The 144,179-nt window shown below is 37.7% G+C and overlaps 5 protein-coding genes and 1 long non-coding RNA gene across 7 annotated transcripts; 2 read left to right on the forward strand and 4 right to left on the reverse strand.

The window, feature by feature from the left end:
* Window positions 1-12,812: 12,812 nt before the first annotated feature.
* On the reverse strand, window positions 12,813-16,048 carry LOC105053491 (indole-3-pyruvate monooxygenase YUCCA8). 2 transcript variants are annotated; one of them, XM_073244715.1, is made up of 4 exons: window positions 14,913-16,048; window positions 14,346-14,594; window positions 13,651-13,773; window positions 12,813-13,449 (listed from the first exon to the last, which is right to left on the reverse strand). In XM_073244715.1, the coding sequence occupies exons 1-4, from the start codon at window positions 15,717-15,719 to the stop codon at window positions 13,252-13,254; spliced, it is 1,377 nt and encodes a 458-aa protein (XP_073100816.1). In that variant the 5' UTR covers window positions 15,720-16,048; the 3' UTR covers window positions 12,813-13,251. The 2 variants fall into 2 exon arrangements, with proteins under 2 accessions (XP_073100816.1, XP_073100815.1); XM_073244714.1 differs by having other exon boundaries at window positions 13,651-13,848.
* Window positions 16,049-30,639: 14,591 nt separating this feature from the next.
* LOC105053406 (ATP sulfurylase 1, chloroplastic) lies at window positions 30,640-43,413 on the reverse strand. The gene is made up of 5 exons (XM_010934532.4): window positions 42,740-43,413; window positions 32,456-32,861; window positions 31,966-32,226; window positions 31,069-31,155; window positions 30,640-30,999 (listed from the first exon to the last, which is right to left on the reverse strand). Exons 1-5 carry the CDS (start codon window positions 43,258-43,260, stop codon window positions 30,832-30,834), a joined length of 1,443 nt encoding a protein of 480 aa, XP_010932834.1. The 5' UTR covers window positions 43,261-43,413; the 3' UTR covers window positions 30,640-30,831.
* Window positions 43,414-69,295: 25,882 nt separating this feature from the next.
* On the forward strand, window positions 69,296-84,427 carry LOC105053403 (protein argonaute 10). The gene is made up of 23 exons (XM_029267105.2): window positions 69,296-69,508; window positions 70,601-71,140; window positions 71,435-71,643; window positions 71,916-72,065; window positions 72,160-72,293; window positions 72,421-72,530; window positions 72,610-72,716; window positions 72,886-73,021; window positions 73,123-73,239; window positions 73,385-73,492; window positions 73,574-73,645; window positions 74,029-74,151; window positions 74,239-74,395; window positions 74,476-74,597; window positions 75,147-75,284; window positions 75,372-75,514; window positions 76,001-76,063; window positions 78,663-78,726; window positions 78,829-78,964; window positions 79,053-79,126; window positions 83,342-83,436; window positions 83,544-83,575; window positions 84,032-84,427. Exons 2-23 carry the CDS (start codon window positions 70,691-70,693, stop codon window positions 84,211-84,213), a joined length of 2,922 nt encoding a protein of 973 aa, XP_029122938.1. The 5' UTR covers window positions 69,296-69,508; window positions 70,601-70,690; the 3' UTR covers window positions 84,214-84,427.
* LOC105053405 (uncharacterized) lies at window positions 74,250-92,284 on the reverse strand. The gene is made up of 4 exons (XR_833454.4): window positions 91,889-92,284; window positions 91,682-91,795; window positions 74,892-79,813; window positions 74,250-74,579 (listed from the first exon to the last, which is right to left on the reverse strand). It is a non-coding gene; the product is annotated as an uncharacterized lncRNA (long non-coding RNA).
* Window positions 92,285-107,981: 15,697 nt separating this feature from the next.
* On the forward strand, window positions 107,982-112,308 carry LOC105053401 (meiotic recombination protein DMC1 homolog). Its single transcript, XM_073244262.1, has 15 exons — window positions 107,982-108,071; window positions 108,180-108,262; window positions 108,680-108,771; window positions 108,874-108,945; window positions 109,061-109,099; window positions 109,254-109,311; window positions 109,458-109,503; window positions 109,572-109,617; window positions 109,706-109,767; window positions 109,923-109,989; window positions 110,103-110,195; window positions 110,280-110,348; window positions 111,238-111,316; window positions 111,465-111,630; window positions 111,843-112,308. The coding sequence occupies exons 1-15, from the start codon at window positions 108,058-108,060 to the stop codon at window positions 111,886-111,888; spliced, it is 1,032 nt and encodes a 343-aa protein (XP_073100363.1). The 5' UTR covers window positions 107,982-108,057; the 3' UTR covers window positions 111,889-112,308.
* Window positions 112,309-112,917: 609 nt separating this feature from the next.
* LOC105053402 (stem-specific protein TSJT1) lies at window positions 112,918-121,540 on the reverse strand. Its single transcript, XM_010934530.4, has 4 exons — window positions 121,231-121,540; window positions 115,236-115,476; window positions 113,463-113,583; window positions 112,918-113,366 (listed from the first exon to the last, which is right to left on the reverse strand). The coding sequence occupies exons 1-4, from the start codon at window positions 121,434-121,436 to the stop codon at window positions 113,179-113,181; spliced, it is 756 nt and encodes a 251-aa protein (XP_010932832.1). The 5' UTR covers window positions 121,437-121,540; the 3' UTR covers window positions 112,918-113,178.
* Between the last annotated feature and the right edge of the window lie 22,639 nt (window positions 121,541-144,179).

Consider the following 144,179-nt stretch of genomic DNA (forward strand, 5'->3'; position numbering starts at 1 on the left):
ACATAAACCTTCTCCACGCCCTCTCTCTTATTCAACGCCAATCTCCACTTATTTTGTGCGACAAAAGCCCTCTCCCAGATCTCTCCCATGTTCACAAAAGGTCTCCTCTCTTCTTTCTTACATGGAAGGTGATTTGGATCAAATCTAAAAGGAATAAGTTTGGATTTCGAATTCTATGAGATAGAGTTTTAAAAATCCAAAACTCTTTCAATTTTGCACCGAATTTATCCAAATTTTTTTTGGAATTTTATGGCTTTTAGGGTTTACATTGTACACCCTTTTCTGGTGATCCATGCACGAAAATATGGAGGAGGTGCTCAAGAGTTGGGCGTCCCTTAACTTGCCATGTTTGGATAAGCCTTGACTAGGTGTTTGACCTAGATAAGGACTCTATCATATCTCTCTATATAAGACGAATTTCTTCATGAAATTTTAAGAAGAGATAGATATTTGAGAGGCCTTTCTTCCATCCAAAAATTAGAGAGAAATACCTTTGGGTCGTGGAGATATAAAAGACGCAAGTTTGGGTGTCTAGAGAGAAAAACGTGAAGAAGAAGAGGGTCTTCTTCTTGGGTTTTTATTTTCATATCTTTCCTCCTTCCATCTTGAGTTTCCTGAGAGGTCTCAGATCTGAAACTCCTCCTTCTACTTTCCATCTTTGGAAGAGTCCAAATCAAGAAGAAGGAGGCACCTGATCAACCATCAAAGAAGGATCAGCGCAGTACTAGCATACTGTGCTGATTTCCTGAAGCAGGACTTCTGATCGAGATTCGTGGGCTCGTGTGGATGACTCCTAGAGGCCGGACGTGTGTGCGGTTTGCAACATCATCCTTAAGCCTGGATCAGCGAGGTTAGAGCATCTAACTTGCAAGGTAATAGATCTGATCTATTATTTAATACATACATTAGATGTAGCTAGTATAGAAACATGTTGATATGATCAACATGTAGTTCATACTATATTTATATATATTTTAATTTTTGATTTAATGCTATGTAATAATCATGTAATAGGATCTTAGATCTAGGGATCTTCTGATCTTAGAAAATAAATTTTAATTTATTTTAGTCTTCCGCTGTATGATCTTGAAAAAGTTTCAAGATATAACCCTGAAACCCTAGATCTGGTTCCTACAATTGGTATCAGAGCCAGGTTCTTTATTACATGATTATTTATACATGCTTAGATTATTTTTTAGATTAGATCTAATTTATAATCTGATTATTAAATCTGAAATTAAAATTTTAGATCAATCACAAACTGCAAGGTTGTCCTGCTGTAAGGTTTACCCCTTACAGTGCAAAGGTTGTCCTAGTTTGTGTAGATCTATCTTTAATCATAAATTTGTTAGATATGATCTAGATTAAATTTATGATTTATTAGATTTAAAAGATGTTTAAATCTGAAATAAAATCTCTTTGTTAATAATTTTTATGCAAAGAAATTATTTAAAGTTAAAATTGTTTCAATTACATGAACCTGTTTAGATTAGATCTAAAGTAGTTTCATGTTTATTTCACTTGCATCTTGATTATGAATCAAACATGCAATATGATTAATAGAATCATATTGTAAAATTATTTTACAAATATGAAAATTATTTTTTGAAAAGCCGAACCCAACCCTCAGCCCAAAACTTAATTAAGAATTAAGAAGTTGTTTGATTAGGTTCTAGGATTGTGAATTGAAGAACCTAAGACACAAATCATAACACATTGGGTTAATGGGTTAGTGGAAATTAGGTCCATTAATTGGGTTAGACCTATGGTTAGATTAAAGATGGACTTAATTAGAGAATTGACTAAATCTAATCAATTGTTGTCTTAGATTAGGTCAAGGATTCTCTAGATCAATTACAATAGTTGTAGTTGGTCAAGTCCATGTCTTTAACGAGAACCAAATGGACTTGATTTTTGGCTAAGCGGTCTAGCACGAACTGTTAGGTTGATCTAATCGAAACTAATTAAACCAGTTGATGTCTAAGGTAAACCAGACCGGTGGTTTTTAATTGGGAGCCCGCTTACCTGGCCATTTCTGATGGTGTCTAAGGCAAGCTTTGGCAGACCCTCCCACTGATCGAACTTACCTGGCCTCTTGGTGAAATTATGTTTTGATCGGATCACTTGACTATTCGAGCTGACCCATGTCAGCTAGGTAAATCAGTGTGACTGATTTAGGTGCTCCTAGACCAGCCCTGGTCTCCCTTAAGCTGACTTGGTGAAGCCAGTGGGAGGATCATGATAAGCTGGTTCATCTGACTTCATCCTCTATATTATTTAAATCTTCTAAAATTATTAGGTCCTTAAAATGATAAAGTTATGGAGATAACTGAGTCATAGCCTCCCATTAAGGTGTTTGATAATGAGTCCATTAACTCAATAATTATTGCAGACCCAAAGGCCTGGTGCTTGTTGACTAATGGAATTATCACTCATCATATGATGACTTGGAAGTGTCTCTCTATGGTGGTTAGGTGTGCCAACCAAAGTTGGACTTAATCATTCGTTGGTTAGATACACCAAGTATGATCATGTTAATGGTTGGACCTAACCGGATCCTTACAGTGGAGGCCAAAGCCTACTGATTAGGTTTCTGGGGCAAAATTAAAATTACTAGAAATTGTTTAGAGAAACAATTGGTTATGAACCTACCCTTAGATGTACATGGGTTGACCAACCAAAGTTGGGCTTGTGTGCAGTCTAAGTGGATTCTAGTACCCGCTAAGGAATTAGGGTAATTCCTCGAGTTGGAGGTAGAGGCTACCAATTCGAATAAAATAGTGGGAGAAACCTTTTGATTAAAGTCCAAATCTTTAGGTTTAATGAATCAATTACTAATTAGGTTATGGTTCTCCTTTGTGCAAATATGGCCACTTCCCTATCGCTCCGATCATTGTTGGACAATGATAAGTTGGTGGGACCCAACTTCGGTAGCTGGTACCGAAAGTTGAAGATAGTCCTGGAGCATGAACGGATCCTATATGTGATAATGGATCCTGCACCTGAGGAGCCAGCTGTCAATGCACGTGGAACAGTCAGAGACACTTACCAGAAGTGGCTCAATGACTGGACCACGGTGCGCTGTATCATGCTGGCTACTATCATGAGTGACGAGTTCAGTCGTAGATTCGAGACGGCTCAGCCAAAGGACATGCTTCAAGTGTTGGAGGATACCTTTGGTACACCCGATGACGTAGAGAGGCACAAGACTAGTTGTGCCATCTTCAACGCCAAAATACGGGATGGAGTCTCTATCACTGATCATGTATTGTACATGATCGAGCTGATGGAACGATTGAGCAAGCTCGGCTTTCCCTTGCATGAGCAGCTTGGGAAAGATGCAATACTGAACTCGCTGCCCAAGTCTTGTCTCCCATTCCTCACTCATTATAGAATGACAAAGCCTGAAGTAAACTACTATGAGTTAATGGGGTTGCTTCAGAACTTTGAGAAGGATCACCAACTCCTCAAGGAGTCGGTGAACTCAGTGAACTCAGTGGGAGGTTCATCTTCTGGTTCTCGACCCTTTGAGAAAGGAAAGAAGAACAAGAAGAAGAAAGCCAAGAAGGTGCAAGTTCAGGCTGGGACATCTGTGCAGAGCCAGACCAAAAAGATCAAGCCTGATAAGAGTCTATTCTACTGGCAAGCACCCTAGATTAGATAGTGTGTCAAATATCTACTTATGGCATTGGAGGCTAGGTCATATAAATAAGAACAGAATAAACAGGTTGACTCAAGAGGGAATCCTCAAAGTCAGTGATTATGAATCACTTCCAACCTGTGAGTTCTGTCTTCTTGGTAAAATGATCAAGTCACCTTTTACTAGAAAAGGTGAGAGACCTACTGAGCTCTTGGGCCTAGTACATACTGATGTATGCGGGCCCATGAGCACCAGTGCTAGAGGTGGATATTTCTACTTTATAGCTTTCACGGATGACCTATCCCAATATGGATATGTCTATCTGATGAAACATAAGTCGGATTCATTTGAAATGTTCAAACGATTCCGAAGTGAAGTAGAAAAATAAACTGGGAAGAGTATTAAAACTCTTCGATCTGATCGAGGAGGAGAATACCTTTCTAGTGAGTTTCTCACATATCTAGGAGAGAATGGGATTTTCTCCCAATGGACTCCTCCAGGAACACCACAGCATAATGGTGTGTTTGAAAGGAGGAATCAGACTTTGTTAGACATGGTCCGATCCATGATGGGTTTTTGCTAGCTTGCTGATATCCTTCTGGGGATATGCACTCGAATCGACCTGTTATCTGTTAAATAGGATTCTAAGTAAGTCTGTAATTAAGACTCCATATGAGATATGGACGGGACGTAAGCCAGCACTTTCACACCTTAGGGTCTGGGGGTGCCCGGCCTATGTCAAACGATTAGTCACAGACAAACTTGGACCTAGGTCTGACAAATGCTCATTCATAGGGTACCCCAAAGAGACAAAAGGATATTTTTTCTACCATGCTGATGAACAAAAGGTGTTCGTCAGCCTTAAGGCAATCTTTTTAGAAAAGGAGTTCCTTGGTGAAGGAACCGTTGCCTCTAAGGTTGAACTTGATGAAGTTCAACAGGTAGAAGGACCGACACCAATAGCTGAACCTGAGTCGGATATGATTAGATCACATCCGGAGCCCAATATACCTGCACCATTAAGGCGATCCGGTAGAGTACCGCGTCAGCCGGACAGATACTACAGTTTCTTGGTCCGGGACGGTGATCCCATCGAACTTGATGAGAATAATGAGGATCCGATCACCTATATGGATGCTATGCAGAGACCTGATTCCGAGAAATGGCTTGAAGCCATGAAATCCGAAATGGAGTCCATGTAGGTCAACGATGTATGGACATTGGTTGACCCACCTGAAGGGGTTAAACCCATTGGGTGTAAATGGGTCTTCAAAAGGAAGAGGGGCGCAGACGGAAAGGTGGAGACCTATAAAGCCCGTCTGGTTGCCAAGGGGTATCGTCAACGTTATGGTATTGACTATGACGAGACGTTTTCCCCTGTGGCAATGCTCAAATCTATTCGGATAATGCTTGCAATAGCTGCCCATCTGGATTATGAGATCTGGCAGATGGATGTAAAGACAGCTTTCCTGAATGGAGAGCTGACTGAAGAGGTGTATATGATACAACCTGAAGGGTTTACATCCACAGATGAGTCCAAGGTGTGCAAGCTTCAGAGATCCATTTATGGACTGAAGCAAGCTTCTCGGAGTTGAAACATGTATTTTGATAAGGTGATCAAAACGTATGGCTTCATTAAGAATGGAGAAGAGCCCTGCATCTATAAATGGGCAAATGGTCCAGTTGTGGTATTCCTTGTCTTGTACGTGGATGACATTCTCTTAATCGGGAATGACATCCCCGCACTACAAGGAATAAAAGTTTGGTTGTCATCACAGTTCTCCATGAAGGACTTGGGTGAAGCATCCTACATCCTAGGGATGAAGATCTATAGGGATAGATCTAAAAGATGCTTGGGTTATCCCAGTCCATGTACATAGACATTGTGCTGAAGAGGTTCAGCATGGAGAATTCCAAGAAGGGCTATCTACCGATAGGCCATGGAATTTCTCTCTCTAAGAAGGATTGTCCGACAACTCCTGAAGAGAGAGAGCGTATGAGTAGAGTCCCATATGCTTCAGCCGTGGGATCTATCATGTACGCCATGACATGTACAAGACCAGATGTGGCATACTCACTAGGAGTAGTGAGTAGATACCAATCTGATCCTGGAGAAGATCACTAGAAAGTGGTCAAAGCCATCCTTAAGTATTTGAGAAATACTAAGGATCAATGGTTGATTTATGGCGAGTCAGATCTGAAACTTGTGGGGTTCACAGACTCCAGCTTCCAATCTGACCATGATGACAGCAGGAGTGTGTCGGGTTATATCTTTACTCTGAATGGTGGAGCCATCTGCTGGAAGAGTTCCAAGCAGCATACTATGGCAGACTCTGTTTGTGAAGCGGAGTATATCGCAGCATCAGATGCCGCGAAGGAAGCTGTGTGGCTGAGGAAATTCATCAATGAGCTCGGAGTAGCATCCTCCTTCGATGGTCCAGTCCTGCTCTACTGCGACAGCACTGGTACCATAGCTCAGGTGAAGGAACCCAAAGCACATCAGCGGACGAAGCACATCTTGCACCGCTTCCACCTGGTCCGAGAGATCGTGGATCGAGATGACGTCGACCTTCAGAAGATCGACGGAAAGGAGAACCTAGCCGACCCCTTCACTAAAGCCCTGGCAATAAAGGAGTTCGACAACCACAAGTTGAAGATGGGTATTAGATACTGTGCCGAGTGGCTTTAGGACAAGTGGGAGTTGTTGGAAAATGTGTCCCAAAAAGCCAATCGTCAAGCTGTTGATGGTTGAGCAACCAAGTATTGTAATTGATTTGTTAATAAATAAAATATATTTGGCATTTTCATCATAAGCTTTCATCTTCTAATGAACTCCGTTGTTATGATGAAGTCCTTAGGACTATTTAGGTTCGATAAAGAGAAGATTTATCGATTAGTCCTTAAAACTGTTCACGACCAAATGATAGGCTGTTAATAAGGACGACAGCTTCTATCGAGCATAGGTCGCTGTAGGCCATATGGGTTGGTTGTCCTCTTAACCAAAGAGTGTGGAGACACTGGTATGGCATACAGGTGAGATGTAAGGGTACATCATCATTGAACGTGACCAACTCCAGAGCATTCTGCTGTCGAGAATGTCTCTGATGGGATATAGGTATAAGTGTCCCTTAGACTTGAGATCACCTCAGTGACTTGCAAGCAACTCACTGTGCTTTGGTACCGGACTAACTGAATTTTTAATTCAGGGATGGAAGGCTTCTGGGCACAGTCAAGTACTTGCGAAGTCAGAGTGTGATCGAGATGGGATTGACCACTCCAAGAGTTGGAGAAGAATGAGTCGCTGTATTTCAATTTAGCAAAACCTTGGCCAGGGTAATCCATCAGATGGATTTGATATTTTGAAATACAATGTGGACAACCTGATCAGAGTTGACAGTTGAGCTCTGGGGTGTCCTATGATCATTTTGGTCAAGGGGATGAATTATATGAAAACTATATCGCATGGGTTCTAAGGATGTTGTTCTACACATTCGACCTATCCGGACGTCGGGTACCATTGCTAGATGGTCACTTCGATTGGTATAGAAATTTTTTCTATGCTACCGGCTTAGGTTCGGACCTATGAGGTCACACACATTAGAGTTCATGATCCGATCGGATGGTTGATCAACGATTAAGAATCATTATAGGGTTAAATAATCAATACGATTGACATTTAACCCAGTGCAAGTGTTGTAGGAGGATCGATTAGCAATTTGATTGCTAATTGGCTTAATTTGATTAAGCCAATGGGCTGAGATTAAGTCTAATTAAATATGATTTAATTAGATTTGGTTTGGGCTTGATTGGATCAAGTCCAATTGGTTTATTGGATAAGCCAAGTGCAAGGAAAGACTAGTCCTAGTTCAACTAGGACTTGGGTCAATCTAATTTCTAATTTGATTAAAAAATTAAATCAGATTTAAATCTAATTTAATCTGATTAAATTAGGTTCTTAATTAAGTTAAGACCTATTTTAATTAGGTTGATCTAATTTTGATTTGATTTGGTTTGGAAAACCAAATTAAAACAAGTTATAAGACAGAATCCTAGTAGGACTAGGATTCCACCTTGCGCCACATAAACCTTCTCCACGCCCTCTCTCTTATTCAACGCCAATCTCCACTTATTTTGTGCGACAAAAGCCCTCTCTCAGATCTCTCCCACGTTCACAAAAGGTCTCCTCTCTTCTTTCTTACATGGAAGGTGATTTGGATCAAATCTAAAAGGAATAAGTTTGGATTTCGAATTCTATGAGATAGAGTTTTAGAAATCCAAAACTCTTTCAATTTTGCACCGAATTTATCCAAATTTTTTTTGGAATTTTTGTAGCTTTTAGGGTTTACATTGTACACCCTTTTCTGGTGATCCATGCACGAAAATATGGAGGAGGTGCTCAAGAGTTGGGCGTCCCTTAACTTGCCATGTTTGGATAAGCCTTGACTAGGTGTTTGACCTAGACAAGGACTCTATCATATCTCTCTATATAAGATGAGTTTCTTCATGAAATTTTAAGGAAAGATAGATATTTGAGAGGCCTTTCTACCATCCAAAAATCAGAGAGAAATACCTTTGGGTCGTGGAGATATAAAAGACGCAAGTTTGGGTGTCTAGAGAGAAAAACGTGAAGAAGAAGAGGGTCTTCTTCTTGGGTTTTTATTTTCATATCTTTCCTCCTTCCATCTTGAGTTTCCTGAGAGCTTCTCAGATCTGAAACTCCTCCTTCTACTTTCCATCTTTGGAAGAGTCCAAATCAAGAAGAAGGAGGCACCTGATCAACCATCAAAGAAGGATCAGCGCAGTACTAGCATACTGTGCTGATTTCCTGAAGCAGGACTTCTGATCGAGATTCGTGGGCTTGTGTGGATGACTCCTAGAGGCCGGACGCGTGTGCGGTTTGCAACATCATCCTTAAGCCTGGATCAGCGAGGTTAGAGCGTCTAACTTGCAAGGTAATAGATCTGATCTATTATTTAATACATACATTAGATGTAGCTAGTATAGAAACATGTTGATATGATCAACATGTAGTTCATACTATATTTATATATATTTTAATTTTTGATTTAATGCTATGTAATAATCATGTAATAGGATCTTAGATCTAGAGATCTTCTGATCTTAGAAAATAAATTTTAATTTATTTTAGTCTTCCGCTGTATGATCTTGAAAAAGTTTCAAGATATAATCCTGAAATCCTAGATCTGGTTCCTACAGTCAGACGGGATCGAATTCCATATCTTAGACCTTGTTCGAATCTGTTAGCTTTACTCCTTTCGAATTTCATAAGTTGGGGGTAGAAGCGGCCTAGCTCATTGAATTTGTTAGCATATTCTAACACCGTCATATCATCCTTTTGCTTTAAGGCTAAAAACTCTTTTTTTTTACCAATCTCATTGTCCCCGAAAAGTACTGATCATAAAATATCTCTTTGAATTCTTCCCAAGTGAGCTGATCATCATTGTTCCCATAGGCAGCTTTTATTGCAGTCCACCAAAACTCGGCATTTCCTTTTAACATAGGAACGGCTAATCGGACCTTCACATTCTCAGGATATTGCAGGGCATCAAACATCTTTTTCATCTCTCGAATCCATGTCTCTGCAGCCATAGGATTAGATCCACCCTCAAATAGAGGTGGGTTGAGCCTTCTGAATCTCTCGTAGTATGACTCCATAGATAATGTCGGTCGAGGAGCAGTCTATACTTACTGCTGGATAAGCTGAGCCACCACTTGACATACACCAGTAATGTCCGCCTGTGTGGCCGGTGCGTCAGGAGCCCGCTCAACTGGTTGATTTTTAGCTCCCTGTAACGTCAGTCTTGCTCCTCTTGTCCTAGCGGCCATATTTGCCAAGGTCTCGCCCTCCTTATCGTTCATCGCTTCCTATTCAAATGCCAACATTATTACGTTATTTTATAACAGAATTGCAGTACAGTTAATAATTTAAGTCAGAGTCTAACTATGCGTAACCTAACTACCCACTGTTAGGTTTTAAGTTCTACCCTTGATTAAACCTATTGCTCTGATACCATAAAATGTCACGCCCCAAACCCGGGACATAACACGGCCATGCTACCGAGGGATGGACCCACGATAACACGAAGCCAAAATTCATCTTCTTGAATATAATAACAGGTATATCACAAATAAATGTAATAATAAAGTTCAATTCAAATATTTAATTAAACCAAAACTGGTTCAGAGCATCTAAATCCAAAGATGAAATAATTCAAATTTTAAAATTCATAATGACTACAATCCATAAACATAAACTGAATTCCTAGTGCAAAATTTTCAAGCTTGCTTTGCTGATCCCCAAGCCTAGATTTCTTTTCCATCAGTCCTAGCCTTATTTCTCTATACATGAAAAACAAAACAAAAAGAATATAAGCTACACCAGCTCAGTAAGTAGACTTCCGCTTCTTTATCGGATCAAGCATAAGTTTTCTATGATAATGCATCATTTAGCAAATAACAATTATTGTAAAAATAAATATTTCATAGAGCATATAATAAAACAAGTTATAAGCTCATCATGCATGCATAAATCATGTATATTTCAAAATTATGAATCGTAAATCATTTTCATCATGTATTCATGTTATATTTCAAAATATTGCTCACAGACATTCATGCTAAGGTCACTATTATACCCATGACAGGGTCATATTTCTTAATCGACAGAGTTCTTAATTCATGTGCCAACTTTATACCCGTTGGCAGGGCCATGTTTCGTGTGGATGCTAGCTCCGGATGTCAAGCTTCCCGAAGGGATTCATTCATAGCTATCTGAGAGCCTTTGAAATCATTTTATCTTTTTCTTAAAACATACATATACATAAATGGAAAAACAATGAAATTCATGCTTCATAATCATGCTTTTTTTATAAGACATATTCATGAAATCAATGCTCATAATAAAACATGCTTTTTCATGTCACATATGTCGATCCTTATTTTATGAAAAATTATGATTTTATCAATAGCAATTCTTTACATAAAAGCATGATCATTTAAAAATAAATAAGGAGCATAAAATCTACTTACCTCGATCGTCCTGGACCTTTTAATCTTCCTTAAAAGAATCAGACAGTCCTATTTAAAATATTAAATCATCAATAAATTTTATTTTATATTTTTAATAAAATTACATAATATAAGAAAATGATCGATTTGATGATCAGTCCAATAAATCTCTCCCTTCGGCTCTAAACCGATTTAAGATCATAGGTCCCTAGGAGTGGAGAAGATGGCCTAATAGGGGATTCATAAGGCTTGTTAGAGAGAAAATTTTTAGAGAGAGAAAGTAGAGAGAGAAAAAATCTAATTCTAGAGAGAGAAAAACTTTAGAGAGGGATGAGGAAACTTCTTTCATGTGTATTATTATTATTATTATTATTATTATTATTTTCTTTCTTTTTCTTTTCTTTTTCCTTTTCCTTTTCTTTTTCTTTTCTTTTTCCTTTTCCTTTTCTTTTTCTTTTTCTTTTCTTTTTCCTTCTCCTTTTCTTTTTCTCCGTGGCCTTCTTTGGCCGGAACAGGGGACCTAGAGGTCTCCGTTCCTTAAACCGGCCGTTCACGGTCGCACCTTGCCCGACGGTGGCCAGCGGCAAGGGACAACCTTCCCCCGAGTTCGGAGGGCCAGAGTTGACGGTCGGTGGTGACCGTCGGTGCCGGAAAATCAGGAAAAAGAAGAGGCCGAACAGGGATTTTCTTTTCCGACAAAATCCGACGACACCTGTCACCGGCAATCGTGCCCACAGGCACAGAAAAGAAGGGAGAGAAGAGAGGAAGAGGAAGGAGGCCTTACCACAGCCTCCGATGATCCCCACCGGCGTGAAATCGCGGTGAGCACGAGTCGAGGGGCCGCGGCTTCAATCGAAAAAATCGGAGATGAACTCCGACGATCGTCGATGACTGATGGATCTACTCTTAGAGGAGAGGAGGGGGGTTCTTATAGAGCTCGTCCTAGGATCTTTTAATGGCCCTAGGACTCCGATTCCTCATCGAAATCGGGGAAGAGGAAGACTGGTTATCACAGGGAAGGACAAAAAAAAACAAAGAGAAGAGAAGAATCGATGAAGGATTGGAGATGTGAATTGAAATCATAAAAAGGATCTGTGTCCCAGTCTCCGACGCCATCGACCCAGCCTTCCTTTCTACGATAGCCCACTTCACCTCTATATTTTCCATAATCCTGCCTTCCTCCTTGAAGATGGCTCCCTCTATCTCCATCCCTTCTTCACCAATAATCTCTCCTTTCCCCTCCTCTTTCTTTTCTCCTTCCTCCTCACCTCCTTCTCTTCCTCATCATCCTCCTCTTCCAATCCACTCATAAGATCTTTAATGCCTCTCTCGCTAAGGCTCACCAATGTAGTCCGCCACATATTTGCCGAAGAATGAAAGGACAGAAAGATGTCAAATCGAATAACCCTCGAAATTAGAAGGGGATAGTGGAAACCCATATCAAACTGTCTATACGAGTGAGAGGTATCTTCGTTCATTCAAATGGCAAGCTAATATCATTTACTAGTAAGTGAATGACAAAATTATATTGAAATATTTCGAAAATTTGAAGGATTAATTTGATCATTCTCAAAGTAGGGGTGTAAGTGAAATTAGAGTAAACTTAAATAGATATTCATTAAGGATGCGTTTGGTTAGCCATTAAAAAAATATTTTTTTTATTTTTTGAGTTAAAAAATAAAAATTAAAAAATAATATTTCGTAATATCATGAAAAGCAAAAAGTAAAAATTAAAATAATTACTTTATATGCAAAACAAAAAAATTTACTTTCCAAAACTTGCTTTTTTGCTTTTTTTGCTTCCCTACGTCTAAAATGCCAAACTAAAAAATAAAAAGTCCGAATCCTTCTCCCTCGTCGAGCTTTTCATTTTCTCACGCCCTTCTCCCTCTCTTCTCGAATCCTTCTCCCTCATCGAACTCTTCACCTGTCATCCTCAAATATTGCTTTTTGCTTTATAGCAATGTAGTTACCAAACATATTTTTTATTTTTTTTGCTTTTACTCAATAGTAAAAATTAAAAAAAATAAAAAATATTTTTTAAAAATTAAAAATTAAAAATTAAAAAATATAACAAAACATATCCTAAATTACTCTATATTATTCTAACAGGTGACCACTTCTATATTGTATCATCATCATTGGTCTCCTAAGTTTGAGGCTATGAAACTTCAGTCATATGCAGCTCCTGCAGTGTCTGAGCTTGGGATGCCTCTCGGACGGTACAATAGTATCCGGAGAAATAACGACAAGAAAACATCCCCCAAGCCACCCAGCCCTCGGAGTATGGGATGCATTATCAAAGCAATTGGAACTCGGGGAGCGGGGAGCCTCTCTCTCTCTCTCTCTCTCTCTCTCTCTCTGTGGGGATGGAAAGAGAGAAGACAATACAAAGGGGCATAGAAAAGCCATTAGATCCTATGCAAAATTTGTGTTGTACAGAGAAGTAAAGCAAGGGGATCTGAACATAGTTCCCCCAGAAGCCAACGTCCAAAACTATGAGCTTTTGGGATTCTCTTGAACTCTCCTCTTCAGTTCTCCTTGCTTACGGACACTAGTTGCTTCTTGTTGAGAGGAGTGGTTTAGAGAACAAAATTCTTTCTTTCTGGATATTTTTTTTTCCAGCTTTCAGCTATATCAAGAGCAATCTTAATGGCATCAGCACTGGCACCAGGGAGCCCTCTCCCTGTGAATCCTACACAGTAGAGTCCATTCTTCCCCTTCCACCCATGAGGGAATGGCGTCTTAGGCTTGCCACCCTCTGAAATAAAATCAGAGTCCTGCAATGAAAACACTTACAATTAGAAATATAAATACTTGTTTTTATAAATTTAAACTTAATACAGGACCAATATATTTTTTTTAATGAATAAATATTCTCTAAGATAACTGGCTCATAACGAGAGAGAGAGAGAGAGGAAAAGTAAAAAATGGAGTTAGTTCTCTTGCTAAGTGAAGCAAAGATGTCAAAGGGTGCTTACTTGGAGCCAGGTGGTGACATTGCTCCTATAGCCAGTTGCAAAGACCACAGAGTCATATCCCATCTCTCTTCCATCTACAAACTTCGCTCCGTTGCTTGTTAGGGACTCCACTTCTAGTACTATCTGTCCGTGGGAGATTGTAAGAAACTTGGCTTGGGAGGGGGGCAGAAAGAGGGAGAGAGAAGAGGGATTCACTACCTAGCACATTTTATTGTGTTTTATAATTAGAAACCAGAGATTTAAAAGGATGAGAGCAAAGGTTTGTAAGACTGAAGAATAATGAGCTTAAGGAAAATTATGTTCTCATATATACCATAAGGATGAGAAATAACATCAATAGACATAAACGCATGTTGGAGATACATTATTCTTTTATGTAAATGGCACAGAAACAGTTCAAGAGTTCATTACAAAAACTAAAAACAAGAAAATGTTAAATGTGGAGGGAAAAGCCATTATCTTCTGAGACATTAAAATTGGGATTTGGGTACTCCAAGGCTTTGTGAAAATATGAAAAAGGGAACCATCTATTGAAACAAAAAGAAAAAGTAAACAAAAAAGAAACAATTGTGAAATAATAAAATGCATGGAGGACTTAAGAATCATTAAATCTTAACAAGGTAATTGCCAGGGTTCTTCTTTGCTAAGGGGGGGAAAACAAACTACATGACGTGCATTCAAGTGAAGGAAACTACCTGGATCCTTCCATTTCTGATCAAGGTGAGGGCTCCCACATCCAAGACAGGGGTCTTGCCAGTTATATTCTTGAGCTCTAAAGGTCCGAGCTCAGGCCTTTTTAGTCCATATTTCTCCGTGTTTCCAATCACCATCCTGGCCACCGTTAACAAAAACCTATCAACCATTCTCAGTGGCAACCATTTCAGCAGCTTCATTGCCAGCCCAAATGTAGAGGTCCCAAACATCTCCCTTGGCAGCACATGAACCTGTTTTCATTAACATTGAATAATGTAGAAAAACATAAACAACCAAATCCAGATAATTAAACCACATAATCAAGAGTAGTCATTTGTTTGCAAATTCAAAAAAAAAAAAAAGAAAAGAAGAAAAGATTCGATTAAAAGATCCATATGTCAAAAAGGAAAATTACCTCAAAAAAATGTCAAAAAGAAAAAATATATATAATGCAGCTTAACAAGAAGCAAATCGAAGTCGCTAAAAGGATCATTATTTTTCCAACCTCTAAGTTCAGAACAGTCAAGAGATGAAAACCAAATGATTGGAGGAGTTGAAGGGGAACTCACAGCACTCCTCACTGACATGAAGGGCATTGCACCATGCTCGCACAAATCCAAGCACAAATCCATCCCAGAATTCCCACATCCCACAACTAACACTCTCTTTCCCTTGTACTCCTTGCCACTCTTATATTCACTAGAGTGCAGCATACTCCCCTTGAACTCCTCTCTTCCTTTCAACTTCGGCACCACAGGCTCCGCATTCTCCCCTGTTGCCACCACCAGCCATGGCGAAACATACTCCACCACCTCCAACAACTCTTCTGGCTCGGCGGAAGAGCCAACCGATTCCTCCGATGTAGAGCGGCTTGACTCAGAGAGTGACTCACTCATTTGTGATGGTGAATTAGATTGGACAGGTCGGCCTGAGAGGTGGTGCCAGACCGTGGTAACTCGCCAGAGGGACACGGCGGGGTCGAAGTGGGCAGCGACGACGGTGCAACCAAAGATGGGGTGGAGGGAGAAGTGGTGGGCATAGGAGTGCAGATATTGAACGAAGTCAGCCTTGGAGGGATAAGTGGGGAAATGGGCAGGGAATGCAAGGTGTGGAAGCTGGCAGAAGGCCTTGGGGAGGTGGAGAAAGAGGCGGCCATAGGCCCGGTGGCGCCAAAGGTCAGCGATGCCGTCCGACCTCTCGAGGATGATGGAGGGCACCGACAAGCGGTGGAGGGAGGCAGCCACTGCTAGGCCTGAGGGGCCTGCACCAACTATAATAGGACTACGAGCCTCAGCAACCCTTCGGATAGGGATATTTGGTGTACCGAGAGGATCAACAGTGACAGTGGGAGGTGGTGGTGGGATTCTGCCACTCATCTCTGCTCGTTCTTGTAGAGCCAGCAGTGAGGAGTCCACTTTCACCCTCTTTTTGTTTTGAACGTTAAGTCTTTCCCTCCTTGGGACTCTTAAGAAGCTAGCCAATTTTGTGACATTGGGTTTAGCACAGTACTAATACCTATGACTTCTGTCTCTCTCCCTCTCTCTTACTCTCTTTCCTTCCTCTTGCTCTTTAAATTCAAAAAGAAGAAATACCAGACGGACGGAGCTTAACGCGGTGCGCTAAATCGCATAAAGAATATGGAAATTGAAATATAGAAACCACAAATTTATAAATGAATCAAATGATTTCCATGATTGTAAACTTAATAAATATAGAAATCGACCCCAAAATTATAGGAAGATAAGAGCGAATGTGTTTTTTTTGGTATAAAAAAAAAGAATATCATAATTGTAGCGAGCACAGAGTATGGAAATAAATCCTAATAATTATGGAGGGATGAGAGTTACATGCTCGATTCGGTTGCCTAATACTCCCTCTCGAATTGGCATATATAGAGTAGAAATGATCCGATCAAGGAGTTCCTGCTCCATCCGAATATCTTAAAAAAAAAGATAGGAAGAAGCAAAAAAAAAAAAAAAAAAGTTGAAAATAAGATCTAGATTTTTTTTTTCCATTAATGATCCTTTAACTCAAACACATAGCCCCAATTTAAAATAGTGAGATCCACCCTTGCATAAGTGGGATCGGATTTTTCTCTTATTTCAAACAGTACTAGCTCTTCTAAAATAGAAATGACTAGTAGAAATAAATTTGGAAAAGTGAGAATTCTATATAAGGTAGATCTCGACTCCTATATTGATTTTATCTTTTGTTTCTCTACCTATTTTGTTGTGGATTGGAAGATATATTCACTTAAAGGTTTTTCTTGAAAAAAAAAATTCGATTTGACTAGTCTATTTCAAGGCTCAAAAGATGAAATTTGGACCTGACTACTATCTAAGCTGCATCCTTGAACACCATGTCATAGAGTTTAAAAAATTAGTCAATTGAAGAAAAAAATTACCTCAATTGAATGTCATATGACCAAGTAGCCTCCAAAAGTTTAGGATGCATTTCAGCCTCATGATGTAGTGGATCTCACTCTTAGATCTTGTATAGTCCTATCTGTAGAGGCCAAAGTACTTTTTATTGAGTTTGGTGATTTTTTTGGATCAAAGCTCACTCTGCCTAAGAGATTTAGCTCTTACTAATTTGGAATTGAACATGGAAAAATACTTTCTTACCGAGCCACCCACTATTGATATAAGGCCATTATAACTCGAGCTCACTCTTGTTTCTTTCACCAAGTCTAGACTTGTCTGAAGCCAATCTACATTATTTTATTTACTATAGTGCTCCATTTTAGTCATCGGCATATCGATATCGATATGAATGATAGCTTTGACTCTGGTTATAAATCGAAGTACCATATCCACACCAACTTCTTGAGTCATGTGGCCGGAAAAGTCAGGTAAAGGAGGACATCGAAAATACCCTGGAGCATCGTGAGGGCCTTGTAGCCCTCTAAGTGGTCAAGTGGATCTAAGGAACCATCATTGGCTCTACCTATGGTATCTTGAACTGACTCAAGATTAGTTCTTCTAGTATCTTTTGGAAGAAGTGGGGATATGAAATTGAAATTGAGGTTGTCATCTTGCCTTTGATTTTCTATTTGGACTTCTTCCAACCAGTACTCTACTTCTTGAACCTTTTGTTCAAGATCATCCTCTCAGTGAGATCTTTCGAGATGCGATAACAAGCCAAAGTCAAGTCTCCGCCAGAAGACTCTAGGGTATACCAATGCCAATCCTCTTCTCTGGTTCTCCAACATCGAGAGGGAGATCGTCAGGTGATGGGAGTAGAGTGGCGTGAGCATTGAGGGGCCGATTTCAAGCTTTTGAGACAAGATTAACAGCTGTGCTGAGATGGAGTTGCCTAATGCATAGGCTCTTGTGGTTGTTGCCTCTCCGTAGCTTGTTGAAGCTATATTGTACAGCAGTGGTCAACACCTGGACTTATTGGATCAGGATATCGAACTACTGTGGATCCACCATCACAGTGGGTTGTGTGGGCCCTGTTATTGCTAAAGGACATACATCCTGCTGGCTTTGTTAGGATGATTGATGGCATGAAGCGATGGAGTTATTTTGCAACTTCATTCTCACCATTTTATCTCTTTCCTTTCAAGATAGGATAAGATCTTTCTTCTAGTACCAATTTGTTGTCATAAATCTTCGAGTTACCGCTGACTGGGTCGATCACCTACCAACTAGAATTTGGTGATATTCTGAAGACTGACCTTCTTTGAAAAATCTAAAAATAAAATCCATATTCATCAGAGATTCTCTGACGGAGGATTATCTGATACTTAAATCAGTCAGAGCTTGAGAACAGTGAAAGAAAGAGAATTTGAGAGAGAGAGAAAATGCTATTATTTCTCTTGTGGAATTTATCTAAGGGTCTCTCCCCCCCCCTCCCTCTTTATATAAAGAGTAGTCATATGTTACTTCCAAGTTTGGTAATGGAAGCGGAGAATCAGTACCCATGGGCAGAAGGATCGTGGATTATTAGTTATAGGCATCACCTATGGGTGTTAGATATGTGATTTTAGTTCACATATTCGATATTGAAGGGAATTATCTGAGATTCTGAGAGATTTCATAGAATTAATCTTTCCTTCTTAAGGGCCTGATGACTTAGAGTTCATCTTGTGTCATCGGCATGAGTCCGACCCATGGTCGATGTGCATTCGAGTTCAGAGTCGGATTGCAGCCAATAATAGGGAATCATCTTGATGGGACAATCTGATCGTCCAGTCTTCCATTCTCAATGTCTAAGGAGATCCTTTGGTATTGATGTGGCCTCTATACGATTTGTCGGTGATGGATCCTAGTACGAGGGCCTTCCCAATAGGGAGATTGAGATGACATATAGGGCTGAAACAAGATTAAATACAACTTAGAATGCTGATATATCCATATTTGTATTTGTTTTATTTGACGAATACAGATACAAATGGCGGAAGTAATCCATATCTAAACAGATATGTGTGTTTATTTTGTTTGGCAAATACAGATATAGATCAAATATTAGTCTGCCATAAAAATGTATATCCATATTTATTTTAAACAGATACGAATAGTAGAAGAAATTAAATTTTATGACCATTAGATCAAAGATATTACTAAATAAAAGGTAAATCACGTTAGCAATATGTTAATATGATCATTTATTTTGAATTAATTACTTTAAAAATCTTAAACTTTTTAGAGATTTTCATTTTTATCATAAACTTCGATTTGTTGCAATCAGGCCCTCAAACTCTTATAATGTTGTAATTTCTCTTTTGAGTACTATTTCCGTCTCACGACCATGATAGAAATATCACGTGCTATCATATAATATGTAATGGAAGCTGTTGAGAGTAAAACCCCCCCCAGCCGAAGTTCGTGTCCGGAGTGACCCCTCGGGGACTCTACAGGCAAGCTTCGTCCGGACTCCTACAGGAGCGGACTCCATCTCCGACTTCAACTGCAGACAAGCTCCGTTCGGACTCCTACAGGAGCCGTACTTCATCTCCAACTTCGACTGCAGACCAGACTCCTACGGGAGCCGGACTCCGTCTCTAACTTTGGCTGCAGGCAAACTTCGTCTGGACTCCTACGGGAGCCGGACTTCGCCCTCAACTTTGATCGAAAGAAGGCTCCGTCCGGACTCCTACGGGAGCCGGACTTCGCCCTCAACTTTGATTGAAAGAAGACTCCGTTCGGACTCCTATGGGAGCCGGACTCCGTCCTTGACTTCGAACACTGGTAAGCTCCGTTCGGACTCCTACGGGAGCCGTACTTCATCTCCAACTTCGACTGCAGATCGGACTCCTACGGGAGCCGGACTCCGTCTCCAACTTCGGCTGCAGGCAAACTTCGTCCGGACTCCTACGAGAGCCGGACTTCGCCCTCAACTTTGATCGAAAGAAGACTCCGTCCGGACTCCTATGGGAGCCGGACTCCATCCTCGACTTCGAACGCTGGTAAGCTCCGTCCGGACTCCTACAAGAGCCGGACTCCATCTCCAACCCCGACTGCAGACAAACTCCGTCCGGACTCCTACGGGAGCCATACTTCATCTCCAACTTCGACTGTAGGAAGACCTCATCCGAGCTCCTACGGGAGCCGAACTTCGCCTCTGACTCCAGCTACAGACTCCAATCGAACTTCAGCCGACAAGTCTGGACCCCCTGGCAGGCCGTAGTAATGGCCACGACTCTGCTCCACTCCCTGCGGCAGATCCTACGCGGCTCTATTACTCCCTGGCAGGCTGCATTAACGGCCACGATTTTGCTCCACTCCCTGCGGCGAATCCTGTGTGGTTCCACCACTCCCTGATGAGTCACGACAACAGACGTCACTCCACGACCCGCAACTGATTTCACGTGGTGAGCCATGATGACAGCCTCGACTCCACCCCATTACTCTTCATGATAAATTCCTCCTAGCCCCGTACGACCCACGACGAGGCGATCATAAACAGTCGCTATCAACCCGCTGCCCCCCCGGTCTATAAAAGGGGACCCCAGATACGTTATTCTCTGAGCTCTCATTTTTATCTAGAAACTCTGCTAAAATTTTCGTTCGAGCACTCCATTCTTGTTGAGGCAGAGAACTGACTTGAGCGTCAGAGGGTCTTGCCGGAGCAACCCCACCTCCGGTTTAGACTTCCTTTGCAGGTCCCGACGGCGACCGCGACTCCCTCGACTCCAGCTTCTCCGACGCAGGCGGATTTTTGCACCAACAGGATTGGCGCTAGAGGAAGGGGGTGCTGTGTCTTCACAGTACCCTTGTTCTTAAAGGAGCGCTCAACGGGACCGCCTCCGGGCATCTTTTCCGACGTCCTCTCCTCCTTCCTCCACTGGATCCTCGCCCGATGCCTTTTCGCAAAGCATCCACATAGTGACCCACGGCCTCCGCGGCCAGATCTCAGGCTCCATCCTCGCCTCCAGTTTCCCAGGCCCCGCATCCTCCGGCAACGGTGGCCGGTATGGAGCGGTCAGACAATCGGCCTCCGACGGATTTCGCCAACACCATCTCGGGAGGATCCCGGCAGGAAGCAACCAACGTACTAGCCGTACCCCCCAAGCGACAAAAAATTGAGGAGCCCATAATTTTTACTGAAGAAGATGCTCAGGGAGTCCAATTCCCTCGTAACGACGCGGTTGTAGTTTCTTTGAATATAGCAAATTACGACATCCGCCGCATTCTCGTCGATAATGAAAGTTCGATCGACATTTTGTTCTACGACGCCTTCTCAAGAATGTCCATCCTTGACGGTCATTTGAGGCCATTAGCTTCCCTTTAGTAGGGTTTACCGGCGATGCTGTTCCGGTGGAGGGAATGATAACTCTGACTGTGGCCGCGGGTCGATATCCAAGGCAATCCCAGGCTCTGGTGAATTTTCTAGTGGTGAAGGCACCGTCAGCCTACAACGTAATCCTCGGCCGACCTGACCTCAATGCTCTCCGAGCCATCGTGTCAACCTACTATTTGAAGTTGAAATTTCCTACCAACCAGGAGATCGGAGAGGTCAGAGGAGACCAAGCCCTGGCCAGACACTGCTACAATATAGCCTTGCAAAGAAGCGACCAATCCGACCCCTGTCCAGTTGATGGGCTAGATGCTCGCGACGACCTCACTGAAGAGAGGGGCGGCCCAATTGAAGATCTGGTACCGATCTCTTTGAACGACGGAAATGCGGAGCATGTGGCGATGATCGGCTCCAACCTGGGGGAAGAGGTGCGGATGCGTCTCATCGATTTTCTACGAAAGAATGTGGACGTCTTCGCTTGGGTTCCGACGGACATGTCGGGGATCGACGCGGAAGTCATGGAGCACCGTCTAGCCGTCGATTCAAAGCATCGACCGACGAAAGAAAAAATCTGAGGTCATGCACCAGAGAGGCAGAAGGTGATAGCCGAGGAAGTGGATAAACTCCTTAAGGCCGGATTCATTAGAGAAGTCCATTATCCTGATTGGATTTCCAATATTGTCCTAGTCAAAAAGGCAAACGGCAAGTGGAGGATGTGCATAGACTTCAAAAAGCTGAATAAAGTCTGCCCAAAGGACAGCTACCCTCTGTCCAGAATTGATCAACTGGTGGACGCGACCTCGGGCCATGAGCTCCTCACCTTTATGGATGCATTCTCCGGCTATAATCAAATCAGGATGGCGCCGGAAGATGAAGAAAAGATCGCTTTCATTACTAACCATGGTCTTTACTGTTACAGGATCATGCCTTTCGGCCTAAAAAATGCAGACGCTACCTACCAGCGGTTGGTGAACAAAATCTTCAAGGAGCAGATCGACCGCAACATGGAGGTCTACGTGGACGACATGCTCGTAAAAAGTAAATCTTTCATGGACCACGTCGCCGACCTCGAGGAGACCTTCAACGCCCTCCAGAAATATAAAATGAATCTGAACCCGACTAAATGTGCTTTCGGAGTGATCTCAGGAAAGTTCCTGGGCTTCATGGTATCGGGGCGCGAAATTGAAGCCAATTCGGAGAAAATTTGCGCCATCCAGGAGATGGCCGCCCCAAAGTCGATAAAAGAGGTTCAGCACCTTAGAGGGAGGGTAGCAGCCTTGAATCGCTTCGTCGCGAGGTCGGCCGAACGGTGCTTACCCTTCTTCCAAACCCTCAAGCAGCCGAAGAACTTCTGTTGGACCTCCGAGTGCCAACAGGCATTCGAAGAACTAAGGAGTTACCTCGGCTCACCTCCGCTGCTGGTGAAGCCAGAGCCTGGAGAGGAACTATTTTTATACCTGGCAGTCTCTCCCATGGCTCTTGCGGCAGTCCTTGTCAAAGAAGAAGCAAAAGTCCAACGGCCGATCTACTACGTTAGTCGCGTGTTGAGAGACGCCGAGATCAGGTATACTAAATTGGAAAAACTGACTTACGCCCTGTTGATTGCAGCCCGGAGGCTCCGACCCTACTTTCAAGGGCACACCGTAACGCTGCTCACCGACCAACCGATCAAGACGATTTTATACCGGACGGATACCTCCGGGAGGATGGCAAAATGGGCAATCGAGCTCACAGAATTCGACATCAACTATCGACCCAGGCCAGCAGTGAAGGCCCAGATATTGACGGATTTCATAGTGGAGTGTACTATCCCAAAGGAGGCCGAACTTGAACAAGGCAAAACTGACGACCTGGAATCTCGACCGAACTCCCCCAAAGGAGAAGCGGATCCCTCTGATTGCTTTTGGGTCCTCTACGTGGATGGATCTTCCAACACGACAGACACAGGTGCAGGCCTGATCTTGATCAGTCCAGAGGGAATCGTCGCGAAGTACGCTCTGTGCTTCGAGTTCCCCGCAACAAACAACAGAGCAGAATATGAAGCTCTGATCGTAAGACTGAGGATAGCCAAAGAGCTGGGAATAGATCGGCTCCAGGTCCACAGCAACTCTCAATTAGTAGTGGGACAGGTCAACGAAAACTATGAAGCGCGGGAGGACAGCATGGCTAAATATCTTGAGAAGGTAAAGGAGCTCGTCCCCGCCTTCAGCAGCTTCAACATCAGGCTGATTTCGAGGTTGGAAAATATCAGGGCCGACCTTCTCTCCAAGCTGGCAACGCTGGCTCCGACCGAATTACCCAAGGGTGTTCTCTTTGAAGTGCTTAAATACCCGAGTACGGAAGAATCGCGGCCCATGTTGGAAATTGACCACGAGCCCAGCTGGATCGACCCACTGATAACATATCTCAGAGACAGGGCTCTCCCCCAGGATGCGAAAGAAGCTCGGAAGCTCCGAAATCAAGTCTCCCGATACATCCTTTATGAGGGCAAGTTGTATAAGAGATCATACTCTTTGCCCCTTTTAAAATGTCTTCGGCCTTCGGAGGCTGACTACGCCTTGTGGGAGGTGCATGAAGGAATCTGCGGAAGCCATCTGGGGGTTAGATCTTTATCCCACAAGTTGCTCCGCCAAAGATATTACTGGCCGATGATGCATCGTGACTCGATTGAATACGTCAGAAAGTACGATCGATGCCAGAGATATGCCAACATCCAGAGACAACCTGCCACCGAGCTTACACCCTTGAGTGCCCCATGGCCTTTTGCGCAATGGGGGATGGACATCCTTGGACCCTTTCTCGTGGCGTCGGGGCAGAGGAAGTTCCTCCTGGTAGCGATTGACTACTTCACCAAGTGGGTTGAAGCCGAATCCCTGGAAAAAATCACAGAAGCTAAAGTGCAAGATTTCTTTGGAAGTCAATCATATGCAGGTTCGGTCTGCCAAGGACCCTAATCACTGATAATGGGCGACAATTCGTGGGAGCAAGATTCGTCGAATTCTGTGAAGATCTAAATATCTCTCACAACTTCACATCAGTAGCCCATCCTCAGGCGAACGGCGAAGCTGAAGTGACCAACAGAACCCTGCTGCAGGGGATCAAGACAAGGCTTGAAAAGGCGAAGGAAACTTGGGCAGACGAACTTTATCATATGTTGTGGGCGTATCGAACTACCCAAAGACTGCCCACGGGGGAGACCCCCTTTGCTTTAGCCTTCGGAACGGAGGCCGTCATCCCAATTGAGCTTAAACTCCCATCGGCACGAGTCGTGGCATTCAACGAACATCAAAATTCGCAAGATCTTAAAGCCAACCTCGACTTGCTGGAAGAAAGGCGGGAGATAGCTCAAGTTCGAATGGCAGCCTACAGACAGAAGGTCGCCCGCTATTACAATTCCCGGGTCAAGAATAAAGCCTTTAGAGCAGGAGATCTAGTGCTTCGACGAGCCGCTGTCTCGCAACCTCAAGATCGAGGGAAGCTTGCCCCAAACTGGGAAGACCCGTATGAGGTCAAAGAAGTAGTCCGGCCCGAAACTTATTACCTCAAGGAGCTCGGAGGAGCAGACCTCCCGCGACCATGGAGCTCGAAAAACTTACGAATGTATTACCGATAACTTTATTTTTTTAAAAATTTTTTTGCATATCTACATGTCTCCCCTCTTGGCACTAGCTTATATCGACAGGACAGTCGAAACGAACTGCGTCGGAAGCAGGAGGGGAACTTCGTCTCGACAAAGTCGAAGGCCCGGTTCTCTTTAGACCGGATGGGGGGAGAGGCCCTGCAACGCCCATATGCGCCCCCACAGCCCTATTAGGGATAGGAGGAGAACCTCGCCCTAACTTGAGCAAAGTCGAAGGTCCGGTTCTCTTTAGACCGGATGGGGGGAGAGGCCCTGCAACGCCCATATGTGCCCCCACCGCCCTGTTAGGGATAGGAGGAGAACCTCGCCCTAACTTGAGCAAAGTCGAAGGTCCGGTTCTCTTTAGACCGGATGGGGGGAGAGGCCCTGCAACGCCCATATGCACCCCCACAGCCCTGTTAAGGACAGGAGGAGAACCTCGCCTAACTTGAGCAAAGTCGAAGGCCCGGTTCTCTTTAGACCGGATGGGGGGAGAGGCCCTGCAACGCCCATATGCGCCCCCACAGCTCTGTTAGGGACAGGAGGAGAACCTCGCCCTAACTTGAGCAAAGTCGAAGGCTCGGTTCTCTTTAGACCGGATGGGGGGAGAGGTCCTGCAACGCCCATATGCGCCCCCACAGCCCTGTTAGGGACAGGAGGAGAACCTCGCCCTAACTTGAGCAAAGTCGAAGGTCCGGTTCTCTTTAGATCGGATGGAGGGAAGGGCCCAGCAATGCCCATATGTGCCCCTACAGTCGCGTTAGAGACAAGAGGCGAACCTCGTCCTAACCAGAGCTGAAACCTGTTACGACAGAAATAGGAAAAGAACCTCGTCCCGACATCAATTAAGGTCTGGTCATTCAAGACCAAACGAGAAAAAGGAGAACTTTCCCCAGCGGCCCCTTCGCAATAAAACTTCGTCCGGACTCCTACGGGAGCCGGACTTCACCCTCGACTTTGATCGAAGGAAGACTCCGTCCGGACTCCTGCGGGAGCCAGACTTCATCCTCGACTTCGATCGCTGGTAAGCTCCGCCCGGACTCCTACGGGAGCCAAATTTCGCCTCTGACTTTAGTTGCAGGTAGACTCCGTCCGGACTCCCATGGGAGTCGGACTTCGCCCCGACTTCACCTACGGGAGCCGGACTCCCGCAGCCCCACCAAGAGCGGAGGAAAAAATCCCACTCGAAAAAGAAAAAGGGGAGAGGAGTTAAAAGGGAAAGTGATGGACTACGTCAGCGACGAATGAAAAATAGACAACGTCAAAGATGCAGAGAACCCCATCTCAGCAAGGGTTGGGGTTCTTATCAAGAACCCCAGCTTTCAAGAAAGCTTTCAATGCAAGTCCGAGATTAGACGACTTCCTTAGGGTGACGGAAGCTCAGACCTCCGAGCTCAAGCCCTGATGGGGGCGCCAAACCCGAGCAGCCCCAGATGAATCTGCGGCCACGGACGAAAAAGACGAGTCGATACGATGGCAATCGGGTACCTTCGAACGATGCGAAGGCCGAAAAGAAGCTCGACAAGCGACAATTCAACACATGAGTAAAAGAGATAGTAGAAAATTTCTTTCTCGTATTATTCATCAAATATACATCATAGAGCCATTAAGGTTGGGGGAGAAGGATAACTGAAAGGCAAGCCGATGTGACAACTACCGGCAACCTACGGAAGTCGTCAAAAAAAAAAAAAGGAAGAAAAAGAAGAAAAGAAGAGAAATAGAGAGAAGGGAATACAACAACAACAATGGTAAAGTAAAGAAGTTCGGCAGACAACAATTCGACGCAAAGTGCGAACGAAGTAACAAAATCTCCTTCTCATTTTTCGATTAACAAGATGTACGTTACAAGACCCGGAGGGCCAGAAAAAGAAAACATTATTGCAAGACTCGAAAGGGATACACCGGAGGCCACTTCGAGCTGTAGACTTCTCTTTCCGGTTCTGTCCCTCCCAGCAGCATTTTTCAGTATGTGTGACAAGCCTCTCGGCTCTCGCCCCCCACCTCATTCCGCTCCATCTCCGAAATCCCAACCCTAGGGGGAAAAGGATGGGATAGAATTCAGAGGGCAACAAAGGCAACGGCAGCGGCGACGACGACCTGTTTCAAGAAGAACCGGAGTTACCCCGGAGGCAGCGATGGCACTGGAGACATGCGCCACCACCGTGTGCTCCACGACAACCACCGTCCTAGGTGTTCCGGTAAAGTCGGCATGCGCTACTTCCACCGTCCCCCAACAAGTTCTACTGCCCCACCGTCGGCGCCGACCGCTTCTGGTCCCTCGGCCCCGACAACATCAAGGATCCTGTCACGGCTTGTGACGACAGCTCTGCCCTTGACCGATGTCACCCCGTTCAGCTACTCCAAAATTCTCAGGCAGAGCGCTTTCACCGGTTGTCCCCGTTATCAAACCCCTGTTGTTGGAGGAATTCTCCCTCGAGCCCCCTTTAAGGCGACGGGAACCCTCAGCGACAGTTTGACAACCGGAGAACTCACAGACCGCTGTTCTCTTCCTCGCACTCTTCCTAGTCCATGGCATCCTCTTGAGGCTGGTCTCCGGGGTGGAGGCCCCAGCGGGAGAACCCCTCGGAGAGACTCGGGGGACTAAAGATGGTGGAGAACCGGTGGAGATGGCAAAGACCGGTGCGAAGGATGCTTGGAGTTGGAAAGGGCACCGATGGAGTGGCTGAGTGGCTAAGCTCTCAGGCGGAAGAAAGACGTCGACCCTCAGGCGAAGTGAAGCCCCTGGAGGAAAGGCAGGGGCTTAAATAAGCAACAGAGCCTGGCACAATTATGGTGGCAGGTGTCCCTAGGCCAACCAGTGCCCACCACGTGTCCCACTCACCGCGGCATAAGGTCGATCGTTCGCAGACTTTCATGGCACGACGCTTAGGATCACGTCCTGGTGGGAGTTTCGAAAAGACTCTTCGGGTCACCCTAATCGAAAAAAGGCTCCAGCATGCGCGCATTAAATGCCAAGATTTTCGAGGGCGGTCGTGTGCAGAATTCAAGAAAACGACTTCGGCTGTGAAAATTTTCTGTACTTCCTCCGATCGAAACTCGAACTCGAAAGTGGGGGGACTGGTGTTGGGTGTAAAACCCCCCCAGCCGAAGTTCGTGTCCGGGGTGACCCCTCGGGGACTCTACAGGCAAGCTTCGTCCGGACTCCTACGGAAGCCGAACTCCGTCTCCGACTTCAACTGCAGACAAGCTCCGTTTGGACTCCTACGGGAGCCGTACTTCGTCTCCAACTTTGACTGCAGACCGGACTCCTATGGGAGCCGGACTCCGTCTCCAACTTCGACTGCAAGCAAACTTCGTCCGGACTCCTACGGGAGCCGAACTTCGCCCTCAACTTTGATCGAAAGAAGGCTCCGTCTGGACTCCTACAGGAGCCGGACTTCGTCCTCAACTTTGATCGAAAGAAGACTCGTCTGGACTCCTACGGGAGCCGGACTCCGTCCTCGACTTCGAACGCTGGTAAGCTCCATCCGGACTCTTACAGGAGCCGTACTTCATCTCCAACTTCGACTGCAGACCGGACTCCGTCTCCAACTTCGGCTGCAAGCAAACTTCATCTGGACTCCTACGGGAGCCGGACTTCGCCCTTAACTTTTATTGAAAGAAGACTCTGTCCGGACTCCTACGGGAGCCGGACTCCGTCCTCGACTTCGAATGCTGGTAAGCTCCGTCTAGACTCCTACAAGAGCCGGACTCCGTCTCCAACCCCGACTGCAGACAAACTCCGTCCGGACTCCTACGGGAGCCGTACTTCATCTCCAACTTCGACTGTAGGAAGACCTCATCCGAGCTCCTACGGGAGCCGGACTTCGCCTCCGACTCCAGCTACAGACTCCAACCGAACTTCAGCCGACAAGTCTGGACCCCCTGACAGGCCGTAGTAACGGCCACGACTCTGCTCCACTCCCTGCGGCAGATCCTACGCGGCTCCATTACTCCCTGGCAGGCTGCAGTAACGGCTACGATTTTGCTCCACTCCCTGCGGCGAATCCTGTGCGGTTCCACCACTTCCTAACGAGTCACGACAACGGACGCCGCTCCACGACCCGCAACTGATTCCACGTGGCGAGCCATGGTGACAGCCACGACTCCACCCCATTACTCTTCATGATAAATTTTTTCTGGCCCTGTACGGCCCACGACGAGGCGATCATGAACAGTCGCTATCAACCCGCTGCCCCCTCCCCCCGTCTATAAAAGGGGACCCTAGATACGTTATTCTCTAAGCTCTTATTTTTACCTAGAAACTCTGCTAAAATTTTCGTTCGAGCACTCCATTCTTATTGAGGCAGATAACTGACTTGAGCATCGGAGGGTCTTGCCGGAGCAACCCCACCTCCGGTTTAGACTTCCTTTGCAGGTCCCGGCGGCGACCACGACTCCCTGGACTCCAGCTTCTCCGACGCAGGCGGATTTTTGCACCAACAGAAGCTGATGTGGAATTTTAAATACTTTCTTCCTTATTTCTTCTTTTTAGCTAGGATTTCTACTTTCAATTTCATCACTTTCTCTCTACCACTATTTTTTCTAAAACTCCACCACCTCCTATACCATCATCGGTACCTCCGTCTATATCACAACCATCTCTAAATCATTTTCCATGAAGGCCACAACCACCATCAAGACTACTTCCATCACCATCCTTTTTATCAAGTATTGAAAATTTTGAACTTTGAGCCTACAACGATCTTAGTTTTCTTTTTTTTTTTTGATTATTTACATTTATTTGAAAAATTGTGTGATTGATAAGGTTTCTAGATTTGTAATGATTCGAATTATTGGTTCATTTCATCTATAACTAATCTTATAAATTCATAAAGCTAACCTTGAAGATCTAAATTTTAAAAGAAGCCAAGAAGAAGATGAGAAGGACCAATTCTAATCCTCCGTCTTTGTTCTCCCATTTTCTTCTTCTCAGGCGGGTCATGCTCCAAAAAGATAGAGAAAAAATAATGAAATGGAAAGTAAAAACCATAGCTAAAAGAAAGAAATAGGAAAGAAGAAAAAGTTTACGGTTCTACGTTAGCTAATTCTATGCCATATCAACTTTCACTGTATCACATGATAGCATATGATATTTCCATCGTGATCATTAGACGAAAATAGCACTCAGAGGAGAAATTACAATATTATAAAAATTTGAGGATCTGATTACAATAAATTGAAGTTCAGAATAAAAATGAAAACTTTCAAAATGTCTAAGATTTTTAAAGTAACTAATCAAGTCTTTATTTTTCTTATAATATGAGTGTTATATAAAATTAAATAAGTTTATAAATAGAAACAGATATTCCGATATGGATCGAATAGTCCTCTTTGATTGAAATAAAATTGGATATAGATATTAGCATGATGATCGAATTTTTATCCATATCTAACTAGATTCGGATACTAAAATGAAAATGAATAGATATTATCTGGTCCATTTTCACCCCTAATGACATAGTTATATCTTTAGTTCTCACAGCATTGGTCAGCAGGAACAAACTCCCTGGGTTCTACTAAACTGGAACATGGTTGTCGTTAGCCTTGTCCAATGATCCCACAAGACACTCACCTTACCATATGCTCCCATGTTTCTGAGTACAAATTCTCTAAGTTGGTCCACGTAGATGTCTTCCTATGATACCCGATTTAGAAATCCCAATCTTCCCGTCCATTTGATGTATCATGCTCTAGTTGATTGATGCAACAATCAAAACCGGGTTTGATAAACCTAAAGCATGCGACAAAATTATCAGAACTTATTTCTTGCTAAATCCCGTGATAACAATCACCTTCATCTTCGAGTTAGAGATCATGAACAGTTTTAATTCTCTAAAGATATAAATTCTACCACTTCTCTCAGTCATTGTGATACACATTTTTAGCTGTTCCTTTCTTACGATAATAGAAACCATGATATTAGAGGCAAGCAATTAAAAGAATATACCTCTCACAAATTTCCCAAATGACTTTATCTTTATACTTTATACAGAATCTGACCAATCCAACTTAATATATAAGCAATGTATGTGGAGTTCGTTGCACATGGATTGAATGTACTGTTTGCAGCACACATAGGGTTTGCTGCACACAGACTAAAGTTACGGTTCAAGATCTCATGGAGTTCACCGTTGTTTAGAGGAACCTTGTTTCTGCACTCCAGGAAAGTGTGTTACACTTCCATTTGTTACAGTTTCCAGCAGTGTTTCATAGTATTCAACCAGTACTTTCCATCCACCGGGACACATGAAGCCATCTGGTGGATCCTTTCTGTTCTGTGCAAGATCTCGCATCTGCATGAGCCAACCGAATTTTAGTATCATTTGAGCAGTCATTTATCACATGTAAATAGTAAGAGTTACCTTTGTCCCAGAAATGAATAGAAAATCTTGAGGCCTGGATGGATCAAAGAAATCCATTTTCTGCTTCTTCACGTCGTACGCAGCAACCTGAACTCATCCAAAAACAATAATAAACCAAACTAAGCCCCAATACATGAAATGTTTGATGTTATAATGCTTACAATGGTCAGCAAAAAAAAAAGAAAGAGCTGAGGTCATGATCACTTCTGACAGATAATCAGAAAATCATAATTTGGTATATAGTGCACAAGATTTCAATAATGCCGATTCCCTTATAATAGAGCTTCATTCTTGAAACCCTTAGGTACCATTACAATGTAAATAATGACCATCATCAAAACCAGACTTGGATAGGATTTCTTTTGGACAATAAACTAGTTGCCGTTATAATGGTTGCTACTAGCCTATATAACAGGAAGTAATGGATAATAATGATAAGATAAAAGTGTAATTTGATTATGTCAATTCAGAATAAAATATTGTTATTTGAACTAACAGATTTCAATTGCAAAATATTATTTAAAGCAGATGAAGGATGAAAATATCAGATTGCATGTCATTCTCGTGACAAAACAAATGCTATAATGGGATAGCAGCAAAGTTGTGGCCATTGACTTAAACCATTCCACCTAAATAACTTAAAAGAAAACAATATAACAGAATGTTGATAAACTTGTCATAGCTAAGAAATTCCATAAGACTTGAGAATCAAATAGGACTATTTGCAAATAAATTTGTAAACTTGAGGAAATCATGACTCCAATTATGTCAAATATACTACTATTCAAACTTCTATAAGGTTCTCTCTCTCTCTCTCTATGAATGCACATGCAAAATGCCTTGGATGTCTGAATTGCATCTTAGACAGGAAAAATCTCAATGCATCAGTCAGCATACCTTGAATGGTAGAATGTTAAGCTTCTCAAGTCCTGGAGCCATACTCAGAACTTTCTTTCCATGATCAGCATCGTAGAGGTCCCTGTCTTCTTTTGGGTGCTTCATACCAGCTGGGTCTCTGCCCACAATGTAGAAGTTTGCGCCGGCATTTATCCGAGACTTTGCATGCCACTGCACCTCAGTTGGACCAGCATAATGCATAGGAGAGGGGAAGATTGCAACTACTGTTGTCTCTGGGTCAAGAACACCCTCCTCAAGAACCTGTAATGAACCAGGGGAAGGAAAAACAATTTTTAGCACTTATAAACTAATCATAAGCATCCAGATGAAAGGTTTACTCAAGAGTATCAACTATGTTTTTCTGGGATAACAAAATTCGGTCAACCAAATAAATGTCAATTTTGATGTAGGAATGAGATGAATAATAAGAGCTTAATGCTATATATTACTATTGCTACAAGATATAACTATCTGATAATATAATAAGAACCTTTTCATGTTGCTTCATTCTCCAGCTAAGTGGTACATCATCTGCTTTGGTGAAACCCCCCAGAGGATGAAGCAACAGAATTGGGTTTCTGTAGCCCATTTCTAGAAGACGTCTACGTGTGTCTGTCATGAGCAAAGCATGCCCATTGTGTACAGGATTACGAAGCTGGAAAGCAAATACTGCATCAGCATTGCGTCTCAAAAATTCTTCACGAAGTTCAACAGGTGACAGCCGATACTGATCAAGTCCATCATTGTACTTGATTGGCTCTATAACTTCCAAATCTCCTCCGATTAGCCAGTTTCCAGCATTTTGTATAGCTTCCTTAACATATGGCAAGCCTTTAGCTGTTGTTCCCCAAGTTCTTGCAATTCGTTCTTCTTTGTTATGCTTGTAGATCTCAATGCTGAAAACAAAAGTAGTTATGAAATAAACAGCTAAAAATTTATAATGAGATAAACAAAAAACATTAGTTAAATCTTAACACTTTGCACACTCCTGAAAACATGAAAAGATATCATAGAAAACTATGATGTTATTTCAACTAAGAGGGTGAGCCTTGGCACAACAGTAAGGTTGCCCAATTTGTGAAGTGGGTGTTAGGGGTTCAAAGCATGGAACCAGCCTTTCCATTGATGAGGGTAAGGCTGCCTACATCCAACCCCCCACAGATCCTGCAGGGGCAGGAGCTTCATGCACTGCACTATCCTTTTTTTAATAAAAGTTAACAATGATAATTAGTAATTACCAAAATACTAGTTACTCTAACCATATGCATGGAAGCTGATCTTCTATTTATGTTTCTAAATAGAGCTAAAAGTAATTTAGCATCATGCTCATGTAGAATTGGCAATGAGATGCTAAAAGTGTAGGTCGTATAAGCTTATGTAGATACATATTGGAAATGCTAAAATTTGGTGAATAACCCAAGAGAGATAAGCAAGAATTTGTAATGTGCATAAATTCTTAGAAAGGATGCTGAGATGACTAACAAATTTATTCATGTCAACAGTTTTGGATGACAGCGGTAGCTATATTATTAGATTGACTAGACAAATGTTAAATGCCTTGGTTTTAAAGCTAGCATGTCTCTCAGTACTATATGTAACACAACACAACCTTATGACATGCCTATTCCTAGAAAAAAGTGCACTAAGCACATTACTCTTCTTGGTTCAGTAACAGGTACATGGTATATCAATCTCCTTTTTCTAGGGGAAAGGAGGGCCAAAGCCCACCTGGTATATAAATAATACTGTGTAAGATAAAGGATTATTTGCTCACCATATAACAGCTATATTAGGAGAAGCAAGGGTCACATCTAGCAATTGCACTTATCGTTTATATGGTATGAAATCTACAGGTTAATTTGCAATGGCTATTCTTTGATACTTTGATGCATTGTGGAAATATGAATTTTGCATTATCATAGAAGGTTTTAGGATGAGAATGATATATGTTGGAACTGCATGGATGTATACTATGGGTCATAATGAGAATTCTGTTTAATGAAGCATCATATTTTAACACATAATATGCATTCGAACATTTACTTGTGCATTCAAATCTATCATAAAGATCTCTTTCAGTCTCTATTCAATTTCATCTGAACTACATTTCACTTGATGCAACATCAGAGAAATTACGATAAATTTAACTCTACATACACACATTGTGAAATGGGACCTAAAGTGTACATAGATGATGCTTCAATTTTTTTTTCATGTTACAACATAAATATTTACAAAATGGGACTGTAAAGAAAGTAGAGGAGAAACAGCTTATTAAGACAATGCATTGTCAAAGATTTCAGGAAGACAATATAAAGTAAGGTAGTATGACTTGAGCCAGGAGAAAGAATTTGGCAAAGCTTGCCATAACATGAGAGGTAACCCTTAGTAGGAGAAGTTGGCAAATGAGGATTCATAAGCTGATACTGTATATTTGGGACAACGCTTGATGGTTAAGAATATGCTTATGGTTGTAATACCAAAAGATATCGAGTTATTATTTCCTCGATTAATCTACACTATTATATAATGTTTCATTAAAGCATAAGTTGTCACTGACAGCTAATAATAGTCAGCTTGTTTTATCCCCACTCATACTCAATTAACTCCGCAAAATATTGTATTTTTGTTACACCACATAGTTTTACTAGTCCTCTGAGGATATGTCCATGTTGATCTTGAACCTACAGGTTCAACATAAAGTAAATTTAAGACCACCTGTATCACTTACATCCTAGTGCCTTTAGATAAACCCCTTTAGCTGTCACAATGAATGAATGTGGAAAATGAATGTGATATACTTGTAGAACTAAGAATTCATTACACAATAAATGACGCAATATTGCCGGCAATCCTAATAATTATTCCAAAAAATTTCAAACATGGAATCCATAATTTGAACACTCATCTAAGGATTGTTTTCATAACAACAGCTTCATGATTTTCAATACATTTGTATTACATGATGATTACCTTTAAGGACACAACTTAGAAGATATTTTAACAAGAACATTGAGCAACTGGTTCAAAAACCAGTTTATGTAAACCTGGCCAATTCATACTTTAGGACCTGAGAAGAACACGATTTTTTTCTTTTTCCTAAGTCCCAGCACATTGCACACTTGGTCTCTATGGCACTTATGATACTCCAGCTAAAATAGGATCCATTTTTATACATTCTCCATTTTCTCCTCTTCACTCAATGCCACATAACTGATGAGCAATATAATGGTTCATTAGAAGAAAAATTTTTTATGTAGCAGCACATAGCATTGAAAGTTATAAAGTATTAGTTTTAACTCATTCCATGCATTGAGAATTCAGAATGGCATATTCTCTGATTATCAGGGTACATGTATCTGAGCCAGGATATAGAGCAACCAGGCTTCCTACAGTCGAAATATCTCAAGTATAATGCTGTCTGAACTTTTAGGTATTCTAGATGTTTGATAAATTAATTGAACATGTTGACTTGTCATTCAACATATTTCTTAAGTTTTTAAATTAATTATATTTGAAAAAAATTTCATCTCTAATATCAGAAATATGTGTCATAAGGCCTTAAAAATATATCCTCATATAAAAGATAAAAAAATTATAAGTTTACTACTGCAGATCTCCCATCTATATCAATCAGAAATAAAAAATAGGTCTGCAGATCTGAATTTTGTGTAGCTATTCAGTTAAGGAATATCTCCTCTTACTTCAGTGGAACTACAGATCCTTCTTTTATTTCTTACATAAAAGGCTGAACCATCACTATAGCCAAAGAAATAAAAAATAGGCTAATCAGGAAATATTCTAATACCTAGATAAGCATTAAGAAATGGCAACTTCCCCCCTACTCGTTGTTAAAGTATCAATAACTTCAACATTGGCAGTGGATGATATGTAAGGAAAATATGCCTGACTACATAAAGGAAGTAACTAGTATGAGATTGGAGAGAAGATGACTCCCCCCAACTCTTCTCTTGAAGAAAAAGACAGAATAACTTTGCACTGGAAGACAAACACTTGATAACTAAAAAGGAAAAGATATTACCGCATCATTCTAATAACTCAATCAGATTAGACTATTCAATAATCATTGACGCTTATAAACATATGCAATTACCTTTCTTTAATATAGTTTCCTTAGTTTCCTTTTGCAATAGTTCTCCAGACATGGCATACTTAAAAAGAGTAACCATATTTTGTTTTCTCAAGGTTGTTAAGCCAAACATCTAAGGACATTTTAGACACTTAATACCAGCAGACAATTGATAGAAGGATGCAAGTCAGGTCTTGTCCTTAGGGGAGGCCTAGGTCTAAAACACATGTCAGGGTGTGAGCATGTTACCACCATATTGCAGAAAAAGACAAGAAGTCAGGTCATGGTTAACAAGAAGGAAAGAATTTGGCAGGAAATTATGTGACAAACACGAAGAACTTTTGTGCATAGAGTAACAACAAAGGCAGATAAAACAATTGCATAGAAATATTTCATGTTCCTTAGTTAAAATATATAATCAACATATGAGAACCTTTATTTGATACAGGATGGGAGGATAATTAGATATCATATATACATGCAACCAACTAGAAACTGCAGCTAATGATGGGCATAAAGGATAACCGAAGAACTTGTCCCAACACATAAAATAAAAAGAAACTACAGTTCCTAGAAGTTTGATACACCTAATTAGCATCATCACCTTTTTGTAATTGATTTTTGTTTCAAAAGGACAAGATGTAGCAGTCCTGGAATCTTTTTTTAGTTCAAATATACTCTAATTAGTACAAATATCATCACATCCAAAAACATGATCTCCATATACTGTTATATATATATATATATAACATTGTTGCATGGAACTTTTCTAAGAACCTATAGAGTATAAAAGTTAACTTGGTTGGTTGTATTAAAATGAAAAAGGTCTGAACAAACTGGCCCCAAATTTAGGATATTGCAGTATCTAAAATATTAAACAGATTGCTAAAATTGAGTTATACTTCTGCTCCTAGTCTGGTAATTAAGATTAAAATGTTCATGAAATCCATTTTATAGTCATGACAGAAATATAGAAGTGGTTAATCTGACACAACTATTTTCTGCAGCCAGAGGTGCAGCTTCTGTTAGCACTACAATCTCCAATGAGAGAAGTGATGGGCTATAATTCTTAACCAATATCAATATGCCAGATAGCAAAGGCATAATATTTCTTTTTCTCTCTATCCAAGAAGAGAACTTGGAATGCAATCTTGAAGTTGATAAACAATATGGACTTAAGAGGAAAACAGAGAAAACACATTAAAAATAATGCATAATTTCTGAGAAGCAACTGAAAGATTAACACTTTCAGCACCACTTTTATATAATGGAAATACAATTGAAAAGTTGCCCCCCAAAAAAAAAGTTGTCCACCTTTCACAGCAGTGTGCTTGATGCTCCAGATAGGATACCCTTAATACTTTTCAGAAATATCACGATATGATATCTGAAAATGACTTAGTGAATCCTACTTCAAATGGAAGACTAATCTCGATAATGTTCACCAGAAATGTATCAACTAGAATGTGATGCAACGGTCACCTTACCCTTGTCCAACTTCCCTGATAATCCATACAAGGCCCTGAGCTGTGCTTTTGGCCCTTTTTAACTATGCATTTATCTCTGTCAATTCAAACTTCCTGGTTGTAGGGTTTCACATGTGTGTTGCATGCATACCTATGTCATATAGAGGCATCATGAAAACATGTGTATAATAGCAGACACTCTCTGAAACTGTTACTTCCCTTTACAAGGGAAATGATAGCTATATTAAACCAGTTCAGCCCTGAACTTTGTGGATTTAGGAATAGAATTGTGGCAGCTATAACAGCTGTTATTAGCTATTATAGTGGAATATGACAAGGAAAATGATATTTTAATTTGATTACATTGTTCGTTGAATAGAAAATTATTTGTTCAATCTGGCATCGAAATTCAAATTCATAAATATTATTTTATACAGACTAAAGTGAAATTATCGAATAATAACAATCATTCCCATTATAAATTTATAATAATGACTGTTAGAACAGGATAATGGCTAAATACAGACCATCACTTAAACCTTTAAACCTTGGCTCAAATTGATTATAAATTGACAGTAAAGCATCTTTGATGGTTTAGACATATACAACATAGGGTAAGGGATACTTTAATATGAAAGAGCGATTTAATACATGTATAAGGAAAGGGATAGAGGTAGTCTGAAAATCAGATAAGATGACGTAGTAAGGAAGGACTTAATATCGCTACTTATTTGAGAAGGTGTGGCCCTAAACAAAGTGGAATGGAGGAAAAGGATTCATGTAGCCAACCCTAACTAGTTTGGGATTAAGGCTTAGTTTAATTGAGTTAAATACTTTAAACATTGGTGCAGCCTGATAAACTGTCTGAAATTTTGAAAACTATCATACTTTATCAACCTAGCAGGTAGCTTTTCTAGAAGGATATGCTTTCCATTGCAACAATGTCAATGCTGCAGAACATGAGAGACACACAGACCAAGTATCCCCTTTTCCATCTTTTTTTCTTTTTTGGATTCATGCCGAGCACGAAACTTTTACATTAACAACCATCATTCTAGAAAGAAAAGTTCCATGACCATTCCCAATGAAAAAGCATAGAAACAAATCTCCAAAACAAATGAACTTGGAACTCTGGATGCCTTTGGGGGAAAATTACGGCAAGAAACCAGGCAAACCAATAATAAAAGATATATTGCAAGCTATAAAGGGAAAAAAGCATGTCATGCTTACATGTTTGACAAATAAAGCCAAATCAGACTCAGGTATGGCCTAAATCTTTAATGAATTACAGGAAAATGCCATTAGGGTCCTGTCAGATATCTAGAATCAACTCGTGGTTTGAAAAGACCAAGGTAGATATAAGGACTAACCAGTATGGGAAATAAAAGGATGTAATAAAAGGAGAGATGAAGTAGCAGAGGGAGGAGGACTTTAAAATTAGCTTCCACTGAGTAAATAAAACAGTTCAGCACTGGTGAAGCTTTCATAATCTTAAAGTTGCTAAAATCTTGACTTAATTAAGTTTACTAAGTTTTCTTTCTTTCGTTTTTTTTTTTTTTTTTGGTGAGACAAATAAGGGTTCGGATGCCCACCTTAATTTCATTAAGATGATATGATGGTAGTGCAGATATCAATTTACATCAAGTTTATGCAGTCAATGATTGAACATATTTCAAACAAACTAGAAAAAAATAAACACCATATATTTAAACCAAATGAACCCACAATCCAAGATGAATTTGAACTGATATCTTCAAGCATGTTACAAGATAAGCATATCAAACATTAACAAGGGTTTCTCAGAGCATACAACTTGTCAATGCTTCAAACTTATATATGCATAATATAAGATTGATTAATTTCAAATCACAACAAACTGGAACATCTGATGCAGGACATGCTATTAGATACAACTAATACTTCATTGATAAACTTGATATACATGACTCCCATGCTCACTGTTACACCAACAATGAGATCGAGCACATATGGTAAAGTAGTGACAAGAAAGTTGTAAGCATTTAGACTCAGAAGGCCTAAGAATTTGATTTTGCAAACTCACAATAAACATTTTTATATGCAGAAATGTTCAGCATATAGAAGAAAATAATTCATGGAAAAATTGTATAAACAATACAAAAGCGTAATTGTACTGATTGGATTTATTAGGAAAAAAAAATAGGTGTCCAACTACTCAGCTATATTAGACATTGATTCCAATTATAAACTTATATAAGGTTGCTCCAATTATCATATCATGCCACACATATGTATAACACATAATTATACATCTTCCCTCACTTTTTCTCAAAGAATCGACCTTTGTGTTGTGTTGATAAATTCACTATTAAGATTCAAATACCTTTCTGAGGGTTTGTGTAGCCACCAAATCTATAAATAAAATTCTTTGAGTAACATTTAGGAAAGGAGAAAAGAGGGGAAACACAAAAGTTTTAACATGCCATGTAACTTTCACATGAAAGCACAATCACCCCGTGCAGCATCAGCAAATTAACAATTAAAAATTAAAATCACACGACAATTGATAAGCCTTAAACGCATCACTACATAGATGGATGTATACATGTATACGTTCTTCAACTTAAACTATTTTATCGTTAATGAAAAGGTTATAACAAAGTAGTAGTGGAAATTTTAATTATATATGCAAGGCATCATATCACGTTTGGATGTTAGGACATCATCCTTATCATTGCAACAGAAGCCCTTTCCCATCTAAACAAGGTTGACTATGTATAATGCGAAGTTAATAACGTTCATGCAATTAAAAACATATTTTTTTAATTAATCAGTCATTTAGCATGAACCCTTCAAGAGAGTTGAATTCCTAGTGAAGGCAACTTTGCATGAGAGTGGGGCCTACCATGACACTTACAAGGCTAATTGGTGGATAGGAGACCTATTTTTATAAGACAATGAAGCTAGTGGTACTTCCATCAATTTCAGGACTTCAAAGATGCTGATATGTATAAAAAAATAATATTCATTGAAACACAGGTGAAACCCACAAAATGGTGAGGAAATTTTAAAGCTGTTTAACTAGTAATGCATCATTCAATTATTATTTGAATTGGTGTAATTCATGGCCCTTGAATCATGATTGACCACATACCAATTAGTTTGTCCAAGCCGACTCTCCAATGACGTGTTGCAACATAGGTTTCCAAAATCCACATTGACAAGTGAATATTTTTGCTCAACATCATAATTTCATTCTACTAATGTCAACATTTTTTTATTAGCAATGAATACATTAAGGATATTATTGAAGAATGAAATCACTAAAATAAGCTATACAGAAACCGGTAGTCTACATTATTGATCATAAACCTCAACAACCAATGAAATCTATAGCATATCAGCAAAACTTGAGTACCAACAAACATGAAAAAGAAATGTCCTACTGACATATGTGGATTTCTCAGCAATAAAAATCCCGACAAAGCCCTTTCATCATTGGAAACCAATTATAAGCGTTTAGGGGTGGCAATTTGATTAGACCCATCGGATATCCGATTCGACCCGACCCGAATAGGGCGGGTTTTATCCAACCCGATCAAAATCCAAGGCGGATAGGGGTTTTGAGAAAAAAAATCCGAAGTGGGTATGGGTCGGGTACAGGTAATAGTATGCCCCGCCCCGAACCCGACCTTATACACACACATACACACACACACATATATATACACACACATATATACATACATACACATATACGTACGTACGTACGTACGTACATACATACATATACACACCCAACACAAAACCTTAGCTGTCTAAGCTTCCCGTGATCAGCTACTCTGCCTCCCCTAAGCTTCCATACGGCCACCCATCCGACTAGGAGTCCTGAAGATGGAAAAAAAATAGAGGAAAATCGATAGAAAATACTCCCCCTAAGCTTCTCAATTCGGCCACTCCAAGCCTCCCATTCGATTGGGACTTCTGAGGATGAAAAAAATAGAGAAAGAATTGGGAGAAAACAAAGGAAAAATCAAGAAAAACTAAGAAAAAATGGAAAAAATTGAGAGGTAAGACCTTTACCCATATAGATTGTCATTTTTTCCTTTTCATTTCTTTTTTCTTTTCATTTCTTTCTCTTTTTTCAGAGATCTATGGGAAAGGAGAGCACCTATGGGAGATCAGAAAGATTGGAGGGGTTTCCTAAGTCCCACTGGGATTCAATCCCTATTCGGCCACTCCAAGCCTCCCACCCGATTGGGACTGTTAAGGATGGAAAAACAGAGGAGAAATTAGGAGAAAATGAAGGGAAAATCAAGAAAAAAAAAGCGGAAAAAATTGAGAGGTAAGACCTTTTCCCACATAGATTGTCATTTTTTTTCTTTTTGCTTCCTTTTCTTTTCTTTTCATTATCTTTTTCAGAGATCTATGGGAAAGGAGAGCACTTGAGAGAGGTTAGAGGGATTTCTGAGATTCTGATTGGTTATTTTTTCCTTCGAGTATATGGGATTCTGTCCGAGTTGTGACAGTGTGAGTTGGTTCCTTGAGGTTTTGAGAGCTTAATCTTGGTAGAAGCATGATATTTTGTAGGGTTGGGAATTTTGATCAAAAGGATTCTTCTTTGGCTACAAAATTTTTAGGCTCTGTTCTATTGCATTTTTTTTTTTTAACTGTATAGGGATTTCAGCTATACTTGATTTGACCCAATCCATTCTTGGAGCCCAATCCAATCCAACCCGAGATGGGTATGGGGCGGGTAGGGGTATGGATTTTTTTTTCTGATGGGGCGGGTATGGGTATTGGTCAACCCGACCCCTTGCCACCCCTATAGGCATTGTTACTGAATCAATCAGACAGATCAACCATTACAGTTATCAAAAAAGCTTAAGTAACTAAAGTAAGAAAGAAGCTCGACTTTACAACCACAACAACAAAATCCTATCAACATCTCAACATCAATGAGTTGAATAAACACAGAAAAAACTAGCCATCACTTAAACAGTAGAAATCATGAAAACCATCCATAAGCATCAAAAATAAAACGGCAGTAAGCCCACTATTTCAGCTATACTCATAGCTAAAAAGCTAATTTTGCACTGTATAAGCTATTTATGAACATAAGAAAGGCCATATAGAATAGTTAGAGCACTGGCACTAAAAAAACACAAAAAGGAGGGAATTTTACGAAGAAAAAGGCAATAAAAATCTCTTTAAGAAAAAGGCAATAAAAATCTCTTACTCGCTTAAGATGGCGACCAGCTTGTTGTTGGCATCGACGAGAGCAACCTTGCGCTGGTTCCCGATGGCCTTCTTCTGGGTGTCGTCGATCGCAAGCACGATGGGGATCGACATGTTGACAACCGATCCATCAGGGAGGCGGAGCGAGTTGAAATGAAGTGCTTGGAGGAACTCAGATTCCCTCATGAACCCTCGGAGGGGGCTCGCCCACCCCTCGCTGAGCACATGAACCCACTCGAGATCGACCCGCGAGAGCCTGACCTTGGGGAGAGCGGCCGCTTCCCGCCGCCGGCCCTCCCTCGCCGGACCCGCCGGCACCACCAGGTCCACCAGCTGCCCCCCATCGGGCTCGATGAGGGCGCACGCAATTCGGCAGCTCCGGATGGCCCTCGCCGGCCGCCGAGCGCCGGCGACGAGGGAGAAAGAAAGTCTTGAGCCAGGGGAGGGATCGGATTTGAGGGTTTTGGGGAATGGGGTGGTTCGTATTGGGGTTTTAGCGAGGAAGGTCGCCGTGGACGCCATTAATGGAGGAAAAAAAGTTGGAACTTTTTCCGCTCCCTTTCTTCCCTCTTTTTGTTTCTCCTTGAGCGCTTGGGGGGTACTTTGGAAAGGGAGGGGAAGGCGGAGTTTGGGAATTTCGGAGCGTCAGTCGTAGTTAATGATTCCAACGGAGAGGGCAGGAACTTATATGAATGTGACGGGAATGTAAGTGGACGGATTTACAGAGCTGTTCAATCTTATTCAGTGTTAGAGGATGAATCTGGTCTCGTTTTCTGGGTATATCCATAGTGCTGGCCTGGGGATGCTGACAGTCAACAAATTGGCTTTGGGTCCTTGCGCTTGAGATTTCTTTTTATTAAAAAAATAAAAAGTTTAGGTTGGAGCGATGGAGTCTATCCTTTGGCATCAATGAATGCTTCCTTGATTCTTTTCTCCTTTGAATTCAAAGGTGGTGGCTCCCAGACTAGGTTAAGGAGACAGTTTTTTTTTTTTTTTTTTTTTAAAGGGTAAGATTAAAGAGAGGGTCATGGATAATCTGGAAATGTGACTTTATTCTACATCACAGTTACAGTTAAGCAAGCTCAACAATAAATAAATGAGGCCACGTCTAAATTTGACATTTATTTAAACATATAAAATAGTCACACATGTGACTCGGCATGCTTCTAAGATTCAAATACCATAATTACAATTTTAAGGAGGTAAACAAGAAGGCTTAATTATGCATAAAATTCTGAATCTTTTAAAAATTTTAATTTTATTTTAAATTTTTATTTAGTACAATCAGATCATTAAATTTTTATATTTTTTTAATTCAAATCTCAGTTATGATTTTCATCGATTTGTCGTGATGGATTTATAATGTAGTTTGTCTATATGGCAAAAATCTATTTATTTATGTGGCAAAAGTCAATATGTAAATCATGTTCTCCATCCACCGCAGTAATGTTATAAATAACTCCACACATCTTCTAGCCAAGGCTTCCTTTCCCCATATTGGGCAAAAAAAAGGAGAGGAGGAAGACGAAGATGTCATAGCTAGCGAGATCTCTCATGAGTTTGCTGAGCTCCGATAATGGTGGCGATGACGATAAGAAAAAGAGAAAGAAGAAACCTAAGAGATCATCCCAAGAGTCGTCATCCAAAAAAGTAGAATCCGATGAGGACCACCCCATGGAGCCCGAAACTTCAACGAAGCGTATCAAAGAGGACCTTTTCGAGCTCACCAAAATCCTAACCCACCAATTATGGGGTGTAGCCTCGTTCCTTGTCCCACCGTTGGTTTTTCAGAACCTCAACACTCCAAAGATGAATTCCTCACCATCAAGTCATGGTCAGAGTTTCAATTCCTCCAATCCGGTGGCCTCCAGATACTTTGGTGAGGCTGTGGCAATAGAGTCATCAAGAATCGTCGAAATCTAGAGTAATTTTGTCGAGATCAGCAAGAAGTTCAGGAGCAAGATCTCAATGTTGTCGATTACCAAAGCGATATTAGAGATATCCAAGATTGCGTCTACTTTTCTATCGTTTGGGGCTAAGGATAAAAAGGAGTGGAAGGATGAGGAGGTAGAGAATTCTGGTTCAAAACTCTAACTGAAGAGAGGCTAATTTGGAGAATAAAAGTCACCATTTTGCCCCATCATTGATTTTTGCCATATAGACAGGCCATGTCATAACTCTATCACGACAGGCCAATGAAAATCACAATTTAGGTTCGAATTGAAAAAATCTGAAAGTTCGATATTTGTAATTGTACTAAATAAAAATTTATGATGAAATTAAAAATTTTTAAAAAATTTAAAATTTTATGCATAATTAAGCCAAACAAGAATAGTACTTCATATCATTTTTTAACCTTGCCGGACCCAACCAAATTTTGGTTAACTTCACTTGGCAACTCCCTGATGAAGGTTAGAACAATAAAAAATGATGATTAGATGGTATCAAAATATGTAGCAACATCGCCGCCCTATTGTATATATATTTTTTAAAATTTTTAAATATATATTATATAATCAGATTTGAGTAGTGGATACTAAAGGGTCAAATCTTAAACCTCTCTCAAGTCCTAACGGATTTTAATCAAATCCTAAACCTATCTCAAATCCTAATGGATTTTACTTTTAAATCCCAGATGATGCTAAATTTTATAGGATTTTGCTAAATGGTTTCTATTAGAGTTTGGGACTCTAAACAAGGCCAAAAAAAAAAAGAGGAATATTGCTAGTTATCATCACTTAAAGTTGGAGGGTCACTATCGACCTAATACAAGTTTATCAAGCACATTAGAATTCCTTAGATAATTCCTCAAAGTTGTGGTGAAGGAATGGGTAACCAATCAAAACCAATTCCCAGATTTTTTTTTTTTTTCTGATTTCTAGTTTGTGTTATACTCAGTTATTTAAATGAATTGAACATTGCATATAGAGACACCTGAGTCAAGACTCAAAGTCAGTACGACAAATATAAATTAGAATAACAAATAATCGACGTGTGTTTTGAAATTGCTGCTGCCAATTCTAAATCAATACATCGAATGCTTCCATGGATTGTAAGGCAACAAAGAACATTTAAGAAATCATCTGATTAGCTTTGGATGAATACTTTGATGCTTAAGTCAGAGAAGGATTTTTAGTAAAAGATGAAGAAGAATGAATGAATAAATTAGGAAAATAGAATATTGTTCAGCCAGAGTCATTTCTGATTACCTTTTATAAAAGGCTTCTAAGTTTATTTATGGTCGTATAATTCTAAATCTTCTACAAATCATGTCTCAACAACTTGGATTCATAATATAGCTATTTGGGATTGCATTATAATTGCCTAAAAATTCAGCATAACCATTGCGAACTATTATGGTGGTTTTCATTTTTGGGAGATCATCTGATTAGCTTTGGATGAATCTTTCGATGCTTAAATCAGAGAAGAATTTTTAGTGGAAGATGAAGAAGAAGATGAATGAATGAATTAGAAAGATAGAATATTGTTCAGCCAGAGTCATTTCTGATTACCTTTTATAAAAGGCCTCTAAGTTTATTTATAGTCACATAATTCCAAATCTTCTACAAATCATGTCTCAACAACTTGGATTCATAGTATAGCTATTTGGGATTGCATTATAATTGCCTAAAAATTCAGCATAACCATCGGGATCTATTATGGTGGTTTTCATTTTTGGCTTGATGGAGGGAATGCCATTCCAGCCAAGGCAGGAAAATTAGCTGACAAAGTGAGAAGGTTTAAGCCAGGTTGGGTTGGATATGGAGTTGAGGAATGTCTATCTAAGTTGTAGTGCTTCTCACCGGATGATATAAAGACTTCAGAGGTTTTCTGATCATGCTTTCCAACTTGACTAAGATGGACTTGATTCAGCTATGTGGAATGCCAGATCAGTTTTGAATTGAACTAATCCAGTCGCACCATGTCATTAGGCTCATTTTCCACTATAACAGATACCATGTTAAGTAATAATTGATCCTAAAATTTTAAGCTAATATAAAATGTGTTGAGAATGTGTGTCAGTGTTAACCCTGCAATGGTGGTTTATTTCTTCATCCACACATGCTTTTTAAAGTTATGTGACGGGTTCTTTTTTTTTTTTTTTCCCGCAATGAACGAGAATTGGTTAGTTTGATGAACATTATAAATGGATAACTTAGCATCAATTGGTACTAAGTTGTCAGGTTGTGTTTTGGTGATATCAGTAATTATGTTTCCAGAAAGCCACGAGTCTGTATTCACTAATATTTCTGCCATTATCTTTTTTGGTTTTCTGGCCTCATCTTTGCTTACCCAACAACTTGTGGTGGAAGAGACAAGCATCCATGTCATACGCTAGTTATCACTCACCCACCGAAACATTTTATTAATTCCTTCTCCCTCCACTTTAATTAGATGGTGGGCACCTGCTGTGCTTCCATGATGCTCTCTTCTCGGGAAAAAAAATTGAACACCTAAAATCCATGAAGCGCTCCATAGAAGCTTCTCTCATACTGACCGTTGAATCTAGCAGGAGTGTTAAAAAAAAAAAAAAAAAAAAAAAAAAAAAAAAAAAAATTGTCCATCACTCCTAGGTGAATTGCCCTAGCACCAAGCTGCTAGAGTGATGTCATTTGTTTATTTTCTCAATCTTTTGAAGCTGCTAGAGTGACATGATGGGCATTATTTGTAAAACAACTAAGCCAATGTCCAGAAACATGAACATGCGCAATTGCAATGTGATTGAGATCTCGATCGGGCTTATCATGCACCAGAATTTGACCCAAAATTTGTAGGTCGGTGGAAGGCTAAGATTGCATAAATCAGCGACAGCAAATTTATAGCGTTCGTAAAATGAGTGAAACATAGGTCAAGTTCCTCAATCCAATGATAATTCAAGTTACATCTTGCTTGGATCATAATCAAGCCAGATACAAACACAAGCCAGCCTATCTGTACTACTTATTTCATCTGTTCAAGCCCAATTTGTGGTTTAGATATGTAGCACGCATTGCATCATGCCAGTTTTCTGTGCATCTAAAATTTGTAGGACACTATCATCTGGCTATGAGACAACTGAACATGTTTCTTGATATGAATGTTCTAAAGTATCACTTGAGATTTGCACTTGATATTCTAAATAAGTTAGATTTTAATTTTAACCAAGGGCTGGTACTGTGACAAGCCCAGCCCATTAAAGGTGCTTGGGTAGCTTAAGTCCAACTATTAAATAGAGCTCGTCTCAAGCCTCGTTTTTGAACCCAATTCTGATCCTTCTATTATTTGTTTGAGCCTAATTCAAGCTTAATTTTGAATCGAACCGAGGAGGAGCATAGTTGATTTGCATGATTATTCAAATCAAGTTAAAATCAATTCAATGTTTATCAATTTTCAACTTATTTAGACTGTATATTGAATACCCAACTATATAAACAAACGTAGGTTGTTCCTACCAAAATCCAATCCGATCAAACTAAATGCGTGCATGAATGGTAATTAGCTAGTACTATTGAGAGTGCTCGGACTAATCTGCTTGGATGAATAGATCTGTTCGAAGCTGCGAATTTTACTAGAAAACATAAGAGAGAGCAATAGCACTGAAGGCCGCCGGACTTTATCCAGCAGGGGACCTTTCAATGTTTAAATCATGCAATGATTTCGAAGGACAGTGAAAGCTTAAGAAAGAGTAAGAGTCTGCATAAAAGTAATACCATACGTGATGCATCTTGGATGCAAAGCTAATATAATAATAGAGAAAAATAGGAATACCCTGTGATTTCTTTGTCCCTATATTCCATCCATGATTGGCATGGTTTCTACAGATGAGAAGTGGACAATGCACTAACTTTTGTTTTGTTTTTATTTTTTTTTATTTTTTTTTTAATTCTGGTTTGCAATTGATTATTGCCATGACATAAGTTATAAAATTAGTATGTTATTTATATTTCTATACATTATGAATTTAAATATGTGGTGGGCCATAGATATTTGATTATATTTTGATGCAAGTATATACTTTGCCGGCATATGATGATTTACCTTGCAAGTTTTTGATGCCTGGAGGCTAAACCTTTTGCATAGCTCATTCCTATGCCGTTGGGGCTACTCATTGTGTCTGGCAAATTGGATGGTGGTAATTGATGCTAATCGCAACCTTTAACGGATTCACGTAGAAATTTATTATATGGCAAGATGATCTCTATGCTCTCCTACGAAAGGTGGAAGGTGTGATGCCTAGCTCTAAAATCTTGTTGCACGAATCTTAAGATATAAAAAAAGAAACAAAAAAGGAAAAAAAAAATATTGAAGACTCCGCTGGGAGTCTTCTTCCACTCGAATTCATCGGAGAGGAAGCCAACTCCGAAGAAGATTCGACCTCCCCTCCTCTATAAAATTCTCCCTCCCCCTCCAAAGGATCCCATGACAAGCACCGCCCTCCTCCTCCCTCTTTTTCTCTGTTTTACTGATTTTTTTAGATCCATGCCCACCGAAAATTGGAGCCGGAGAGATCGTCGAAGCTCGAGATAAACCTCTCCCCTCTTTCTCTTTTTCTTCCCCTCCTCCATGTACCATTGTGCATGGTCGCTGGCCATCGGGTTCGTCGAAAAACCCATCAAGAATGGATGCTCTATTTTTCTCTATTTGGCCGGGCCCTATTTCTCCCTTTTTTGGCCATCGATGCTACCGTTTGTAGTGCCTCAGCCATGGGTCATGAACCCCACCTCCCTAGCTTCCTTTTTGAAGGTTTGGCTGTCGATGATCGGCTGTGATCGAAAAAATCAAAGAAAAGATAGTGGTCTTCTGTTTTTTCGAGTTTTTTTATTTTTTTTTTGTTGGCTGGCCACTTGCCACCGACCATCCTTTGCTCCACCACCGCAGCCACCTATGTCACCACTGGACTCCCAGCCGCAAGTCATCAACCTTTGTTCCCTTGATCGGCTAAGAAAAGAAGAAAGGAAAAAAAAAGAAAAGAAGGAAAAAAAAAAGAAGAATGAAAAAAAAAAAAGAGAAAATGCTTTTTCTCTCTCTTATCTCTCTCGTCTAAAATTTTCTCTCTCTATCCTCTCTCTATCTAACCCATGGATTCTACTATGAATCTGATATGATCTTTTCAGAGAGACTCGGATTTACTTTAATATCCATGCAGTTTGTCGATCTAAGTCCGACCCTTATCATATATTTATAGATCTGATCATCGTTAATCCCTATGGAGTTATCATAGCATGATGCTTGATGATCTTGATCATAAATTCTTCTTTTGAGAAATACGAAGATTTTTTCTCTATTTTCTCTCTCTAAAAATATCTATGGATCCCTATCGAGTCATGTCTTCCTTTTCTAAGAACTTATGTTGACTCCAACAAAATGACCTGAAACTGCTTTGATATTTGTGCCATATATCAAACTCATATCGGGCCTATCCAATATCTTTAAAATCTACTATTGATGAACTCTGTTGATCGATCTTGATCTTGATCCAATCCATGCTCCATGATTTCTTGATCAGAGTTGCTTAGATTAGATCCTCAGCTAGGAGACCATGAATTATTTCAGTATTCGGATAACCTATCAGATGATCATCCGATCAACGACCTCTTTCATTATTTAATTTTATTGAACTCATTGAAAAAAAATTGATTATAATTTAATATTTTAAATAGGATTATCTAATTCATCGAAGGAAGACTAAAAATCTAAGACGAACGAGATAAGTGGATCTTACGCTCCTTATTTATTTTTAAATTATCATATTTTCTATGCAAATAATCTGTTATTGATGAAATTATATTTTTATAAAATAAAGATCAGCATATGTAATATTGAAAAGGATATTTTATTATGAGCATTGATTCTATGAATATGTTTTATGAAATAGTATGGTTATGAAGCATGAATTTTATAGTTTTTCCATTGATGTATATGTATGTTTAAAAAAAAAAAATTTTTTAAAAACTTTCAGATAGCTATGAACAAATCCCTATGAAAAGTCGATACTCGGAGCTAGCATCCACATGAAATATGACTCCACCAATGAGTATAAAGTTGGCATATGAAATAAAAACTCTATCGATTAACAAATATGATCCTGTCACAGGTATAATAGTGATCTTATTATGAATGTCTGTGAGCAATATTTTGAAACATGATACGAATACATGATAAGAATGATTTATGATTCATGTTTATGAAATATACATGATTTATGCATGCATGATTAGTTTATGACTTATTTTATTATATATTCTATGAAATATTTTATTTTATATTATCTGTTATTTTTTAAATATTGTATCATCATGAAAAATTTATGCTGGATCTGGTAAGAAAGTGCAGGTTTTACTTATTGGACTAGTGTAGCTTATATTTTTTTATTTTTTTTCTTATATAGATGAATAAAGTTAGGACTGACGAAGGAAATCTAGGCTTGGAGATCTGCATAGCAAGCTTGAAAAATTTATGGTGAAAGTTTAGTTTATTTTATGATCATAAATTTATAATTATTTATTTTTAAATTTTGAGAATTAGATTGATATTTGCTTTTGGATTTAGATGCTCTGAACCAGTTTTGGTTTAATTAAGTATTTGAATTGAATTTTATTATTTTTTTATTTATGATGCATCTGTTATTATATTTAAGAAGATGAATATTGGCTTCGTGATATCGTAGGCTGTATCCCTTGATAGTATGGCCGTATTATATCCCGAATTTGGGGTGTGATTGAAGGTTTCTCATGACTATTGGTGAAATTTTATTGATGATACTTGATTTAATTTTAGTTGATTATTTTCTAGATTCACAATCAACTTAATTGGTTTTTATGGAGGTACCAACCGAAATCTTACAACATTTAACTTTAGACATGAACCAACATTAAAGTTTCTTCATCCAAAAAATTTGATATAATAAAATAAATTAAAATATACAAGAAATTAGAGTTTAGAACAATAAAATTCTTTTAAACTTTTGAAGAAGCCGAGGTAGATGAGCTATTGATTGCTTGAACTTCTCTCTTGAATACTCAAGAGAATTGAGGAAGGCTTCAATACTTTTGCTTAGGAGTAATTCGCTCAAATTAATGCTCTCATGTGAGTTGAATAAATATGAGAAGCAATGAATTGAAAGCACTCTTGGTTTTCTTCTACTTCTCTCTTGAGTTCTACTCAATAGCTTGAAGAATAACTCAATAAACTCAAAACCTTAGTTTCCCTTTGAATCCTTCACATATAACCTCAAAAATATCTATAATTAGTACTCTAACAGTTTGAAGCTTGAAAATAGCCGCTAAAAATAAATTAAGCAGGTTTTAAAAATTTTAGAAAAGAAACTATTATTTTGTCAGAAATCTATGAGTTGGCTCATTCAAGCGCTTAGTCGGCTAACCTTCAACTTTGAGTCAACTAAGTAAAATTTTTGAGACAGCTCAGTAGCAGGTGCCAAAATTTCAACTTTCTATCTATTCTATCTATATGAGACTGAATCGGCTCAAATCTCTTCTTAATCGGCTAACTTATTAACTTGATCGACTAACTGACTTTTTGGATCAACTCAAAAAACTCGTTGATTTATACTATTTTCTACGCCCTTCTGTCTCTGAGATTGAGTCATCTATCTTTTTTTATGAATCAGCTAAGTTTCAGTCTTGGTCAACTAAATTGATCACTGATCGGCTTAAGAAAATACTTTAAATTTTCATCTTTCTGTCGTCATCCTGAGTATGAAATTTGGTCGGCTATCCAAAAGCTTGAGCTGATTAAAATCCAGTCTTGATCGACTCAAATGAAAATTTGGTCGGCTAAGGGATCCTCTAAATTTTTTTGTTTCTGTCTTTCCCTCAAACTGAGATTGAGTCAGCTAAATTTTTCACTTGGTCGACTCAATGACATGCCAAACATACCAAAATAAATTTTAGATAGCTTTCTTTGATCAAACTTATTCTAGACTAGACTTATTTTTTTAAACTTAATTTGTGCATATGTAACTATATTGAAAGGTTTTTGTAGACTAGACTTTCCATTATAAACTTAGTTTTTTTGTTTCAACTATAGGTCTTTGACTTGGGAACATGAATCTTCTTGAGATGACTTCTTTTGGAATAAATCATTTGAGCATATTGAGAAATCCTACAATTATTTTTCAAAATATCATCAATAAATATGATCTGTACTCAAACACCTTTAACATCATCAAAATCAATTATAGGGCTAACATTAATATTAATACACTTTTTAATTTAACATTGTTTACATGATACTATCATGTAGCATGTTACATCCAAAAAAAAAAAAACTTTCATGCAGTATTTATTATGACCTTAAGTTGGATATTTTAATTTATTATATTAATTTTGATTTATTTAAATAAGAGTTTAGCTTAGGAGAAGTCCAAGTTTGTTAGGGATTGGCAAACTTATAATTCTTATTTACTTTTCTTATTCTTGTATGACAAGTACTGATGAATTTATATGTAGTGCCCTGGAGGCCATCTAAACAAGAGATCAATTTAACAAAATTACGGTAAAATTAAATAACTTTTTTTTTCTTTATTGTTGATAATCACAAATCAAATTCAAACAAAGAAATGTTTAAGAACTAGCTAACATGCCAGCATGATTGAATGGAATTAACAAAATTAGATCCCACTAGTTAAAGTTGTCAAAACATGCCGCATACATTGAAAACTTTGTATTCAATGAGAACATTTAAATTATTAGTTAGTACTAAATTTTTTATTTAAAAGAATTCTGGTGAGGTTTTTGTTATTCAAAACTCAAAAAGAATCTAAATCATTCCCTGGTATATATTGGATGGCAGGTGAGAAATAGCTATGTCATGAAGTAGAAGTTTAGCTCCTCTTGTTGGATTTATTGACATTTTCAATAGCTCTTATTTATTGGCAATTTTGTTCTTGATCATTATTTTAGATGGGTATTTAGCCCCCAATTTATTTATAAAACAGGCTTAAACTTTGTATGGAGGACCAAACGTAAAGGAAATTGTGTTAAGGCAATTCGACAAAGGGCAGTCAAAACAAAAGAATGGGGTTTTAAATTTTCTTATTATAAAATTATATTATTAAGTATATAGTTTGAAATAATATAGTAAAATTATATTGGGTAGATGTCTGGTCATGACACCATCTTCCAAGATCTTTTCAGTACTACACGATATAGCAAGAAGAAAAAAGAAATAAAACAAAACAATCAAAATACGTGGATCAGCCACAAAAGGGCTCGTCTCTATGGGATATGCAAACTTCACTATGAAAAAAAAATTTATAAGAGGAGATCTCACCCTCAACCCTCGTACATCCAATTTCTCTCTCACAGAAATTTTCCTCATAAAAGCTCTATCTCTTGGAAGATCCCCTGAATCCATGAGGCGACCGCTGTCCACTGTCCAGAGCCTTCCTGCTCTTCTTAGCGTCGCATGCTCTCTCTTCTCCATGGGATTCACTGTTTTCACTATGCCGCAGTCTTCATGAACCACCACGGGTCGCCGTCCAGGCTTTTCTCTCGTGAAAAGCCAAGCCCAAAGACCATGGGATTTTCCTATGAGAAACCAAGCCACCATAAGGCCTCTGTTCCACGATCTGGGCCTTTTAAAGACTTAAAGCCCTAATTAATCCGTATTAGGACTTCTAAACCAAGCCATAAAACCTCAGATCAAGCCCCAAGTTGTTGGATCAAGATCGGAAGCTCTCTAGACCGTCCGATCGCGATCGGTCCATGGAATAGTGCAGTGGACTGTATGAAATGGCTGGGAAACATTTCTGCAGTCCACGCGCCCAGCCATGGACCTCCCGGTCCATGATGGACCAGGAAAACCAGGCCCCAGTGGTGCCTGGGCTTGGGCCAGCCCGTGTGCGCGGGCCTAGGCCGCTCCCGCACCGAGCGCATGGGCCCGGGCCGCGCCCCGTGCCTGGGCCGCGATCCGCGCTGGGCCGTGCGCCCCACGCCGGGCCGCACCCTACATGCCTAGCCCATGTGCTGGCCATGCCTGGGCCGCGTCCCGCTGCCTGCGGCTGCACCACCACCGCTCCGTCGGCCCGTCGCCGACCGCCGGTGGTCCTCCGTCGTCTTAGATTTCGTACAAGCTTCAAAAGCACATATCTCTGCTATCTGAGCTCCGTTTGAGGTGATCTTAGTCTCGTTGGACTCCATTTTTCACCGCAGACCTTGCTGTGGGCTCAATATGGATCGAATCTCGAGGTATCAAATCCTAACAATCTCATCTTGACTCGATATTCGGTCTTCTCCTGACTCCGAGAGCTTCTGGATCTCCTCACCCCATGCCCTAGGACAATCGTCTGCTGATCATGGATGGGCAAATATGGGAGTCGAGCCAGGTCGCTCGATCCCATCTCCATCGTATGCTGTGTTCCTCCTAACCTGAGACCTACTCGGGGCATCATCCTACGACAATAGGAATCTCACCTTGCGACGTCACCTCTGTCCTCCCGAATCTCCTATCTCGTACCCGATCCACCTCCACCTGGAGCTCCACCTCGCTCTGGACTCCACCTGGCTCCTGAAGCTCCACCTCGCACTGGGCTCCCTGCCAGATAATAATATCCTCTGCTCTCCTTCTTTCCCTCCATCACAATCCTATCGCCGCATAGCACCCTCAGGATTCCTCCACCAGCTACTGTCCTATAGTCTCTCGAATCCAGTCTGCTAAGTGAGATAAGATTCCGTCTGAAATCGAATATGTATCGGACATTCTTCAATCTTTTCACTGTACCATCATGTGTTCTCCAGCTGACCATTTCGATGTCTCTGATCGCACAGCTTGATCCATCCGACAGATATACAGTGCTCTCACTGTTTTCAGAGAGTCAAACTGCTCCTCTCTGTAACATACATGATGGGTGCATGCAGAATCTAATATCCACTGCTGGAAAAAAGTAGATACCTCGTCAGATATCATCAAGATATCTCCATCTGAATCGCTGTCGGCCATCGCTACAGCAACCATCGTCCGATTTTTGAGTTGAGGGCAATCTCTGGCTAGATGCCCCAACTCCTCACATCGGTAATATATAGTTTTGCTCAAGTCCTTCCTGGACTTGGACCACCCTCGTCGCGATCTTCTGTCACTTCGTCTACCCTTTTTGCTCCTCCAGAAGCCACCAAAGCTAAGCTACCACCACCTGAGCTCGAAGCTGGATTCTCCTCCTGAGAACCTCGTTCTAGAGAATCATCGCGGTGATCTCGTCTATCTTGATGGTGCTCTTTCCCACTAGAAGAGCAGTCACCAAGGACTCATACGAAGCTGGAAGCGATGCTAGCAAAACAACCCCTGGTCTTCTCCTCAATATTCTCACCAATGCTGAGGAGATCGGTGAGGATCTTTGGAAGTGACTTACATGCTTCTGCACGCTCTGTCCCTCAGCCATCCCAGTTGATAAAACTCCTCAGAGGAAAAGAGTATTGGTGAGAGACTTGTCATGTACAGCTCTTCGAGCTTCGACCACAAACCATCGGAAAAGTCTCGCTCAGCACATGGATCACCACCTCATTCGCTAGGTACATGCGGATGGTACTCACTGTCTACATCTGTAGCCATTTTCAATCCCGCATCTTCATGGTGGTCGGCTTCTCCTCGCACAAGAGAGCATCGATCAACCCCTATTGGATGAGCACGTCCTTCACCCTTGTCTGCCACAAGGAGAAATTGCTCTTCCCATCAAACTTGTTGATCTCCATCTTGATTGTTCCTTTCTTCTCCATCTTCAGTCTTGCTCACCACTGCTGCAATTTATCCTATACCACCTCACTCTGATACCACTTATTGGGTGGATGTCTGGCCAGGACATCACTCCCAAGACCTTTTCAGTACCACGTGATGCAGCAAGAAGAAGAAATAAAATAAAATAATCAAAATACATAGATCAGCCACAAAAGGGCTCGTTCCACGGGACATGCAAACTTCACTATAAAAAAAAATTACAAGAGAAGATCTCACCCTCAACCCTCATACACCCAATTTCTTCTCACAGAAAGTTTCCCTCACAAAAGCTCTCTCTTGAAAGATCCTCCCGAACCCCTGAAGCGATCGCTGTCCGCTATCCAGAACCTTCCTGCTCTTCTTAGCGTTGCGTGCTCTCTCTCTTCTCCATGGGATTCACTGTTTCCACTACGCCACGATCTTCACGAACCACCACGGGTTACCGTCCAGGCTTTTCTCCCATGAAAAGCCAAGCCCAAAGACCACGGGTTTTTCCTGTGAGAAACCAAGCCATCGTAAGACTCTATTCCACGATCTGGGCTTTTAAAGGCTTAAAGCCCTAATTAGATCCATATTAGGACTCCTAAATCAAGCCATAAAACCCCAGATCAAGCCCAAACCATTGGATCAAGACCGAAAGCTCCTGGGCCGTCCGATCATGATCGGTCCATGAATAGTACCGTGGACCGTGCGAAACAGCTGAGAAATATTTCTGCGGTCCACGCGCCCAACCATGGACCTTCCGATCCATAGTAGATTAGGAAAACCAGGCCCCAGGGTGCCTGGCCTGGGTGGCCCGCATGCGAGCCTAGGCCGCTTCCGCATTGGGTGCCTGGGCCCGGGCCGTGCCCTGCGCCTGGGCCACGTGCCCGCATTGGGCCGCACCCTGGCCGTGCTTAGGTTGGTCCCGCCACCTGCGGCCTTGCCGCCGCCGGCCGCCGGTGGTCCTCATCGCCTCAGGTTCCGTGCAAGCTTCAAAAGCACGTATCTCTCCGTCCAACTTCATTTGAGGTGATTTGATCTCATTGGATTCATTTTTTCCCGCAGACCTCGCTGTGGGCTCAATGTGGATCGAATCTCGATGGTCAAATCTAACAAATCAATATGGGAATTCAAAAAATAATGAGATTTTTGTGCTTTGTTTAGGAAAAATATTTTATTATAAGCCTATGCCATCTCAGATTGGATGATCAAGCAGGCAATCCACAACTCTTAAAAGTGAGAGACCATGCTCAAAGTTTAGACCCCAACCTAAAACTGTTTTTAATATTTTTCTCCCAAGAACTGCCTAATTCTTTTTACTTATCATATTTATTATTAATGTATCTGGGATGTGGAGGAATTGCCATAGTCATGCCCGTTGCTGGAGCTGGCTTGTACCAAAAGAGAGATCTGACCAAATTGGGCTCAAATTGGCCCAGCCCAACTTGCCAATCTCCACACTTGGCGAAGTGGGTAAAAATAAAGTGAGGTATAAAATGTGTCAAATAGAGGTTAAATTTAGGTACGTAGCCCCATGATTAGATCCATTAGCTGCACTAGTTAGAGGCAGAGGAGAATGGGTTGGAAAGCATCCAAACACTCTTACAAAAGGATGTCAGGAATCTATTGATCCTTCCAGCAAAGCTATCAAGAGAGCAAGCTCTTGGGGAGCGGCTCATGTTTGGCTGCAATTTGGCTTGAATTGGGCACAAGTTGATGCAATCTAATTCTAACTTGCACGAGCTCAACTCAATAAAACTTCTAAATAAAGAAAGAATATATGATATATAACATTCTAGTTATTATTTGTAAATAAAATTATTTATTATTCAATCATTTAAGATTTAAAAAAGATTGTGTTTTCATTATAAGATTGAGGTTTAACCATAAATATTAGCTAAGAGATGAAAGTTGAAAACCTTGAGAAATCCGGGGATGTTCATGGTTTCTGGTGAACCTACAAATCAAATTGAGCTAGTTTTCATCTGTAAGGGGTTAATATTTTATTTAACTTGCCAACTTGATATTAACTTTACATGAAGTTAGAGAAGCTGGCTTTGATGTGCGCAGGTTTCAATTATAAATTAGTTAGCTTCAAAATTTATTTACTAAATAGGTCAGGTTTGGGTTAAAAGGCTTGACATGCTTGACTTGGCCATTTAACAATCAAATTAGATCAACATGATATGCCAAACTTGAAAGTAACACATCATTGACTTTTTTAACTCTCAATAAATAAAGTTATATCTCAAAATCATGTTTATAAATTATTATGCTGAATAATAAGTTAATTACAAGTTAAATCAGTGTACTAATATTGATTTTTGGATTAATAATGTTGTAGTCGGGGGACTTCGGGGCTCATAAAGATGAAGGGCTCGTCCCAGCAAGAAATATTGTCCGATCTGATATGTTATACACCCCAACTCGATTCGCAGCGTACAGACTAGATGGAGGGTCAAGGGCCCTTAGATCACACAATTTTATCCCCGAGCTTTGGTCCAAAAGGTATCTCTTAAGGGAGGAGTGTCCTCCTATCCTTTATAAGGCAGAATACCCAACAAATAGGATTTCAATGCTTGAGTTTAAGCACATCTAGTCAGATTCCCATGCCCCAGCCTTATGGCAACTCAATTTTGACCTACTTATTAAACAAGATACACATGTTCGATTAATTTACTTATTTAACAAATAAATGGGGTTTGACTTAGAATTCTTGGCCCATTTTATTAAATGGGTCCGATTTGAGATAGAAATTTTGTTAGAGTATCTATGACTTAATTAGCACGAGCCCAATTTGACCCCATTTCCACTCCAAGTCCTTCATAATATAGTATATTATAATAAATATAATATAATATAATATAATACAATAAATACAATAATAAAATATCACATGATATAGTATAATATAACATAACAAAATATTGTACATATGCATATATAAATTCACGACATGGTATATATGGTTAACCATAAAGTTGTAGTACAATCTCATGGTTTACTAACAAATCCATGATTTACGATATTTATGTTTTATTGAGTAGAATATTAGATTTTCTCAAATTATGACATATTAGGTCCAAAAGTTGGAGTTTATTTTTTAGTTTTATATTGTATGGTATGATTGAATAGATTCTTTGTGATTTATACTGCCTACTATATTATTTTGATGAACTTTAATTGAATAGAACCAATAAGTCATTATGCTAAAAATAAATTATTTTAATTTTTAACCTATGATTCAATGGAAACCAGCCCAATGGGGATGCACAGTGGGTAGAGCTAACCAATGGCCTGCTTGAACCAGACTCTGTTCTAAGGAGGCCTAATGTTTATACAAGTTGGGTCTCAAATCTTTGGCCTGATTTAAAATCAGGCCAAGATTGGATTAATGGTTTATGAGCTTAATATTCTGGCCTAACTTGTCCTATTTTAAAAGCAGAAAAATTATAGGAACGCTCCTTCAACTTTAGTCCAATTTCAATTACACTCTCTTGACTTTAAAACGTATTAAACTATTCTTTCAAATTTTTGAAATGTTCTAATATGATCTTACTGTCTATCTCTGTTCATAGAATGATACTATTATTTTATAAAATAATCAAACTATCCTTTTCCATCTTCTTTTTTTATCTTCCTTCTTCTTCTTCGATTGCTCTTCTTCTCCACCTCCAGTGCCAATATCTCTCCTCTTTCCTTCCCCATCCTCCTCTTCCTCCTCATCCCTTCTCCTCATCATCCTCCTCCTCCAGCTCTTCCCCTCCCCTTTCTCCCTCCCACTTCTCTTCCTCCTCCTCCTTCGATCCTTTCCTCTTTCTCTTTTCTCCTCTTCCACTTCTCCTCCTCCTCCTCCAAGTCTGCCCATGTTCCTCTCCATGGTGGCTCCCACCACCTTCGGCCCTTCCTCACATTTTTTTCTCATTTTCCTCATCCTTCAAGCTCACCCACAACCCCTCTTTCCCTCTCCTCTTTCTCCTTCTCCTCCGCCTCTTCTTCTCCTCCTCCAAGCTCACTTGTGAGCTCTTTCTGTATATGGTGGCTCTTCTACCTCTACCCACCTCATCTGTGAATCTCCTTCTCTCTCTTCTTCTTCCTCCCTTTCCTTCTCTCCCACTTCTCCTCCAAGCCCACCTACCTCTCCTTCCCATCTCCTCCTCCTCCACCTTTGTTCATCCTTGTAGGCAGCCCCCTCTTTCTCCTTATCCACTTATCCTTATCATCTTCCTCCTTCTCTAAACCTATCCATGAGTGCTCTCCCTCCTTCCCATCCTCTTCCTCCTACTTCCTCCTCTTTCTCCTCCTCGAATCCCGTCTATAAAGTTTTGGATGCCGTCCTCCCCTTCCATGCTGACCTCCGTAATCCCACCTCGCCCTCCATGGCAACTCCCTCTACCTCCAATTCTTCTTTTCCGATGATCCATTAATGTAGGTAAAGGGTATTTTTGTCTATTGAAATAAAAAACAAGCATCGTTAGTTGGTAAGTAAATAGTATGATTATATTGGAATATTTCGAATGACTAATTTGATACATTTTAAAGTCGAAGAGTTATATATAAAATTAGACTAAAGTTGAGGAGATGTTCCAATAATTTATTCTAAAAACTATATAGCATGTACATATATATTAGGTATATAATTTACATCTATTGTCAAAATATATGGCTCAATATTTCCTGTTATACAAGGTCATTAGTTATTTTAATAAGCATCCTTCTATCATGCTTTGTATGTAAATTACTTTATATTTTAAAACATAAATAGGTTTGAAGGGAAGAAAGGAGAGTATTGTTTGTTTTTAATTTTAAGTTGCTATTAAAAATAGAATTCTCATTCTCTCATTTCATTTTATAAATTTAAAGTTTGTCAAATATATGACATAAATTTGGATTGGCATGGTGAGCAACCCAATAACCCTAGCCTATCTAAGCTAATTGCTCATAGATCTGGGATTGAACTTGGATCCACAAATGTTAGGATGAATAGAGGCTGGTTGAGTTTGGTCTTGCTGTTAGTAACCTGCCAATAACTCTACCCAGCCTGCCTAATGTGCATCTCTACAGCCCAATCTTATTAGTTCAGTTGGTTTCCAACTGTAATTGATTGACTTTCCGATTCCAAATATGAGAACCCGATTGGGGTTCAATTTCTTCGGACCACGTGCAATGCTAAGATAGGCTAGTGACATTGCAAAGGAACTTTGTGGTATTGAAGAAGTTAGATAGTTCAAAGATTTAAGATAAGCAAACATAATTAAAAGTGACTTGGAGTGTAGGAACCATGAGGCTTTAGCTACCTCCTACACAATGTTGATCTAAAATCATATGAGGTCTTCACTATGGCCTTGTCAATTTCACACTATTAATGCATTCAACAACATTGTATTTATAGCATTAGATGAAAGGAAAATCCTCAAAAATAGCCTTTAAACTTAGGATGCATTTGATTCATAGCCGAAATCAAAATGAGAATGGATGGGAATGAAAATCAAAATGATCATATCCTCCAATGCATTTGTTTCATAATCGAAATTGAAATCGAAATGAAATTTGAATACTTAGAAAAAATAAAGATAAATGGGAGTGGGAATCCACCTAAACAAACTATAAGAATGGGAGTTACTCATTTTTATTTTCATTCCAGAGTCAAACTCCCCCAAACATTCCCTCTCAATAAACTTTGTTTATAAGTTAAAATTTTACAAATTAGTCGCTAAAACCTATCATATTTGCATATTGATTATTTTAGTATTTGTGTAAAAAAATCCTTGTAAAATTTTTTGTTTGTAAAATCAATCCTTTCACTAATTTTCATGGATGAAACCTTAGTTAGGGTTTAATGAAGATTATACATGGACAAAAATGTCCTTGGCTTAATAATGGATGAGGCATAGGACTTGGTCTATTTTAATTTGCTCACTTTGGTCTCTTCTTTATTTTGCCCTCTTCTGGCTGGGAACTTAGCTGCTTGGGGACCAATGGTAGAAGGACAAAGGTCAAGAGATTAGTTAACAGAAAATATGAGAATTGGGGGCAAATATCTAGCAGATATGAAATTAACATTATTAAAAGAATATAAGTAAAATATTCTGTTATCATCTAGTTAATTTAAATTCAGTAACATGTAAGCTATAAGTTACAACACTTCAGCGATTAAAGAAGAAATATAGAAAATATCGGGATTAACATGCAAGTATGAAACATTTCCAAGACTATTCTGTAAAACAACCTTATGAAAGTGACTTTGTATAAGATTTAGGATACTCTTCATGAAATTGGAAGTTGTTTATGTCTATGCTGCCATAGGCACCAAAAGAAGCAAGTCCCAACTCACAATTAGTTCATAAAATTATAATGTATGCTTTTTGACTTGAATTTCGAAGCACCATCAATGTCCCAAACATGAAGTCGTACAGTCAGACATTTTGTCCACCTTCCTTGAACATTGGGCCGAATTTTTGCTAAATCTAGTGGAGCCATCAATCTCATGTTCTCATTTATAGTTGGCCTAAAAAATGAGAGACAACCATGGTGTAAACCCCAAGTGGATGAGCGTGTGCCACTCTCTTGAATGCTAGAGCACCCTATTTATGTGACATTTTCACACAAGGGGAAAGGTTCGAAGAGAGAAATGGAAGTATAGTTTGGAAAACACATGGCAGGCTGTGGGTCCAGCAATTGTACGGGGTTTTCCATGATTTGAGAAATGGCCTTTCAAAACAAAATATATCATCCAAGCAACTTGAGCTTGAGGGAGCAATGGCTTTCATGACTTCACCCACTTTTCTTCCTTTCCTTTCTCATGTTAGCAACTTCAACATGGATGGAGGATATCTCATGAATAGAGTGGCCTCCATCTTAATATGTTAAGTAAGATTTTTGTTCTTGATAATTTGATTAGGTTTGATAAAACCAATGTTTTCATCAATAATAAGACCTTTGGAGCTAGGAGTGTATATGTGTGATATGTTTCCAAGTACTAGATATTAATATCAGGAAAATGAGTAACTTGAGACACTTTTTTTTTTCTTTTTAATTCATTCAATAATGTCCGGCGACCCGATGCTTCTCCGATTTATATCACTACCAACTAGTAATCTTGGAGCGAGATTTCGAAGTGCCTAAACATGGCTCACTGCTCCAGAATTATGAGGACATTGGCAAACATAGCAAGCAAGGGGATTATGGATTGTTCCAACACTAAGCCAAGGATGACTGGATTGCAGTTATCTAACACAGTGAAGTGGTTGATACACCATCCGATAACTGTAGACAGCCAAAATTGGTCCCAAAGTGAGACTAAAAAGGTAGATCCAAGCAAAAGAAAGGACGAGCAGGTTGGAGATATCTCGGTTGTTGAGGCAATGAATCTATCATTCTGAGACTGTAGACAACCAAAATTGGTCCTAAAATCAGTTCAGCAAAAGCTAAATCCAAGCAAAAAAGGAGGAATGGCCCCCGTCCTCTTTAGCTAGGCACCAACAAGAGTATTCACTTTTCTGAGACTTCCACTTAGCAAATTAGAAAGTCGCCCTTCTTGCAAGTAGCTTGAATCATGGTTTAATACAAATGATTGATTTTATATGATAATGTTTGCAATTTCTAAAGGTAATAATTAACCTACCTATTCTGATTGATGAATCTGAGGTGCATTTCTGATTGAGAACTTAGCCCATGACCTTCAATGGTATGCCTTATAGCTAGTTGACTTTTGAATTAAGTATTGGCAATCCAATGTTATGATGTCCTTGATTGAGAACCATTTAAGTATTATTTTCCCATCTGGATTTTCTAAAGGAAATAAAACTATTTATCTTAACTGATGAATATGATGGGCATTATATTCAATGCAATGCCCTATAGCTAGATGACTTTTAAAGTAAGCATGGTCCATCGAATGATCTGATGCACTTGACTCAAACCTTTCAAGTATTATTGTCATTTAAGTACTGCAAACGACCTAATTAGTCTTCATCCCTATGGACTTATGTATTACTAATGATTTAGAACCATTCAAGTATTATTATCCCATTTGGATTTTCAAAAAGTGATCAAACTATGTATATAATGTGCACTACCGTTTTTTTCCTTTTTATGAACAATGTGCATTTGGAGTTCAATCATTACAATTGAGAATCTATCCGATGGATTCACCGACATTCAATGGATGCCTTATAATTAGTTGACTTTTGAAGTAAGCATTGGCCATCAAATGATATGATGTGCTTCATTTAGGGCCATTCAAGTATTCTTGTCCTTCAACTACTATACATGACTTAATTAGTATCTGGCCCCATGGACTTTAACATTACTTTTACGAGAACACTGGTACCCATCTCGAGCCTTCTACTTACATAAACTAGTTGTATTAAACTCGATAAATCTACTCAATAAAATCTTAACTTACTCATTTATAAAGAAATTATTATCATAAAACATTAAAAGATGATATAAGGTATTTCAAGAGTCATTGCAGAATTGTGTGTTACTGGACGTGATAATATATGAAGGTAAAAGAAAGCGGCATTTTTAGCTTAGAGTGATATTAAGAAAATTATGCACATCTAACAGAGGGGGTAATTTGGGTGATAATCTGGAATTTTGGTGGAAATGCATAGCATAAATAGGGATGAACATGGTGAATAGATGCTAGCTCTATTGAATGTTGACCAAGAAAACCAAGATATTTTTTTATTAATTTTCTATCTTCATTTAAGTTCAACATGACCTGTAGGAAATTAAGGAATGCACACATCTTCCTCAATAAAAGTTCCTCTCTTGCTACCATTACTTGCGAAGTATGCACTATCTAAATGATTGGTCGATTCTTTGTGGCCTAAAGGAGCTACCTAGGTTTGGTAAAGTCTGGGATAAATTGAAAAGAATCCCCAAATTCTCTGTCGGGAAATTAGCTTCTTGCTTGTAGGGCATCTCCCTTAGCCTTTTTTTTTCCTTTTGGCTATTTTCTAGCTTCAATGGAATCTATTCCTCTTTTGATTCTAAGCTTGATGTAGCTTACTTGCTAGTTATTTCCTTCTTACGGTAATGTAATGCTGGTTTTGAGTATTCTTACGTCTCCATTGCTTATCTTCTTCTTTCCAACATGTGTTTTCTTTCTCTTTTTCTTTTGTCTTCTAATTCTTCTAATATACATACTTCTACTTTTTTAATAATATTTGGTTGCCAATAGAGTCTACGCTCCTTAGCTTCCATTTTCATCAAAAATAAAAAAAAGGGTCAACACCCGGATTTAACGTGCTTCTCCTTGAAATAGCGAAACTAAACGAGGTTGTTTCTTGGAACTTAATATTTTAGATAAGTTATTCTTCTTCCAATAGGAAACAAACAAGATTAATGGATGAAAAATGAACAATGATAATATTAAAAACGAGAGACGTGCCTTCCATTCTCAAAAAATTGTCATCCCACCTTTCTGAGACCTTGCTTCTCCAAACATTCCTTCCCTATCACCTTGATAAGATATTGTGGTCTCTAACATTTTATGATTTGTCCCATGCACTTATGGATTAGAAAAATCACCTTCCACAACTTGTTCCCTTCAAACAGGCATGTCATTCTAGTTTCATATTTATCTATCCATATCAAACTCCCAAGGGGCCTTTGTCTTCAACTCCTTTTCTACAGGTCATGTCACATACATGCATTGATAAGTGAAAGGGAATCCACGTACGGTTTACAGATTAACAAACATAAATATATATATAAGAAAAGAAATTCGGCCATACCCTTGTGTAAGAAAAGGTGGTCAATCAAAGGATGTTTTGGGTCAAGATGGAGGCTTAGAAATGAGTGATCTAAGATCCCTATCCGAGAATCTTACTTTCCTTTGCATGTTGAGCTTTCTATACTTGAAAGGGTTGCTAAGCATGGGTACGGGAGAGCAATGTGGTCCCAAACCATGGCCCCATGAACTCACCCTTTTTCCAAGAGCACCGAGACTCTAATAATTCTTTATCATCTTGACCTTAGGTTTACAATAACAAAAAAAAAAAAGAAGATCTCTCTCTCTCAACACATACATACATACATACATACATACATACATACATACGTAATATATGCATGCATACGTAATATATGCATGCATGCATGCATGCATGTGTGTGTGTGTATATATATATACACATAATTTATTTATTTCAACACACATGCAAGTTTGCATTATTCATGCACATGAAAAAATCTAACAAAGGCTATTTTAGATGTATTTCAAATTGAGAAAAAATGTATTAAAAACTAATTGCAGTGATCCATGTAGCAAACAATCTTGCCTTTTGTTAAGAGAATGGTGCATGCAAAAATTGATACCTTTAATAAAAATCTGGATTATCTAGTGGGTATATTCATCGAGTTCATTTACAAAAATAAGGATCATTTCCTCACATACTTCTGTTCGCTTCTTTCTCCATGAAACAAGTGGATTAAATCATGCTAGAGCAAACGTATCCAAAAAATGTTAAGCGTACAAAATATCCCGAACTTGAATAGGATTTGGAGGATAAGCTATCTACGATAATGTCACAGTGAAATAACATTTACACGTTTTCATGTTATGGGAAGTAACATCAACATTTACACGTGTCAATGAGCTGACATGGTAGTGCTTTTAGCAGTGCACTTAGGTCCTGAACATATCATGTCATAACCTTAAATATTCTCCCAGGTACGTGCAGTGCTTTTTAGCAGCGCAATTAGGTCCTGATCACATCAATTCACAACCTTAAAAATATTCTCCTAGGTACATGATCTTTTATTGCACCAATTTCCCAAGTGGTGGCTTCAGTGCAAGCTTTTGGAAGCCCAAATTATTGTTACTCTATTTCACTACACTGTACAGATCTCTTGTTCAGTGTCCAGTGCGTGTCATGATTCAATTCTGAATAGAATTCAGACATATGATCATCATTCCCATTCTTCTGCCTCAACTCACAAAGTTCCAAGCGACATGGCCATCCAAAGTAGAAGATTACAGGGGTCTCCCTATCAATCATTAGCTCCTCCATGGTCAAAAAGTTCATTGATGTGATGGTCTTATCTGGCTCAACCCTCATGATTAATCCAATGCATCAAACGGACAGTGATCAAAACCTGCCAAAAGATCTGATCCTTTCTGTCTTTAGCTTGTAAACAATTGTTTAACCCTCACTGGTCGTTAAGCTGTTCGGCCTGTTCCGTTTGGAACTTGGTCCGCCAAAAGTGTTTAAAAAGATGGGAATAGTTATTCCAGTTAAACATGCTTATTTCAGGAGAAATATCTATCTCTATTATATTTTTCGGGATCGAAAACAAAGGATGACTTTAAATTATACCATCTTAGAAGTACAACTGAATTATTCTTGAGAATAAGTCAAATGTAAGATCCAAATCGAAACGCCAACCAGTTTCAAGTCTTATGTTTGGCATCTCATTTTTTTGAGCATGCATTTGGATGGAGGTTCTGGATGCAGACTCTCTCTTTTTGGTTCAAGAGAAGAAGTGATAGGATGCGTCATTGTACATGTAGCACTCATAGATTCTATGTCCCCTTGCTTGAAAGCCCATTTTGATGGCGATCTTCCTAACTATTTCCCCCTTTTTTTATCCCTAATTCTTCTGTCTCTAGTTGGCTTGCAAGTTACCCTATATGATCAAAAAAATATATAGAATAACTATTCTAGAAAGAATAGCTATCTATATTTCACTTCTTTTTTCCAAAATCAAGCACAAATGTTAGACCATACCTAGGGGAACTATCACACCTTACCTAGGAAACTTGATACAAAATCGAACAAACACACAATTTGGTCTTAGATCTGATGATTGGTACCACAATCCTCAGCACATGCTTCTTGGTAGAGGTTTCATTAGCAAACTATAGGATGGTGACACTCCTATCATGAAATCATACGTACCTTCTATTATTTTTCTTTGACCTATGAAATGCAAAGATAGGATCATACCTTTCACATGAAAGGAGGATTCATCTTCCTTCACATGAATACACTATTGAATCATCCACTGGTCGCTTTGAGATCTGTGCGGATAGATGATATGGAGTTTAGAGTATTTTGAGATTTGTGCACTGGTGACCCAACAGCAGATTTGTGCAAAGGAAGGCGAATCCTTCTTCCATGCAAAAAAATGCAAACCCGATCCTTAAATGAAATGAGTCAGAGTCATCCAAGTCAACTATGGCTTTGATCTAGTTGACTAGTTAGGTCATCCCTTACGGATGAGCTTGATGCATATCCAAACCGATTTGCTGTCAAATGGTATATACCAACTTATGTCCACTACGTGACCTCTGCTATGATACGCAGAGTATACCTAGTGGGTTAGGAGGATTAAAAGAGGGATGTATCCACTCAAGCTGACAGGTTGGGTCTAAAATTACCAGGATCCTGGCACTCACACTCCACTCCACCTACATCTTTTTGAAATGTCCTTTGCAGGCTCACATTAGGCGAATAGATTGTGCCCTTAGATTTAGAGAGAGAGAGAGAGAGAGAGGAGGGGGGAGCATTGAGATCTCTGCCTCCAAAGGACTGGAGTTTCTAATTATTCTTCTTCCGTGGATGATTTCATTTACTACTTTGTGGTCCACTTTGGGGTCCATGACTCTCTCTACACCATAATGGACATGGGATATAGTATTCTGGTGGGGGTTGCCTTTGGTGGTCAGTGGAGGGTACCCCATCACAACTCCGCAGTACCCATATCTTTTGTGCCCACTCAAAAAACAATAATAAAAGTTACCCCAAAAAAATAATAAAAAAGTCAATTTTCGCCAAGCCACCAGCACATAGCCTTTCCACGTGATAAAAGAAGTGCAAGCCCACCAAAAGCTAATGCATGCGTGTATGGGGTTTCACCACCCTCTCTTTCTGCTAACCTCTGCTCTCCTCTTTTTTTTAGCTTTCTCCACTCTCTTCCTCACCACATCCCTTTCAAGCCTACTTTAAAGGGCTCTTTTCTGAGCTTTGGTGTGATTAAAGGGAGGATTGGGCTGTGTTGCTGCTGGTGGGGGAGGAGGAAGGAGAAGAGACCCCTAGGATTCTGTAGCACCAAGTTGGCGAGTCAGGTTTGTGGGTGCTTGGGCTGTGGCACTGTTTCCTCTTTTTTGGCTATGAGGTTGGCTTTGTTTTTACTTGTTTGTTTTTGGCCGGGGAGGGAAGCTCTTCTTTTGAGCTGCTTGCATTTGTTTCTTTGCTGCAAATTTATATGAGCTGGTGAGTTGATGCTTCTTGGAAGCTTGGCTTTTTGGGACTGCATCATGGGATCTTTTCAGCTCTATTGGGTTTTGAGCTATAATCCTTCTCTTGTCTCTTTCTTTCTTTTCCTCTTCATGCCATGGATTTTTTTAGTCATTTGCTGGGTTGTAGAATGAGCCTGACATTTTGTTTTGAATTTTGGTAAATGGTCTCCTTGTAAAGTTTCTCTATTTGAAGTTTGAGATTTTATTGTTACGAGTTTTTTTTAATGTAGTTCTATGTTCACGAGTTCAACATGGGGTTGGGTTTATGCTCTAATCCTTCTGTCCTGTTTCCTACTTAAATTTGAGGTCTTCAAAAAATTTCCCCTTTCAAATTTAATGGTTGTGCTTAAGTTTTTGAGTTCTTAGGTTGAGTTCAGCTGAGCATTTTCCTAGTGAAAAGCCTGTTTCATGTAGTTTTCCTAGAAAATTAGATTGTTAATACTTTCCTTTCATTTACTCAATGAATGTGGGTTATGTTCTGCCCAGGAAAGATTTGTTAATGCTTTTTATATTTGTTTTGAACTTTTTAATCTAATTCCATCTTTGAGTTCAGAAAGTGTCTAGAGGTTTCACACTTTTATGTATGTTGCTAAACTCAAGTGCTTTAATATCATGAATTGTATAGTTCATTATATATTTGACAAAGAATTCTACTGTCTACTCTGCAAATACCTGTTGCTGTTCATTGGTTTATGAGGAGTTTTGTCCCTCTGCAAGAAAAATTAATGAGTTTTTGAATTTGGCAATTTGGTTTTGCTAATGAACTGTGAGTTGTGACAAAAAGATGATGTTTTCATTCCTTGTTTCGAACCTCTGGGCTCCATAATCTTTTCATAGTAATTTTTGCAGTCCTTTTTCCTTGGGGATTTCATGGGTCTTTCTGACAGGTATTCTTCTCTTCTTTCTTCTGGTTTTCAGTAGAGTAGCAGAAAATCTTTGAGAAAGAAGACTAGTACTCAAGTTGTTGAAGAAGGCCGGATTTTTTTCTTCCCAAATTCTTCTGCAGCCATGCCTATAAGACAGATGAAGGAGAGCTCAGAACAACACCTTGTGATCAAGGCCCAAGCTAACGCCCCCATGAACCCAGTTCCGAAAGTTCTTAAAACCTCACAGAATGGCAAAAGCCCACCACATCAGGAACCAACACAGGATGCAAAACTGCCGAGCCAGAACCCAGCTCCTGCCAAGAATAGTAGAAGAAGACGAGGTCGAGGGGTGCAGAAGGCCGGGCAATGTGACACCTCCTCCGGCGTGAAGCCGCCAACCACGTACCAGCTTCCGAGTGGGAGTTCGGAGAATGCAAGTCATCTGGGTGGCAGAGAGATGGGTTTTCCTTCCTCAAGTAGATCTCTGAGGTTTCCTCCAAGGCCTGGGCTTGGTCAAGCAGGGACTAGATGTATGGTAAAAGCTAACCATTTTTTTGCCGAGCTACCAGACAAGGATTTAATCCACTATGATGTAAGGAAAATTTATATTTTCTATCTCTTCCTGCTTATAATTTTTTGAATTTCTACAATGCTAGCATTACAAGTGCTGAATTTATATCTTTGGTTAATAATTTCCTTTGAGATATTACTTTTATGTATTTATCTTAGCATTTAAAGATCAGAAATGGATACATTAGTTGGCTTGCTCATCTTTTCTCAGCAAAAAAGAAAGGACAAATGGACATACTAGTCTGGCCTCCACATTTGTTGCTGTCCTTGTTTTAGGGAAAAAAGTAACATTTTTTTTTGTGCATTTGGTTTTCAGGTGACCATAACACCAGAGGTGGCATCCAAAAATGTCAACAGAAATATCATCGCAGAACTCGTGAAACTGTACAGGGAATCTGATCTTGGGATGAGGTTGCCTGCCTATGATGGCAGGAAGAGTTTGTATACAGCTGGAGAGCTCCCTTTCTCTTACAGGGAGTTTAACATCAAGCTTGTGGATGAAGAAGATGGAATTAATGGCCCCAAGTAAGGACTTAATTTAATTTTGTGTACTATTTATTTCCCATATTCTCTTTTACTTTTCTCTTTTGACGGGTATGTTGCTAAATAATCTATGATAAAAATTTCTTGTGGATTTTGTTGGCATTTTTTTCTTTTCTTTCTTCCGTTGCTAGTAGTTCTTTATATATGTGTTTATCCATCCATGCTGCAAGTGTTGAGGACATTCCTTATAGCACAGTAGTAGTGATTCCCTTCTCCTGCAATGATTTCTTTCTTATATTATTAAATTGAAGCAGAAGGGAGAGAGAATATAAAGTGGCAATTAAGTTTGTTGCCAGAGCAAATTTGCACCACCTGGGTCAATTTTTGGTAGGCAAATGTGCAGATGCTCCACAAGAAGCTCTTCAGGTTCTGGACATTGTTTTGAGGGAACTTTCAAGTAAAAGGTATCAATCCTAACGACATTTTAATGTGGTTATTCTACTTCAAATATAATGAGTAGTTAAGCTGTTCATACAACCTACTGTGTCTGTGTATTAGGTACTATCCTGTTGGAAGATCTTTCTTTTCTCCTGAGATTAAGACACCACAGAGGCTTGGTGATGGTTTGGAATCATGGCGTGGGTTTTACCAGAGTATAAGGCCTACACAGATGGGTTTGTCCCTAAATATTGGTATGCTTGCCTAAAATTTAGTTCCTGTATGATTAAATGACGTTGGTATGTTAATCCATGAATTAGAATGGAGGCTTTGGAAGCTCTGTAACTCTTTACATATATTTGTTCCATTTTTGTTTTTTAGACATGTCTTCAGCAGCGTTTATCGAGCCTTTGCCTGTAATTGAGTTTGTCGCTCAGCTTCTGGGAAAGGATGCATTATCGAGGCCATTTTCTGATTCTGATCATGTTAAGGTATGACTTCATCTATACAGTGTTAGGTAGGTATAATTTTCCCTTCTGCATGTCGGTTAACCCTCCTTATGTTCACCAGATTAAGAAAGCACTTCGAGGAGTCAAAGTTGAAGTAACTCATAGAGGACATGTGCGACGGAAGTACCGGATATCTGGGCTAACATCACAACCTACTAGAGAACTCATGTAAGATCCAAGACAGATTACTCAATGAAGCTTGAATTAGCTATCTTCTCAACCCCTATCTACTGTAATGTGTTTAATTTCAGCAAAGTTTGAGGGATCTTGGTGTTAATCTGCTCAGATTGAATGTTATTGCAGTGGTTCAATTCTTTATTATGGGTCGACTTTGTAGGTTTCCAGTTGATGACCAGTGCATGAAGTCAGTTGTTGATTACTTCCAGGAGATGTATGAATTCACCATCCAATATACCCATCTTCCTTGCCTTAAAGTGGGAAATCAGAAAAAGGCTAACTATTTACCAATGGAGGTGAAAAGCTTATATTCTGATGTCAGATTGACTCAGTAGGTACCCTTTTAACTGGTGTTGGCCATACTGAAAAAGTCACTTGCTGGCATCCAACTTTATAGGCTTGTAAGATTTTGGGAGGACAAAGGTATACCAAAAGGCTGAACGAAAAGCAGATCACTGCGCTGCTGAAAGTTACATGCCAAAGGCCAAAGGATCGGGAGAATGACATTTTGCAGGTGCTTTGTTGACCACATGTCCCGAACATTTATGAATCATCTGCTGATATTTTAAAACTACTTTTCATCAAGGTTATGAACTAAATGCTTGTTTATTTATGTGCATGAAGTACGATTGTTCCTTACATGCTTATGTCACTTGCAGACAGTTCAACATAATGCCTATAATCAAGATCTGTATGCAAAGGAGTTTGGAATCAAAATCAGTGAGAAGCTAGCATCTGTTGAGGCTAGAGTTCTTCCTGCACCTTGGGTATTGGAATATGATTATTATTTGACAACCTTGTGTTCCTTTTTTACTTTCTCTTACTGCTTTTCTGTTGTCTTTTCTTAGTTGAAATATCATGATACCGGGAAGGAAAAAAATTGCTTGCCTCAAGTTGGACAGTGGAATATGATGAACAAGGTACTTCATTTTTACCTATTTCCTTTCTCATTCGGGGAAAAAAAAATCACAACCAAATTTGTGCCTAAGCAGATACTTGATGCTTCACCTCTTAGCTCAATTTTTCAGTATATGCCATGTCATTCTAAACCAAGATTTGCCATACTGATCGATACTATACCGGTCGATACTGCACCATATGGGACATACTATACCATTCCAGTATCGAACCAATATGCAGTCTCATAATGTATCATTATTCAGTATGCCTTGCCATCTCATACTGTGCCGTATATCAATACTATAATAAGATGGTACTAGTACGGGATTCCGTACTGAGATGATGAAACTTGTTCAGAACTATTAATTTTTTAGTTATGGGTTTCACTTTGATTTCTTTGTAGAAAATGATAAATGGAAGCAAGGTAACTCGGTGGGCATGCATCAACTTTTCTCGTATTGTCCAAGAGAGTGTAGCACGCAGTTTTTGCAATGAACTGGCTCAGATGTGTCAAGTCTCAGGCATGGTAATCTCAATTGACTTGTATTAAAAATGACAGTTTTCTTATAGTCATCATCATCATTATCACCACCATCATCACCATCATTTGCAGGAATTCAATCCTGAACCTGTAATTCCAATATATTCAGCCAGGCCTGAACATGTTGAGAAGGCTCTGAAGCATGTCTATCATGCATCAAGCAAACTCAAAGGGAAGGAATTGGAATTACTATTAGCTATTTTGCCTGACAACAATGGCTCTTTGTATGGTACATTCTTCATGCCCTTTACTCGATCCCACTTTGTAAATTTACAATTTATGTCAATGGTGATTGTCTTATATTTCCAGGGGATCTCAAGCGGATATGTGAGACAGATTTGGGGTTAATATCACAATGCTGTCTTACGAAGCATGTTTTCAAGATCAGCAAACAGTATCTTGCCAATGTCTCCCTGAAAATCAATGTGAAGGTAAAAAACCAACATCCTAATTTAGAGCACCATAATAAATATACAACTATATTTACTTGTTCACAGCTGTTATATGTAGTCTTATGAGTTGAAAGATGAGATATTGGGTCATTTTAGCAGATCATTGCTACCAAGATACATGTTTGTTGATGAATTTGTTGTTCTATTTATGTCTCCAGCTGTTCAATGTATATTGTCAATGTATGTCTACTGAAATCTTATTTGATACTGTTCTTTCTTGGTCTTATACTGGCTAAAAAAAACTCAAATATTACTTCACATGCATAATCATACCATGTTCTGAGGGTCATATGTACTGATATATTGGCTATCATGCTTATGGATGTATGCATTTGCCTCTAACTTTGAGTGCTTTTCCATTGGTCATGCTAATCATCTGAAACCAAGAGAGATGAATCCTGGAAAGTCTAGCAACTTATATAGAAATATGAAAAATAATGATGGTTAAACCTTTCTTTTGTTCAGGTTCTTTGAAGTGGCCAACTTATAGAAAAACAGGATAACCTGAAAATGTATGATGTATTGCAGATGGGAGGAAGAAATACCGTTCTTGTGGATGCAGTGAGTTGGAGAATACCATTAGTCAGCGATATACCGACTATAATATTTGGAGCAGATGTGACACACCCAGAAAATGGAGAAGACTCCAGTCCTTCAATTGCTGCTGTACTGATAAATTTATGAATTGCTAGCTGGCTTCCACAATATTTGTTCAAGTATCCTGAATGTCAATGGGTCATTTCCTTATTGTAGGTCGTAGCTTCTCAAGACTGGCCTGAAATTACAAAGTACGCTGGCCTGGTTTGTGCTCAGGCTCACAGGCAAGAACTTATACAAGATTTATATAAGACGTGGCATGATCCTGTCCGGGGCACAGTTAGTGGAGGCATGATTCGGTAAGTAGGCTTTCTTAGCTAAGACGGAGTTAGATAGATTCAGTCAAGGTATGCCATCTCGATATCGGGCCCTGGACCGGTGGCACCCCATTGCTATATTGGTACACCTGGTATGGAGGCCGGTTTGGAGTCCCGACACTTGGTACACCTCCTATATTATGTATCAACACCAAACTGGTACTGTATGGTATACCCCATGGCCCATACCATCTGGTTTGGTATGGTAAGGCATACCTTGATCCAGTTTAAGTACACCATATTTATATGATCTTCTGGAAGTATCTTTACTGAGAGGTTATTCAATTTTCATTACTGTGATTCAGCTGATACCAGCTTTTCTGGTTGCTGTTCCATAACCATTCCATCATCATCTGATGAAGTTTTATTCTTTTGTTGAGGATAACTGATTCAGGGCTTTCCTCTCTTTATGCTAAACTTCCAACAGAAATTTTTCTTCCTGATATGCTTTCTTTTAATATACTGCAGGGATCTCTTAATATCCTTCAGGAAAGCTACCGGGCAAAAGCCACTGAGGATCATCTTTTACAGGTTTTCATATCGTTTTCAGCATATGTGTACATTTAAATGTTATTGACTATATTAACAAGTAATTCTGTATGATCCAACTTCTAAATACAAACAGCATATGATTGAAAACTGTTTGTCTGTTTCCCATTTTTGGAGCTTTAATGCAGACTTGATTTCTAATGATAAAGTACTTCTTTACATATATATAGCCTTCTTATCAATATATGGAGTTCAATTGAGAATATCTAGTATAATATTTTGAAGTTACTCCATACCCTCCTAGGCAAGGTCTTAAGTCTTGATATCAGGTCCCATGTTACACCTTACTGATACAAGATGATATATCACATGGTACATTACTGGAATCAGCATTGCATCTATGCTGAGTGTCCGCAGGAGTGTACTGAGCCCCTGTGCTGCACTGATCAGTACAGTATTGCCCTGCACTTCTTCATAGGTATTGCTTCTAAGAGCCTTAAGAAAATAAATGTGAAAAAAAAAACTGCTTTGTATATAATTGAGACTTGACTAACTTTTCATGATCTCAAAAAATCTACCATGATGTTATAGTCTAGCAAGCTTATGATAAACACGTAATTCATCGAATATAGCACAATTATTTAATGATCTGATCATTAATGCATCTAGGCACTATAAATGTATAGATCCTTGCATATAGACCATCCATAGAACTTAAGATCCTCCCACCCTCTTTCTTGTGATCATGATGGGTCATTGATTAAGAGTTTGTTAGATACTGAAATTGTTTTGCAATGTCAAACTTTATGAAAAAGCAGAAGTGCAGTTTGAGAGGATAGACATAGAAGTCTTGTATTAACTGGTACTCAGTGAGATGTGCTTTGTGTGCTAAGTTTGCTTATGAAAATCTAGCCTTTTGTTGGATAATTGGCTAATAAATATAACAGATCAAGGGTGTCTAAGCATGGGACCTAGTTCATGGGATAGTATGGCAGCCAAATAACTTCAGCTATCATGAGAGACACCACCCAACACTTTGCTAATACTAGGGTAAGCGATGATTCTCTTGATTATTTTCAGAGATGAGATTATCAGAGTCCTGTGAAAGAACAAGAGCTAATGGTGGAAGTGAACATTATTAGTAGGATCACCAATCTTTATCTATATAATTATGGGCTCAAAACTCAAGCATGAAGTAGACACAATTATTAAACTAGACATTTGTGAGCATAGCATATAAATGTCTTACATTATTAGCACAGTATTGGGTGAAAAAACCAATAATCCTAAATGACAGTGTCTTGTCATTTTAGACCAAGGTTTCGTGCCATCTTGGTACTCTATATTGGTATCATCCTATTACATTGCTGGTATGCTTGGTATGCTGCTCAATTCGGCATGCCGAGTATTGAAATGCCTTTCATACCATGTACAGGTTTGATACCAGCATAGTTCGTATGTATCGGTACTGATCGGTATGCCAAACCTTGTCTTGGGCATTGAGCTACTTAATAGTTGGATTGACACTGGTAACATGTGTTCACAAAATTCAGTTCTAATTAAGGTGCAGAATGACAAGTCATGTGCTTAACATAGCAACTCATGTAGTCAGCAGGACTGCTCAATGCAGGGGAGCTGAGGGCAGAGGGATGATCAAAAAGAACAATGTAAATTTGTAACATGGAAGACTAGGTAAATATCAAATAAACTTTTTCTATAACATGTATTATATGGAGCATATCTTGACCATCAATCAACCGTGTTTGAAATTCAAAATACCCTAAACAGAGTATATCTTCACAATCAATAAAAGCGAGAGGAAAGATGAATAGTGAACTTGATCAACAAAAGAAATGCAGCCAGAACTAACATCCCAAATAATAAAAAAATTTTGAAGACTCAATGAAGGAGGTGAAAAAGGAGAAGAGAAAAGTCCTTGTGGTTGTACAGACGATATGAAGCAAAAATTTGTATCCAACTGAACTTGAATAAATTAAATTGTTTGTGGCTTCAAAATGGCTTGGTTTGCTCATGACCGGCCCAAAGTTGCCTATGGGAGGGGGAGTTCTAACTTAGGATTAAATGACCTTATAGACATTGGTCCTGTGGCAGAGCAGCAATGCAATGACAAAAAATAAAAAGAGGATAACATTTATTGGGTAAGAATAGGGGACTCCTAACTGGAGAAGAAGATAATGTTTCAATTATCATATGGGGAACCTTAAGGTTTTGTGAGTATGATGAACTTTGCAGCAACCAGTGGCAATTAGGAGCCTGATTTCATCAACAGGCTGCCAAGACTAGGCATCTACAGTCTCACTTGTTAAACATTGATGGGATGATTGCACTTAACTCAGAAGAACTATGCATGGCAATTTCTTACAATTAGTCACCTAAGGTATTGCAACTAGCTATAAGACAATTCCCAACTCTGAAGGAATAATTACTTGAATCCATAGGGCCAACTGCCAAATATACACAGGCCATAGTCCCTCACATTTGGCACATCTATGACATGCATGACAATGCATTGTATGTACATATATTCAACAACTATATGATTAATGTCCAGACAATTAATTAGCATATTCACATAATTTATGCAAATTCACCAACAATTTTTGGATATTTTGGTTTGCAGGGATGGTGTGAGTGAAGGGCAATTTTACCAAGTTCTGCTCTATGAACTAGATGCAATCCGGAAGGTCAATAAAAATTTTCATATCGTTTCTTTATTGGTCAGAAGTATAGATATAGAAGGTCAGAAATTTATGACCTAAATAAGATCATGCATACCGTATATGCAGGCCTGTGCCTCTCTTGAACCAAATTATCAACCACCAGTGACTTTTGTTGTGGTCCAGAAGAGGCATCACACAAGACTCTTTGCCAACAATCACAAGGATCGAGCTAGCACTGATAGGAGTGGAAATATTTTACCAGGTACATTCTTGATTTTAAGCTATGTAGGCTTTAAGGTAGATTTATTTGGAGATTTTTTTTGATATAGATCCTTTTTTGGTTTTTTCAGGCACTGTGGTTGATTCTAAAATCTGTCATCCAACAGAATTTGACTTCTATTTATGTAGCCATGCTGGAATCCAGGTGATTCTATTATTATGTGAAACACCAATCATAAATTTAGCCTGTGATTAGCTGAACCTACGCATAGGATTGAACAAGGTTTACTACAGTTAGAATGAAATCAAATTCTATTGAATGCTTAGACTCAGTATAGAAGTAAAACAATTAAATACTAATGCACATAATAATCGCATGGTCTGGAGTAGTTTGTAAGTTACCTAAACTGGTTTTGTATTGGGTATGATGATACGTTATGTGACATATTACCAATGCTGATCTACCAATGCAACTTAAATTTGATTGAAGGAATTGATTCAGTTAAGCTGGCATATATTTAAGATGTAAAACCTTACCTGAGATCATGATTCACAGAAACAGATGCAAACATTCAAAATTACCAAATAGAAACAATATCTGACTATACACAATTCTGCAGATCTCCCTTAAGGACCATTCTTTATGGTTTAGGAAAACAACATTATGCAAAAAAAAAAAAAAAAAAAGACATTAAAAAATGCTTCTCTCTATGATTATTGCTGAGGATTCTTCTTTGTTCAACAGAACTATAGATTTGAGTGGTTCATCAAACTACTATCTCTAATTCGTCTTGAATCATGTCTTGGGTTATGGTAGGTGGAAGTCTTTTGTGTCCAGCATATGACTCTCTTCTTGAAAGACATTTGTCAACCATGTTTCTTGGAGTACCACCTAATCATGAATAGAGATCTAAAATTTTGTTTCAAGGAGAAGAAAGTAAATTACATCTCATCTTTAAGTCAACACATCTAGATGGAGTTTAATTAAATAAATTCATGACTTCATTTACATCGGCATTGTTAAAGGTAAATTTGGACAGAGAAGCAACTCGAGGAATAAAGGTTTTATGAGCCACTAGCCATTTATGCAAAAATGTTTTGCATTGTTATGAGGATGCATCATTAACATTTTAAAATTATAAACAAGTTCCAAGTCTGATTTGCCTGGCTGAGATTTATCGAGTGATTGGTTGCACATGCCACTATTCAAAAAAAAAGAAAAAGAAAAGAAAACCATAAAAGGTTGGAGGTTTGGAGTTGTGCATGGATTGTATCATAACCACAAAGATAACCCTGAAACATTGTAAAAAGACCATTTTCGTTGCACATGAACGATATCAATGACCAAAACACTCGAATAGGACTGAGTAATATATTTTCAAAAATAATTCAAAGTGATCCTTGAGCTGGTTACAGAAAATTAATGCTGACATGGAAAGTATTTCAAGAAGTGGCTAGATCTCTGAATCAAGGAACCTTCTTGCCAAATGCAAATTGAAATTATATGTTGTAGCTATTTTGGTGAAAATTTGTCTAATAGGCAGTTGGATAAGCATTGTTTGAGGAGATGCAAGATTTTGATGCATCTGAAAGAACTAATTGAAGCTATAACCTAATTGTCTGATTGGAATAAAGAGCATTAGGTAAAGGCTTGTGAAGAAGGAGAGAGGTATTGGTTGCTGTAGAGCAAATGAAGGGATGATTAGAAGAGGAAGAAGCAATATTCTCATTAAGAGCTTGTTTGGATGATCAGGCTAAAAATCCTCTGGGATTCATGGGTTGGACCAGTACAACTAGCAAAATTATAAGATTATAGACTAGGCTAAGTATATATTTATAGATACCCAAGAGTATCTTTAGAGTAGGCTGGCTCGAATCTCATAGGAAGAAAAAAAAGAGATCCAAAGGTACTCCTAAGTACTTATAAAAATATAGGTCTAGCCCAGCTTGTAATCCAATGATTTTATTGATTGTAATGGCCCAACCTATAAATCCTATAAGATTTTCATGGTTTGCTATACTGTCCCATACCGTTTGATACTGAATATACTGTACTATACCGATATGCTGTCTCATACTGTACTGACATGCGGTACACTATCTCGAACCATACCGAACCACGTACCAATATTGTAATAAGATGGTACTGATATGGGGTTCGGTATCGAGATGGCGAACCTTGATTCTAATCTTGGGTCTTTAAGTTGCTTTATTTACCTACTTCACTAAAAGATTATGCTACATGACATTCCTTCAGTTATCTTCTTTTTTTTCGTAATCATTTGATATTTCATTTGAGGTTATTTCTTGGTTTATTTTCATACCTTTATAATCCTTTAACAAGATAGCTTTTACTTTCCAAAGTAGTGGAGTTTACTTTTCATATGGTGTTAAAGAATAAAGAGATATCATTTCAATCCAAATTGTTAAACATGTTTTATCTTTAAACATTCAACTTAAACAAAACTCTTTAAACTTAAACAGTGTATTCTTAGTTTAACAAAAGAAACAAATTAGCTTATAAATAATGAGTAGTCTCCTGCCAAATCAAGAGTTTTTTTTTTTTTTGTGGATTTATCCCATTGAATTTCACATATTTTCTATTAAAAACAAGTTGTGATAGACCTATGTATGGATGCTTTTATGCATTTCTCCCATGCAGAAAGAGGTATCAAGCTAGAGGTTCCAGGTTTTTACTGTTTTGTTTGCTAAAAAATATTTATACTGGTTTGCAAGTCGAGACAAATTCATAAGGGGATGTCAACTAGCAAAAAGGTTCAATTGACAAAGCTAATGTTGGCTTTTTTTTTCTTTTTAGATGGTTGAGTCTTGCTGTTAGAGATGATATTCGTTAGGCTGTACCAACCTGTCAGAATTCAGTACCAATTTGCTTTTATTTTTCCCTTTTCAGTGGACCCATCATCAGTTTGCAAAAGGTTGACGTCAAGTTGAAAGGTTGTCATAAAATTATCTAAGTACGTGATGGACAATTGGTCCACAAAGTCATTCCTGATTGCCGACTAAGTATAACTAAGGTGCATTGATTAACTAGATTTAAAATTTAAGTAATTCCTGATTAGCTAACGATTAGATCTGAAGCTCTTATTTGAATTGATAGGCTTTTCCTAGGTTTTTTCAATGGTGAAGAGCAGTTTGTTTCTTTGCAACAAATTCCTTCTCTTGTTCATAGTTGAATGGTACCTGTAATTCTTATTTCTTTTGGTACCTGTAATTCTTATGGATCTTTGACTTAACACTCCAAACATATTTAGATATGCTCCTGCCCAATGTTCTGGATCTTGACACTAAGTTGAATTAGTACGTGATGCCTCATAACTGTTATTTGTTTTATCATAATCTCTCACAACATACAGAGGATGTAGAGCTTCCAACATACTCCAATTCACTACATTAAGGACCCATTAAGTGTCTGAAGTCTTGTTACAATTACTCACTGTCAAGAACTAAGAATCATACATGACCATGTCCATAGATAAGTACTCGACAGAAAACCATTCTCTCTACAATAACAACCTAATGCCTCTTGAGTACCTCACCGGAGGCCTTCAACTAGTCGACGACAGCCTGGACCAACCTCCAAGTAGATTTTAGGTCAATTTTGTAACCACCTTTAGAGTCACTATATTGTATAGTACTAGTGTCAAACTCTGATCTTTTCAATTGGTTACTAATAAAAGCGCTTACCTGAACTATTTACAGGCTCATTTAAGGCCTTTCTGGAGGTATACAGTTATCTTTGTTAACTCTAATGATCAGAATGTGCTGCAGTCGGTACCGAAATAGCTAAGCCATGGGGTCCAAGAATTTTCCTAATTTGAGCTCTCTTGGGACATGGTACCGCATCACTATGTAACCAGAGATAATCCTGGACTACAGGAAATTCAAAACAAACAAGACTAGAGCAGCATACATGTTGGATTTGTTGCAGCTAACGAAGATGCAAAGGTTGAATTAATGAGAGTCTATGCTATTATGAGCATCAAATAATTGACTTTATGCAAAATGTCAAATATTGAAAAATTTCAAGAGTCTCAAGTGCAAGGATGAATGATGGACGGGCCAACATATTGTGCCTTGGAGTTTAGTACAAACGTGTACCCAACATCCTTTAAACTTATCCTGCACTTAAAGGTTGACTACATCACAATATACAATAGAAATATTTTATGACACTGTCATATGTAGCAGTACTTTAACTTTGTCAGAGACACTCAAGGGCCTTAATGTTGCAATAATATGTAGGATTAAATGCTGGTAATTATGTCTCTATTTATGCTATAACGTACAGAAATGCATGAAGATATACTTTGTTCAATACATTCAGACACATATGCATGCATCCATTCTCAAAGCAATACTTTGTTAAACCTGTTAGTATGTATTATTGCTGCTGGGGCAGGGAACAAGTAGACCAGCTCATTACCATGTTCTATGGGATGAAAACAATTTTACGGCAGATGGATTGCAGTCTCTAACAAACAATCTATGTTACACGTAAGTATAATTATCTTTTCTTTTTACCTTTGTTTAAACAGTTTACCTTGGTTTTTTGTGTTTAATTTGTTGAACAACTTCCATTATGGTGCCTCATAATTCTCCAGATATGCAAGGTGCACACGATCAGTCTCTGTTGGTATGTCAATCTTCTGACTGTTCTTGCTTAAGTTTTTTCAGCAAGGATTTACTTTAGGTGTGCTACCCTCAAAACAACCAAGGTTCACATTTCAAACCTAACTATTTAGTCCCTGTTTCCTCTGAAGCATAATGAATAGCATTTTAGAAGCTGCACAAAATATTTCTATAATACACAGTTTTTATTTTGAGAAATTACCTCAAATATCCTATTTGATTCTGAATTTAGTATAATTGGACTTGGTGGTCTTCAATTGCTTTGACAAACATCAGGAATTTACCAGCGGTAATACTACATTATGATGTCAAATCCATTATTTCTTGCAACAGTTTGATTTGTTAGCAACCTATAATCATCTCATTAAAATTCATTTTTCTATTATCATGCTCAAGGCTTCTCGGTATCACACGGTTTTTGCACTTACCATGTTCCCTTTCTTTGCGTTTAACTGTGCAGTTCCTCCAGCGTACTATGCACACTTGGCAGCCTTCCGAGCTCGGTTCTATGTGGAACCGCATTCCCAGGAGAATGATACAGCAAGCAATGGTGTACAGGCCACATGTGCAGCTGGAGAGTCTGCAGTCAGGCCGCTGCCAGCACTCAAAGAAAATGTGAAGAGGGTGATGTTCTACTGTTAAAGCTTTACGACATGATAGGATCTAGTTCATGTATAGAGGAACAATGGTCTCATAGAAAATGATTGCTCCATGTGGCACTCCAATGATGGTGTATCAAGTTGTCTATTCGATTTTGAATCTGTGAAAGGCCTTAGTTCATGTGTAGTTTATTGTGCTTCTGCTCTTTCTGAATTCAGAGGTGTATGAATTTTTTGGTAGCAATAAATTAGAAGGAAAGTGGAAAGAAGTTTAGTTCTTCTTCAAACATCAATACATACAACATGACTCTTATTGTGATACTGAGCCTCATTTGGTTTTAATTTCCCCTGTGCGAACTACCTTGAGAAAGTTGGCGGAAGTTGGAATTTTTTAGGGGTTATGATAACTTTCATACGTTATATTGTTGCTATTGCCGCCTGTTGGTGCTCCATGCTTGCTGAGTTGTGCTGAGAAAATTTTTGGTCCCTACAACCAGACACTCGATGGACTTGCTTGGATTTGATTCGCAGAGACTACAGAAGGTAATAGGATTGAACTCTCCAAGACTATGCAGTCAGAAACAGTAGTGAAACTTTCAAAGAAATGATGACGATCATTTCTACAACAGACCTAGCTAGTATCCCATATTTTGGGGACAATTTGCTTCGAACAGTAACCCTGGTCGGTAGAAACTGTACTTCATCTTTCAAACACCATTTTGATGTATTATGCAGTGTCAAAAAAGTATAATTTCTTCTTTCATTTTTTTTCCCCATATTTTTGCTAGATGATCTTTCCTTTTCCCAAGTGGAACTAAAATCATGACTCATTCTAGCCTAGGAAGAGGAGGGTACTCATTCATGGATGGGTATCCATTACATTCAATCTCCTTACTAGAATTGCTTCCAGAACATGTTGCTACAATTGCAGCAGTCCAACCTTCTGCTCTCCCATACCTAACCAAGCTTTTATTTTCGCATTAAGCAATGCTATTGATACCAACCCTGCAAGCAGTTGACCTCCTTAAAGCCCTTCACTGGACAAGAAAGTATCGTTGCCCTTTCCATGTGTCAGAATTTATTTATTTGTTTATTTACTTGTGGGGATCTTCTTTTTGGTGGCTTTTGTGGTGGTCTTAGGAATCCCCGCCCGGAGACTCGTTAATTTGTCACTGCATGGTTGCTTGCTAGATTCTTTTTCCATTGAATTTCTTTGAAAATAATGTAGCTCTATCTCAAACCTAACTTTATTTTTTGGAAGCTCATGTCAAGCTTAATCCGCACACTCGCTGACGTCACACGCTACAAACAAGTCCTTTTTCCTCTCTCCTGCTATAAAAAAAGGTCTACAGGCAAATTAAATACCTTGAAAGAGTAGCCCTTCCCAGACTCCCCTAACCTTCCATCTAAATGTCAGTATTTGGGGGCATGACTCACATATTCTGAATTAGTTGCTTCTGAAGGACCTCACAACAAGAGCCAAAATTTATATCCCGAGACAAAGTTGTTGTTATATATTGGAGGAGACCGTCAAAGGCACTTGCATGGCAAATTTACACAAAATCCTCTCTCAACTTTAAGATGTTTCATTTTTCCAACTCAGACATACTGGATGCTAAAAAATTAAAGAGACGTACACTTCCTGGGTAAGCATAAGCATAACAGGATAATTATAACTAGATGAGGTATCCAACATTTACATGAAAAGTTTGTCATCGTAAGGTTGAGTGAAGAAATAAATTCATCATCGATCCTCTTTTAAAGTTGCACTCTCATTCTCTCTAACTAATAAAAACTGTTTAAAGGCAAATGATTTCAAGAAGAGCAAGACTTGGGAAAGAAGAGTGAATGTCTTAAAATCTGAAATATAAAGACATGGAGAGCCTAAAATAGTCGAGATGCTCCTAATGGTTGAGCATTGGAGGGGAGTCATACATGCTTGTTTGCATCAGAAAGTGATGTCTACATCTTAAATAACTTGACCTCGATCACTTGGTAGTCGTTTGAGTGCAAGGTCTGATTTGGTTATGGCAAGAACAGTTCAAAATCAAGTTACCTGCTTCACTTTTTTTGGAGCCCTAAGACGTGTGGTGATTGGCTAGAATCATGCCTTCCCAGTAATATAGGCCTAGCTTGCAGTCATACTGAGGATGGCATGGTTAATGCAAATGATGTGTAAGAAACTTAAATATAAGCATTTGTTTGTGAAGATGGCTGTTACTAAATTTTATATTGCCATTTTCTTTTGAATAATTGGCGAGCCATAGAACCCTATTGTTCATCAGTATTTGTGGAGGGGGAGAGAAAGAGAGTTGCCCCAACTCTTCAAACAACAAAAAGTCGATCCAATGATGAATCTTCCAAAAAAACCAACCATTATATAATCAACAAAGCTCAGAAGGCAAAAACCTTGCATGCAAAGCCACAGAAAAAATTACAATCTTCAAAAAAAAAAAAAGATTTAGTAGAATAAAAAAATAAACAAATAAGAGCTGATATTGGTTGTCTCCTCTGGATACTTATGGATCATCATGGAGGGAAGGACTTGAACAAAAATGCAAAGACAAGAAAAATGTGGTTTATATGCATAACTTACATAATTTAGCTTTTTTAGTATGGATTAAAACAGATCATGGTTAACTTGGGAACTGAGAAATTAAACACCTTGGAATCTTACTTGCAACTTTTCTATCAATTGGGATATACACAAACCCAGATCAATTGTCATTAATAGCCCAGAAATTAGATCAAAACTTAACTACTTACAGTAGCTTCTTATCATATAATTCTTATCTTGCTACATCAAAAAAACAAACTTATCTTTACTTCCCCCCCTTTTCTTTTACTGTTGAACTATCTGCATATTACAAGATAGCTCAACCTGACAATATGCAGAGGACCAATAGCCAAACAAACAAATAGCTGTTGTAGGTGAACACCCACAAGCCTCCATGAGCTTGAAAAGTTCACCCTAGTTTGTTCTGATACACTATTTAATCAAATATATGGATCTTCCCACAAATTTGATCCAATGCCCATAAATCAATATATCCAGCTGGTTGGGAAAACCATTTATTTGTTATGATGTTCTTATCTGAATATCAATATGACACGCACTCCATATAACACAATATCCTGGGATACAAAACCATAACAATTAACACTGGCATGCTTTTACAGTGGCTTACCCAATTCTACTGCATAGTAGGCATCAAACATCAGACTTATTTTGGCAAATTAAGATTTGAGATGTAAATCCTTGAATAATTTTAATATTGAACAAGCGAAGGGGGCATAATGAGATTAATTATTAAGAAAATTTTCAGCAAACATTGCTTAAGGTTTTGTTTTTCTATAAATTTTTGGTAGGTTCAAGGGTGCATTATGAATTTATGAGTTTAATTATCCTATTCTACTAGGTATTAGGCCAAAAAATTATTAATATTTTTTAATTCAAGAATGTTGGGACATTCATGATAAAAGTGTACAAACCCCTCGGCTCTTTTTTACTCTCATGCAAGTACCCTCATCTGGTATTTGAGAGTGTCACTAATTGAGTTGATAGTTGTTTATACCACATCCCTATAATTTAGCTAGTGGCTAGAAGCAAGCATCACATGGATTAAGTTTGAGTGAATTAAATTATGTAAGAATCACGTGAGTCTTGCTAAGATTGGATACAATTTGGATATGAACATTATACTAAGAATGGGGATCCAAGCCAATAAATAGAATTTGGTTATAATATGGATAGGCAGGCTACAAGACCAAGTTTGGCTGTGAAAGATCATTGGTAGAAGATCAAAACGATCATGCCGATCTGATATCTTTGAGAATAGAGGATTTTATTGTAAGCCGAATGAGGAAAGAAAACCAACACAAACAATGTCAGAAAAAAATTAAAAATGGTAAGATATAACTATCAATCTAATAGTTGCAGAATGATCATGTTTATATATATGCATACTAGAAAGATGGTTGGCAATAATTGCTAGAACCACCAAGAGTGAGACTAAATATAGGGAAGCAACCATCAAAGTGGACAGTCATTGTCTTTGAGGGTTGTTGTTATATATTAACATAAATAATAAAATCATACTCTATATCAAGGATCTTTCAATAATCAATCCAATCAAATTATTTTTATCTTTATTCTTATTTTTATCTCAGAAGTAAGAGTTACTCGAATATCTCTTGTATCCCAGTGATATATCATTACCATAGCTTAGTGCCATACTCCTATCATGGCCCAATATTACAATCACCTACTATAGCCCAGCACTATACTTTTCTATCATAACCCTGTTGCATTTTTATCCAATTTTATCTTTTTAAATAGTAGTGTGATGGTAGTAAAAGTTCTTGAAGATCAAACCATCTGGATCCACACTACTTTCTATTTTTTCTTTGATCCACATCTTTCCAACTAGCCTAATGTCGGAGGAATGCCTACATATGCATCTACGCCTGGTTCAAGCAAACTTGGCAGTATATCCTCCACCCTGCCCAATCGACCGATTTCCTTGAGAGTTCCTAGTTAGCTTGTTCGGGCTAGTCTGGAGCAGGATAGGTGGAAAATAAAATCTCTAGTGTTGATATTAGAGAGGCTCAAGTTCAATCATACTAAATTCCCTTATTTGGCTGGATATTCATCTATCCTAATTCTCAAAGAAAAGCTAGCGATATTGCATCCAAGTATTTGTTTATTTACATACTCCACAATAAAAATACAATCAGGTCAATAGCAATGATATGTCATCATTGTTTGATTATATATGTGCATTAGTTCATAGGATATGTTGAAGCACTATGGCCAATTGAACATTGATGAAGAACTTCGTGATAAAACAGTTTAAATAGAGTATGATGAGTGATGTTTTGCATCTTTGATATACTCTTGTGAGGCATGAATTTGAACTTGTTGAGATACTAGAGTCTATATTACTGACGAACGAGGTGGAATAGGTTGGTTAATAACCTCTAGAATCTTTATCAAAATATGCTATGTTCTATTTCTTGATCTTTTGGAGGAAATTCTATTTCTTGATCAAAATCATGAAAGTGTGTGATCTTTCATAAGCTGCCTTGTGTTTTTCGAAGATTCATACGTTGAGAGCTTCTTATGAAGATTTAAATCGAACACCACCTCTGTCCAAATCAGACTGCATTAGTTATCAAATTCTTTGTCATCTGGTGACCTGGGGCATGCACCAGTGGTACACCTCCAAGTCATTGGAAAAGGTTTATTGTGGTACATCTCCAAGTAATTGGACCTGCGTAGTTTATCTCAGGTGGGGTCCAATCTCTTTCTCGCTCTCTCTCTAGAAGAAGAAAAAAAAGAAAAAAAAAAAGGAAAAAAGAAAACCTTGACATTAAACGCAAGACAGATGTTTCATCAACAAATGCTATTTTATGCCTGTTAATCTATTTTTGCTTATGTTTTTCTGCATTAGTCTTACACCATGCTAATATAAGCTCAGGTTTTCCTGTTACCCAAAAAAAAGAGGAAAAGACTAGAAAGCAAAGCTTCTAATCGAATTTCTTACGACTATTTAAGGTTTAGAATTAGAAACATATATAGAATTACTGGTTATAATTAACATGAGACTAATAATATTATTCTAGTCAATCCCTATAAAACAATCTTCATGGAGGTTAGTGTTGATCCTAGATATATGTTTTGTGAAGGCATCCTTACTTACAAGGCCAACAATTCTGATGGTATGATAATGAGATTTAGGTGCTTGTTTAAATGTGATGACAGGTGATTAGAAATCATCTATTTTTCACAAAAGGATCTTGCTTTTCAAGCTAATATAGATATCATGATCTGAAAAGAACAAATTGAGAGGGAGGATGCGATTTTGAGGTAGAAAAAAGCCATCCATAACTAAATAAATTGACAAAAAAAAAAAAAGTTCTAACAATTTATTAATGGGTATAGTCCTATTTTCTGATAAGAAGATTAGATCCTACCATTTGCATCTGCTATCAGGGTCCAGGTACAAAATTCCAAGACACAAAGAAGCAAACCACCCCTATTTCTTCCTAGGAAATGAAAATTGCCAGAGTAAATTCAGTTCTCTTATGCTTTTCATCCAATTTTTGCAAGCTTATGCAAAGGCATCATATATAATGGTTATAATGATAACAAATCCCAACATCTCCAGTTCCCATCTATCCATCAATATATACCATATGGTCCAAGGCAGATTTTCCCTCCCAAAATTAGAAAAACATTCCTCCCTTTCTCTTATGTCTCCTTCTTTCTTTTCTTATATAACCTAGCTGCCCACGTCAACCCAACCAAACAAGGACTTGGTAGAGAACAAGTGTCCTCATCAGGAGCAACTTTAGAAGACTACGTGGAGATATGCCATGTTCATGTTAAGGGAAGTGAAGAGGGCCTGGCCTTGGGGACTTCATCAGATCAACTCTAAACTGCATGGAAACAAACAATTGAAAGGGATATGACAGTTCCCCATACGTCCTTCAACCCATGAGCAGCACTAAAGAGGAGCCAAGGTGGGTGAGGATTTATGGTTGTGTTGGTACCAACAAAACCAAAAAGATATCTGGACTTTTTGGCAAATGTCTGCTTCTAAGCATACAAAAGCAACCAAAGCAATGCAAAGAGCCAGAAAAGAGGAAGAAATGACAGGGGAAAGTTGTTAGAGGGTCAGGCAAACAAGCATGCATGAGGAACTCTGATAGATGAAGGCTCTTCAACGAGTATCTAAGAAGGAGATCCAAATTTAGTTTTGCTAATACGAAGTTAAGGGAGGGATAGGGGGGGGTGGGCACAGGCTATTAATGACAACTGCAGTAAGTTAGAGAAAATGAGAAAAACACAAGAAATTAGTTCATAAAGTTTAAAGGAAACTGAAGGAATGGGGGAGAAATATGTAGCTTAACAAAGCAAGAGTTGATAATTTCATATAATTGATGGTGGCATATAAAAAGCATTACATATATACGCACAGGGAGGAGGAGGGGGGAGAGAGTATAGCGGTATCATGTTGTCATGCACTAAAAATTATTTTCTTTGCTTTATCCCCAATTTGGATGATGCAAACAGCAAACAAAAAATATAAAAATGTTTGAGCAACTTGAACCCAAATTCAGCTTTGAAAACCATAAAGATTTGTTGAGAGAGAGAGAGTGTGTGTGTGTGTGTTTGTACAGGAGACTTAATCCATATACATCATCACGAGCACATCCGTACACATATTTGCATGTAATTCTCATCCTTTGCTTAGGTATGAAGGCAATATTTGTCCGTAACCAACAGATAAGAGTAGCAACAGCAAAAGAGAAGAGAGCGAATTCTTCCCTCCTAGTACAAGGTAATATGCCATATCATACATATATGGTTACCGTTTATTACTCGAGGTAGAGTTCAAGCCATGCTTCAAATTAACAGCTTCCAAGTATGAAATATGTAAAGAAGCTAAGAAATATGACAAAGATAGCCAAAAGAAAGCGAAAAGGATAATAAAACAAAGACTTACATAGAAGTTTGTGTAGCTCCATTCCCCGAGCCCAAAGCCGTGCCCTCCGCTCCAAAAAAACTGAAATCCTATTCGTTTCATAAGATTCTCCCAGTCCTCCTCGTAGCAGACAAACTTTCAGAACAAACATCAATTAGACAAGATTAAGAGGGAAAAAAATAGAGATTATGGGAATCCAAAAGCTTAAAACAATCAAGACCACTAAACCTTTCAGCTTCTCCCCCTAGGGGCCTTCATGAAAGCCTAGCGAGCAGGTGGGCATCAGGGTTAGGGTTTCTTTGTGCTCCCATCAGTAGATGAAACTGCCAGATGATCTGATGGGCTTCCTCTTGAAAATAAAGAATACGAGAATAGAGAAGGGATCAGATCATGCTGGCAGCTTCAGCAACTTGTGGTGCACCAAAAGAAGCCATGCACTCCATGAAAGGTTCTTAGTATAGAGGAGGAGAGGAGAGGAGTATGAAAGAGAAGGCAATTAATATTGTTTATTAGGCAGAGGCTTTGAGAGGGGTTTGGGGGTGAAGAGAGGAGAAATATATAGAAGGATGGGAAGAAGGAGGGTGTGGAGGGAGTTTAGCTTTTGGTAGTCTTTTGCTATTTGGTGTTGGCATGGTAGAAAGAAGACAGAATAATTTAAAGAAGGTGGTCCCAAAGAGAGAAAGGAGGATTGGATATGGTCTTGCCCACCCCACCGTGCAGGCTAAGGTTTCTATATTTGCTGTGAGCTTTTAAAAGCTTTCGGATGGGCCCTTTCATGCCTCAACATGTCCCATCCAGAGCCAGAGAGGGAAGGGGGACCATTTTGCATGGACCCTACTGTTTTGTGTTGAGTTTCACAAGAGGGCATCTTAACCTAACAATGACATGTGACTCTCTCTCTCTCTCTCTCTCTCTCTCTCTCCTCACACACAGAGTCTCCCCCATTGTACAATTGCACGTAACATCATATAAAGAATGATTGTTATATCTGTGCAGTGTGATCACTACAACAGCACCTTACATTAGTCATAAAATATCGAGCTCCAAACCAACCACAATGTGATAGTCACAAATTCTATTGTGTATAGCTATAAAGAACATGCAAGATCGTTTCCAACGAAGAACAATTTTCATAATAGATATTATCATTTTTTAAAATAGAAAAATAACTCTAATATTATTAAATGATATGAACAGTCCAAATACTAATTTATTTTGTGTATCCAATGATGTCAAAAAGCATTATTTTTTTCATTTCTCATCAATGGACCTAATTTTAGCCAAGTGCTTAGCATCCTAAGACTCCGACAAGGAAACCAAGAAACTAGCATGAGCTAACTTGGTAAGAAATCTCCACACACAACACCTATATATAATATGAAAAAAATACATAATCATGAATATAACTATTAAAATTGCATCAAGGATAATATAGTACTCATGACATGCATACTCCAAAATAAATCGGTGTTCAAAATATGGGTCTATTAGTCATTAGGCTCAATATATCATTTCCCATCAATAGCAATTTATCTCAACAATGTTTCAAATAACATCTTATTAGCATGCATCCAGTTTACAAGGCTTGTACAACAAGAATTTTAATTATCTTACCGTACATTTTAGATTAGCCATGGCCCCACTCTAGTCCATGATTGGTAAATCATAGTACCATGCTCCTACCTATAGTAAGACTATATATCCATGGTATCATATTTCTTTCTATGACCAGATTATCCACATGTATATGGTTTGTCTGGCCTTTCTTTATTAAACACTAGATCATGCCAAAATTTAATTCATCTTAATTAGTTGTGCACTTTAGTTTTGTTACAATCATATCATTATAATCCATCAAATATTTGATCTCATTACAATATATATACTTAAAAGTAATTATCTAGAATATATTCATGCATAACAATTATAATTAATATGTGGACATGCAAGAGAATTCTTACTTAAGCTAACAACAAATCCAATAATGCACCTATCAATCCAAGTGTAACCTAACAATTTTCTGATAAATTTGATATTAACAATTAACATAATTAAAGTATCCAAACATCCAATGAAATTAACCATTCCTAATTCAAATTAATCTAATAATAAATTAACTAAAAGAGAAAATCAGAATTTTACCCAAGTTCAAGGATTCAAGTGTAGAACACATGCTAGATCACTTTTTGTATGGATAGCTGTACCCCTACAAAATTATTATCACTGTATTAGGGAGGAAATAAAATATGAAAGAAAGAGAAGGGATAAGACTAGCCAACTGATGGTGCCCAACATCCCAAATCCATTCATATCAGAGTGGTGGTTGACCAAATTAGAAGTAGGGGTAGCAATGACAATAGAGCCAAGGACATTAATGGCCTAATCTATTAAGGCTAGATTGATATGAAGTCATCATGGGGGTCAAGTGGTAGAGATGGCATTAAGGGGAGAAAGAGGCTGCAGTAAAGAAATGGAGAGGGAGGTAAGGTAGGATCTTTCATCCTAGGATCAGTGGTCCAACTATAGTGTAAGGCAGAAGACACACCCTGCTAGCTTCTTGTGTACCTAAGGAAGAAGGAGAGGGAGACCGCCAGTCATGGAGGTGGTGACATGGATGGCAGCACCAGAAAAAAGAAAAGAGAAAGGGAAAGAATAAAGTGGCCAAGGCAGAGCTTCGCCTATAAAATAGGATTGTGAAGGAAAAGGTCTCGAGTCAGTCTCTCAGCAAATGGTAAGGTTTGGCATAGACGATGGACGTACTAGCTACAACAAAGAGGATAGGTGACTAAAGGAGGAGGTCTGATCAATGTCAAATCTCCAAAATAGGAAAAAGGAATGGGGAGCTTTGTCTTGAAATAGGACTATCCTACTATGCTCAAAATTGACCACTACTTTTGTGATGAGATTGAGCAAGCACACCCACATCTTGGTCTCAGTAGGTATGAGAGGAGAGGGGACAGTGCTCCAGAAGGATCATCAAACACGATATGAACCAATTTGACCACTAAGAGTAAGATCAAACAAGGTCCATCAGCGAGATTTGCCATATTGAAAAATCGAATCATATGCCAAATTTTTTATGGCCACAACTTGATCATGTGACATCCAATTAGGATCTTTTTGTTAAATTAGATAACTTTTCAAAGCCTACAGCATGGCACCACCTCTTAATAAAGGCTATCCAACTAGCAATCAGACCTAAATTCCATCCTTTAGTCTCTAAATGGACCAATCAAATCAAAACATTTTCTTTTCAAGAGAGTTTTTGGTCGAACATATCTTCTAATTTAGAAAAAATAGATAGAGTATAAAAGACAAAATTGATGTAAGAGTCAAGAATTACCTCCAATAGAATTTTATCTTTTTCATATTTATTTCTATTTGTCATATATATTTTTGGAAAGCTAATCTTATTCAAACTAGAAGAAGAATCTGACCTGAATTATATAAGAATAGATCTAATTATTATAAATAGAGGCTATGTACCTCTATTTTGGAATCATCAATAAAAGAAAAGGAGATCTAAATTCTACTTTCGTTAATCTTTTCTACTTTTTTTTATAATATTTGAGAGTTTTGGATAGAATGGATTGACAAAATTCTTCTTTTTTCTTGATCAAATCAAGCTAGTATACCAGAGCTTCGATCCTCCATTTCTGTTAGAGCTTTAGTGCATGTATGGTCCAAACGTGCAAGTGGTACAAGTCAATGCTTGAAGTACATCGAAGGATAGAAGGGAGTATGGCTACTAGTTCGACCTCAATGGATGATGAGATAAAGAGGTATCTAACATAACTAGAGGATAGGATTTTTCAACTCACCAAGATCATATCTTGATTGGCGATGTCTTTTGTATAGGCCTTAGCAACTCCTATAGTAAAGTTATCTCTTAAGTTTAGAAATGAGGATCTATGCTCTAGCAAGGAGGATGAGTAACCTATGGGCACTCAAAATCCTCATGTTTAACCCTTCAAAGTTGAAGCTCAAATGAGATCCTTATATACAACTAGTTTTTTTATGTAAAAAATTCGGATAACTAACTAGACTAGTTAGAAACTGACTTCACTATTTATGGATACTTTAATATTTAGAAAGATTTTACTACCTCAAGCTTTTCAGTCATGTCCTTACTTGATAGAATCTGTATATGAAGAACAACGATATCTCTAATCTGATATGGAGTAAATTCAAGAGCATCATCAAGAAGTAGTTCTATCTAATCAGCTATAAGAAGGATCAAAGAATCAAGTGGCAGTCCCTATGATTAAAACATATCAATCTATCTAAGACTATATCATCGAGTTCCATAAACAAGCTATTTCACTCAGAACCTCCATCGATGATCATGAAGTCTTCATGAAATATATTAGAAATCTCTACAATAGCATCTGAAAGGAGCTAAATCTCTTCAAAGTTGAAGACATCAGGAAAATATGTGTAAGTTGTAAGGATGGAGAAAAAGAATCGACATAGGGAACCCAAGAAGAACGATAAGTTTAAGAAATGCAGTAGAAAACAAGCTAGAAAAATGAGCAAAGAAAAATAGGCTAACATAATTCAAAAAAATTATTGAGACTACTATAACATCAATGGACATATGGAGAAGTGTTGGAAGCTTTACCTTAAGTTGTAATCAAAGAGGAAGAAGTCAAAAGATGGGGATCCTAAGAAGAAAGAGAAGGTGGTTTTCAATATGATAGAGCTTAAGGAGCTGTTTGAACTTGAGCAAGTAACTTCAAAATTAAGTTTGATGGTGAGAAAAGCTGAGACAGCAACTAAGGTGGATCCAGAAGTATGAGAGGAACTCTTTTATTTAAAGCTTAATTACTTTAAAAATCTTAGACGTTTTGGGGGTTTTCATTTTTATCCTGAACTTTGATTCATTGCAATCAAATCTTCAAATTTTTATAATATTATAATTTCTTCCGTGATTACTAATTCTGTCTAATGGCCATGATGGAAATGTCACGTGCTATCTTGTGATATGTAATGGAAGCTAATGTGGAATCTTAAACTCCTTCCCTATTTCTTCCTTTTAGCTAAGATTTTTACTTTCAATTTTATCACTTTCTCTCCACCGTTGTCTTCTCTAAAACCCCACCACCTCCTATACTACCATCGACACCTCTATCTATACCATCATCAACTCTAAACCCTTCTCCATAAGGGCCACAACCACACTAAGACCACTTCCATCACCACCCTTTTTATCAAGCATTGAAAAATTGAACTTTAAGGTCATAGAGATCTTAGTTATCTCTTTTTTTTTGTTATTTATATTTGCTTGAAAAATTTATGATTGATAGGATTTTTGGATTTGTAATGATTCGAATTGTTGGTTCGTCTATCTGTAGCTAATTTTATAAACTTATAAAAACCTTAGAAAATCTAAATTTTAAAAGAGGCCAAAAAAAATAAGAACAACCAATCCTACCATACTTTATTCTCCCATCTTCTTCTTCTCAAGTACGTCGTGCTCCAAAAAGATGAAGAAAAATAATAAATAGAAAGTAAAAATCATAGCCCGAAGAAAGAAATGGAGAAGAAGAAAAAATTTAGGATTCCACATCAGCTAATTCTATATCACATCAATTTTCACTGTGTCACATGATAGCATGTGACAGTTCATCACGATCATCAGATGGAAATAACATTCGGTGGAGAAATTACAATATTATAAAAGTTTGAGGATCTGATTGCAACGAATCAAAGTTCAAGATAAAAATAAAAATTTTAAAAATGTTCAAAATTTTTAAAATAATTAAGTCTTTATTTAAAGTTTCAGTTGAAATAGAGTATCATCAGACTATCATAAATCTTGAAAGCCAAAAAAACTTCATCTCTGAAAGTTTGATTCAAAAGCTAGGGTTATATGCCAACCCTCATCCGCATCTATACCTTTTTGGTTGGAGCTAGAAGGACATTGAGTCAAAGATCACAAAGTAGTATACCTTTAAATTTGTGAAAAACATGCATAGAAAGAAGAGGCAAAAGTAGGATCAGGACTTTCAGCCAAAGTTATAACTGAGAGATATACTGATAATGTGATATGCAAAATAGTTTCTTTTGATGTTTTTCAGACTATCCTTATAAATCCATGCCTATAGAATTAAGATGCAGATTTCTATAGGTGGTAGAGGAAGTATCATTTTGTAAAGGATAAGGAGTTCATAATCAATGCCTCTAGAATGTATAGAAATACTTGTAAATTCTACAACTACTTGTAGGGCGAAGCAACTTGTTAACATCTATAATAAGTTTGTGATGATAACACAAGAAGTCGATTTCACTCACGAGAGGCCAAACTCTCGCATCTTGGTTCCACTGATCAATGGATTGAGATTAAGATCGAGGGGAAGTTGTTATTGCTATTGCCAACAAGAAAGAATGGCTAGGAGTTGCCCTACTATATATGGAGTCTAGATATGGGAGCAGTGCAAATGATTTGTTGAGATCCGAAAGTGAAGAAGAGCAATATAGGAAGCCACTTTTAGGTAAAGCCGATTAGTTCACTCATAAGTTAAGGAAGCAGGCATTTCTCAATCTATAGTTCAAATTTAATAGAAGCTAATCCCTTAAATAGAAAGAGACTTGATCCAAGAGGATAACAAAACTCTATGTGGACCATTTTGGTCATTATGGATAGGATCAAATCACTCACCAAACTTTTAAATGCCATAACTTGATCAGATAATGCTTGATTGAGATGCTATTTTCCTTTTTTTTTTAAAAATTAGATATAACTTTACGATATGATGTTGCCTCCTAAAGGGAGCTGTGCAAAGAGCAATCAAACCCATATAGTATCACTTCGATTCTGAAATGGATCGATCAAACCAATTTTTTTTTAAAAAAAATGATTTGACTAGACGTATCTTTTAATCTAAGAAAAATTAGATGGAATAATAACAGGTAAAGTTGATGTACAAGTTAGGATCTACTTCCTATAGATTTTTAATTTTTTTATATTTATTTTTAATAGTTATGTCTACTTTTCGAAAGTTAGTCCTATTCGAAGTAGGTGATAAATTCAGCATGAATTATATAAGCTCAAATCTCATTATTATAAATAGAAATGATGTATTTTGGCTTTTGAATCATTAATAAAAAAAAATCTTACTTTTGCTAACCTTTTCTACTTTTGTTCCTAATTTCTGAGAGATTTGAATAGAGCATATTATGGGTATTCTTCTTTCTCCCTAACTAAATTAAAGAGAAAGTCTGACAAAATAATCTAGGCTTGAATGAGCATCTTTATCTCGGCTTGAAATAGGAGAAGGCCCGATTGCTTGGCAAGATCGGCAATAAGCTCAAGAAAAAATAGAGAAGGGGATTGAAGGCGATGGTGGAGATTCTATCATTCTAGGGAGAGAAGTGGAAGAAACAAAGAGAAAATGGTGAGGTTCTGGGTGCTTTCACGCATCCTCGCCAACCGGTTCGCAATGATAGCTAACCCACAATCCTCAAGAAAGTCACGCCAGGCTATCACGCAAAGCTAGGCCTCAGCCTCCTCAGCAGTTGTCAGCACATATAATGTGCTATAATAGCAAGTTACTATTTCATTATATATATATATATATATATATATTCAAAAATGTGATAGTTTTGATCTCTAGATCCTTTCAATCATTGTAACAACAATAACGATCCTGGGCCACTATTTGTCAAAGGGTTGGCACCAAGTTATTGTTGATTTCATCCTCTTCCTCTCAAGTTGTTGAGATTAGTTACAACTACTTCTTGTTTGTTGTTCTTTTTGATTAATTGAGAGATCAAGAAAGGTTCTTGGCTTCTTCAAAAATCAAAAAAAGAAAGATCAAAAAGGATTCAAGAGTTGGTCCCTATCCAAGCTTGATTCAAACCTATTCAGGCTTCAGGCCTTTGGTTTAAGCAAACAGGATCCAAGAGAAAATAATTGAGGTTGTCCTGTGGATATCCGTAGAGGCAGAATGCTTATGCTACTGATTTAGAACTTTCTCAACCTCAGATCCGGAGATTGAATTAGATTCAACAAAGTTATAGATTTGAGGCAAAAAAAAATGATTCAAATATGTGAATTGATCACAGATTTTCTTTATTTATCTTAAAATCTGTGTATGTTAATTTCAGCATATGAACTAAATTCATAAGTGCTTTCATATGATGAATGCATGCTTAGATTAAAAGTGTTGTAATCTGATCCTTCCTCTGTATTTTAGATTTAAAAAATTTTGAAATCTACATACACTAGTATCTGTAGAAAATCCAACAATGATATTGATGAGGTATTTATAAATGATCTCCTCTCTGTCTTTCTGTGCGCATGCGTGTGTTTGGTGCAATGGCTCTGTCACAAATAGGCATCTTTTCCACGTTAATATATGATTGCTTTTCTTTAAAAATTGCTACTGGAGTTTTGTGGCTGCTATTAGTTGTTCAAACTTGTACTCAAGCCATTAGTTTCGACGTATGGTGATCATCGTAAGATCAGTCTCCATCAACAGTGGATTCCACAAAAAGAGAAATAAAATCAAATGCATGTTCAGAGAGCATTTTGAGACCACTGACATTATCTAATGTACTCTTATGCTGCTGCACCTTTAGCTCTCACACATTTGTACACATGCACGTGCACACCCATGATGCACACACGTGCTCACAGACTGAAGTAATAAATCACTTCCATTTTTGTGAGAATCACTATTTTTGCGGTCACACTTTTTTTTTTCTTCCTTGATATTTACTTTTAGAGGAGTTTGTAACGGATACAAACGAAAGTGAGGATGAAAGTCATATGAATAATATTCATCAATCTGTAGCTATTTTTTTATTAAAATCAATTTAAATATAAATAAAAATTTAAGAATCTAATTAATATTCATATTTATAGCTATAAATAGATAACTATTTGATCCATATCCGAATATTTGAATCTATCTGTAATATTATATAATTTTATATACTATTTATTAATTTTTTAAAAAATATACAACCATATAAACGTATTATTGATTTGATTTATCATCTATTTAGTAATATTTTTGATTTTATAGTCATAAAGTTTAATTATCCAATTTATATCCGTAATTGTAATCATATTTCTAGCATTCGAATTGTATACATATCCCTTTAAAAAAAATATGGATATGAATTTTTACACCCGAATGATATCCTTATTATATTCATATTCGTCAGATAAAATAAATATAGATATGCATATGCTGACATCCAATCCGTATGATCCAGTTTCAAATTTAGTCGGAAGCACTTTTATTTTATGTTTAACCATTATAGCTAGTATTTTATTATTTTTTGGTGTAAAGCTCTAATTTTTTTCTTTTGATACAATAAGATCGGAGATTAAACATAAAATGACGATCAATACACAAGTGGATCTCAATTACCTTATTATTTATAGATGTCTTAGAAGACTTGCCCATGCAGACACTTGAGGATACATCTCCCAAAGTCTCGACTTAGAACCTCTTCTTATTGGAAAAGAGTCCAACCACTAGGCTATTATGACCTTATTTACAGTCAATCATAAAATTTGTCATCAAAATTTTAGTGGAACAAACTAATGAACCCATTTATATTGAGCGACCTAATTTGTAGACTACCTTTGAACAAGTTGAACTCTGAAGTGGATTTTTTTATGTGGATCCAAACTGGACAAGCTCACATGGTTGATTTCCCATGCTTGCCCTTTACCTGCTTTACAAGTACCCCAATCTTCTGATATTGCTTTGTTCCTCCAAAAGCCAAATGGGATGAGATCTTGTGACTCAAGTTCCATGCTTCAGGGTTGAAAGCTTATCGAAGTCCATATTCTATAATATTAGTTTCTTGCTTGAAATTGACATCAGGAGAGAAAGACAAGTATCCTTTTCTCTCTCGTAAAAACTGCCTTTGTAATGCAGCATTAATTATTCTAGAGCTTAAAGGTGGCAATCTGATCGGATTAGATCAGATTTAGGCCGGGCTATATGCACACCAGCCCAAAAAATTGTAATTTCGAATCCATCATTTTTATTAGATATATTAAAAATTCAGATATGAATTTGATCTATTTATTAAACAAGTATCCCGATTCGATCGGCATAACTCATTTACTAGATAGGTTGAGAAAGATTAAACAAGTATAGTAAATTTTTAATGAATGAAAAAATTTAAATGGATAAAAATGTTAAGTTGACCTGGTTAAATAAGATAAGAAGATTTTAAATGATTAAATATATCTTAGACGGATTAAACGGATCCAACCTAATTATTAAATAAGTTAAATTGTTCAAAAGTCTAAACATGAATCTGATCTATTTAATAAATAGATTAAAAAATATTAATTTATTTATAATTTAAATCTATTTATGTCAAATCTGAATCTGTTTAAAGTAAGTCATTAGAGCAGGGACGGATTGATGGATCGAATTATAAATCATGACCTCTGATTCTTGGTAAGACAAGTAGGTGACTATGATTTTACTAGTATATTAGTTTTCAAAAGAATCTTCCTCTTGACTTTTTATAGATTAGGTTCATCTCAAGGGAGAGGTTGAAGGAAACACACGGATAGTATGTGGACGAGTGTTTTGATATAAATAACATGCACAGTGGCCACTAAAATGGTTCATGCTACGAAGCAAGATGTTTATTTTTACAAAAATTGGTCAGAACTAAGGGGAATCCTTGCCTTGGGCATAAGAACTTTATAACACCATCTTAGGTTTTTTTTTGTTCGTATGAATAGCTGTAGTTTCAATTTTACGTATCAAATGCTAAATGCCTTCCAACTATCGATCGATTACTCCTTTCATCAAAATCTGCATCGTCTAGAATGCCTAAAATCCAGTTTTCTCAAATAGAGGTCCTAAAATCCACAACTAGAATAATTTAGAGATGTTTCGCCAATAAAAACTAATGTGATATGGACTACAATGATTTCAAAGAACCACCACTAGCGAAAGAACCCCTCACCCTCACTACAATGCCCACAACTAGCACAAGGACCCCAACTACGCCTACCAGCCTACGCTAGCCATTGATGCCATGGTTACTCCGGTTGCACCAAAGACATTGGTTGTTTTGCAATATATGGTGGTCCAATGAGCAAATGAGGTCATATTTATGTGGACAGGTTGGTATGGAGTAGTTAAGGATGGTAATTTATTCCACTCCATCGGTATCTCATCCAAACCATTCTAAATGGAGTGGATTTCATCTGACCTGCAATGAATCTGGAGTAGGTATCCATAATAGCAAAACCTGCCCCAAACTTAATCTGGATATGTATATTTCTTCACAAATCCCTTGCTGGAGACAAAAAAAATTGATATATATATATATATATATATATATATATATATATATATATATATATATATATATATACGTTTTTATTTATTTATTTATTTACTTATGTGGTCCCTTCCAACCCGCTTCGTTTAACTCTATCCACCCTATCTGAGGCAAGTCCTCATAAGCTGTTGACCGGTAGAAGAAAACAAATGCTTAAAAAAAATTAAAAGAGTGAAAACAAAAATAACACTAGAATCAGGACGCTAATGCCTAAGTGGTCTAAATAGCTGGGCTCCGTAGGGTTGGTATGTTCTTAGCCCTCCCTCCTCTTTGAATAATGCACCCCACCAAACAAAAAGCATGGCCAGCGTAGCTGCAAAGGGTATTAAATATATCAATGTATCAACTGCCAAGATTGATACATTGTTCTTTTTTCCTGTTTAAGTTTCATGGAGCATCAGTACAGTCGTCAGAAGGAATCAAACAGGACCATCCATGCATAACTCCCGGTGGATTGTTTCATTGCATTGTGATCACCAAATTTAGGAAATATAGATAAAAAGAATAATCTCTATGCATGAATTGAATTTTCAAGCATAGATAAAAATATTAGGAAGTATGATTTACGTGGCTATTTTTTGATATTTGGCATAGATGTTGAGAGGGTTCTTGGTTTGCTCCCTCAAATGAATTTTTGTGTAGGAATTTAAGATGATGGGGAGAAGCTTTTTATGCATAAAGAATGATGTATCATTACTACCAAATTTGTAATAAATCAGAGTAAATGAACAATGTCACAAGTTATTTAAAAGTTTCAACAGCCATCTGTAAAAGTTGCTGCTGCATTAACTGATAATTTAATCACTTCGAAATATCATAAAATCTTTATAACCGATTAACATTATGTCTAGTAGTAGTAGTTTTCTCTCCCACCTTTTCTGGTCCTTCCAAGCATTAGCACATGGATATTCCAATTGTTTCAGTAATTTTTTACAAGTTACTTTATCAACTTTTGGTAATTTTTCCTCTCTTGTTCTTTGAATTTTCGGTAGTTCCATCCTGCAGCATATTTTTGTTGAACACAATGGTGATTCTCTTGCTTGATCCTTAACCTATGATCTCCAAGATACCTTGTTTTCAAATGCTTCTAAGATTTGTCCCTGGAATCAGATCAAGAATTTCATCACAGAAATAAAATTAATTCCTGCAAACCTACATCTTTATTCGAACTTCTTTTTTTCGATCACAATAATAAATCGGGACCCTCACTACATTTGAGAAGAACAAATTAGCTCGTTAAATGCCAATCGAAAAATAATTGTAACACTTGCTATTCATTAGAGACAGATTCTGGGGCTCCCAAAGAATAATAATGTAGAACATAGGATCATCCCCTTTGGTACAATGAGACAAAGCCAACTGTGGGAGAATAGTTGCTCAACATGAATCATCAACAGTAACTGATTTGCTCCGAACAAAGTAACTATGTCCATCATAATCATAAAAAATTAGATGACAGCTCCAAATACCATCTTTGGCTGTTGGGGACCATAATACATATGATGCCACAGTACTGCAACAGTACAATATTGCTGGATCTGTATATAATTAGCCACTGGTGCTCTCAGACACATGTGATCTTGTAGAAACAGTGCTGTGTGAGTCATAGATGCACAGCCGGGAACGGTCAGCTAGATTTTTTTCTAGTACATCGGTAAAAAAAGATATACTCAAAATTTACCATCTCAATATCCAACTCTATATCTGTACCATTCTATTACAGTATTAGTACAGCTAATTCAAAATTGATTTGTCATATTGAGTCTCAATATATCTCTCATACTGTATATTGATTTGGTACTGATATATTATGGTATGGTTGGTACACACAAATAGAGCAAACTTTGGATCTATCAATAGCTTTAACATTTTAACAACAACATCAAAAATAACTTTGATTTTAATCTTGATTTCAGTTCATGTAGCAATTCTAGTGCTTCTAATTCTGGTATAAGCCTTGGGTGCCGTTTTATCTGTTGAACAAAGAAACAAATGCTTAGGAAACAAAAATAAAGAGCAAGAATATTAAAGGGCATTTTACAAGGAAGAAGGCATCTTGGATATGCCAGTCCGTGACTGGAATATATCGGCTTAATTTGAATAAATGTTCTTTTAATGAATGATGTATATCAGACGTCTCTTATCACCGACATCTAATTTGAGGTATAAAAACTGATCTTATAATAGGTAATGACCTGGCACATTAGATCAATCTGTTAAACTGGGTGGTTTAGCTACCATCTAAGTGCCAGGCTGCACTTTGGATTCCAAACCAAGTTTATGCTCCTGCTTCTCTCTGTCTCCCTCTCTCTCTCTCTCTGAGTTTTTTTCTTAAAATAAAGATAATTAGGACAAGAGGAAGCCTGGCTGAATATTGAAATGGTACAGTATTGATCAGCATGACAAACCTTCGTGCACAGCAATGGAATCTTTCAAAATAGGAGTAAGAGAATCTTTCAAGACAGGAAGTGTGAAATATGCAAGATAGCATATTATAGAAGCACTTACAATATAATGAGTGAGATCTACTATTTTTAACAATATAAAATAAAAATGTACTAAGTTGAGCTCTTCATTCACCACACGAATACTGGTATTAATGATATCATTATTTTGGTTCTTTATTTTGAATAATAAGTAGAGCTCTTGCTTCTGTTTTTAACAATATAAAATAAAAATATATTAAGTTGAGCTCTTCATTCACCATATGAATACTGGTATTAATGATATCGCTACTATGGTTCTTTATTTTAAATAATAAGTAGAGCTCTTGTAATTGATACAAGATGAAGATATGCCTTTATTAATCACTTATTAATAGATGCATCTTGTTAGTAAGTATTATACTATCTATTTCTTTAATAATAAGTTAGTATAAGGGATAAATAATGAAGTATCTTACCATTATCAATATTAAGTTCAATGATGCTTATATAATTAATATTAAGCATAATTTATACTTGAGAATATTATCTAGCTAAAGCATATGAGTAATATCCTTATTTAGATAGTTTAGACAATTAATGGGAGTTTTTTTTCGGCCATCATTAAAATTTATCAGTTAATATGCACTATAAATTTGGCTATTGGAACTTTCTATTTATTACCATATTGTTAAATAGTGTTTCAATAACAATTGAGGAAAAAAAAAAAAAAAACATACCCTACGCATCACAAAGGGCCACCATTAGCGATATGGATATTAATAATAATATTTTCTATCAAGCTGAGATATAATTTTACATTTGATATATAAATCTATTATTAATGATACTAATATTAATGGCAAGAGTTTCCACTCAGTCATTAAAGTTAACTATTTTTATAATAAAAATTTGACTATTAAAATTTTTTATTGATTATAATATATTATATTTTTATATTGCATTCAAGAGCAGTTGAAATGAGGGGAAGAAAGGGACCTCATGCATTGCATAGATTATATGCTAATTAATATAATAATTAATTATATTTTTTTGAGACTAGGAGGCTTATTGGTGTATTATTTTTCCTCAAATTCCAAATTTCTTGACATAGAAAACAAGAGTTTGAGATAGAATGGCAAGAGTTCGGAGTTTCTTAAAGAGTTAAGATAGGCTTAAAAATAACAAAATTAATGGATAGATCCCAACAAGATTTCCTTCCTTTTGTTTACTTTGGATTGCCAAGAAATATTGTGTTTCTATTATTCTTCTCCCATGATTTTTCTTTCTTCTCCTTGTAGAGCACAACATCATATCAAAATAATATTTTGATAACAATTACTTTAAAATTATGTTATCTATACATTAAATTGGTAGAATCACTTAATACGCACCATAATAGCTGGTAAAATGTGAAAAATCTTTTATCATATACCTTTATGAGACGTTAATTGTTGCAGAACAAAGCAAGCTTTTTTTTTTTTTTGGGCGGGGGAGAGTGTTGAATGAACGACTTGAGGTTGAGATTAGTGTCTTCTAAGGGATACAAGAATTTACCTGTTGGAATTCTCTTAGCCGGTTCCGAAAGCCTAAATGCTTATCCTATTAAATAAGATGATTAAAGAGGAAGCTAACAGGCCATATCTTGAAAATACAAATCAAGCTACAATCGGAACCATGCAAAGCTTAGGACCAACATGTCAATGACGATGTATGCACTCAGTCTTTCTGGTAGTATGTGCACAACTCTTTTAAACATTATTACCAATTTGGTAGACCAACAACAATTTTTCTTTTTTACGTAGTAAACATTGTTGGTAAAAAGCACATGCTAGCGTACATTGTCACCAATGCAAATGTTTCCAAATTATCACTTCTATATCGTGTGAAGAAGAGAGGAATAGAGCAGGAAAATTCTCAACAAGTAAATCATCCCTGGTCCCAAAATTTTTAAACTAAACTTATCTCGGCCCATTTACACCGCCCTCCCTCGAGTATTTCTTTAATTCTTCTTTTGTTTTCTAAATTATATATATTCAAAACTATAATTATTTTATATTTATCTTTAAAAATCATAATTTGTATATTACAATGATTGAGATAAATGCTAATTTCCCTATTTGTCGAGACTTTCTAAGCTTCTGGGCTTAGCCCACATCAAACATTACAGAAATAAGAAATTATTGATTAAAATTATTTTACTACGTGCATATTAAATCATCCAATAAAAAATTAATATATCAGATAAAAAAATAAATTTTTTTTATTAAAATAATAGAAACTAGTTAGTCATGATTAACAATGAACTTTTTTTATTTAAAATTTTTAATAAAATTTAAATGATAATATATTTTTTTAATAATAAATAATATATTGATTTTTTATTGCATGGTTCAAGATGTAGAACATTCTGATCAATAATATCTCTAATACACCGGTCTTGTGTAGCCTGCCATTACCAGCAGCCGTTGGATCTAAACCATAGCCCGGATGCCGCCCGGAACTCAAGAAATTTAAAGCCCATTTGAAATACTTACCATCGGATCCTTTCCCTATATAAACAGACCACTGAGGTCCGGAATTCAAAGGATCTCAGTGCGCGCGTGCTTCAGTTTCCGTCGAGCTCGAAACGCCGAGAAGATGATAGACGTCAAGTGAGTTGAGCCCCATCTCCTCTTCTTCTTCTTCTTCTTTGCCAGAGCTCTCTCCAGAAGGTAACGCCGTAACGCATTCGTTGATCTCTTTGTTTCGATGGCATTCAGATTCGAAGAGCACGGCCAGCTCCAGCTGCTGGACCGAGAAGAAGCTGAGGAGGAATACGATTGCTTCGAATCCATCGACAAACGTGAGATCTATGTCATCTCAATTTTTTTCTTTTCTATTTCTACTTGGTTCTTCATTAATCTTTCCATATTGACTTGATTATTGTGGAAACACACTTGGATATTTGCGCTTTTTGATCCAATTTTCTGACATCCTAAAAGAGTTCAAATCACCTCTCTAGCTGGTCATTAGTTTTGCATTTTTGACCCGATTTTTCTAGAAATTTAGTTATATTTGGTTTGGCTTCGCTCTGCTGTTTTTCGTTCTCATTTTAATCCAATCTTCGGAAATCGGAGAAGCTTTTAGGTGGATCTTCTCTCTTATCGCCAATCCTTTGTTATGATCTGGTTTTTCCTTCGATTTCCCACCTTTTCTCGCGAACTTTGCTATAATTTATTGAAATTTCGGTTCTAATTCGCAATCGCTGCGATATCTGCAGTGATCTCCCAGGGGATAAATGCGGGAGACGTCAAGAAGCTCCAGGACGCGGGGATCTACACCTGCAACGGCCTCATGATGCAGACCAAGAAGGTTCTCGTCTTCCACCGATCCACTGCTTCGGATCTGAAGAGAGATCCTTCGAATTTTACAGGGTTTTGATCCTAATTTCGTTCGGTTTTGGTCTCTTCGCAGAGCTTGACGGGGATAAAGGGTTTGTCCGAAGCGAAGGTCGATAAGATCTGCGAGGCCGCGGAGAAGCTCGTGGTGAGGGCTCCCTTCCTTCTTAGGAACCCTTCTGTCTAACTTGTGCCGGTCTGTGTTTCCTTCGTTCGCTAAGCTTAAGCTTTTTCTTCTTTCTTCTCTCCGATTTGGTTCGCAGAACGTGGGCTACGTGACTGGAAGCGATCTCCTCCTCCGGGTAAGCTCTGTCGTCTACACTAACATGCGCCGAGCGGTTGAATTCAACGATCCGAGCCGTTGGATCAGATCTCGATGCTCCCTGATCTGATGATTTGGTGGCTAAGATTTTGATCGCGCGGCCTTTCTGTTTTTGAACCTTTTTCGATTTCCAGCGGAAGTCGGTGATACGAATCACGACGGGGAGCCAAGCCCTGGACGAACTCCTTGGCGGTAACATAACGAACCTTTTTTTTTTTTTTTTTTTAAAAGGCGTAGAAACATGCAGGCATCCTCTTGATCTGGCGGTTTCTACCGCTAGATCATCCGTGAAATTTAATCAGAACTCTCTAAAATTAAATTCTAACCGCTTTGTGAAGGTGGAATAGAGACGCTTTCGATCACGGAGGCTTTCGGAGAATTCCGGTTCGATATCTATTTCTTGTTTAAAAAATATAATTTTCTTACCCTGACCGTTGATCACCAATCGACAGATCAGGAAAGACCCAGCTGGCTCATACCCTCTGCGTCTCGACACAGGTCCGCAATCTAGATTGATGAGAATCTGACGTCTAGGATATATTGGTTCAGAAGAAGATAACATATGATGAATTTATTTCGTTTGTAGCTCCCAATCCACATGCACGGCGGGAACGGAAAGGTGGCCTACATCGACACCGAGGGAACATTGTATCCTTTAATTATTATTCCTTTTAAAATAAATAGCCCGTTAATTATTATTCCTTTTAAAATAAATAGCCCGTGTATACACTAAGTTATGGTGTACTAGCATTTATTGCGTTGATGGTCTTTGATGTTCGTGCTGGACCTTATCGGAAGGCCAGTCGACCGGACCGGATAGTGCCGATAGCGGAGAGGTTTGGGATGGACGCCGGAGCTGTTCTCGACAACGTGAGTCCCAAATCTTTCCATCTTTTCTTTTTTTAAAAATAATCTCTTGGTGTTCTTTCGGCCAATGGTTGATGACGATTCGTTTCTTTCGTGTGTTGTTCGATTGGGAGTAGATTATATACGCGCGTGCTTACACATACGAGCATCAGTACAACTTGCTGTTGGGCTTGGCTGCCAAAATGTCCGAAGAGCCCTTCCGCCTACTGGTTCGTTTTCTGCTGTTTCTATGTACGCATAGTGTTGAGCGGGAACTGGCCTTTACTCGTATCTGTGCTCTTGTTTGCTCGCAGATCGTGGATTCGGTGATTGCGTTGTTCCGAGTGGACTTCTCCGGAAGAGGAGAGCTTGCAGAACGTCAGGTACATGTCTCGGCCTTGGATTATAAGTATATTTACATTTTTTTGGATGGTTTTATAGATAATATTTATCATGATGAGCATGTCACCCCTAAGACATATTTGGTTGGAGAGGGTGGAGACCCTTGAAATAAAAATGGTTCCATCTTTCTAAATTCAACCGTTATTTTTCCTTTAGTATTCAAATTTTATTTGTTTGTGATTTCGATTCTAATCACGAACAAGGGATGCTTGGTTCACGATCGAAATCGGAATGGGAATGAAAATCATAATGGATTGGAATTGAAATTGAAATGATTTAATCCTCCGAAGTGTTTAGTTCGTAATCAGAATCGGAATGAAATTTAAATTTATAGAAGAGAGTGAAGATTGAGTTTTAAGTAAATTGGACCATTTCCATTTTACTTCGAAATTTGAATCGGATTGAAATTCCCCCCAACCAAACGTTAGAATGAGAGTCACCCATTCTCATTCCGATTTCCATCTCTACTCTTCTTAACCAATCATCTTGCAAATATATTGGAGACAAGATCATTCTTATTCTTCTTTCAATTCATTCAAATTCCAGCTAGAATCAAATAGACTTCTAGTTCTTTGATGCATCATATTGCGCATGGCTTGTTGTTGTGCCTATTTATACCTCCTATATTGCCTCTGATGCCCCACAGAATCATTTTAGTGCTTCAGTCTGGTCGATGTGGAGCTCCACCATCTCCAACCGTCAAACATGTCATGATGCTTGTTATTTTGAGCTGATTATAGCTTAAATCGACGTGCATAAAAGAAAGAACCAGACCCAGCTGTTGCGCGGGTGGTCCTGCAACGCAAATAGTTCCCTGTTACAATGGGCTGCGTCGTCGTCTGATACGTGTCTTTTCTCTGATCTGTGCAGCAAAAGTTGGCGCAGATGCTCTCTCGACTCATAAAGATAGCTGAGGAATTCAATGTGGCAGTTTACATGACCAACCAGGGTAAAAATTCCAATTATGTTATCGCTTATTCATAATACTAAGCTATCAGGATAAAATCTTAATTCTTAATTCGTCACTATTTGAAGCATTAGAGGATTCTAGTATGTAGTAAAGGCGCATTATCTTTTTCTCTTCGATATTTCGGCAGTGATTGCGGATCCAGGGGGAGGGGTGTTCATTTCGGATCCAAAGAAACCGGCAGGAGGGCACGTGCTGGCGCACGCCTCCACCATCCGGCTGATGCTGAGGAAAGGGAAGGGCGAGCAGCGCGTGTGCAAGATCTTCGACGCCCCCAACCTCCCCGAGGCCGAAGCCATATCCTTCCCCCTACCTTCACCATCACTACATGCCGCTTGACTCCCAGAACTCTCTTTTCCAACTTTTCGTAAATCTAGGAATAGACAAATTATCTTCTTACTGAGGCTAGATACAGGAAGAATTGTTACATTTCGCATTCGGCATTCACACCTATAATGATTTGCACGCAAGATTGCTGAAAAGTTGATGACCTTTACAAGGCAGTGCACGTTTTCCAGATAACTCCAGGTGGCATCATGGATGCGAAGGATTGAAGCTGGAAGCAATTTTCATTCCTCGCTAGCCTTAGAAATATATAAAGGGATTTATTAAAAAATAGTAGGAAAGTTGTTTTTTTTTTTTTCTTCTTTTGAAGTTCTAGTACAACAGAAGTTTTATCTGAGAAGCAGGTGGGAACATACTTGGTTTTTGGTTCAAATTACTGCTTGGTTCTGTTGCCATTTGACAGGCAGCAGCATGGAACCATATGATTTTCAGTAATGCGAAGCCAATGTAACACCCTGTTTTTTTTCTCTTTAGTGGTCTGATGCGGTCTAGCCCCAGAGCTCTGACTATCTGCATGCCTGGTGCGCCATCGCCTTCAATTCTACCAGTTTTTGGTGATCACATCTTAAAATCCTTTCTATCTTTCCAGATACAGATGACAGGCACTGCATTACCTTGTAGATATTTGATATCCCATGAAACTGCAAGCTGTTCACGCTTTGCAATTGATATAATGCTCATGGAACTTCTTTAATTTTCTTAGAACCTTGTCTGGTTTTTACTAACAACGGATAAAATCCATGATTGTGGTGACATCGAAAGTAGCACTGCCATTAGCATGTCCTGTTAAGCCCTACGTTCCTGTCAAGACAAAATTCTACAATACCAGCACGTTACTCCACTTACCAACCAAGCACCCGCAAACTCATGAATCTAGCACTCCTTAAAGTCCCACTAGATGAGCGCACACAAGCAAGCTCATGAATCTAGCACTCCTTGAAGTCCCACTAGACGAGCGCACACAAGCAGCAGGCATTAGTTACGTCGTAAGCTCAGTTGTTGTAACCAACAGAAGCTGTTTTGTTCAGTCTCCCAGCTGGAGTTTGACCATTCAACTTTCCTCTTACCTGCAATCCTGCCTTGATATATAGAGATGTACAGTTCCAGAACCATCCGATAATTTGATAGTGATTAGTGAATTCTAACTTACACATGCCAAATGGAAACACCGATCCTATCAATACCAGTACAAAGGACAGACTATGGCTGCAGCCTGTAGGTGAGAATGTATATACCACTGATACAAACAGGTAAGGATGCAATTTTATTTCCCAGATGGATCTCTTTGGCAACTACAGGTAATACATATGCTCGCAAGGATCCATAAGTCGACCATGACAGTTTTCATGCAATAAGAAGTCTTCTGAGTTAAGCATAAGCAATTCGTAAAGGATGCGGGGTCAACCAGTGGAGACTGGAGATAAATGTCTAAAAAATGGATCAATGTACCGAGGGCTTAAAATAAAAAGATAGAAGGCCCTGCTTTGAGATTCACAGAATTAATAGTGAGAAGACCAATTTGCAGCACTGCCAACCCTAGGCATTGCAGTCTCCTTCTTAGCTTCAACATCCACTTTGAAAGTAGCCCCACAGAGTTGACCTTGGCTATCAACCCTTGGCATTGCCTTTACCTCATTCATAGGATATTCGAAGCTCTGCAATCCCCCAGATGTTGTAAAGAAACAACCTGGTCAAGGCAGAATGAGGATACACTAGAAAAGCCATAAGGACATTTACATCATGTAAAATTAAGAGTATTGAGAAGCCATGCCTTGTGCATTACCTTTCGGAAATGGAGCATATGACTTCCCACAGCCTTTCTTAACAACCTCCACATCATCAGACAGTACAAGATGATCTTCAGAATCAGCACCCCAAAAGAAAGGCACACTTCCATCAGCATCCTGAATTGGAAAGAAAATTATGAGATGCAGCTGCTCTTTTACAGGAAGATTAAAGAGTTCATAAGATGATTCTCCAATGCTTAGATAACCAGTCAGACTGATACACGCACCTCATCTCATTGCATATGAATGAAACTTATACTACACTTAAATAGTCTTTTTCTCAACCTTCAAAACCCCAAGTAGATTCAAGAATCCAAAGATTGCACTGATATATATTCAATAGTGTTTAATATGAATGTTTCTGATGTATCAAACCGCATGTAACTAGATAAGGATGCTTATGCTAAAGCATATGACCATTCTATTTGAATTTCGCCATAACTGTTTTGCATGGTGAACAGATTTGCAAGATATAGAGTGAAGGGATGTACATAACAAAGATTCCATGGATATGCATGTATAATATGTAACTGATGTATCTAAATTTCACATATGATCATTTATACGGGTATGAACCAATATGATGAATTTATATCGAGTATGAACAAGTTCTTCATATCGTATTCGAAGAAAATACACAAAAAGAAAGAAATTTACTTGCAAGCATTTTTGGGTAAGGAAATGACAAGACACTTGTTTGATAACAATAATGCCATGTATCATCAACTCATACATCAGATAATTGAAAGAAATGTTTTCTAGTTCCATTCAAAATTTTAAACAAGCCTCCTTACCTGCATGTCTCAATCAATGGTTCCACATTTCTTTAAGTATTCATGTCTCTTTACAGAAAATTAGACTGCATATACCTGTGTATAGGCATAAGTTTCTTAAATGAAACAAATTCACATAAGACACTGTGCCTGGACACACTGGTTTATCAATTCATAGCTTCTATCTGCATCCTAGCCCTAATTCTGATTTAGGATAAACAAAATTGTATGCATATCTCTGCATCACCAGGAAGTATGGACAACACATGCAGAACTGATGCTGCTTGCTTGAAACTTATGACATTTGCTATAGCAGGCCCAATTAAAAGTTTGAACTTAAAATTTAAGAATAAATGAGAAATTAATGCTAGATGTATGAAGAATCTTCATCCCATTTTTAAAGGTTCAACAATACCATTCGGTATTAGTAAAAGGATAACTTCTATCAATAAAGCTTTTCCCACAACTCACCAGTCATAAGAACCATCTAGCTTCTAAGCAACTTGACAAAGTCAGACACAAAAGAGGTGTCAGAATAGTATTAAACCATCGCACTTATATATTACCATGACACAAAGAAACTAAAAAAGTAGGTGGTAATAACAGGAAATAAGACAATCACATACAACTAAATCATGTATATCCATGGATTAGATACGTAATAGAGTCCTGTTATGAGATGTGGAAGTTCATGGAATGAGTGCACTGCAAGAATGGAAAGGAAAACTTCCATTTTTTTTTATTTTCTAATTTGTTGGAGAAGACCTCTGTGAACTAATTCAAGAAAGGAGGATCAAAAGTTCCATTTAGGGCACTACAAGGTATGGTCCTTATGGATGAAATTGATGCACATTGGCCAAGGACTGACATTTATGAAAATGGAAAGCTACCAGACTACCAAATTGTTTACTGTTTTCTTAAATTCCAGTAACTCTATCTTTCGAAAAAAAGCAGAAGAGATGGCAAAAAGGGAGAGAGCGAATTGGAGATACTCACAGCGGCTATGAAAGTAGATTTTGATGAGCTATCGAACAGAACAAATGCAAATTTCCCATTGAGATCTCTCACAACCTGGCTTGCAGGGAAAGGTCCTCTGTCTCTCAATGTTCTGTAGGCTTCTATTACAATGATTGCTTCATTGGCAGTCTTACCCAGTCCATACTGTTGCTTCAAAAGAGTAATGTTCTCAATATGTCCTTGGAACAAGCAAAATATATCATCCATAGCACAAAACAATCTGTAAACACATTAATTAACAAAATAAGACATTGAAGAGATCACTAAATTATCATAGAGATGATAGACAAATGCAGGGAACATAAGTTGTTCATGATAGAAGAGCCTGCAAGTATCAAACACGGGAAAGCAAACTAAGACTGAACTTCAAAAAAAAAAAAGAAAAAGAAAAGAAATTAGAAAGGATTACACAGAGGATGAATGTGGGCTTTCACCAAATAGCATCTACGAACCAGAGAAGAACCACTTCGGGCAGGCATCAAAGGAAGCAATTTGCAAATCACAAAACAACCAGGCAATTTTATTTAATGAAATGATATTAACAGACACAGTAGCATCATCACCATCAAAGCCACTCACACAACCATTAGCAAAAACTACATTTTGTCATAGAAAAACAGAAAGCAAGAAAAAAGGAGACTTGACTGACACAACTTTTGCATGGAAACCTTTATATTAGCATAAACCAGTGTCCGCAACATGCTTTGCACATGATTTAAATGAGAAAATGAAAGGAGACTTGTTTGGGGGCCATGAAATAAAAGAGGCAAAAACCAAAGTTCTGAAGTCAACAAGCATCAGGGCAAGGCTGGAAATGAAAGTGGAGTAGAGATGCATGGTTCCCATACCATGAGTCCTCATTATATATATAGTAGAGATGTACAAAAGATGAAGAAAAAAGATTTAAATCCTCATTTGGCTTATCTGCTAAATAAGCAGAGAATAAAATTTATCGCAATTAAGAAGGAAAGGCAGAGGGAGGAAATGTCCCATTCAAGTAAAAATTTCATTAAGTACATCACTGAAAAAGTTATGTTGCATGTGCTTTGTGCTCTGCACATTGTAGCCAGCAAGCAAGTACAGAAAACCAGAACAAGTCTTTTGCATTAACGCCTTACTGCACAGTGTGCTCTGTGAGTTCTAGCTAGAAAGCAAGCATTGTAAAAAAGAGTAGGAGTGCTAGCACACCATTGCCTATTTAGCTTTGCTGTTTGCGTATCTTCTTTCCACTTCCCATTCCCTTGGGAAAAAAAAATAAGTACACAAAGATGATGTGCATCTGTTTGAATCTGCTCAGTCCTTTCATATGGCATTCTCAACGTAGTTGTGCTCTCTAGTGAAGCTGGAAAGTTTTGGGTGATAATAGTAGACATGATTAGCTTTTCCATCATGCTGCTCACAGCAACATATTTCTTAAAATTCGTTATCAAGTCAGTCATAGAGATAAAAATACTTATATAGAAATTGATAGAAACAGAATTATAATTCCCATACCAATTAATGGCTAGATCTAGGACTGACAAAATATGACTCGACCCACCAACTTGAGCCGTGTTCGACCCATCATAAACAGATTTGGATTTAAGCTAAATAAGTTTGGGTCATAAACAGATCGACCCGTTTAATCCGTTTAATATTTGGATCGGATTTGGATTTTAGGTATCTGACCTATTTAACCTATTTAATATTCAGATCGAGTTAAGTTAGATAACCCACTTAACATGTTTAATCTGTTTCTGACCCATTTAATCCGATCTGTTTCACCTGTTTAATCTGTTTAATACCTATTTAAAACCTACTTAACGTATTTCTGACCCATCTAATCCGACCTGTTTAATCCGTTTATTCCGTTTAATCTAATTTGACCTATTTAATAAACGGATTAAACGGGTCAGATTGGATTATCTGTTTAATAAACAGGTTGGGTTCAGATTTTTTAATCCGTTTAATAAACAAGTTGGGTTTGGATTGATAATTTTCTGACCCGACCTGACCCAATTGCCACCCCTAGCTAGATCCTCTTTTTAAAAAGAAACACCAATGAAAAGGAAACCATATGGAATTAAGCATATTGAAATTTTCCTTTATGCAATGCTACAAATAGAACAAACCCTAGAATCAAGAAAGCTAACCATTCCTTGCATGGACTCACAAGTTAAACCCAGTCATGGATAGCGGATTCCAATCTGCTTATGTAGAGAATAACTAAAGCAGCTAGGACTGGCAGAAAACAGCTCCTAGAAAAATAAATATCATAGTTCCTACTTCCTCTCAAGTCTCAAGAATACCACACAAAATATTAATTTTACTATGACAAAAGTCAAGAGAAGCCTGCATAAAAACTACACAGCTTCAGCATGACTCAAATCATACACAAGATGTTGAGTTAAACAATGCCACCAACCAATATGGGACACTACCACGGTTTAAATTCTTGGAATAAACCATGTGGAAGCAATAATGTGCCTCATGCCTTGGCACCTCAAGGCCTTTTATATACCAATACAGGTAGCCTAGATATAATCCATTTATGGTTGAATTCATGGATCAACATATGGTTCACCAAAGTTTGCAAACATTTTCATGACTGACTATTAACCAGAAGCAATCCTTTTCATGTTCTGGGTCGATGTTTTACCAAGGAAAATTTATGTAAGAGATGGATCCATCATGAAACCTTAAATATTGACAGGTAAGAGAATCTACACCGTTGATTACACATTTTAAGCTTATGCAGTCAGTGAGAACCAATCAAAGTTGGCCTACACTCATATAAGACCAACAAGAAAGGCAGTCCAAGAGCCAGCATAACTGTGTGCATGTTTCTTTTTGTATAGCAACTCAAAACTGATACAAAGCAATATGAAGATTCATCACTGACAACAGCTTATAGATGTTTTGGGTGTCCTTGTCATGCTCTAGGTTTATGACACATCAAACATGACCTTAAAGGAAACTGTGAGTACAATGCACCATTGCTTAAGTGACAGCTTCCAATCTTTCAAAGATTCATGATCTCTGATCCCCTAAATCAGCAAACTGCCAAGGCATCCAACAACATTGTAGTTTATCAAAATGGAACACTTCTAAGAATTGTTTGCTTGAAGGCTAGTCACGTTATAACAATGCACCATGTGCAATGTAACAATGCCTCAAGTAGCCTAAACTCCTGTCAGTCCTTTTCCTCCATATTAGGGTCTAGGACCAAGCATTGGACAACTCACAAGACATGGTCCATGGCCACGGCCTACATACATTAAAAGGAGTAGATTTAGATAGGCATGATGGCTGCCACTCAAGATTCATTTTCCTCAATAAATGGCATGTCTTAAAACTCCTTTCATCATTCTTGTGAACTTGTGAATTTCTACTTATTATTGCTTGAAAGGGAAACAAGAAACAAGAAACAACAATAGTAATGTTAAAAACAACAAAATGGAATTCAAAAGGAGTTATTTTCCTGAAATAGCATAGTTACCATGAGAAGGTGAGAAGTTGGTGAATTAAAGGATGTATAGGAGTAACACTGCTAATGGAAAAATAATCGGTGAAATACCAACTATCATATTAAAGGATTCTAAAACAAGGAAATGAGGAAGTGATAGTGAGATAAAGAATCATATTTGTATAAGAGGGATGCAATGGAGCCATGCCCTAACATCCCATACCCAATTGCCTCGCCTATGGTTCATGGAATCCAACTAGGTCTTAAATAGGATCCACAATTCAAAAGAATCCTCAAAGGCACCCCTTGGATGGGGTCACAGAATGTCTACTCCCCATGTCGCCCCACCCACATGAGAGAAGGAGAGAGAGATCAAAGTTGGTGTTGGTACAAACCCAACATCCTTTGATCACCATAGTGTGACCTCTATGACCACACAGCGGGGCCTATGTGGTGAAACAAGATCTCAGGGCATCCCATCATATTGCTCCCATGGGGTTCATTGCATGAAAAGCCACTCATGGTGGCAATAGAGGATCCAAAATCTTGGGCACAACAAAGGGTTTGATGGACTAGATAAGGTGGTGGGTTGGTGTGATCAAGAAGCAAAAGCAATATGGATGAAGGATTGGGTTTTGGGTTGGGTTGGGGGGGGGGGAGTGGTGTGGGCAATAGTGAAGAGAGGTCTTGCAATATGGACATGTAGGAGGGAAGAGTGAAGGACTATAAGTTGGGCATGGATCCCATGTTTATTTTTCAGAGAAAGAAGGTAAAACAAATACCATAGGAGGCTTGGTATTTGGTAAATTCCTGAGTGGTTGGTAATCCATACTTGACAAAAATACCTCCAATAAAGCTGTATATGTAATCTTTGAATTTGTTCAAATGTCTTTCTAAATTCATTCAATAAAGAGCTTACAATTAAGATGGAGATGGTGTTATGCAAAGGGCTATGTGATTATAATCATTATATAAAAACTAATTGGAGATGACGATGCTATCTTAGTATTAAAAAATTATTTGATGTTGAAGGATATATTTATAAATTTGACCATATTCCTATATAGATTTACCTCCAACCAAACGTAATAATCTTTTTTCAGCATCATTTTTCAGAGTCATTTTTCCACCAGCCAAAAATAGTAAAAGTCATTTTCCTCCACAATCATTTTTCCAAACAAATGATTCTCAGGTATTGTCAGATTACCTCGTAATCTGACATACCCCAACCAAACGGATCCTAAGGATTTGTGAGGATGATAGTGAAGAGTAGTCTTGCAAGGAGTAGTTAAGAAATTTAAAAATTACCAAGTCTATATAAGAGAGAGAGAGAGAGAGGAAGGCTCGAGAGAAGAATTGGCATGGATGGATATGCAAGAGGGAAGGGAGATGATCCCAAAAATGAATCTGAAAAATCTTCCAATAATAGCAGAGGTAGCCACTAATAGAAAGAAATTGAGAACAAGGATCTACAAGTCAGCTCACGAATTATAACCAAGAAACCCACTGTTGAATTGGTGGCTGATGGTTTCTATTTTCTTATCGACTAGAACATGCCATGTGTAAGGATGAATGAGTTCAGACCAGAACCTCACACACTGCTTGGTAGTTTGCTTTTAGTTTGCTTTTAATAGTAGAATAGTAATATCTGAACCACAACATAAAACTACTTTTCAGTTTGTACCCATTTTTCATTGGTTGGCTAGTTTTGACAAAAACCAAATGAATTAGTTCCACAACCAGCAAGATCTCATGGGAGTTGCATCGTCTAGAAACCAATGTAATTAAAGATGGCGAAACTCATAATGACAATATGAGGAAAACATTAAAACATAGTTTATAGGGAAGGGATCAGAAGGGATTCATTTTGTGATATTATATTGTGTCAAAATTTAAAAAAAAAAGTAATAATACTAGAAAATCAAAAGAATCCACTTCTACTATTCCGTTCGTCATTATAGGATTAAATTTATAATCTTTACCACTTATTTAGTTCAATAACCATCAAAACACCCTGTTTTCAGATAATTTAAGGGATGTTTCTTTTAGAAATTTCTCATGCATTCCTCATTAGAGGTGAAGTTACATTTGTTTCAGATCCCCAAAGAAGTTCCAAAAAAAAAAAGGTTATTCGTAAGCAAACAAAATGCACAGCAGGGCTTGTACCCAAGAATCCCAAAAAGATTAAGGATAATAGATTAATCGATTAAAAAATAATTCAGCATCTTCGATGAATGTGATGATCATATATCATTTCCATTCAAAATTTGATCCGATATCTCCAATTCAACGCCTCGAATGTTTATAAATCAAACAATTACGACACAATATCGAAGAAAATAGAATTCCAAACTTTCAACGAAAGCATCTGAAAGAAAAAGGAATAAAAATTCCGAACAAGTCGTTACGCATCTAAAAGGTGGATCTCTTGGGGAAAGAAAAATAAGACTAAACACACTAAATCTGTAACGCGAAACAAAGAAAATAAAAATAATAAGATAAATTTAGAAAAGTTGATTGGATTTAGACCTCGGGAGGAAGGGGTTCTGCATCTCGACGGAGAAGGCCAACGCGCCGACGGAGGAGCCGAGTTTTATAGTCACCGCCCCCTCGTGTGCCGCCGCGAAATGCTCCACTAAAGGGCCCACCCCTCCGCCACCCTCCTCCGCCGCGGCCGCCTGGCTCCGCAGCCCCTCCGGGCTCTTCGCCACTGCCCGATCGAACACCGCCAGCATCTTTTCCGTCCGATCTGATCCAATGCACCACTACTCGATCGCTCGATCTCACCCTTTCTCTCTCCTTCCTCCGATCACACGACGTTCTTGCAATGGAAGCAGCGGGTCGAAGCTGGATATAAAGACCAAGAGTTCTGAAAATACCCTGAGTTCTTGGACGAAATTACTGCTTTGGTATGCCGCTCAAACAGATCCGATACAGCTCTCGATGCAGATGTTAGTGGGATGAAAGAATTCATATACATATGTTAAACGAATACCTGTTGATTAATCAAATTTTATAATCATAAAATCAAAATATTATTAAATGATTAATAGGTATAAATATGATTATATATTTTTAAAATTTTTAATATTATATAAAATTAAATATAATTATAAATAATAATAAATATTTGAATATGATCGAATGATTATTTTTTATTTCGAATCAAAATAGATAAATTATTATATATATTTAAAATAATTAAAATAAAAATAGATCAAAATAAATATTATCTTTTCTATTTTGATAAGATATAGATAAATTTGAAAAGCATATAATGGATTGACAAACTTCATTAAGATAGAAAAACATAAAATATGGATGTAATATATCCACATCAATATGTATTTTTAACAGAATTATTTAAATTATTATTATATTTGGATAAGATTTAAAAATAAAATTAGAGCAAGAAAAATATTATCCCATCCACCTTGCAGGGTACGGATAAATTTGGAAAGTGTGGATGGAAGAAACATAAAATTTGATCGCAAATGGAGACACGTACACGGGTTATCTCAAAGTCGCAGAATTATTGTGGGTTGGAAGAAAGAATGGGGCAGAGGTAACGGCAATGGGGAATAAAGAACGGACGGTTGGGATTCTCACAAGGGAAGCGATGTCCAAAGCCCCTTTTTCCACAGAATCGGAGGGTAGTTTGGTAAATTTGTGGAGCAAAAGTCGGTGCTTATCCATTCCGGATGACGAACAAAAATGTCGGTGCTTATCCATGCATCATCGGCGACGCGTCATCAAGTTCCTTTGCTGAATAAGAAAGGAATAAAAATATATAAACGCGGATCATACCATGTGCTTAATGAGATCATGCTGCTACCTTATTTCTTTACGTAGGGAATGATGCTTGTCATTGTTTTCATCCAATTGCAAGCTAAATGCATCACACAATCATGGTCGCGCTTTTTTCCCCTAAATTCTCTTTAGCAACATGGAATGGTGCGATCTCTTAAGTAGGCTTCAAGATCCTTACCAATAAAATGATATGGTTGTTTGTTCTGTGCACAAAAAAAAAAAAAAAAATTCTTCAATCGAATGGCAGAACAAGATTAGTGTAACTCACAATGGTTGATATGATACATCCAAATGATTCAATATTGAATTGCCAAACTAGTATTAATATATTTAAGGAAATTTTTCCTATACACATGACCGACGCCGAAAGCATTTTTCTTATTCAAATATTTTCTCCAATATTTCATGTTTCAGCATAGAAATCCATTGTATCCAACATCCTCCTGGATAATGTTGAGATTTCCCAAGCTCCACTCAATGTTAATGTTTTAATAGAGTTCTCTTTTCTTTTTGATACTTCATACCATATGCTAGGAGAATTATTTAAGAAATATTAAGAGCCTATTTGGGTATTCCTATATCTCGTATGAAACGGGGACGTCAGCTTGTTTAATCTATATCTGCTAAAAACTGATTCAAAGCTTACCTTAAATCTCAATCTATGAGCTTGTTGGCCTACAGGAAAAAAAAAAACTCATAAAAATCCTTTTTTCTCTCATAAGTTTTGGATTAGGAAGGTTCTAGTTCGATATGGGCCCTATCAAATATGCTGGCTAATCTATGAATCCAGCAGAAAAAATCCAACCTAATCTTGAATTTTCCAAACAGGCCCTAAGTTCTCTAAAAGAAATAAGGTTGAGGTGATTGATGCCCCAAATGGAAAGAATTTCTATGGAACATCTTTATAAACACCCTTCTCTTGGTTTGTATCCTTGACATGGGCATGAACCATTTTGGCCATGTTGAAAGACTGCTTTGTAACATTATTGCAATATTTATATTTGTCACTCTCCAAAAGAACCATGCCCTATAACACCAAAATATTTTCTAAAATTCTTTTGTATAACCAACCTAATGTAATGTTCAGTTATATAGTTTAAAAATTTCCATCCCCTTAGCAACTATTAGGAGCCAAGGTTAGGTGCCCATGAGGGCATGCCCAAGCTCACTCAAGCCCCGGTTCATGTTAAAGTTATTACATGGGGATACCTAATTATTGTAATTATCACAACTCCCCTAAATTCCATAAAACTTCCCCAACTGTCTTTGCATTAAAAGGAAGGGGATCAAAAATAGGAATTATTACCAAAGTGATTTTCTCTCCTAAAATTAGTTTCAAATCAAGCTTTGTAGAGCATATGACAATGTCAAGGAGACTACTTCATTGAGTGACTTGGTTGAGGGCTTGAGTCTATAGTAGAATGTAACTATTATCTATTGTGATGGCTAGAGTGCCACACATTTGATTGAAGTGAAAAAGGCTAGGCATATTGATGGTAGATGCTACTTCACTAAAGAGATTATTGTAGATGGATATTTTACAATCCAGAAGATCCTACAACATATAACATAGTTGATATGATGAGTACATCTGCTTCTATTATGAAGTTCAAAAATTGATAGGACTTGATTGATGTTTGCAATGGCTGATTTGTGCCTTTAAGTGCTTGTGGAGGACATGATCATAGAGCTTGGTCAAATGCAATGCAAGATGGAGATTTGTTTCTGTGTATTTTTGTATTTAGAGAGTACACTGGATGGCCTCTCCTCAGGCCTTCAATAAGGCCTATTATAAGGGCCAAATAAATTTTTTAAAATATCTTTAAATGTATAAGTTTCGATTATCCTAGCATATCTAGGATTGCATCTTTATTTTAGGTGTTTTTGAGAGCTGATTTTATCCTCTTTATTCTTTTCATCATTATTAAAGTTTCTTCTATTGTCCCTCTATAGATTTAGACCATAAGCAAAATCATGTGAATCTTTATACTCCTGTGTCTCTATTTGCTTTGCTATCTCTAAATCTAGTTTCTTTAGACAGCATGAAAGAAAGGAAACCTTGCCCTCTTCCAATGTCTCCTCCATTGGTCTTGACTGCTGCGAATACTACTACTACAACATCTGTGATGAGAAGTAGGTAGAGCAACGGCGTGGTCTTTGCCATTCAGACCCACCATCGACTCGATATCCTCTTCAATAATATTGGAAAGGTAGGCCCCCAGTCCACTTTTTAGGGATGAGTTTGGAGAAGTGAGATGACATCATGGTCGTCAATGTACAAGATGTCACGCCTCCGATCCGAGATTTTGAATCGAGGATCATGGCAACCGCCGCATATTCATAGAAAACTCTTCTCATAAGCATGCAAGGCATCTTATCATGCTATCTTAAAACAACAGTGAAATAATTAGTCAATAATTTAAATATAAAACATAACGATCTAAATTTCTTCTTTAATATCTTAATAAATTCAACAATGATTCATAGGCCTTACACCAAATTCAATAAGACTTTCAACCTAAATTAAAAGTATAGAGATTCTGCTTCTGATCACTCTTCCATTCATATCTTGTATCATCTTAATTCCTCAACATCTGTAAAAATAGAAAAATAGGAGGTAATGAGCTAGATAGCCCAGTAAACAATGATCACTTCTCAACAGATTTCATCAGGCATTTAAGTAAATAATCATTTATAGAAAATAAGCATATATAGTTCATCAATTCGAAATCAATTTCAATTATGCAACATGATTCATGCCAAATTCATTTCTTTTTCGAAAATTCAAGTTTCTTTCCAGATTTCAATTTCTTTCGTTCTTAAATTCTTTTCGTCAACCATGAGCTATGACCATATTTTTTCTGTGGTAGGGTCATAACGCCGCGTATCTTCTTGCGGTGAGCTGCGAATCATCTGGCAGCAAAGTCCTTCGGAACCGCTGGTCTCTCTAGCGGTTTGTCGCTGGTCTCTCTGACGACGTAAACCCTCAGGACAAATCAATTGCCAACGTATATGCCCCCATTGGCAGGGTCCTTTACATAGTTAGGTTGTCAATTCATAATGTTCTTATATCATAATTCTTCATAAATCATATTTCATATTCTAATTTCGATAGTAAAATATAAATCATGTAGTATCGAAATCAATCAATATAATGCATCATGGAATCAATATGTTCAATCATGCTTTATCATAACATTTCAAATAAGATATTTTCATAACAAAATACCATTCATCCAATTCATGCATCGTTTCACAAATCATGTCCGAAAAATACATTATAATTTGTCGATAAATCTAGACAAACTGAAACATTACTTACCTCGAACGTATTCCAATAAACCCACATAATTCTATAAATTTTTCTTTCAAAAATTCTGTTCGTAGATCATAACGTGATATCCCATGATCAAACATCCACAATCCTATATAGAATCAATTTCAATAATTAGAAAGAATACGAATACCATATTTCAACGGTTTAGATTGGGTCCGATCATCTAATTTTATCTAATCAAAATCTAATTAGGACCTAAATGATCCAAAGTTTGACTATCAAATCAAATCAGATTCGAAGTGATAGGATCGAGGTTTCTTCATCGATTTCATAAAATCAAATGGAGAGAGAAAATCAGAGGAGAGAAAATTCATGAGGTACAATTCGAATTGATCAGGTAACACAATCCAATATTATGATTGATCCAATATCTCTAGTGGTGAAATCAACATGATCAAATCAAGTCATGGTGAGATCGAAATCATGGATGATCAAATCTAAAGATTCATGGTCCGATCAAGATGGGTGCCAGTACGCTGTCTGATAATCATGGATCAGGGTTCTTATTAGAATCAGATCAAGACTATTAAAAAAAATTTCTTCATTCACTAATATTTTTAGAGAGAGAATCAATCAAGAGAGAGAATATTTAGAGAGAGAAATTTTTAGAGAGAGAAAATTCTAGAGAGAGAAAACTCATCTTGAATTCTTCAGACAATATGATTCAACAAATTTGATCGATCAGATCAAATCATGTTAAGATTATCATGTGGACAATTCAATAAAATCATGAGAAATAAAATCTAAAAATATCTGATCTGATCAAAGTGGATGTCGGTGTACCGTCCGACGATTACAGATCAAAAATCTATCACGATGATCATTTAAATTCATCATCATTCTTCTCAAAATTTTAGAAATCTTAGGAGAGAGAAATAATCTAGAAGAAAGATTCTAGAGAGAGAAAAGAGAGAAAGTCTAATTCTAGAGAGAGAAAATACTAGTTCAGGCTGAAGAGAGAGGAAAGAGAGAGAAACTCTCTTTCTCACATTTTATTATTTATATCATTATTTATTAATTAATTTATTTTATTTTTTTCTTCTTTTTTTTCTTTTTTTTCATGGAAGAGAGAGGAGAAAATCCTATTTATTATTATTATATTATTTTTCTTCTTCTTTTTCTCTTTTTTTTTTCTTTTTTTTCTTTTCTTTTCCTTCTTTTTCTTTTCCTTTTCTTTTTCTTTTCCTTCTTCTTCTTCTTCTTTTCTTCTTCCTGTGGGTTCCTTTGAGCCGAAACAGGGGACCGTGAGGTCCCCTCGTTGGAGTTCCGACCGACGGCGCAGCCGGTGTGGGGCGACCGTCGGCAGGAGGGGGGCGACTTGACGATGAGAGGAGGGCCAAATCGGTGGTCGGCGGTGACCATCGGCATCAAAAAAATCGAAGAAAAAGGGCAAAAATAGAGGTTCTTCCGCAACAAAATCCGACGACTCCGGTCGCCGGCGAGTGTGCACACTGGCACGGGAAGGAAAGGGGAGAAGAGAGGAAGGGGAGGAGGCTTATCTCCGACGCCGGCGAGGCTTTTCCGATGAGCAATTGGACGGACACAGGGACGGGTCTCCGTGAGGATTTTCCGACGATTGCCGCCGTTTTGTCCCGGGATTTCTTGATGAGAGGGAGAGAGGAGGGTTCTCCTCCTTAAATAGAGCCGGAGGGGGTTCTTTCCGACTCTGATTGGGAGCCAGCGAGAGGAGGAAGAAGACTCCCTTTGGGAGTCTTCTCTCCTGTTTTCTTTCTTTTTTTTTCGTTTTGGGCTTTGGTGGGCTGGGATTCTTACATGGGCTGGGCCATCACATTCTTCCCCTCTAAAAAAAATTTCGTCCTCAAATTTTTTTTGCTTGAATCTTCATAGTTTCTTACTTGAATCTCATCCATAAATATTTTAATATTCTAATTCTTGATGTAAATTCATTCTTAAATCATTTCATAAGAAAAAAATCGGTACATCAAATATCTATCTGAAACGGAACCATTCATTTTCTTATTTATCAAGATCAACATCTCAAAAATTTTCAATATTTCAAGATTTCAAAATTATGATCTCATTTTCTGTAAAAATTAATGTTCAATATCTCACGACTCAAATTAAAATCAAATCTATCTCTTGTGAATAGAAGAAGGTCAATGTCTCTATTCTTGCATAAGAACTTCATTCATCATCATTCATTTATTTATTTGTATATATTTTTTTAAATATTAATCACTCTTAATTTCAACCCATCATAAGCTTGGAAAAACATACTTATGTGAATCATTTGATGATATCCCAATCAATCAAAATTCAAAAATATTTTCTCTTATTCGTACTTTCAAAGATTGAAGATTTATCATTTCAATCTCATTCTCGAACTTTTGATATTTTAATTCTCGATACAACTTCATCATTAAGTCATTTCATAAAGATCAATATCACCATTGTTGATTGAATCAATATCACTATTTTTAGTCATCAAAATTTTCTTACTCAAACCCTCAAACTCTTAAATATTCTAATTCTTGAAGCAAATTTTATCATTAAGTCATTCAATAACTCAAAAATTGATCTAAATCAAAACTATATTTTTCTTATAATCAAAATCAATGTCTCTATTCTAAGTAAGTATATCAATTTGCTTTATCTAAACATTCACTACTCTTAATTAATCGATTCATTATCAAATTAAATTATAAATAACTCCAATCTATCTTTTGTAGAACAATCGTCAATATCAATAGATAACCTCAATCTTTTCCATTCAGTCAGAGAAATAATAATGATCAAAAGAGTTCTAACTTCAAATTTATTATACCCTAGAGATAAATATTTGAGTATAATAATCTAAGATCAAAATCATCATTCGATAAACGATCTCAAATTCTTCCTAATAAATAGAGAATTATAAAATTTAATTTTAGGATATTCTAAATCTAAAATCAAAGGTCCACTCATCCTAGAATTAGGATGCTAATTATTTTTGTAGCATAGTAGGTGGAAGCACCACTTTTAAAAATCATATTAGGATATCTAAAATAATTCAATTTTTTTTTAAAATATTATTCATTCTAATATCAATAAATTTCTTGTATCAAACCATATCATCTATCGTAATTCTTTAACTCAAAGGGTCAACATTCCTGACTTACTCAAAGTAATCCAAATTACCATGCTTCCGCTGCGCACTCTAATCTAACAATCAAAATTTTTTAGGTTCACCAAAAAAAAATTGATCAAATTATTTTTTTATCTTATCAATAGAAAAATCTAAAATTTTAAATTGCAATTGAAGCCAAAGATTAACTTTCAATTCTCATTCATATTTTTACTGGTGTACAATAATCTTGATTAACCCTTGAGTCCAATATCATATTTAAAACTATATAGATTTACTATAATCAATGTGAATCAAATTTTAATTCTCATATCAATTCAATTCGATAATTTTTAAATCAAAATCTTTATAAGTCAAATCAACGAGAAAATCCTTCGATGCTCCACCAAATTTGGATATAATCAGAATATATAAGAATTTTAAATCATTATTTTTTTTAAAAAATTTCTATCATCAGGATCTTCAATATCTATCAAATATCCTTTCATAACAATCATACAAGCTTTAAAAATTAAATCTCCATTTAATAATAGATTCAATTTGGACCTCGTTAACAAAAGCAAAGGAACTCCATATCAATTTCTAAATCCAAAATTTCTAAATTATAAATTCACATGGATCCCTTATTCTGAAATAAATATAAATCAGATCTTTTACCTTAATCTAAATATATCATTTTTTTTCATTAACAACCTCAACAATAATATCAAAAAATCTTTTGATCAACTTAGATATGAAATCTTTAAATTAAAATTTCATACACATCATGTACTCTCCAAGAGACATAATAAGATCCATTATCTAGATCTAAGGATATGATTCAAGATTCCAGTACGATGAATATTCTACAACCTCATAATCGATTTCATCAATAAGAAATAGGTTTCTTTGCAATATCCTCAAATATGCATTCATCCTAATATGTCACTTTATATATAATCCACATACCAAATTTAATTTCAATAAATATTTCAATCAAGCTGTGATAACCCGGCCCAATTGAGGCCCAAAACCAGCTCAAAGCCCACCCGAAAAAAAAAAAAAGGAAAAAAAAAAACAGAGCAGGAAGACTCCCGATCGGAGTCTTCCTCTTCTCCGATCAAGAATCGGAGTCCTAGGGCCATTGAAAGACCCTAGGACGAACCCTATAAGAAACCCCCCTCTCTCCTCTATGGGTAGACCCTTCAGTCGCCGTCGATTGCCGGAGATTTCCTCCGATTTTCCTGTTTGAAGCCACGACTCCTCGACCCGTGTTCGCCGCGATTGCACGCCAGTGGGGGTCACTGGAGGTTGTGGTAAGGTCTTCCTTCTCTCCCTCTCTTCTCTCCCTTCTTTCCATGCCCGTGAGCACGATGGCCGGCGACAGGTGTCGCCGGATTTAGTTGGAGAAGGAAACCCCCTGTTCACCACCTCTTTCCTCTGATTTTCCGACGCCGACGGTCTCGCCGACCGCGGCTCTGGTCTCTCCGAACCCGGGAGGGTCGGCCGTTGCCGTCGGCCACCACCGGCCATGTTATGGCCTTGATCAGCCGATCAAGGCACGGGACCTCAAGGTCCCCTATTTCGGCCCAATAAAAGCCCGGGAAGAAGAAGAAAAGAAAAGAAAAGAAAAAAGGAAAAAGAAAAAGAAAAGAAAAAGAAAAAGAAAAAAGAAAAAAGAAAAGAAAAGAAAAGAAAAAAAAAAAAAGCAAAGAAAATACAAAATAAAAAAATAATAATAATAATAATAGAAATAATAATAAGAAAAGAGAAATTTTTCTCTCTTCCCTCTTTTTCTCTCTCTCTCTATTGTCTCTCTCTAAAAAGAAAAAGAAAAAGAAAAAAAAAAAAAGAAAAAAAATATATATATAAATATATATATATATGTGAGAGAAAGTTTCTCTCATCCCTCTCTAAAGTCTTTCTCTCTCTAAAATTGGATTCGTTCTCTCTTTACTTTCTCTCTCTACTTTCTCTCTCTAAAAAAAATAATAATAATAATAAAAAAATCTATGAATCCCTTATTAGGCTATCTTCTTCACTTTTAGGGACCTATGACCTTAAATCGGGTTAGAGCCGAAGGGAGAGATTTATTGGACTGATTATCAAATCGGTCACTTCTTTATATTATATAATTTTATTAAAAATATGGAATTTATTAATGATTTAATATTTAAATAGGAATGTCTGATTCTTTTAAGGAAGATTAAAAGGTCCGGGACGATCGAGGTAAGTAGATCTTATGCTCCTTATTTATTTTTAAATGATCATATTTTTATGCAAAAAATTGTTATTGATAAAATCATAATTTTTCATAAAATAAGGATCAGCATATATGATATGAAAAAGCATGTTTTATTATGAGCATTGATTTCATGAATATGTCTTATGAAAATAGCATGATTATGAAGCATGAATTTCATTTTTTTCCATCTATATATATGTATGCTTTAAGAAAAAGATATAAAGATTTCAAAGGCTCTCAGATGGCTATGAATGAATCCCTTCGGGAAGGTCGACATCCGGAGCTAGCATCCACATGAAACATGACCCTGCCAGCGGGTATAAAGTTGGCACATGAATTAAGAACTCGGTCGATTAAGAAACATGGCTCTGTCACGGGTATAATAGTGACCTTAGCAAGAATGTCTGTGAGCTATGTTTTGAAACATGACATGAATACATGATAAAAATGATTTACGATTCATAATTGTGAAATATACATGATTTATGCATGCATGATGAGCTTATAACTTATTTTATTATATGCTCTATGAAATATTTATTTTTGCAATAATTGTTATTTGCTAAATGATGCATTATCATAGAAAACTTATGCCTGATCCGGTAAGGAAGCGAAAGTCTACTTACTGAGCTAGTGTAGCTCATATTCTTTTTATTTTCTCTTTTATGTACAGAGAAATAAGGCTAGGATCGAAGGAAAGAGAATCCAAGCTTGGAGATCAGCAAAGCAAGTTTAGAAATTTTTGCTCTAGGAATTCAGTTTATGGATTGTAGTCTTTATGAATTTTAAGACTTGAATTATTTTATCTCTGGATTTAGATGCTCTGAACTAGTTTTGATTTAATTAAATAATTAAATTAAACTTTATTATTACATTTATTGGAGATACACCTGTTATTATATTTAAGAAGATGAATTTTGGCTTCATGTTATTGTGGGTCCATCCCTCGGTAGCATGGCCGTGTTATGTCCCGGATTCGGGCGTGACATTTTATGGTATCAGAGCAATAGGTTTAATCAAGGATAGAACTTAAAACCTAACAGTGAGTAGCTAGGTTATGCATAGTTAGACTTTGACTTAAATTATTAACTGTACTGTAACTCTGTTATAAAATAACGTAATAATGATTGACATTTGAATAGGAAGCGATGAGCTATAGGGAGGGCGAGACTTTGGCAAATATGGCCGCTAGGACAAGAGGAGCAAGAGGAGCAAGACTGACGTCACGAGGATCTGATAATCAACCAGCTGAGCGGGCTCCTGACACACCGGCCACACAGCGGACATTGCTGGTGTATGTCAAGTGGTGGCTCAGCTTATTCAGCAGTAGGCACAGACTGCTCCTCGACCGACATTATCTATGGAGTCATACTATGAGAGATTCAGAAGGCTCAACCCACCTCTATTTGAGGGTGGATCTGATCCTATGGCTGCAGAGACATGGATTCGAGAGATAGAAAAGATATTTGATGCCCTGCAATATCCTGAAAATGTGAAGGTCCGATTAGCCATCCCTATGTTAAAAGAAAATGCCGAGTTTTGGTGGACTGCAATAAAAGCTGCCTATGAGAACAATGATGATCAGCTCACTTGGGAAGAATTCAAAGAGATATTTTATGACCATACTTTCCGGAGACAATGAGGTTGGTAAAAGAAAATGAGTTTCTAGCCTTAAAACAAAAGGATGATATGACGGTGCTAGAATATGCTAACAAGTTTAATGAGCTAGGCCGCTTCTGCCCCCAGCTTATGGAATTCGAAAGGAGTAAAGCTAACAGATTTGAACAAGGTCTAAGATATAGAATTCGATCCCTCTATCTTCTCATATTTTCAATAACTACAAGGATGTACTAGAGCGAGCTTTGAAAGTGGAATCTGAATTGAAAAGAGCAGAACTAGAAAGAGGAGATAAGAAGAGACCAAGATCAGCAGGAAATCTAAAGGATCAGCAGAAAAATTTCAAAAATAATAACTCTGATAAGAAGAAAGAATCTTCATCCTGCTCTTACTGTGGAAAAAATCACAATGGACCTTGTCTCAAGAGGATTGGAGCATGCTTCTTATGTGGTGAAAAAGGACATATGGCTCGTGATTGCCCAAATAAGAAAAGAGATGACACTAGATCTAACAAACCAGTTGATCAAAAATAAAAAGGAAACGCACGAGTGTTTACTTTAAACCAGCAGGAGGCCAATGCAAATGATCAAGTGGTGACAGTATTATCCCAGTCAATTCTATTTATGCTCGTGTGTTATTCGATTCTGGCTCTTCACACTCTTTTATATCTCTCAAGTTTGCTACTTCTTTGAATTATGTGCCTGAAAAACTAAATAACCATTATATGTTAGCACACCTTTTAAAAATATTGTTGTTGCTGACATTATTTTCAAGAATTGCATAATCCAAATAGAAGAAAAAAAAATTAGCAGCAGATTTGATTCAGCTAAATATGTATGATTTTGACGTTATTCTTGGGATGAACTGGTTATCTTCATACCATGCACATATTGATTATTTTGGAAAAAGAGTGGTATTTCAAATTTCAGATGAACCACAATTCTTCTTTCAAGGCGAAGTTCATAATACGGAATCCAAACAATCTTTGGGTATAATCTCAATTATGAACACAAGAAAAGTTTAAGGAAAGGATGCAAAGCATTTTTGGCCCATGTAATAGACGTCGAGAAGGAAAAGATAAAGCTGGATGATATCCCAATTATCAAGGAATTTTCTGATATTTTTCCAGATGAACTACCCGAATTGCCCCCAGAGCGTGAAGTTGAATTTAAAATTGATATCACCCCAGGAACCGGACCTATTTCGAAACCTCCTTACCGGATGGCTCCCGTAGAATTACGAGAATTAAAGGATCAACTGCAAGAACTTTTGAATAAAAAGTTTGTCCGGCCAAGTACATCACCCTGGGGAGCTCCTGTGTTATTTGTGAAAAAGAAAGATGGAAGCATGCGATTATGCATTGACTATCGGGAGTTGAAACAAGGTAACCATAAAGAACAAATATCCTCTTCCATGAATAGATGACTTATTTGATCAACTTCAGGGTGCTCAAGTTTTCTCCAAAATCGACTTACGATCGGCTATCATCAACTAAGAATTAGAGAGGACGATGTACCTAAGACTGCATTTAGAACCAGGTATGGCCATTATGAATTTTTAGTAATGCCTTTTGGACTAACCAATGCACCGGCTGCTTTTATGATATGATGAACAGGATTTCAAGCCGTATCTGGATCAATTCATTGTTGTTTTTATTGATGATATCCTAGTGTATTCTAAAAATATAGAGGAACATGAGAGACATTTGAAGATCGTATTTCAGACCTTGAAGAAAAGAGAAGCTCTTCGCCAAGCTTAGCAAGTGTGAATTCTGGTTGGATAGTGTTGTCTTCTCGGCCATGTAATATCCAAGGAAGGAATTTCAGTCGATCCAAAGAAGATGAAGCCGTGGTAAATTGGCCTCGACCGACTAATGTGACGGAAGTTAGAAGCTTCTTAGCTTGGCTGGTTATTATAGAAGATTCGTCAAAGATTTTCTCAAATTGCAATTCCTCTGACTCGCTTAACTCAGAAACGAATAAAATTTGAATGGAGCAGTGAATGTGAGCAGAGTTTTCAAGATCTGAAGCAACGATTGATATCTGCCCCAGTTCTTACTCTACCATCTAATGAAGGAGGATTTTCATTTATAGTGATCTTCTAAGAAAGGATTAGGTTGTGTGTGATGCAGAATATGAAGGTCATAGCTTATGCTTCTCGACAACTAAAAAGCCTATGAGCCAGAATTATCCGACCCATGATTTGGATTAGCAGCTATTATTTTTGCTTTAAAGATTTGGCGACACTATTTATATGGAAATCATGTGAAAATACTTTACTGATCATTAAAAGCTTGAAATACTTATTTACTCAAAAAGAGCTGAAATGAGCAAAGAAGGTGGCTTGAACTATTAAAAAGATTAATGATCTAAATATTAAATATCACCTGAAAAGCTAATGTGGTGGCAGATGCACGTTAGTAGGGAAGTCTTCAGCGAATGTGATGACTCTGCTATCCTTTCCGCAACCATAATTCTTAGGGATCTTGAAGATTTACCAAATTGAAGTGAACTTGTACTGATGTTAAAGAATGTGTTAGGCAAATTTAATGGTACAACCAGCATTGAATCGAACAGATAAAAGTGGGCCCAACAAAGTGATATTCATTTATGTCAGATTAAGAAGGACATGGAGAAAGGATTACGAACTGAGGTTTAGACTCCATACAGATGGAACTCTTTATTTTGGGAAAGATTATGTAATACCAGGTGATCCTGAACTAAAAAAAAAAATTTTGGAAGAAGCCCATAAATCCGTTTCTCTTTTCATCCCGGTAGTACAAAAATGTATAGAGATTTAAAACAACTCTTCTGGTGTAAATAGTAATGAAGGCAGAAGATAGCCTCGTTTTTTCTCAAGCTTGGAATGCCCAGATGGAAAGCCGAACATCAAAGACCTGCTAGTCTGCTAAGACCATTAGAGATACCAGAATGGAATGGAAACATATCACGATGGATTGTTACTGGACTTCCAAGGACAACAAGAAAAAGGATGCGATGGGGTGATTGTTACCGGACTTACTAAATCACTCACTTTCTACCTTTTCGAGTTGGCACTCCGCTTGATAAGTTAGCCCAGATGATTATTGATGGAATTGTACGTTGAGGATGTTCCAATAAGTATGATCTGATCGAATCCACGATTTGTATCTAGATTTTGAAAAAGTTTTCAAGATGCTTGGAACAGAATTGAGGCTTAGTAACTGCATTCCATCCTCAGACCGATGGCCAATCTGAAAGGACAATTCAAACTCTGAGGATATGTTAAGAGCTTGTGCTTTTGACTTCGGAGGACATTGGGATAATCATGTGACATTGATTGAATTTGCATATAATAACAGTTTTCATTCTAGTATCCAGATGGCACCCTATGAAGCCCTATATGGAAGAAAGTGTAGATCCCTCTGTATTGGGATGAAGTGGGTGAAAAGAAATTAATTGGTCCCGAGTTAGTTCAAGATGCCAGAGACAAAATTTATCTAATCAAGAGAAGACTCAAGGCAGCACAGGATAGACAAAAGAGTTGGGCAGATAGAAAAAGAAGAGAATTAGAATTTCAGGTCGGTAATCATGTTTTTCTAAAAGTATCACCTACTAAGGGTGTCATGAGGTTCGGGAGACATGGCAAGCTGAGTCCGCGATATATTGGACCTTTTGAAATTTTAAATCGAGTAGGAGATGTTGCATACGAACTAGCCTTACCACCAGATTTATCCAAAGTGCACAATGTCTTTCATGTTTCACTACTGAGAAGTTTGTACCTGATCCAAACAGTGTGATAAAGTATGAGCCATTGCAAGTTCATGAAGATCTAACCTATGAAGAATTTCCCTGAATTATTGATCGAAAAGAGCAAGTTCTAAGATGGCGTACATTCCATACGTAAAGATTCATTGGAGTAATCATGAAGAGAGAGAGGCTACTTGGGAGCTTGAAGATGATATGAAGACGAGATATCCACACTTATTTGAAAATGAAGGTATGTTAAATTTCGAGGACGAAATTTTTTTTTAAGGGGGTAGAATGTGATAACCGGCCCATGAGCCCAAAACCAGTAAACCCAAAAAAAAAAAAAAAAAAAAAAAGAGCAGGAAGACTCCCGATCGGAGTCTTCCTCTTCTCCGATCAAGAATCGGAGTCCTAGGGCCATTAAAAGACCCTAGGACGAACCCTATAAGAACCCCCCTCTCTCCTCTATGGTAGACCTTCAGTCGCCGACGATTGCGGAGTTTTTCTCGATTTTCCGTTTGAAGCCGACTCCTCGACCGTGTTCGCCGCGATTTCACGCCGGTGGGGGTCACGGAGGTTGTGGTAAGGTCTTCCTTCTCTCCCTCTCTTCTCTCCCTTCTTTTCGTGCCTGTGAGCACGATGGCCGGCGACGGGTGTCGCCGGATTTAGTTGGAGAAGGAAACCCCTGTTCCCGCCTCTTTCCTCTGATTTTCCAGCGCCGACGGTCACGCCGACCGCCGGCTCTGGTCTCTCCGAACCGGGAGGTCGCGTTGCCGCGCCGGCCACCACCGGCATGTATGGCCTGATCGGCCGATCAAGGCACGGGACCTCAGGTCCCCTGTTTCGGCCAAAAAGCCCGGGAAAAAGAAAAGAAAAGAAAAGAAAAAGAAAAAGAAAAAGAAAAGAAAAAGGAAAAAAAAAGAAAGAAAAAAGAAAAGAAAAAAAAGAAAAGCAAAGAAAAATAAAATAGAAAAATAATAATAATAATAAATAATAATAAGAAAAGAGAAAATTTTCTCTCTTCCCTCTTTTTTCTCTCTCTCTATTGTCTCTCTCTAAAAAGAAAAAGAAAAAAAAAAAAATATATAATATATATATATATATATATGTGAGAGAAAGTTTCTCTCATCCCTCTCTAAAGTCTTTCTCTCTCTAAAATTGGATTCGTTCTCCTCTACTTTCTCTCTCTACTTTCTCTCTCTAAAAAAATAATAATAATAATAATAATAAATCCTATGAATCCCTTATTAGGCTATCTTCTTCACTTTTAGGGACCTATGACCTTAAATCGGGTTAGAGCCGAAGGGAGAGATTTATTGGACTGATTATCAAATCGGTCATTCTTTATATTATATAATTTTATTAAAATATGAAATTTATTAATGATTTAATATTTTAAATAGGACTGTCTGATTTTTTAAGGAAGATTAAAAGGTCCGGACGATCGAGGTAAGTAGATCTTATGCTCCTTATTTATTTTTAAATGATCATATTTTTATGCAAAGAATTGTTATTGATAAAATCATAATTTTTCATAAAATAAGGATCAGCATATATGATATGAAAAAGCATGTTTTATTATGAGAATTGATTTCATGAATATGTCTTATGAAAATAGCATGATTATGAAGCATGAATTTCATTGTTTTTTCCATCTATATATATGTATGCTTTAAGAAAAAGATATAAAGATTTCAAAGGCTCTCAGATGGCTATGAATGAATCCCTTCGGGAAAGGTCGACATCCGGAGCTAGCATCCACATGAAACATGGCCCTGCCAGCGGTATAAAGTTGGCACATGAATTAAGAACTCTGTCGATTAAGAAACATGGCCCTGTCACGGGATAATAGTGACCTTAGCAAGAATGTCTGTGAGCTATGTTTTTGAAACATGACATGAATACATGATAAAAATGATTTACGATTCATAATTGTGAAATATACATAATTTATGCATGCATGATGAGCTTATAACTTATTTTATTATATGCTCTATGAAATATTTATTTTTACAATAATTATTATTTGCTAAATGATGCATTATCATAGAAAAACTTATGCCTGATCCGGTAAGGAAGCGAAAGTCTACTTACTGAGCTAGTGTAGCTCATATTCTTTTTGTTTTCTCTTTTATGTACAGAGAAATAAGGCTAGGATCGAAGGAAAGAGAATCCAAGCTTGAAGATTAGCAAAGCAAGTTTAGAAATTTTGCTCTAGGAATTCAGTTTATGTTTATGGATTGTAGTCTTTATGAATTTTAAGACTTGAATTATTTTATCTCTGGATTTAGATGCTCTGAACTAGTTTTGGTTTAATTAAATAATTAAATTAAACTTTATATTACATTTATTGGAGATACACCTGTTATTATATTTAAGAAGATGAATTTTGGCTTCATGTTATCGTGGGTCCATCTCTCGGTAGCATGGCCGTGTTATGTCCCGAATTCGGGGCGTGACACAAGCATCATAAAAGATTTTTCTTAGTCCATCCTGGAATAATATTTTATCGTCAAATCTTTATCTTGTCAATAATAGTCAACTTCTCAACTAGAAGTAATATCATAGTATTATTCTCACATAGAATTTGAACTTACGATTCACTTGAATAACCAATGATCAAATTAATAACCATAATGCACAATAAAATTTTATGTCAATCCTTTTGTGATTACTTTCGATCAAGATCTAACTAATTATATCATGATCAATAGATCATCCATCATATTTTAAATTCTATATGTTATAATCTCTTGTGATCCTTTCATACATAATCCCAATGTTTAATCAAAATTTTTAAATATTTTTTCCACTACAATCATAAAAGATCTACACTATAATGTCCCTGGTGTCTATCCACTTACACCCATTCTATATCTGATTCTATGTTTCATAATTTAATCCACTTATGCTCTGATACCACTTTAATTGTCACGCCTCCGACCCGAGATTTTAAATCGAGGGTCATGGCAACCGCCGCATACTCATAGAAAACTCTTCCCATAAGCATGCAAGGCATCTTATCATGCTATCCTAAAACAACAGCAAAATAATTAGTCAATAATTTAAATCCAAAACATAACGATCTAAATTTCTTCTTTAATATCTTAATAAATTCAACAATGATTCATAGGCCTTACACCAAATTCAATAAGACTTTCAACCTAAATTAAAGGTATAGAGATTCTGCTTCTGATCACTCTTCCATTCATATCTTGTATCATCTTAATTCCTCAATATCTGTTAAAACAGTAAAATAGAAGATAACGAGTTAGACAGCCCAGTAAGCAATGATCACTTCTCAACAAATTTCATCAGGCATTTAAGTAAATAATCATTTATAGAAAATAAGCATATATAGTTCATCAATTCGAAATCAATTTCAATTATGCAACATGATTCATGCCAAATTCATTTCTTTTTCGGAAAATTCAAGTTTCTTTCCAGATTTTAATTTCTTTCGTTCTTAAATTCTTTTCGTCAACCATGAGCTATGACCATATTTTTTCTGTGGCAGGGTCATTGAAGCGAAAATTTAGTGCAGGGGCAAAATGGTAATTTTAAAATTTTTTCAAAATTACTATTTACAGTGGAATTATTAATTAATCTCATTAATTAATACTAATTAACCCTACACTAGGATCTAAATATGATACAACAGCATGCATTTAAATTTGAAATTCAAATTTGAATCAGTAAACGTTTTACAGTACTGTGTTCAGAACACATCACCTTTTGCAGGTAGTCGATCACCGCAATCTGATCGCCGTCGGAGGGCTCTGATCATCACGTCGTAGCCACCCAACTGTCTGGCCTCTGCGGATCGTCCACACGAAGCTCCCGTCTGATCAGCTCCTCACGAATGCTAGTTCGTGATTTCACCCTTTTGATGGCAGATGTTGATCGAACTCCTTCGATCGATGTGTGCCGACTTCTCGGATGCTCCGGATCATTTGCAAAGTTACTTGAGAGGCTGATGGATCTCTCTCTGAAATTTGGTGGACTCACGACACTCGTGGCACACCAATCTCACTTCCCAAACCCTAGGTAGAAACCCTAGGTACACACCAAAAACCCTGCGCCCAATTTTCTCTCTTTTCTTTCTTTTTCTCTCGGAAGATTTTGGACCTTCACCTTGCGCAGAAGCCTTCCTCACGCCCCAAAGTTTCTCTCCTAATTTTTCTACGCACGTCCCACCTTTTTTCCTCTTTTTAAAACAACGTCGAACGTGTCTTATCCGCGTGAGAGGATAAAGATAAGAGGTTACACATTTGAATTCAAATCAAATTTGAATTCAAACGAAAACCAACTTATCCCTATCCTTTTGGACGTGAGAAGAGAAGGGGCGTAGCTCTTTGTGCGTAGAAAAAATTTCACGAGAAACCTTTTCTCGTGTAAGTAATGTGGTGCACAAAATGGATAAGGATGAAAGGGCAAGTGATAAGTTATCCATTCAAATTCAAACATGCTTTGAATTTGAATGGCTAACTAATTATTTTATCCATCCATATGGCGCACAAATGAGGACGTGGGGAAGGGTTTTGCGTGAGAAAAAATTCATGAGAAGTTTCTTCTCGTGAATTCAAATGGGTGCAAGGAAGTTGGGTGACGCAGGGAATTTAAAACAAGGTGGTTTGATTCAAATTGAGCCAACCTAGTTTAAAATAGGTTGAGCACAATTAGACCAAATTAAACCCAATATAATTAGGCTTAATTAGGCTTAATAAAATCCTAATCAAATCAGAAATTAACTAAACCTAACCCCTGATCAAATCAGGGACTAAACCACCTTAGCGATTAGGTCAACATTTAACCTAATCGGGTCAATCCAAACTGAATCCAATTCAATTGGACTTGATCCAAAAATAATTACTCAATCAAATTGAATTATTAGTGATTAAATCACTAATTAAACCTCTCAAAAATATTGAGTCCAAATCTGATGGGCAATCAGGCATCAGAGACCATCGATATGAAACCCTGATCAAAAAGTTCAAATTTCAAATTCAAAATTTGAAATTCAAAATTTTGACCCCGGTACCCAAAATGTGTGGAACTCATGATTAGAGAATCCTAATTCTCAATCATAGAGTCCCAGATAGATAAGACTTATAATCAGCCATCAGATCAGAAAGGAACCTCTAATGTGTGTGACCCCGCAGGTTCGAACCTAAGCTGGTAGCACAGGAACCAATTTCTTGTACTAATCGAAGTGACCATCTAGCAATGGTACCCGACGACCGGATAGGTCGAATAATCGCAATCGCAACATTCAGAACCTACGTGAATTATGGTTACCGTATAATTCATCCCTTTTGACCCATGTGTTTAGGATGACTCAGGGTTAAACTGTCAACCCTGATGATATCATCCGAATCGTGCTCAACTCAATTAGTCCTGTGACTCCTCACTAGGACTACCATGGCCAAGGTTTTGCTAAATTGAAACACGACTGTACACAGCTCCTAAACTGGAGTGGTCAATCCCATCTTGACACACGCACCGACAAGTCAAGTACTTGACTATACCCAGCAACCTTCCGTCACTGAATTAAAAATTCAGGTAGTCCAGTGCCTAAGTGCAGTGAGTTGCTTGCAAGTCACCGTGGCGGTCTCAGGTCGGAGGGATATTTATACCCATATCCCATCGGAGCAAATCTTGACAGCAGAAATAGCTCCGGAGTTGGTCACGTTCAGTGCAGATGTACCATTACATCTCATCTGTATGCCATACCAGTGTCTCCACACTCTTTGGTTACGAGGACAACCAACCCATATGGCACACAACGACCTATGCTCGATAAATATTGTCGTCCTTGGTAACAACGTATCATTTGGTCGCGAACATTTTAAGGACTAAACGACAAATCCTCCTTTGTCGAGTCTAAATAGTCCTAAGGACTTCACCACAACACAGGAGTTCATTAGAAGATGAAACATTTGTGATGAAAAAATATCAAATAATTTTTATTTATTTATAATTCATGTACTAATACAAAAGGAGCACAACCGTCAACAGGCTGACGATTGGCTTTGGAACTATTCCCAACAGTCATAACGCCGCGTATCTTCTTGCGGTGAGCTACGAATCATCTGGCAGCAAAGTCCTTCGGAACCGCTGGTCTCTCTGGCGGTTTGTCGCTGGTCTCTCTGGCGACGTAAACCCTCAGGACAATCAATTGCCAACATATATGCCCCATTGGCAGGGTCCTTTACATAGTCAGGTTGTCAATTCATAATGTTCTTATATCATAATTCTTCATAAATCATATTTCATATTCTAATTTCGATAGTAAAACATAAATCATGTAGTATCGAAATCAATCAATATAATGCATCATGGAATCAATATGTTCAATCATGCTTCATCATAACATTTCAAATAAGATATTTTCATAACAAAATACCATTCATCCAATTCATGAATCGTTTCACAAATTATGTCGGAAAAATACATTATAATTTATCGATAAATCTAGACAAAGTGAAACATTACTTACCTTGAACGTATTCCAATAAACCCACATAATTCTATAAATTTTTTTTCAAAAAATTCTGTTCGTAGATCATAACGTGATATCCCATGATCAACATCCACAATCCTATATAGAATCAATTTCAATAATTAGAAAGAATACGAATACCATATTTCAACAGTTTAGATTGGGTCCGATCATCTAATTTTATCTAATCGAAATCTAATTAGAACCTAAATGATCCAAAGTTTGACTATCAAATCAAATCAAATTCGAAGTGATAGGATTGAGGTTTCTTCATCGATTTCATAAAATCAAATGGAGAGAGAAAATCAGAGGAGAGAAAATTCATGAGGTACAATTCGAATTGATCAGGTAACACAATCCAATATTATGATTGATCCAATATCTCTAGTGGTGAAATCAACATGATCAAATCAAAGTCATGGTGAGATCGAAATCATGGATGATCAAATCTAAAGATTCATGGTCTGATCAAGATGGATGCCAGTACGGCTGTCTGACAATCATGGATCAGGGTTCTTCATTAGAATCAGATCAAGACTATTAAAAAAAAATTTCTTCATTCACTAACCTTTTTAGAGAGAGAATCAATCAAGAGAGAATATTTTAGAGAGAGAAATTTTTTAGAGAGAGAAAATTCTAGAGAGAGAAAACTCATCTTGAATTCTTCAGACAATATGATTCAACAAATTCGATGATCAGATTCAAATCATGTTAAGATTATCATGTGGATAATTCAATAAAATCATGAGAAATAAAATCTAAAAATACCTGATCTGATCAAAGTGGATGTCGGTTTGTACTGTCCGACGATTATAGATCAAAAATCTATCATGAGGATCATTTAAATTTATCATCATTCTTCTCAAAATTTTAGAAATCTTAGAGAGAGAAATAATCTAGAGGGAGGATTCTAGAGAGAGAAAGTAGAGAGAGAAAGTCCAATTTTAGAGAGAGAAAATACTAGTTCAGGCTGAAGAGAGAGAGGAAAGAGAGAAAAACTCTCTTTCTCATATTTTATTATTTATATCATTATTTATTAATTTATTTATTTTATTTTCTTTCTTCTTTTCTTTCTCTTTTTTTCTTTTTTTTTTCATGGAAGAGAGAGGAGAAAATCCTATTTATTATTATTATATTATTATTATATTTTTCTTCTTCTTCTTTTTTCTTTTTTT

Source organism: Elaeis guineensis, chromosome 10 (genome assembly GCF_000442705.2).
Source record: "Elaeis guineensis isolate ETL-2024a chromosome 10, EG11, whole genome shotgun sequence".
NCBI classification, from domain to species: domain Eukaryota; kingdom Viridiplantae; phylum Streptophyta; class Magnoliopsida; order Arecales; family Arecaceae; genus Elaeis; species Elaeis guineensis.

Excerpts from the sequence above, each read along its gene's own strand:
- LOC105053402 (XM_010934530.4), bottom strand. The coding sequence starts at position 121,436 with ATGCTGGCGGTGTTCGATCGGGCAGTGGCGAAGAGCCCGGAGGGGCTG. Across the intron at positions 113,584-115,235 it reads AATCTACTTTCATAGCCGCT|GATGCTGATGGAAGTGTGCC; the intron begins GTGAGTATCTCC and ends TTTCCAATTCAG. Across the intron at positions 113,367-113,462 it reads ATATGCTCCATTTCCGAAAG|GTTGTTTCTTTACAACATCT; the intron begins GTAATGCACAAG and ends TGCCTTGACCAG.
- LOC105053406 (XM_010934532.4), bottom strand. The coding sequence starts at position 43,260 with ATGGCGTCCACGGCGACCTTCCTCGCTAAAACCCCAATACGAACCACC. Across the intron at positions 32,862-42,739 it reads CTGGTCGCCATCTTAAGCGA|CATTGAGATCTACAAGCATA; the intron begins GTAAGAGATTTT and ends TTTTGTTTTCAG. Across the intron at positions 32,227-32,455 it reads GAATGAAGCAACATGAAAAG|GTTCTTGAGGAGGGTGTTCT; the intron begins GTTCTTATTATA and ends GGTTCATTACAG.
- LOC105053491 (XM_073244714.1), bottom strand. The coding sequence starts at position 15,719 with ATGAGTGGCAGAATCCCACCACCACCTCCCACTGTCACTGTTGATCCT. Across the intron at positions 14,595-14,912 it reads TCATGTCAGTGAGGAGTGCT|GTTCATGTGCTGCCAAGGGA; the intron begins GTGAGTTCCCCT and ends TAATGAAAACAG. Across the intron at positions 13,849-14,345 it reads TCAGAAATGGAAGGATCCAG|GTAGTGAATCCCTCTTCTCT; the intron begins GTAGTTTCCTTC and ends AAAATGTGCTAG.
- LOC105053401 (XM_073244262.1), top strand. Across the intron at positions 110,349-111,237 it reads GAGAGCTTGCAGAACGTCAG|CAAAAGTTGGCGCAGATGCT; the intron begins GTACATGTCTCG and ends TGATCTGTGCAG. Across the intron at positions 111,631-111,842 it reads AACCTCCCCGAGGCCGAAGC|CGTTTTCCAGATAACTCCAG; the intron begins CATATCCTTCCC and ends CAAGGCAGTGCA.
- LOC105053403 (XM_029267105.2), top strand. The coding sequence starts at position 70,691 with ATGCCTATAAGACAGATGAAGGAGAGCTCAGAACAACACCTTGTGATC. Across the intron at positions 78,727-78,828 it reads AACTAGATGCAATCCGGAAG|GCCTGTGCCTCTCTTGAACC; the intron begins GTCAATAAAAAT and ends CCGTATATGCAG. Across the intron at positions 79,127-83,341 it reads GTAGCCATGCTGGAATCCAG|GGAACAAGTAGACCAGCTCA; the intron begins GTGATTCTATTA and ends CTGCTGGGGCAG.